Genomic DNA, 115,366 nt, shown 5'->3' on the forward strand with positions numbered 1-115,366 from the left:
AAGGCCCTCGCTTGCTTGGCAAGACCACATACCAGTGAGGGTTACTACAAAGACCCCATTCCTTCCCTTCCTGGTACAAGTGCAGGTACATCCCCTCCTGAATTTGCCTCTGGGGTTCAGGTCACCTGCCCACCTGCACCCCAAGTTACCCTAAAGCCTGTGTTTGCCTGTGCCCCTCCTACCCACTCAGACCTAGATACATGTCAGCCCTGATACATATGTCAACAGTTAACACCCTAGACCCAAGCCACACAAGAGAAGGGGTGAGGTGCTCGAGTCATCCGAGGCGCAACCAGGGCCAGCAGCCACAGCCACTGCCACTTTGCTCGACCGGCACCCCCCTCCAGGACCAGGATGGACCAAAAGCAAACTGAGGACTGCAGCCCTCCAGTAGGAGCTAGAAAAGATCTCAAGGCACTTCTCACATTAAACTGAAACACCGTATCACAGAGGAGCCAGGGCGGCCACAGGCCTCCGGATCACCCTGTCCATGACAGCCCAGACTCTCTCAGCACAGCCCACCTCGGGGACCTTCTCTCTTCCCAGGTATCAGTCAAGAGTACAGGTTAGTTTAACCTGCCGTGGGCAAGGTTTACGGCTCCCCTCTGTCCCCCCCGGCCAGCCTCACAGGTGTGCACCAAGATCAGACTCGAGAGAGGGAAGCTAAGCATACCAACTTTGTTTTTTTCTTTCTAGAGGGCTTGAGAACCACAGGGCAGGAGGGTGAAGGCAGGTAGACAAAGACACACTCAGGTCCCTGACCGGGTGCGGGAACTAAGGCTCTCTGCCCTCAGAATTCCTGGACCAGGAGTGAATTCATCACACATAGGAGGACGGACAATGGGCACCTGTATGACCCCGGTGCGGGTCATTCCTCACTCTGGGACTGGTTCCTCAGCTAACGAGGGCAGCAATGACTGTAGCCACTCTGAGGTATCCCCGGCGAGACAGCCACCAGGCCAGGACCGTTTCCCGGCTTCCCTCTGGTCATCCCCCAGCCTGACAGCCTGGATCCCATGGAATGTACAAGCAAAAATCAGAGCACAGTCACTTCAGGTTTTTATTTTGCGTTTCATTACGATCCAGTTTCACATTCTCACAGGGTCAGCAATTACAACAGCCACCTCCAGACATCACCCACAGTCCGAAGCAGCCGAACATCCGAGCTGAGGTTAAAGGCAGAGCACGGACATGCTTGTAAAGTAAAACAGAATTGCACAGTTTATCCTTCAGCTCATTCTTCTTAAACCAATGCCCGACACAAAGGCTGATCGCTAAGGAACAGAACACCCCCCCCCTTCCTTCTTCACGCTTCAAACTAAACATTAAACTTATCTGACAAGCTGAACAAGGTCTCTTCAATAATTAATGGTAAACACATGAAAAACCCTTTATGATCCATAAATATTTTGTTACATAGGGTACAAAAATACTTTTCACGTTTTGGTTGGTTTCCGAGTTCAGGAAGAATGAGGAGCAGGGGCAGGGTGGGGAGTTCTGGGGGAGCCAAGCACAAGGGAGGCTTCTGAGGCTGCCAGCCCTCTGGACAAGGAGACAACGCAGGACTCTGATTAAGTGAAAGTCAGAGGCTGTGGATCTGCTGCTAGATGAGGATGGAGTCTGCAAGTGTGTGGTGTGTATGTGTGTGTGTGTGCGCGTGTCTATTAGGAGCAGGGTCCTTCAAGTCAGAAGTGGCCGCAAGGCTCAGGCCTCCCTGAAGTAGGGTGGGTGTCGGAGTCAGGAGTGGAGAGAGACCAGGCTTGACAAGCCTCCAGTGCCAAGACCTGTTGCTATGGCGACAGTGTGGGAACAAACCGTACACTCATATGCACAAGTTTAAGCGTCACAATTCATAAACATGCAAAATTAAATGACCCTTTTCCTTGACGGGGAACTACAGAAGTAAGTTTGAGCAGGAGGTCAGGCTGTGCTGGGTTCCCATTGAGGCGGGCAAGCTGGGCCTGGGTGTCCCAGTAAGAAGGCCTCCGGATCCTCCTGGAGGGCCTTGAAGAACTGAGGAAGAAGGAAACAAGAGCCGTCCACTGAGTCAGGCTTCAGATTCACAGTGTCTAGAGGGAAGCAGCAGTTCCGCACAGGCCTCGGGTGGCAGTGAGGGCAGAGAGCCCTGTTTTTTGGCCCCACACAACCCAGGACCAACTCCAGGGTGACAAGACCTGGAGGGAGGGGAGAGAGGTGGCCGTGAGCAGAGAAGGACAGGAGCTGGCTATGGAAGCCAAAAAGGGGGATGCAGGGTAATGGGAAGAGGACAGAAAGGAAGCAGCAGCAGCCGCCGCTGCCGCCAGTGCCCCTGTGAACGCTCAGGAGCCAACAGCCCTGGCAAGCTCTCAGGGCCAGGCAGAGAGGACCCACGGCCGTGTGAGCAGCCAGCATTGGGGATGCTGACCTCAGAAGCCAACACTTACTGAGGAACTAACAGAACTGGCGGTACTTCCATCCTTGCGGGGTGGTATCTGAGGAGGGGTACCAGCGCACCTGCAAGAGAAGTCACTGTCAGGGTACACTTACCAGCTGCTCACCTCAGTCCTCAGCGGGAGCCAGGCGAATGTGAACAGAGTCCCTGCGGCTGTCCAGGCTGTCCCTGATCACTTGGCAGAGGCTGGGCCTCTAAACATCAGCTTCTTTCTCCTGAAAATGGGAAAACACAACCTGGCCTGCCTCCTCTTGAGGGTCAGGGTTCCATGAGGAGGACATGTCAGCATTTGGACCCCACATGCACACGCATGCTTTGGCATGCACAAGGAGGTTATATAGCACAACTTGTGGGCATCGGTCCCCTCCTTCCACACAGCCCCCAGGGACTGAAGTCGGTATATTAGGCTTGATAGGCAAGTGTCTATCTGCTGAGCCATCCTGAAAGGCCCTAGGGTTTTGGTTGGGTTTTTTGTTTTTGAGACAGGATCTCATGAATCCCTGGACTTACTATAGACCTAAGAATGGCCTTCCATTTCTGATCTTGCCTCCACCTCGAGTGCTGGGATTACAGGAGTGGGTGTCTGTGTCTGTCTTATGCAGTGCTAAGGACTGAACCCGGGCTTCATGCATGCCAGGTAAGCACTTTGCCAACAGTGTTGCCTAGCCTGAGAAATTCTCAACAGGAGAACGAGCTTGACACATTTTATGCTGTTTCTTTGGATCTCTTTTTCTTGGCCCGCCCAGGAGACAGGGTCTCTCTGGTGTATCCCTGGCTGTCCTGGAAATTGCTCTGTAGACCAGGTTGGCCTCCAACTCAGAGATCCACCTGTCTCTGCCTCCCAAGGGCTGGGATTAAAGGCTTGCGCCACCACCTCCACCCAGCTTGGATTTATTTCTTGATCTATCTACAAAATGTTTATGGCTGTAAACAGCAAGCAGGACAGGAGGTAAAACACTAAAACAAAAAACAGTGTGGCTTTCAAGGTGCGGGTCTCCACACACAGGTCCTGGCCTTTCTTCAATGCAGCCATTTTTGACTGCATTTCCATTTTTCCCATACTCTCATAGGCTCATAAGTGCAGAGACTTGAAATGCCTACTGAGGTTCCAGGCAGGAGGTGACAGCTTCAGGTTATCCTTGCCTGGGCCTGCAGCTACCTATACTGGCAATCACAGAAGGACCCACACACAGGCCAGCAATCCCAAGGCTGGATTCCCAGAGGCTGGTCAATAAAATGGCATGGATCCCTCTCTGTGAGCTAGACATCTGGTAAGGACAGTGAGCTGCTGCCAGACAGAGGCTTCAGGGAAGGAACCTGCCCCAGTCACACACAGCCAAGGAGGAGCATGTCAGCTCCAGCCTGAGCCAAAGCTGCCTGCCTGGGGGAAAGTGGGGTCTGAGCATCCAGGAGAGCCTGGAGTCCCCTTAGGAAGAGTGGGATGGTACTTAAGAGCCACTAGAGAATGGGTCAGAAGCTGGGCATTCAGACAACACCCACGAAGCTGCAGCAGGCAGACCCAGATGGCCCGCTTGGCTGCATCTGATTCCCGCCTCTTGGGTAAGCAGAAAGGGTATGACCAATGGGCTGAGAAACTGCCCTAGGAACTGCTCCTGGGACCCTCCCGACTCTACGTGTTGCTTGCAGAGTCCACTATTCGGGCCATCACAGCCTCCCGGGAGGTGACAAGAAGTTAGGGCTGGTTATCCTTACACTTGTGCACCTGGCACAGAGCAGGGCAGGCTCTTCCTTCCCCTGGCTGACAGCTATAAGGGAGGAATTCCTCTGGCTCTTTGCTGGGCTGGGAATACCCTCTGAGTTGGACACCCAGCTAGACACAAGCTAGTTTTTCACAAGCAAGGATACAAGAGGAAGAAGAAATACTGCCACCAGACAAGCTCGGGGCTCCAGCCAGCTCAGAATCTCCTCATGGGCTCTGCCTACCACCCTTCACCCAGCTGGAGTAGCCCCACAATTAGTACCTGACTGGCTGGGAGCCCATGGGACCAGACATAGGAGACTGGAAGGGAAGCCTTAAGAAGCCTCCCACTCACCCTCTTCCGTATAAGGGAGCTGAGGCCTCAGATAGCTGCTTGAAAGTCTCCCCATACTTACTCCCCAGGTGCTCCAACTACAGCAGTTCTTCAGCCCGGAGTCAAGATGTCTTGGGGGCATTTATGGGCCCAGGACAGCCAGGCCACTGATGCACAGGGAATGCACTTGAATGGATGCACTCAGTGGGGTTGCTGTAGAACATTTCATGGATGCTTGGCATATGCCAGTGGCCTGGCTTCCACTATTTCTGCATCTCCTCTTCCTGCTCAGCTCATGACATCCTCCCGGCCCAGGTCTAGCATGCGAGGGACATGCTGTAGCCGTCATCTTCTCAGGGCCTTCAGCTGTTCATAGCTTCCTGAGAGGCCACCCCTGTCCTACCTAAGGGCTGCTTCAAACCAAGAAGTGAGCATGAGGACACAGCCTCAGTCCCCTCCCTCTCAGATCTTAGGACCAAATAAAAAGATCTACCAAAAAGGAATGATTTTACATGAGAAAAATATGAATAGTCAATAAATATAGGAGCCTCACTGGCCAGAAAATCAGCTACAGTAATACTTCACCCAGGACCAGTGAGATGGCTCAGTGGCTAAAAGCATAGGCCCGTTGACTTGAGTTTGGTCCCTGGAACCCACAAAAAGGTGGAAGGAGAAAACTGTCTCCACAAAGTTGCCCTCTGACCTCCATACATATGCCATGGTACCCATGTCCACACACAAACAACATCATCATAATAACAGTAAATTGAAAAACAAAAACAGCGGGGCTGGAGAGATGGCTCAGAGGTTAAGAGCACTGGCTGCTCTTCCAGAGGTCCTGAGTTCAATTCCCAGCAACCCACATGGTGGTTCACAACCATCTAGAGTGGGATCTGATGCCCTCTTCTGGCATAAAGGCATACCTGAAGTTAGAACACTCATACATAAAATAAATAAATGAATATTAAAACAAAAACAAAAACAGCAACAGTGAACCTCAGTCCTTGCCTGACAAGACTGTGAGGCCTGCACTGGGACTTCATATTGGTCTAGGAATTCACCACTAGGAAAACCATCAGGCCAAGTGCCCACAAATGGAGAGTCACCTCACTAGGTCCTGTCAGCAGTTTGTAACTCTCAACTTCTTTGACACCTGTCTGAAGCTGGCGCATTATACATCGATATTGCCAGCCAGGAACCTGGGCACAAATCCAGTAACTGATGTGGAAAACTAACTGTCCAAAGATTAAGTTCCAGTGGGCACGGTGGCCATGCTTTCAACGCTGGAACTCAGGTGGTAGAGGGAAGAGAATGAGGAGTCTGAGGCTGGGCTTGGGTCCATGGAACTTTGTCTCAAAAATCCAAAAGAGACAAGATTAACCGAACAGAAAATTTTATGAAAAGACTCACATCCACTGATTTATTTATATACCCACTCCCAAATCTATAATTGATTAATTTACCATCATGTATTGGCGTGAGCATGTGTGCCAGTGTGCGTGTGGAATCAGTGCTCTCCTTCACCTTTCTGTGGGTTTCAGGGACCAAGCTCAGGTCACCAGGCTTGGAGGCAAGCACCTTTACCCTCCTGGGTCATCTTAACAGGCCCAAAATTTATTTTTTAAAAAAGAGACAGCCATCACTGGGCATGATAGCACATGTCTGTATGTCCAGCACTGAAGCAGAGGCAGGAGGATTGCCATGAGTTTAAGGTTTTTTGTTTAAAGGGGGAAAAAAAAAGGAGAAAGAGCAAGGTTTTCCTTGGAGTATGATAAGCCAATGTTAAAAGAAACCCATCCTGTCTGATTTTCTCCCCTAAACACAGATCTGTAGGAGCTTAAATGTTTTTGAGGTACTTGCCGAGTTATGTGGTGCTCTGAGTTTCCATTCACAAATTTCACTAAAATTGTCAAGAGTTCTATTACACAGACAACAGGCAAGGGAGTCTGTGGCAACACATGCTTTGTGCTTTCGTGCCTTCTTGCTTACAAAGAAAGTTTTGTCGTTGTTGAGACAGAGTTTCAATGTAGCACAGGCTGGCTTCCAAATCTGTTATGTAGCCAAGGCTGGCCCTGAACTCCTGACCCTCTGCCTCCACCTCCCTAATGCTGGGATTACAGGCAGAGGCCACAAGGCCTATCTCAGGTGAAGAATTAGTTCCTTTCAGCCTCCTGCAGGTCTGGTCTGTGCAACCACAGGGCTATGGAAGCTGGGGTGTGTCCCGCCGGGAGCAATAGCGGATGAGAGTTCCCACACCTTCCTGCCTTCTATTTTTAGCTGCCACCTTTTCTCAAGGTCACCTTCACTTTTCTGTTGGTCCTCTGGGTCAGGACCTCTCACTTAGGCTCAAAGTGTCCACTTCCTTATTCAGACACTTCTGGAGGAGTAATGTGCACAGACCAAAGTGCACAGGGAAAAACAAGTATCACTCCACGGAATAGACTTGCGTGCCTATCACGACGTCCTCGTGGTCTCTTTTACTGCTGGGAAAATGGGTGTCCAGTCAGTGTGAGGAGCAAAGTCAGAACTAAAGACTGTTTAGTCATTCGTCAGGCCCCAAACAGACCACTGTGCTTTGGGGTGGCCTCCTCCCTGCTCCCAGGAGGCTAGAAGACAGCATCTCAGGCAGACACAGACCTCCAGCCAGACAATAATAATAATCCTCAGCAATCAAAAACACCAGCACTTCTGTAGTACTTTATGCTGATAGGCTGGGTGTGGTAGAGGTATGATGTATCCTAGCAACCCAAGATGGAGGCAGATCAGGAGTTCAAGGTCATTTCATCCTAGGCTACATGAGACTATCTCAAAAAGCACAAAGATAAACGATAAAAAGGGACCCTTGAGATGTAGCTTAGTGGTAGTACTTGCTTAGAATGTATGAGGCCTTGGGTTCCATTCTGAGTACTGTGTAACCAGGGTGCTGCCTACCTGTTACTTCATCACTCTGAGGTGAAGACGGGGGATGAGAAGCTCAACACCAACCATCCCGACCCTTGGCTACACAGTGCACTCAGAAACCAGCTTGGGCCGGGCGGTGGTGGCGCACGCCTTTAGTCCCAGCACTCAACTGAGGCAGAGGCAGGTGGATCTCTTTGAATTCAAGGCCAGCCTGGTCTACAGAGTGAGTTCTAGGACAGGCTCCAAAGCTACAGAGAGAAACCCTGTCTCAAAACCCAGCCTGGAATATGGGAGACCTTACCATAAAAACAAACCAAAACAAAAACATCACAAAAACCAAAATGGGGTGGGTGGGGGTGAGGGTGGCAATCTTCAGTAAGTACTATTTTCTCCATTTAACAAGGAAATCGAGATCTGAGGTTAAAGGTCACACAGAGGTTGAGTAATGGGGCCAGGATCTGGACTAAGCTAGAAAACAGCAGAGCATGGGCAGGAGCTGGGAAAGGGGCCACAGGAGATTACAGAGTTCAGGGACTAGCAGCAGGGTAGCACTCCCAGCAGGCAGAGCAGAGGAGTGTCTCCCGGGTTCACCTGACAAACTGATGGCTCCTGAGCACCTGACCCAGTCAGCCTTTTCATTTTCTAACTGAGCACATATAGGCCCAAAGCTGAAGATCATGTAGCTATCGCCCAGGCAGGACCACGCAGCTACCTCCATGTGCTCTTTTCTTGGTAATACAGGAAACCCTCATGCTGGATGGTGGCCAGCAGCAGAAACAACAGTACTTGACACCTATTCCGGGCCCAGCCTCTACTCTCTAACTTCCCCACAAACAGCTACTGTCTTTTTTCTGCCCCAGTGCCCAGTCCCCAACCTGTAATCCCAATATTTAGGAAGGTGAGGCAGGAGGATTACCAACAGTTCAAGCACAGCCTGGCCTACACAGCAAGATCGCCAGGGCCTGAGCTTCCAAATAATCCGAGAAGACAACAGTTTGTGGGGATATTTTTGAGACACCAAGTCTCAGATTTTAGCCCAGGCTGTCTTAAAAATCCCAGCAATCCTCCTGCCTCAGTTTCCTAAATCATAAGATTACAGACAGGAGCTACCAGTCCCGGCAGAAGACGACGCTTCTGTTGCCGCAGCCCCGGGGACGGGACAGGTGGGCGGATCCCGCTTGTGTGTGTCTTGAGCCTTCTCCTCCTCCACCCAAATGGCTTACCTGAGCATGAAGGGCAGCAGCAGCGGCAGTGGCGGTTGGGTAGGTGAGCGTAGTATGTGAAATGGCTGGGGTCAGCTCTGTGGTGTAGAGCGGGTAAGGGGCCCAGGCCTCTGGGGGTGCAGGAATCAGAGCAGCCCCCATCAGGTCATCTACAACGGGAGACAAGAGCCTCCATCATCAGAACACTGGTCTTCCCTCCCACCACACCCTTTCAAACAGAGAAGGGGACCCAGCACTGTAACTGAACCATAGTCCCCATGTCCCGACACCAGGAAAAGAAGCCCTGTGAACTTGCTTGGCACTGACCAATACCCTATTTCTGGAAGATCTCAAGCAAGCCATAGATATAGCCTGTATTTAAAAAAAAAAAAAAGAGAGAGAGAGAAATCACAAAAAGGCTTCAAGGAAATAGCATAGCCCTGACAGCCTAGGAGCTCAGTCTTCCTGAGTCTAGAAAAGGCCGCAGAGGAGGAAGTAGGCTGGTACGTCTCAAGGTGGTGGCTACAGATGAAAGAAGGCCCCAGAAAAGGAGACATGACTGAATATATGCAGTTTAAGGAGAACCTGCTGGCCTGAGCCAAGTCAAAGGACAGGAGAAGGAAGACCAGAGGCTCACTCACAGGGGTCCCGTGCAATCAAATGTGCTCCTAGGGCAGGGTGGACATTGGTGGGATTTGGTGTTGCTATTAGCTTGCTTTTGGCCATCTTGGTGTTAGCTTTGGCAAACTCTAGCCTCAGGGTCTGTGGGTTCTCCGGATCAAAGCGAATACCCTAGATGGGAAGAAAAGGAAGAGAGACTCATACAAGGACCCATCTTGTCAACTACCATCAATGCAAAGGGCTGCCGTAGCAAGCTTGCCTAGAAGCCTTTTGCACACAGGCTACAGCTGAGGGAATACTGCTGACCTTGTGAGTAATGACACTCATCACAAATCAGGCAGCCAAAGAGTCTGCCCTGGGATGGATGGGAAATAAAAACCCAGCTGTTTATTGAGATGTGCAGTAGAGGAACATCTGCAGTGGACAGGACGGGGACAATCGCTGCTTCAGAGGTCTATGGGTCAGAGAAAGGTATGTTCTCTGTCTACTCACATTCAACGCATTTTTGGCTGCTTCTGCTCCTGCCCGGCTGTCAAAGATCACAAAACCAACAGGCTAGTAGGAAGAAACAAAGAACATCCTTGCATGCCTCCTGGCCTTATGTCTCTGCTCAACCCCCCTCTCCTCCCGCCAGTACTACAAACATAAAAACCCATCACCTAATTGGAAACAGTATCTGCCCTGCTGGTTAGAGAACACAGCAGAAATAAAGCTCTTGCCCCTAACACCCTCCCCTAAGGTAAATCGGGAAGATTCAGGACTCATAAGCATCTAAGTTAAGTCTCCCTTCTGGGTACCACACTATGAAAGGATGCCAACACAGCACTATTCCATGGGTCATTAATATCATTAACAACATCACCTTTTCTGCAGCTTTTTTTTTTTTTTTTTTAAGCCATACTGAGGATTAAACCTAGGTCTGGCACATGTCTGGCAAGTATTCTATCACCACAACCTCAGAAGCCTTTGCAAATGCATGCAGATAAAGTTGAAAACTTCTGAATTCAAACTCCCAGTGGCCCCTGAAGGTTCTGGGCTCTGGCCTCCTGTAGGAGGTCAGAGCTCAACTACTATCTCTAATGTCTTCAGCCTTGGGGGCCAGGCAGGCTGTGGTTCCAGAATGCCAGAGCCAGACAAGGCCAGAGGCTGACAAGACCCAGCCGGCTGGAAAAGAGGAGGAGGGAACTGTGGAGGCTGTCCTTCCGTCAGCACAGAAGCAAGACAGTAAGGGGCGGGCGAGTCTCCACCTTCAGATGCCTTCAAACAGTAGGAAAACGGTTTCAGTCCCGCCAGCAGTCATCCTGGGCTGGGAGGAAAAACCCAGGAGAGAAATTACCTGTCTTGAGGTGAGCTTGATCAGGGACCCTTCATAGCCCTGTGGAGAGAGGGTGGCCATTCAGGGATCGGAAGCTGTGATTGTGCTAACCCAGCGCTGACTCTCACATCAGCCTCATCCTTCCTCAGCGGTCCCCTGACTCATTCTAACACTCCTCCAAGGCAACCCCCTCCCCACCCAGGCGGAGTTGCTGCTGCTGCCTTTGTGTTCTGAATCACATGGTACAGCAGGACCCAGGGCACTCCCGCGTGCTCTACTAACTTGTAATTCGAGCGCAATTGCCTTATCCAGTTTCCTCAGCTTCAAATTAAAAAAAAAAAAAAGAAGAAGCTACACCGCATCTCAAGAATTCCTCACATGGCAAAGTCTGTTAAGATTCTTTACCGCCTCCACTTTACAGATGAGTAAGGGCCGAGAAACCGGCACAAGATGAGATTCAGCAGAACCATCATAGAGAGAGAGCCAGGTCTGTGACCTCAGATTCTGATACACCTTTCTGCAGTTCAATCCACAGCAGAGATTCATTCTTGCTGCTCAGCCCTGATCCTGGGCTCTAGGGGCTTCTGGGTCCTGACTCACCTTGAACGGCCGGAAGAGCAGGTAGAGTTCTCTAGGTTTAATATCCACAGGGAGGCCACTGACAAACAGTGTCCGGACCTGGAGACAGAGACCACAGTGGTCAGGATCAGGGGGGACAGGAAGGAAAGGGTTGTTCATCCACAAGGTAGGGCTTACAGAGAAACTGAGTATATCCTAGGCCTCTTTTACACATACAGTTTCGGGGCTTTGAATCTGGCAAAGCTTCCCTTAGGCTTCACACAACACCTCTGGGCAAATCTCCTGGCAACAGAGGCAAGGCAGGAGAGCCTTGGTACATAAATGTACCATCCTTTCTCAGACCAAAGACCACACACCACAGCCCCACACCCGAGAGAGAGAGTGTCTCACTCTGCAAGACGAGCACACAAGAATGTTATGATTTTGCACGTGCTACACAGTCACAAGGACCAGAGTTTGGGTCTGGGCACCCACACAATGAGCTGGACATCCCGGGAACACCTGTACGTACACCTCTGAGAAGGATGCAGACGGAAGGATTGCTGTGGCTGGATGGCTTTCCGCCTACATTCAGGAAATAAGTGGAGAGTGACAGTCCTCTGGTCACTAACACCCTCTTCTGGCCACAAACTCACACAGACATGTACACACACACAAATAATAAATCAAAAAAAAAAAAAGTTGTAGCCGGGCAGTGGTGGCGCACGCCTTTAATCCCAGCACTGGGAGGCAGAGCCAGGCGATCTCTGTGAGTTCAAGGATAGCCTGGTCTACAGAGTGAGTTCCAGGATAGGCACCAAAACTACACAGAGAAACCCTGTCTTGGGGAAAAAAAAACAAAAAACTATCAATCAATGACCAAAAAAAAGGTGTTATTTTGCTAGAAGATACTCATGTACCCTTGCTGGAAAAGCTCTGGTCTGAAGAGAGGCAGACACACAAGGAGTTTCTCTTACGCTCTAGTGTGAGTGAAGGCAGGTGGGCTGCTGATGGGTCTTCTGTTTTCTGCATTGGACTCTATAATCTTGTCTCTAAACCCAGCTAGCGCTTAGCAAATGCTATTAAAAATTTACTAAGGGCCGAAGAAGCCTGGCGGTGGTGGTCCACACCTTTAATCGCAGGCAGAGGCAGGCAGATCTCCAAGTTCAAGTCCAGCGTGGTCTACAGAGCTAGTTCCAGGAAAGCCAGGGTTATTCAGAGAGCCCTGTCTCCAAAACCAAAAACCAAACCAAACCAAATTGAGCTGGGTATGCTGGCACTCACAAGTAATACCAACACCGGGAGGTAGAGGCAACAGGAGCATGAGTTCAAGGTCATCCTTGGCTACAGTGAGCTCGAGGCCAACCTCAGCTACAAGAGACCTTGTCTCAAAACAAACCAAAAGTTTACTGGATATGGGAACAGGTGACAAGTTGGAAATAAATCAATTATTGCAATGGGGTTAAAGGCTAGCCACCTTGCCCTTCTGGGTTTGTTTGTTTTTGAGGAGGTCTCTCTATATAGTCCTGACTGTCCTGGAACTCAATATGCAGATCAAGCTGGTCTTGAAATTCAAAGAGTCACCCGCCTCTGCCTCCTAAGTGCTGGAATTAAAGGAGCACCACCCAGCTTTTACCTGGATTTTAAAAAATATTTTGTTCGTATGGCTGGTCTGCCTGGATGTATGTATATGTACCACATGCATGCCTGGTACCCCCGGAGACCAAAATGAGGTATTGCATACTCTGGAACTAGAGATACAGAAGTTTTTGAGCCACCATGTAGGTCCTGGGAATTGAACTCAGGTCCTCTGGAAGAGCAGCCAATGCTCTTCACTACTTGGATATCTCTCCAATCCCAGACCCGGCTTTTTGTGTTTTGTTTTTGTTTTTGTTTTTCAAGACAAGGTTTCTCTGTGGCCCTGGCTGTCCTGGAACTCACTCTGTAGACCAGGCTGGCCTCGAACTCAGATCCACCTGCTTCTGCCATCCGAGTGCTGGGATCAAAGGCGTGCACTATCACCGCCCAACTGTGACTTGGCTTTTTAATGTGCATTCTGGGGATCATAACTTTAGTCCTCAAGCACACAAGGCAGTGTTTTGCCTATTGTCTCTAAAGTCCCGTATCATATGTTGAGTTTTGAAAAGTAAAATCTTGCCAGGTTCCCACAAGAGTGTTTGATGCTGTAATGAGTGCCCTCCCTGTGGCTACTAGTTGGTAATGAAGTCAGATCTAAATACGGGGTTTTATCCTGTGACTCCTGGCTTCCTGAACCGCAGGCAGAGTACCCGAGATGACTGGCAGAACTGTTTACCTTATCCAACTTCTATTTTTGTCCCATTTATTTCCTTTTGTGGTACTAGAACCCTGTATATGCTAGGCAGGCACTGAGTTACAATCCCCCCCCCCTTTTTTGTTTATTTGTTTGTTTTGAGACAAAATCTCTCTACAGAGCCCTGGCTGTCCTGGAATTCTCTATGTTGACCAAGTTGGCCTTCACTTTACAGAGAGCTGCCTGCCTCTGCCTCTCCAATGCTGGGATTAAAGGCGTGCATGCTCCACCATGCCCAGCCAGTTCCTAGCTTGTTTTTGTTTTTGTTTTTGGATATAGCGTTTCTTTGTGTAATAGCCCTGGCTGTCCCAGAAGTCCCTTTGTACACCAGGGTGGCCTTGAAGGTGTGAACCACGACACCCTACCTACAGTTTTCAAACTTATCCTTATGTGTGTGTATAGGTCAGGACAGCTTTCCCTCCACCACGTGGGCCCCAGAGGTCTGATGGCAGAAGCCTTCACCCACTCAGCCATCTCACTGTCACAAGCTCCTGGTTTTGATACATTAAAAACACATCTCTTATTCATTCATTTATTTTTAAATAATTATTCTTGTGGGGTGTGTGTGTGTGTGTGTGTGTACACATACACTTGTGAGGAAAGAAGAGAACATTGAGTCCCCTGGAACTGAGTTACAGTTGTAGCTGCTGGACACAAGTACTGGGAGCTGATCCTAGGTCCTCTCTCTGCAAGAGTAACAAGTGCTTGTAACTGCTGAACCATCTATTTCGCCAACCCTGTAAAAAACACATTCAAGGGCTGGTTTGGAAAGGGCTCAGTGGATGAAGACACATGCTGCCCAGGCTAACACCTTTAGTGTGACCTCTGGAACCCACACAGAAGAAGAGAACCGATACCCACAAGCCGTCCTCCGACCCTGCCCCGTGCGCATCTGTGGCACATTTGTAAACACACACAAAGTAAGTGTAAAATTTTTTAAAAGTTAAAAACCAGAACCACTTTGAGATTTATAATATCACCACTGGAGAGGCAGAACCAAGAATATCAATACAAGTTCAAGGCTTACTTGCTCTACACCGTAAGTTTCAGGTCCACCTACAAGTCACAGCTTGTCAGGCTAGAGAGGTGGCTTAACAGTAAAGAGCGCTCCTTGCTTTCATAGATGACCTGGGCTTGGTTCCCAATGCCCACCTGATGGCTCACAACCATCTGTAGCTCCAATGCCAGAGGATCTAGTGCCCTCTTCTGGCCTCTGAGGGCAACACACACACACACACACACACACACACACACACACACACACACACATGCTGCTCATAAATACAAGCACTCTCAGGGCGTTGGTACATGCCTTTAATCCCAGCACTTGGGAGGCAGAGCCAGGTGGATCTCTGTGAGTTCGAGGCCAGCCTGGTCTACAGAGTGAGTTCCAGGACAGGCACCAAAACTACACAGAGAAACTCTGTCTTGGAAAAATAAATAAATAAAACGAACAAATGATAGACAAATAAGTAAATGCAAGCGCTCATACATATAAAATATATCTTAAAAAATTATCTAAAATAAGACATAATAAAAATCCAGGTAAGTAAGGCTTCCCTGCAAACTTGACTCCTGTTCTGAGCCTCATCTCATACTCCTATGCCCAGCATCACCTTCTTACCTCCCTGTTTAAGAAAAAGGAGAGGGTTGGGGATTTAGCTCAATGGTAGAGCGCTTGCCTAGCAAGTGCAAGGCCCTGGGTTCGATCCTTAGCTCAAGAAAAAAAAATAAATAAATAAAAGAAAGGAAGGAAGGAAGGAAGGAAGGAAGAAAAGAAAGGAAGAGAAGCTGAGAATGTAACTCAGCACGTAGTCTTGCATAAAAAACCCCACATAAAGCAGGTGCTGCTAACCTGTCTGCAATTCCAGCACTAATAGAGACAGAAGGATCAGAAGTTCAAGGTCGGGGCTGGAGACATGGCTCAGAGGTTAAGAGGTCCTAAGTTCAATTCCCAGCAACCACATGGTGGCTCACAACCATCTGTAATGAGATCTGGTGCCCTCTTCTGGCCTGCAGTCATACATGCTGTATACATAATAAATAAATAAATCTTTAAAAAAAAGAAGTTCAAGGTCATCCTCAATTACACAGTGAGTTTGAGGCCATCCTGGGCTCATGTAGACCCTGTGTCTCGGGGCTGGGGAAATAGATGGCTTCTCTGTTAAGAGCACTGGCTGCTCACAACTGTCTGTAACTCCAGTTCCAGGAGATCCGACACCCTCACACAGACATGCCTGCAGGCAAAACACCAATGCACATAAAAATAAAATAAAAATCTTAAAAGACACCATCTTAAATTGAAAAAAAAAAAAGGAAAATACAAGCTAGGCATGGTAACTCATGCTTTTAATTCTAACACTTGGGAGGCTAAGGCAGAAGAATTGCTCTGAGTTCAGGGTCAGCCTGAGCTAAAACAAAAAGCAAGACCCTGTCTCAAAAATTAAAAAAAAAGGATGGCTCTCCTTCAAAATCCCGCCCCCCCCACACACACACTCTCGGGTGTGTCTCCCCACTTCCCCAAGCACCCTCTTCCCTTTTTGTTTTTGTAGTTTTTTGAGATACTATGTAGCCTTACCTGGCATGGAATTTGCTATATTGACCAGATTGGCCTCAACTCACAGAGATCCATCTACCTCTGCCTTCCAATCACTGGCATTAAAGGTGTGTGCCAACATACCCAGCCACCCCTCTCTCTGTTAATCTTTGTGCATAGAATCTATATTAAAATTGCCAGCACCAAGAAGGCAGAGGCAGGAGGATCTTTGTGAGTTTGAGGTCAGCCTGGTCTACAAAGCGAGTTCCAGGACAGCTAGGGCTGTTACACAAAGAAACCCTGTCTCAAAAACTAAAAAAAAATAAAATAAAATAAAAAAATCTACACTTAAAATCCCTTTTAATATACTCTAACTCTACTTCCAAAAGAAAGAAAGAAAAAGCTTTCATTCCCTACCTACACTGTAGCATTTCCTGAAAGTATCTGGTTGTCCCATGGTAGGCCACAGGGAAGAAGGAACATGCTCCAGGGCTCGAGGGATGGCTCAGTGGTTAAGACCACTTGCTGCTCTTGCAAAGACTTCAGTTCAGCTTCTCCTACCCAAATCGATTGTCTCAAAATGACCTGCAATCCAGGCCAAGGGAGCCCTGTTCTAGCTGTCACCGGCACCTGCCTGCACACAGTACACACACAGACAAGCAACCACACACTCATAAAATTCAGGGAGGGAAAAGTGCCTTATGTTCTAATGAGGTGGTACGTGTTGAACAACCAGCTTTTGGGGACACTGATTTGAATTAGGAACCTGAAGGAGTGCCAGGCAAAGTTTCTCTCTCTCTCTCCCTCCTCCTCCCTCTCTCCCTCTCCAATAGTCAAGATTGTCAAAGAAAACCAATCCTGTAGCTGCTGGTTACCATGTCACCACACCCACCTACAAGAGAGTGACTCTCAGCCAAAGGTAGAACAAACTTCCTATGAAATTTTGCCAAGCACACACAGCAGGGCCTCTGGCCATTTTGGTTGCTTTTTCTCCCCCTTAGAGACATGGCATTTTACCTGGGAGAAGGCTCTTTACATTTCCCAGTCCTCAGAGCTCTGTACCCCTGTATTACCCCTTTGCCCTGTCCTTTGGGAACCACACAGCTGAGGCTCCAGGGTGGGCTCAAGTGTGTTCTTGGACTCAGGCGCCTCTCTGCCTTTTGCTGGCAGGGTTTAAAATATACAAGTAAATCCCCAGGCACTAGTGACCCACCTAAGGTCACACAGAAGACCACTGACTCAAAAAAATCCAAGTCTCTCGGCTACACAGTCTGGCAAAGAAGACACCTGCTTTGGGTTACCGGGAAAGGATAAGATCTCAGTGCCAGCCCTCAGAGTAGCTTGGGGTCTGTCCCAGCAAGATTGAGTGCAAGCTCTCTACCACAGAGTGGCACCTCAGCAGTCCACTTTTCCTCCCCAGAGCAGCCCCACAGAAACTTCCACCTCAGCCCTCTCCAGAGCCCGCCGATCTCAGCCCAGGCTAATTTTAATCCCTCCCTCCAACAGCTCTTTGACCAGACCTCCCCAGAGGCCCCTTAAATAGCAAGTTCTCAGCACCAAGTTTCCTGCTTCGTGTGGGAGTGGGGCATGGGCTCAGGGATCTTTCCTTATCTCCAACTCAGATCCTCCTTCCAGCCTTCTCTCTGGGCCACAGGGCCCCTTTCCTCTGGTTTTCATTGTTGATGTTCATGGCTCCCAGCACATCCCTGATTACCCTGACAGAAACAAAGCAGTTCTAGATTAGGTGACTGGTCCCATATGCCAGGTCACAGGCCCTTTGCAGAATCAAGTATGGGAGGCTAAGTCACAGGAAGTATAACCTGAACATCCACCCCAGTCAATCACATCCTTCTGTCCCCTTTGTTCAGAGAGGGGCAGGAAAGTTAGAAAGGATCGATAACTGGTCTTTGGTTTTCGAGACAGGGTTTCAATATGTATCTTGGGCTGACCTGGAGTCACTGTGTAGCCCAGCTTGACTTCGAACTCACAGCAGTACACTCCAAGAATTGGGATTTTAGGTTCGTGCCACCACAATCAGCTTTGCTAACTTTTATGAAGCATCTAACTTGGTTCACTAAGGAACAGAGTTGAGTGAGACCCAGATCCCCAGACTGCTGTCTGTGCTACCAGCAATCCACTTGGGCAGTTGCATTATTAGCCCATATACCTGGGTCTCCTTCCCAAGCTACTTATTCCAGATGATAGGAAAGTCAGAGTGATGAGAAAAGAAAAGCAGAAACCAGCAGACTAAAGGTGGAGAGAAGTATGAGCTCAACAGGCTGGCACACAGTACACAGTACACAGAAAACAGTGTCTGGAACCCACCAGTGGCATGTTTCCACCATCAGATCCTACGTAGCCCCATGCGCTCCAGGTCCCCATCTCATGGAAATTTCTTGTGCTGTTCCCCCTCATCCTGCGCTTTTCTTACTTATTATCAAGAGATCATCCATCCTTTAGGGTGGGTTTCCTCACCTCCCCCCCATTCCTTCCCTGAAGTCCTGCCATGGTCCTTAGCACCCTTGCCTTGTATCGCTCCCACAAGTCTAAGCTGATCTGGCATCCTGACTACACAAAGCCTTAGAGACAAGAAACAAGTCTCAAAACTTGTGCACCGTCCAAAGTGTTGACTCAGGTCCTGTCACTCAAGACTTCTCCCCTTCTTCCATATTCAGTTCCTCTAAAGAAACTTACCCAGAGACCAGATGTGGCCCAGCAAGGCAAAAATGGTACTACAAACAGCAAAGACAGCAGGCTATAGCTAGTTGGATGAGAGTTTGCATCTTATCTTTAGACTTTATTTAGCCTAGGAAAGCTGCTCCATCCTTGTGAATGTTTCAATCTACACAACACAGATAACCACCACAGAGATCAAGAGCTACCCTTACTCTATGAAATCATTTACCTCCACAAACTCTTACCTGTGAGCTACCAAGAGCCATCTGTTTATAAAGGTCGTCTAGTGAAGCTGGATCAGACCCAGGTCAGTCTAGAGCTGGCAATGTAGGTAGATGACTGGCCTTAGGCAGTCACCAGAATCTTTAGCTTCTCTCTTCTCCAGAGGAGGCAATAAATACTCCAGGTTTAAGGCACCAAAGAGATCACTAATTTAACTTCTTCATTTAACAGATGAGGGGAAATGAGTGTGACAATAGAGCTGTTGAAGGCAGTACGGATACTTCAGTACATGCAGTCTAAGCAACCACTCCTGCACCCCAGGCTAGCATAACCTACTCCTCCTATGACACTTTTTGGTGCCAGCCTCAGGGAAACTGGGCCATCAGGAGAAGTGACATACAGACCAGGATTTGGCACTAACAGTTAGTTGATACCACAATAAAAAAGGTCAACTGAAGAACTCATGCCCTACCTATTCCATAGTCTTATAACAAGTGAACACGAACAAACGAACGAACGAACACACTCACACATACACGCGCACCCCTTCAAATAAATTATTTGAAGAAGGCATTAGGAGTGGGTTCACACCATCCCTAGGATGGCAGAAGGTACCACACTTGTTCTCTTGGGACTCTCCCACACATCTCTTCTGGAGAAGCAGCAACACAACCAAGGGACTGTCTCCTTTCTGTCCCGAAAGGCAAAGATCAACTACATCACTTTTAGAATGGCACCTTCAGGCGGCGGTGGCGAACCGGTAATTCCAGCACTTGGGAGGCAGAGGCAGATGGATGGATCTCTGTGAACTGAAGGCCAGCCTGGTCTACAGAGTGAGTTCCAGGACAGCCATGGCTACACAGAGAAACACTGTCTCAAAAAAAGGCAATAAAAAAAAGAAGGAAGGAGGAAGGAAGGAAGGGGGGAAGGGAGGAAGGGGGAGGGAGGGAGAGAGAGAGAGAAAGAGAGAGAGGAAGGAAGGAAGGAAGGAAGGAAGGAAGGAAGGAAGGAAGGAAGGAAGGAAGGAAGAAAAACAGAGTGGCACCTTTGAGGCAAACAAGAGCAGGCACAACTAGACGCATAGTTACATCCTCAGCATAGCTACAATGTAAGTTTGCAGTTGGTGGAAGGGTGACTACAGAGAGATGGAGAACCCTTGGATGGTGCACACTGAGAAACAACTCTCCTAGTGGAACCTGTTCGTGGTGGTGTGCCCATACACGACACTACAGAGAAGGTCCTCCAGCCTCTACGTCAGCCAAGAGGAGACCAGCCTTACTGGAGGTCCCAGCTGAGTCTAGGGCAGACAACCAGCAACCCGCCCCCCACCAGAACTTCATTTCTGCCCAAAGCCCTTGGGACTCCCAAAAGTGCTCTTCTCCTATGCAAGCCGTACAGACTCTGGGAGTGTGGCAGTGGAGAAGTCCGACTTCCACCTGCCAAGTCCACACCACAGGCTATAGTTTGTTGGCCAACTTCTTGGGACTCTCGAGAAGGGCCTAAGTGCTCTTACGCTCCTTTTTCCCGTCAGTGCCAATATCTGACACAGGACAGAGGCAGTTCCCTACTGCAAGGTCTTCAGGGTGGAAACTACCCCTCCTGGTAAGCGATTTAAAAGATTTGTTTTGTTTGGTTTTTTTTGAGACAGGGTTTCTCTGTAGCCCTGGCTGTCCTAAAACTAGCTCTGTAGACCAGGCTGGCCTCAAACTCAGAGAGATCTGCCTGCCTCTGCTTCCCGAGTGCTGGGATTGATGATGTGCCACCACCACAGTTACAAAAGGAGATTCTTGACCACGCTGTCTAACCCTAGACAAAGGTGTCTTCTTCCTGTTGTATGTAGCCTTTCTGGCCAGATGTCAACATTTTTTGTTTTGTTTGTTTGTTTTTCTTGAGGCAGGATATCATACAGTCTAGCCTTAAATTCTTGATTCTCTTGCCTCGACTTCTTAAATGCTTCCTAAAGGTCTGGCTACAGTTCACTTTCTGAAGAATAGTTAGAAGGGCTCTAACAAGCCCATTCACATCTATGGGTCAATGAAGGTTTTCCTCCAGACAAACAAACAGTTGTTTAGAGAGATCACCCTGGCTAGAGAGATGGCTCAGCAGTTAAGAGCACTGGCTGTTCTTCCAGAGGTCCTGAGGTTCAGTTCCCAGCACCCACATGGTGGCTCACTACTATCTCTATTAACTGTAGTCCCATGGGATCCCAGTATCCCCTCTTCTTGTATACAAATGCACATGCAGTCAAAACACTGGAGGCAACCTGATGGTCAAGAATCAAACAGCAGCTGCTCAGACCTCCCTCCTCTTAGGGGCTCACACAGGGTCCTAAAAGGGGAGGTGGGGAGTCCTCTTCGTTAGAGGAACTAGACTCAGAAATATGATAGGAACAGAGCTGTTCACTAGGTCTGTGTCCTCTTCTGTAAAAGAGGGATAGAGCTGACACTGAGGATTCCTATTCTCCCAATCCTGTTTTTTTCTTTTTTGTTTTCTGAGACGGGGACTCATGGACTCCAAATTGGCTTCCACCTCCCTATTTGTTGAAGATGACCTTGAACTCCTGACCTCCTGCCTCTACCTCCCAACTGTATGCTCAGCTTCTTTTCTACACAACTTTTTTACACCTCAAAAAGACCTCCTTCATACCAAGCATTAAACACTCACTGCTCAATTACTGTGGCTAAGAGGATGGGCTCCATAAATGCCAGATTTTATTATCGATGGAAAGAGTAAACACTGCTTTCAAAAACAATGTGACACACACGGCCATTAAATCCTCTTACCCTTTAACTCTGAAGGACAACCACAGCCTTCTTCAAACCCCAGCCTTAGTAAAGCCAAGACAGGACCTGGGACTCAAGGGATCGCTATGTAGAGGACCAAGCCTTCTTCCCTAAAAATGTTGCTAAAGAACACCAGGGCTAGCCTGCAATTCAGAAACCCACCAATCCGCTGGGCAGCAGTCTGCCCTGCATAAATCCTTGCCACCAGGATTTGGACTCAGGGAGAAGGCACACACAGGAACACTTTGACTTGACAATAAAAATAACAAACGAGATAAAATTTATACACACACAGTTACTATGCAGAACCCCTCTCTATATATGTATGAATATATATGTATGTATGTATGTATGTATGTATGTACGTAAGTATAATTTTATATAATTCTAATATATCCCAGGCTGGCCTCAAACTTGTTATGTAGGTGAGGATTACCTTGAACTCCTGGTCTTCCTGTCTCCATCTCCTGAGTGCTGGAGTTACAGGTGACAGATATGTGCCATCACACCTGCTAAAAGTCTTTTTGGTTTTTTGTTTGCTTGTTTGTTTGTTTTAATTCAATCTTGAGCTGGGTTTGGTGGTATACAAGAGGCTAAATCGGGAAAGTTGTGGGCTCCAAGTCAGCCTGGACCACATACAGTGGACCACATACAGCCTGGACCACATACAGTGACTCAAAAAAGTCAAGAAATAAGCTGGCATGGTGGCACACAACTTTAATCCCAGCACTCAGCAGGCAGAGGCAGGCGGATCTGTGAGTTCGAGGGTAGTCTGGTCTGCAGAGTGAGTTCCAGGACAGTCAGGGCTGTTATACAGAGAAACTCTGTCTCGAAAAACAAGCAAACAAAAAAGTCAAGAAATAAAAAGAGACTAGCACGCTGTGCCACCACATCAGCAATCTCAGCATTGGGGGGTGGGGGGCAGAGGCAGGAGGATTTCTGTGAGTTTATGGCCACTCTGGTCTACATAAAGAACCAAGACAGCTAGGACTACATAGAAACCCTGCCTCAAGAAACCAAAAAGGAAAAGAAGGAGGTCTGGAAGAGGGCTCAGCAGTTAAAAATGCTAGGGTGGCACATGCCTAGTGATCCAAATTCAACCCCCAGGACCCAGTGGTGTGCATTACTAATCCCAAAACTACTTACAGCAAATTGTAAGGAAAATGGTCCTGAAGCTTGTGGGATAGCTAGCCTGATGTATGAAGTGCCACAGAAACAAGAGAAATAAAATTCTGCCTCAACAAGGAAAGGCAAGTGACTCCCAGAGTTGTTCTGATTGCTTCGTACGTTGTGACCACCAACCCCCACACACACACACACACACACACACACACACACACACACACACACACAAAGTAAAAACTAAAAGATCATTTTAAAAATGGTAAGAGAAAAAACACAAAATTATTCCCTACATCTTTTTCACTTGTTTGGTCTATTTGCAGTACTAGGGATTGAACCCGAGGCTTTGTGCATTCTAACCAAGTGCTCCCCCACTGAGTTATCCCCAGAAGTCTTTTAGCATCTCTAAAAGTCAGAATTCCAACTGGAAAGGGAAGGCTGCTGAACCATCCACTCCGTCAAGTTCCGCCTACTCACGGCTGGAGCTAGGGCTCCCAGTGTCATCTGGATGGAAAACACTACTTAGAAGGGGGAGGGGAGAGGAGGGAAATCCAAACTGGGAAAAACAAGACTCTTGTAAGCCCTTCCCACATCCTTCCCCCACTCTTAGCCCTCAGCAGTAACCTAAATAAAGAATATTTGAGCTGGAAGATACTATATTTTTAGATGAGAAAACCAGGACCCAGGGGTCCAGTGAGCTGCTAGCAACCACTGCACATGTGAAAAGTAGCTTTAAGGTCACCGGGTGCTTGGCTCATCAGTCTGGAAATGCCCATTTCCAGACCTTGATCGTATTATGCCAGTCTGCTTAGACCCCAGTGGGAAGCAGCCTGAGGCACCCAGGGACAAGTAGCTCTCAGCTTTTAACCAAAGAAGAGAGTAACAGTACCTTGCAGAACACTGATGGGGGGCGGTTTGATGCTGTGGTTAGTCCTAAGCACAGCTGGTTTAAAGAGGTGAAAGAAGCCAGCCAGCCATGGTAGCTCACACATATAATACCAACACTCTGGAGCTGAGGTGGGAAGACAGTCAAAGAATTTGAGACCCACTTGGGAGTTCTAAGACAGTCTAAAGCTGGGCTTGGAGGCACACACCTTTGTTCCCAGAATTGGAGAGGTGGGCTGATCTCTTTGAGTTCCAGGCCACAGTCTAATGCAGAGCTATATATATATACACACACACACACACACACACACACACACACACATTTAAATAAATGAATGAACGAACAAATGGACAAATGGGTAGGAGGTAAAACTGACAAGATTGCCACCTCCAAAAACAAAAACACTCAACACCTTATAAAGATGCCATCCTAATACCTGGATGTGAAGTGATCACCTCAGGAGCAACTCCACTGAGAAGAATCAAGACACTGGACTTGGGCTTCCCCTCCTGACCAGAAGGCAACTGCCAACCAGACTCAGACATGCAAGGAAAGCCCTAAGAACTACCAGAAGCCGAGGGTGAAGTCCTAGGCCATTTCACCAGCTAGGAAAGTGGCTGCAGATCTCCCTCCTAGCTCAGCTACAAACAACAGTTCCCTCACTCCCATTCCAAAAACCCAGTTTTCCCTTTTTTCCTTTCTAGATGGTCTGTCACCATTAGTCCCACACAGGCCCTGAACTCAGCCATCTAAATGATTCTCCCCCTCAACTTCTCAAAAGCATCTAGGACAGCAGATACATGCTACTGAACCTATATTACCAGACTTCGTTTATGCACTGCACATAGCGCAGTAAGAAGAGCAGTAAAAGAACCACTCGCCGACTCCTCTTATAACGGCAGGGAGAGAAGAAGGCGATTAAGACTCAGGGTAAGGGCTGGGCATGGTGGCACAGGTCTTGAACCCCAGCACTCAGGAAGCAGAGGCAGGTGGATCTCTGTGAGGTCCAGGCCACCCTGGGATACACAGTGAGTTCCAGCCTTACACAGAGAGACTGTCTCAAAACACAAACAAACCCAGGGTAAGATGCAAGCATTGCCTTTATTCCTCTCCTGAGAGCCTCAGTGCTTTCATCTGCCCACAGGAAAGCAAAGGGGGTGCTGTACAAAGGGACAGAGAAGGCAAAACTGAGAATAAGGCAAAAGCCAGGCGGTGGGACTTCAGGCCACGCTGGGCCCAGGGCTGCAAGGGGAGTGGGTCACTGCTGGGCCAGTGCTGAGGCTGCCAGGTGGACACCTCAGGGCAGCCACACCCTGACCTCAGTGGCCAGATTTTTTTTTCTTTGGTGTGCTCCAGGGTAGAGGGTAGGATTCTGCTTAGGTCCCAGGCTTGGGCTTGGCACAGCAGCTACTCTCACCCCTCCCAGGGAAAGAAGGCCCTGAGTGGGGCCACTTGACGCGGGGTGGATGGAATGTAGCAACATGGCCCGCAGACCCAGGACTTATAAGGCACTAAGAGAGGACACAAGGAAAGAGTGAGCAGTATACAGCGGTAGGCAGTGGCTGTGAACCTAGAGACACAGGCTCCCTGGAGTCCAGTGCTCAGAGGACATGCTTCCTCTGCTTCCTATGGAGCTCTGGGGTGGCTCAGGGGCTCCCTAACTCACTAACCAGATCTTCTCCAGGCACTTCATCCCACAGCTGTCAGTCACCATCACTAAATCAGCCTGGTGGAAAGACCGAGGCCTCTGTGTCTGCCCTATCATTCTGACCCCCCGGCAAACTCCAGCCCCCGATTACATGTCCTCAGAGGCTGGCTGTGAGGGTGTATTCCGACCCACACTTTGTGGTTATACTCATCCATATGAACCATCCACACAGGCTTGTGAGCCTGACGCTGTAGCAGGTGATGTAGCAGGTGAAACAGGTACTGGCCTCCATTTTACAGACAAACCAGCTCAGGGATTAGATGGCCTGTGGCCTCGAGTTGCCTAGACATTTTGGGCTCTTCCTCTCTAGGCTGTAAAACATACCCTAGAATATTGACTACATAGAGTGGGAAGGACAGGGACCGGGGACAATCCAGCTAAGGTGACAGCAAGTTATCTAAGGGGAGAAACACAGCTGGTCGTGTATAAAGTACTATGTAAGGCTTCAGACTTCATCCTCTAAACCAGCCCTAGCCTCAGGAGAGAAGGCTTCATGTTTTATGAACACAATCAGTCAAAGCCTGTCATGTGCACTGACCTATGTCTCATTCAGAAAACTAGAGCTGACATGAAGTGCCACGCTGTGCAGAGAGGGTGCCACAGCAGGATGCTGGAGACAGATGCAATGGGTCCTGACTGCCATGTGGCCCCAGGCAAAACCAGAGGCCACAGCCAGAGGCAAGGCTCCCTGGGCATTAAAGGAGGTCTCCCAAGTCCACCTACCGCCCCACTCCCACTGCTGCTGTGTGATCAGCTACCATGATCCATCACTCGCCTATATGCCCAGCGGCTCAGCCACTGTTCTACGGCTGTGAAGAGACACCATGACCAAGGCGCTCTTACAAAAGAAGACATTGAATTGGGGCTGGCTGGCAGTTTCAGAGGTTTCGTCCATGATCATGGATCATGGCAGGAGCATGGCAACACACATGACACTGGGGTAGTTGCTGAGAGCTACATCCTGATCCGCAGGTCAATAGAGAGAAAGAAACACTGGGCCGGATGCGGGCTTTTGAAACCTCAAAGCCCACCCCTAGTGACACACTTCCTCCAATAAAGCCACCTCCTAATCCTTCTAATCCTATCAAAGAGTTCCACTCCCTGGTGACTAAGCATCCATACGGCAAGGGGTGGCCATAGTCAGATCGTGGAGAGCTGACATGGAGCTCAATGTGGCCAGTGCTTATGACCAATAGCAGAACAGAAGCAAGCAAGGGCAGGCCACGCCACGCCACCACACAGCAATTCAGCTCCGTTCTGGATGGCTTTGAATCAGGGACTGCCTTCTCTCTCTCTATTGGTCCAGGACCCAATGGGATAAGTGGCTTAAAACAAAGAAAAGGCAGAATCTTCCATCCATGCTGTGGCCCTACTTTTGGAACTTAGCAACACCAACCCAGAAGGTGGAGGAAGCCAGCATTTTCAAACACTAAATGGGGTATCCTGCCACTTTACTGAAGGCGTGTTATCAGCTGCAGGAGTTCCTTGGTAGAATTTTTGGGGTCACTTATGTATACTATCATATCATCTGCAAATAGTGAAAGTTTGACTTCTTCCTTTCCAATTTGAATCCCCTTGATCTCCTTTTGTTGTCTTATTGCTCTAGCTAGAACTTCAAGTACTATATTGAATTAATATGGGGAGAGTAGACAGCCTTGTCTTGTTCCTGATTTTAGTGGAATCGCTTTGAGTTTCTCTCCGTTTAATTTGATGGTGGCTTTTGGCTTGCTGTAAATTGCCTTTATTATGTTTAGGTATGTTCCTTGTATTCCTGATCTCTCTAAGACCTTTATCATGAAGGGGTGTTGGATTTTGTCAAAGGCTTTTTCAGCATCTAATGAGATGATCATGTGGGTTTTTCTTTTTTCTTTCAGTTTGAATATCTCTAGGATGGCAGTAGTCACTTGAGAGCCAGACCATTCATTTCTTTAATTAAGATGCACACAGCAGTCTGTGGCAAGGGAGTCCCATGTCCAAATGACTAAGGGTTATGACTCCTGTAGAGACTTTAAAATATAACTAAGTCGTTTTCATTACTCCCAGACTATGGCAATTGTAAACATGTATGACAAAATCAATCTTTCGGCTCCAGCTGATCCCTCACCTTCCACTGCCGACCAGTCTTAGGTTGCCACCAAACCAAGAACAAACGGCCTGGACTCATTCACTAGGTCCCTCTACTTTTGGGACACAAACATGACCCAGAGCAGAACCCTCAAAATTTGTGGTTGCATGATGATGATTTAAACCCAGCACTCCAGAGCAAAGGCAAGCAAATCTCTGAGTTTGAGGCCAGCCTGGTCTACTTAACAAGTTCTAGTATTACTAAGGCAAAGACCCTGTCTCGAAACAAAACAAAAAAATTTTTTTCTTTTTGGGGGGCCGCAAGGGTAGATGCTCAGACACAGGATATCTGATTGGCAAGTACAAAGCTCTGGGTTTGATCACCAGCACCAGGAAAAACAGCAACTGATTACAGACACCTTTTCTGCTCTTCTCCACCCCACCTCACCAGCTCTAATGTAAAACAGAAGAGGTACAATATGTGGTTAAGCACTAACTCTAGACTCACCACTTAACAGCCCTGTGAAAGCAAACCTCTCAGCTCGGTTTCCTCTTTTATAAAAGTGATAATGTAAGGACTTGGCAGTGCTATTGTGAAAGTAGGAATTAAGATGGAGATGCCCGGGACACAGACACTGCAGACTGGCTTACTCTTAACTATCTCCTTCTCTGAGCTGAGAAGACAGACACATTCACAACAGCCCCTAGACAGGAGAGGAGACTGACCTCCTCACAAAATCCTCCTGGGTCACGCCTAGGTAAGTGCCTGCAAGTATAGAAGTCTTCCTTCCCTCATACTGAAAAGCTTGCCAACAAGCACCAAGATGTCCCACCGTCTTTTAAATGTGTTGTTGTTGGGGGAGGAGGTTATCTTGTTGTTTGGGGGGGGGGGGTTTCCTTTGTTTTTTGTTTTCTCTGTGTAGCCCTGGAACTTGCTGTATAGAAGAGGCTATCTGCCTGCCTTTGCCTCCCAAGTACTGGGATTAAAAGGTGTGGGCCACCATGCCTGGTCTTTTGTGGGAAGAAAGGGTCTCAGTAGCCCAAGATAATCCAACTGTGGTGGTCTGAAAAAGAATGGTCCCCATAGGCTCATATATTTGAATACTTAGTCACCAGGGAGTGGCACTATTTGAAAGGATTAGGAGGTGTGGCCTGGTTGGAGGAAGTGTGTGACTGGGGGTGGGCTTTGAGGTCTCAAAAGCCATGCCAAACTCAATCCCTCCCTCCCTTCCTTCCTCCCCACCTTGCTGCCATGCTTCCCATTATGATGATAATGGACTAAACCTCCTAAACTGCAAGCAAGCCCCTAGTTAAATGCTTTCACTTTTTTCTTTTATATGAGCTGCCTTGGTCACAGTGCCTCTTCACAGCAAGGGAACACTGACCAGGACACCAATTTACAATATAGCCAATGACCTTAACTCCCATCCCTCTTGCTCCCGTCCCAAACGCTGAGATTCGAAGCATTCAACACCACATCTAGCTTTGTTTGCCTTTGGTGTGTGTATTGGGCAGGCTCTTGCTCTGTAGCCCTCACTGGCTTAGAAATTCTTGTGTAGCTGGCCTTGAACTTGAGACAGTCTTCCTGTCTCTACTTTTTTTTTTTTTTTTTTTTTTTGTTTTTTGAGACAGGGTTTCTCTGTGTAGCTTTGCGCCTTTCCTGGAGCTCACTTGGTAGCCCAGGCTGGCCTCGAACTCACAGAGATCCGCCTGGCTCTGCCTCCCGAGTGCTGGGATTAAAGGCGTGCGCCACCACCGCCCGGCCTGTCTCTACTTCTTAAGAGCTGGAATTACATGCATGAACCATCATGAATATCTTTCAAATGTTTCTGATGTCAGAGAAAAGAAAAGGGAGATGGGGGGCTGGAGTGATGGCGCAACTGTTAAGAGCCCTTACTGAGCCTGCATGATACCTAAGTTCAATTCCCTGAACCCACCTGTAATTGCAGTCCAGAGGATCTGATGCCCCCTCCTGGCCGACATGGGCACTGTACTCACATACAATGACTCACACATATACTATATACATAACTAAAACATAAATTTGGGGGGGGGGAGATGCCAAGCCACAAACTTAACAGAAGAATTCCTTTAGACCAACAGTTCTCAACCTTCCTGATGCTGCAACCCTTTAATACAGTTCAGTCCCTCATGTTGTGGTGACCCCACAACCAAAAAATATTTCTATTGCTACTTCATAACTGTAATTTTGCTACTGTTATGAATCACAATGTAAATATCTGACATGCAACCCCAAAGGGGTCATGACCCACCATTTGAGAACTGCTGATTTAGACTAACCTTCACCTGTCCATCCCTGCAGGCCTAATACCCTCCTACTTACCCACACCTCAGAGAGGAAGATTAAGCTCTAACTTCTCAGAGGTGCCAGGGACCTGTTTCCTGACATCCTCTGACACCCCAGCCATTATGGGAAAGGAAGGTAGCAACCATAGGTTCAATTGTAGATACCTTGACCATCATTAACTCCTGACATTCTACAGTTTATAACTAGGTTAACATAAAACTTTTTACAAGCTGGGAGTGATGGCACATGCCTTTAATTCCAGCATTGGGGAAGGAGAAGGAGGAAGAGGAGGAGGAGGATCTCTGTTAGTTTCAGGTCATCCAGGGTTAGATAATGAGACCCTGTCTTATGAACAAACATCTTTAAAGTCTTAGAAACTTATATCCTCAACTCAGGAATCCAAATATTATACTTCAATGACCTAAGGATGCTTCCTAATTAAAAAGTACTATAGATTAATCCCAGCACCTGGGAGGCAGAGGCAGGCCAAGTTCTAGGCCAGCCAGGGCTATTAAAAACAAAATTACTGTAGGGACTGGGATGCAACTCAGTGACAAACCCCTTGCTTAGCATAGGTGATGCCTTGTTATCAATCCTTAAAACAAAACAAATACAAAAAGTAACTATAGCCAAGTCTCCAAACTCATCAAATTACATGTTGGATAAATGTAGCTTTATCAGTGTCAATCATACTGCAATAAAGTAGTTTTCAGTAACACTGAGTGTAGCAGCACATATCTGTAATCCCAGTTTTTAGAAGGCTGAGGCAGGAGGTTCAAGAATTTGAGGTCATGAGGACTGAGCTACATTGTTTCAGGTCAGCCTAGCATGCTGCCAGCCTGGGCAATGTAGCAAGATCCTCTCAATATATAAACACCATACACAATGCTCTCCAGAGACACTAATACCTAGCCATCCAGGACAATCACTAGGATTATCCAGTAGAATCACTAGAATCTAAGCAGGATTTTCAGAATCTATGTGACACTATCTGGTACTCCATCAAGGCCCACCTGGAAGAGGATATAGCCTTAGACCAAACAGTAACTTCAGCTTCTCCCCTTAATTCCTCACTGTCCTCTTTAGCCTCCAAAGGATATCAAAGCTTTTAACACATCTGCTCAAGTGCAAGAAAATGGCAGCTTCCTCCCTCCTTCACATGCTCTCAGGCTTTTCATGATGTGGCGTTTGCTATTTCTCCACATAGCAAACTCCTGGTAGTTACCGAAATAAACCATGAGGTCTCATAACCCATGAGACCCTGCTCCCCAGCTTTGCTTTTGAAATACAGCCTCACTACGTAGCCAAGTTAGCCTTGAACCTAGGATTCTCCTGTCTCTGTCTTGGGAATCATCCTTTGACCTATGCCGTACTTTTTGGAATGCCCTTTCCACTCACTACACAACCTCCTACTCCACTCATCCTCATCTCAGGGAGAGCTAACCTCTAACTTCATGGTGTCACTATGGTGCCACTGGATTAGACATACCACCACTGCCAGGCAAGTCCTCCTCACACACACACCCCACCCCACCCCACCTGCAACCTTTCATCTGTATCCCAGAGAAGGAACCTGATGCTCACAATATGGATGAAGCTCCTTGGGTAGAGCAAGAAGCAAGCAGGGAAACCTGACTGACTGTAAGAGGCAGTTCAAAGTAAGGGATTCCTCCTAGCACTGAGGAAATGCATCATTCTCCTGCAACCTGGTACCCTTAGGAAATGAGATGTTAAAAGGACAGTAGCTTTTACTTCTCTAGGCTTGTTATAGCTAATCAATAGATGATTAGGAAGAGCCAGTTTGAGCCACAGCAGTAAATCACCAATGTTAACAGCATTAGCTGGATGATGGTTCTTAGGGATTGTAAAACTGACTGCCTGGGACCCTCTAAACTAAAGCAGACTAGTTTCCCCCAAGCAACCAAAAGGAGACAGAGCTGAGAGTTCCTGAGCTACTGGCCAGAATGCTGCTGAAGGAAGGGAGACTGGAACTGAACTGGACACCAAGAGATCACCAAGCCCCCAGTTTTCTTTTATTTAAAAACTTTCAATCATATTTTAATGTGATTGTGGTGGTGGAGAAAGACTGTCAGGGTGCATATGTAGAGACTAGAGGACAACTTCCAGGAATCCATTCTCTCTCTCCACCATGTAGATCCCAAGGACCAGGTAATCCGGCTTGGTAGCCAACGCCTTACCCAGTGAGCCATTTCACCAGTTCTATTTTATTTTAAAATATGAAATGCTTCATGAGATTTCATTTCTTCTTCAACAGAGCCATGCTAATCGGCCCTTTATTATTCTAATTTTAGTGTATGTGCCACCCAAATGAGGACCTGCTGACCACCAGAACTCTGCTAAACACTAAATCCAAGCCCATGTCCCTCTGCTGGTACCACTACAAGACTCTGAATCATCAAGGCTATAGCATACCCCAAGGACCATAGGAAAAGCGGTGACTCTACTTTTTGAATAGCCTCTTTCCCAGAAAGGGAATTTTGAAAAGCAGCCAAGGCACCAAGGTGGTGGTGGCCCAAGCCTTTAATCCCAGCACTCAGGACGAAGAGGCAGGAGGATCTCTTTGAGTTCGAAGCCGGCCTGGTCTACAGACTGAGTTCCAGGGCATTAGGGTCTACACAGAGAAACCCTGTCTCGCAAACAAAACAAAACAAACGAAAAAGTAGACAAGGCCCACACACTTCTTCCAACTCTTCAGTGTGGCCAACGTTTAATTCCCAGCCAGAACCGTGGGTCTGAGGATCTGGTCAGACTTTCAGTATGAAGTCCCTGATGAAGGCCAACCTTTTAAGAGATGCAAGACTGGGGTCGATCCTTGCACAACTTGAGGAACCACTGCCCCCCCATCCCAATTTCAGCACAAGGGATGAGAAAACAAGCTGAGATCACAGACACACCAGCTAACAACAGGCACGCATCACCGCCCTCCCCTGCCCCCCAATTCTCATGGGAGATTCTAAAATTCAGGTAGCTCAGGATGGGGTCCTGCAGACATTAAGGTCCAAAGAGGCCAGAGCTAACAGAAACCAAAACCAGCCGCCACTCCTGCTACTCTAGCCAAAGAGATGCCAGACCCTCCGTTCCCATCTCTTGAGTGAAGTGACTCGTTGCATGTAATTTTCTGCCTCCGTGTGCCCAAAGCAGGATCCAAACCTGGATCATCAAGACGTCAGTCCCTGGTGCACTGAGGCTGGATGCAGGCCTCTGCTGCCCAACAGGAGGCCATTCGGTGGCAAACCATAGCACAACCAGCAAGAAACATGAGGGCCTCTTCTGCGGTTTCTACCCCAGACCAAAGGGAAGGGCGCTAGGGCTGGATAACTGACCCTTGGTTTCCTGGGCAAGAGCATGCCAGGGCGGGGCAGGAAGGGTCTCTCAGCCCCGAGTGACACAGCACAGCCAAAGGAGCTCCTTAGGAGCCCAGAAGCCTGGCCCCTTTTGATACTAATTCTGCCTGCCTGCCTGCCTAGCCTCCATGCGCAGGCATCTTTCAAGTTTTTATCCCCCACATGTGCGTCGCCCTCACCAGCCCATGAAACCGACAGGCGCTGGTGGTTCCTCGACGCGGTCTCACCACCCCTTCTTTTCAGCACAGGGCGGCTGGACAAGATGATGTCACCTCTCTTTCAAGGATCCCACCCAGGACAGTTTGGGGTCCCGGCTTGGCTACTTAGGTCAAAGGGCGAGAACAGGGGAGACTTGGTGTTTCCAAGTTCTCGCTTTCCTGACTGTAATTAATTAAATTGCCGGCTCATCTCTGCGGAAACCCAAGTTCTGGGACTGGGAGGCGAGGCAAGCCCGCCCGCCCGCCTGCCCACTAAGACTACAGCTCTCGAGAACCTAGGCGCAGGGCAGCTGGCCCGGCCTCCAAGGTCACGGGGAGGGGTCAGGGTGGGAAAGACTGAAGGGCGAGCACGTCTCCCGCATGTCCACCTCAATAACCCCTCTCAGCTCCTTCCACCCGGGGATGGGGGGGGTGTCCAGGCCACCCATGAGGCGCTCCTCGGCCGAAGCGCGCGCGCCAAGCCGCAAGCGAGGACCCGGCGTGGGGAACGCGGGCAGCGGGCGGAGGACCCGTGCGGGGCCCCCGCGAGCCCACCACGGGGCCACCCGGATGGCGGCCGACGCGCGCACGCCCTTCCTCCAGCCCGGGAGGGCGGGCAAGACAATGCCGGCCCCGCCGGGCCGGTCCAGGCCGCACGCCCCCGCCAGCGGGACCGGAGCTGGCCCTCCCCGGGGGCGAAGGGCAGCGGCGGGAAGGCGCGGGAGCGGTGGCCCGCACGGCCTCGCGCCGCCTCGGGCCCCGCGTGCCCTCCTCCCGCGCCCACCCTGCCTCCGCGTGCACCTCACGCGCGCCCAGTCCCGCCGGCGGCCGCACACCCACCTCCTCCTCCAGCGGCGGGCCGCTGGGGCCCGTGCCGGTGCAGTGCTCGACGTCCGGCTTCACGCTGCTCATGGTGAGGGGGAGGGAGAGTGGGGAGGGGGCGCCGCGGAGAGGGGAGCGGGACCGCGGGGCCCCGAGGTGGGCAGGGGCGCGGCGAGCGGTGCGCCCCCCGAGGAGCGTGCGGGCTCGTGCGGAGACGGAGGGCTGCGGCGTCCAGCTAAGGAGAAAGGGAGGAGGAGGAGGAGGAAGGGGGGGTCACATGAAGTTTGGAGGGTGCGGGAGGCGGCCGAAGCGGAGGGGAAGGCACCGGGAACCCGTGCGCAGCCCGAGCGGCCGCCGCCTCCGGCTTTTCACTGCGGCCCGCGAGTGCGCCCGCGGCGGCGGCGGCGGCGGCGGCGGGGGGCGGGCGCCGGGGGAGGGGGCGGGCGCCGGAACCGGCCTCAGCTGGGGCCCGGCCCGCCCCGCCCCCGCCCCGCGGTCTCCGGGGGAACGCGCAGCCAATCCCCGCAGCCCACTGCGGGCTCGCCCCGGCCCCGGCCCCGGCCCCGGCCGCCGCGCTCCGGCCTCCCTGCCTCTCGGAGCTCCGGCGGGCGGGCGGTTTCCCCTCGCCGCTTCCTCGGCCGGTCGGCCGGCCGACCCCCTTCCTCTCTCCCGCACCCGGCTCTCGCCGCCGCCACCCCCACCACCCCGCCGCCGTCCCTTCTCCGAGGCGAGTTTTTAAACTTTGATGAACTCTTCCAGAGAACTTTTCTTAAAGGAGCCGCGCGGGGTTGGGTGGCGCGGGAGGTGCCCGGCACGCTGCATCTCCAGCCCGGCGGTGCTCCCGGGTTTCAAACCCTGACGTGGGGTTGGAAGCTGTCATGGGCGCACACGCACGCACACGCACACACACACACACACACACACACATTCCCGTGGGGGTCCGGCCCCGCGCGCTCCCCTCGCGCGCGCGGCGGCGGCGGAGGGCCGGGCTCTAGGGGGGGAAGGCGGGGAAGGGGGAGGGCGGCAAACACCTGATCTTGAGCAAGGCACCGAGTGGTTCTGCTGAGTGACCTTGAGGAAATCACTTCCCCTCTCTGGCCCGAGGCGTCCAGCCCCGAGGGTTGGGAATTAGACTACCAAGTCTCCCCCCCCCTTCACCTCCCCAGCTATAAGAGGAGGGTTAGGGAGCCTACTCGTTTTCACCTACAGGAAGAGGTACCTCGAATGACCTAGAAGGTTCCGTTCGTTACCTCCACCCCACTTTTAAGACTCCTCACGTCTCGCTCTTTTTCCGCTCCAATTCCGAACCCCTAGGGTGGGGGAGGGAAGAGCGGGCTGACGCCTAGGGCGGGGTCACCCAGACTCCCACCCGCAGTGGCCGGGGCGCGGCCTTAGGGTCGGATTTTTTTCCCCCGGCGGTGTAAATACTGACCAGGACCGTCTGCTATTCTGCAGCTAGTAAAAAACCCTCCCCTACCTGAAGTCGCACTGGGAGAGCCGTGGCCCTGCGGAGCCGCCGGAGCCTTGGGGTCCTTTCCTGTGCCCCCACCCCCCGCCCCGATCATGCTTCAGCAGCCAGAGCTGAGAGGGGAGGGGAGCTGGCCCGGGTCAGGCGTCCCCGGGTGCGATCTGCTGCCCCGACTTAACGTATGGAACTGGGGTCTTAGTATTGGGATTTGGGGCGGGAGCCCGCGCTCAGAGGCGGTGGACATGAAAAGCCTTGGTTGACACCCCTGTACCAGTTAGGAACCTTGACCCTGGGCAGTGGCTTAGACCCTGAGAATTTCCCTGCGCCGACCTGCCAAATACAGTTAGCTCCATCACGCGTGAGGGCTGAGCTGTGGCCGACCTCCCTGACAGCTTTGTCGACCTAATACGTCATCTCACAGGTAAGTAAATTGAGGTTTTTGCTGGTGATATATGCACCCATTTGGGAAATACTCTTGAGCCCCTACTGTGGCCTGGGGGAGGGGTACTCCATTCTTCCCAGTTTTCGTCCTTCCCGCTTCCGGCATCTCCAGGTGGTACCAATCTTGTGAGTCCTCAGATACCTCTACCACATTTTCCCCTCCTGCAGATCTTCCCATAAGGCCCTTGATGTCTTCCTTTGCCAAAGAGGAATTCCCATTCCTCCCTCCCCTTAGGATCCTGCTGTAGAAAAATCTCCTGTAGCTCGGGCTTTTTCCAGAAGAGAAGCACAGTTTACTAAACTTAGGTATCCCTATAGGATTGATTTGAATTTTTCTTTTTTCTTTTCTTTTCTTTTCTTTCTTTCTTTTTTTTTTTTGTTTGTTTGGTTTTTGTTTTTCAAGACAGGGTTTCTCTGTACTGGCTGTCCTGAAACTCACTTTGTAGACCAGGCTGGCCTAAACTCACTGAAATCCACCTGCCTCTGCTTCTGCCTCCCAAGTGCTGGGATCAAAGGCGTGGGCTACCACCACCCAGCGATTTGAATTTTTTTAATAGAGAGGCATCTTGTGGTTAAGGGCTCCATTTTATAGATGAGGAAGCTGAGACCCCAAAGAAGTGACAGATGAGGCATGGGCCCCCATCACTGCATTTTTCATGTTAGGAAACTGGTAATGTTTTTAAAAGTAATACTTCTTTTCTAATGCTAATACACACTTTGTAAATACTGAAAACTCTGAAAATGAAGCCCAGTCCTGCCATCTGATGCACAAGGTTATTATATCCTCTAGTCCTTTTCTGCATCTTTAAAAACCAAAATTCACCCTATTCAGAACACACACTTTACACTTTTCTTGTAACAGATTCTTCACTCAATTTTTGGTGTCCACCTCCCCATTTTATTGAGACAGGGCCTGTTTTGTTGAGTAGGTTGAACTCTTAATCCCCCTGCCTCTGACCCTCAAGAAATAGGATTACACGCATCTAGCACTTCCCTTGAAATTATTTGTGGAGTTGGGGCCATATATGTCATGATACTTGTGTGGAGGTTAGAAGACAATTTGGAGATGTTGGTTTCCTCCTTCTCTAGGTGAGTCCCAGGAATGGAACTCCAGTCTTTAGCCTTGGTGGCAAGCACTTTTCCCAGCTGAACTGACTGGCTGGTGCCTTGTCCCTCCATGTTTACAGAACAGAGCTGGGGTGTAGGACCAGCTTGGCATGCATAAAGCTCTGTATGCAATCTCTAGCACTGGGGGAAAAGAGTAATTGCTTAACTCCCATTATATATTATCGTTTGTTTGTTTGTTAGTTTTTCAAGACAGGGTTTCTCTGGTAAGTCCTGGCTGTCCTGGAACTCACTCTGTAGACCAGGCTGTCCCTGAACTCAGAAATCCGCCTGCCTCTGCCTCTGAGTGCTAGGATTAAAGGCGTGCGCCACCACCTGGCTATATCTTATCTTTTATGTAACATTACTATCTCTTGTTAAATATTATTTTCATTTTCTTTCTTTTTTTTTTTTTACTTGCTTTCATAAGCAACACTTAAATAAAAAAAAAAAAAATATTCTTTGCTGGGTGAAGTGATGCTTGGCTTTAGTCCCAGCACTGGGGAGGCAGAGGCAGGTAGATCTCTGAATTTGAGACTAATCTAGTCTCCAGAGTGAGTTTCAGGACAGCCAGGATTACACAGAGAAACCCTGTTGGGGGGTGGGGGGAGGACGACAAACAAAAAAATCTCCTTTTATGTAAGTGTATGTGCCTGAGTATATGTAGTGCACATGTGCATGCATATGGCCACAGGGGTGGGAAGACAGAGTCAAGAGTCCCCTGGAACTTTGGATCTTCTAGAAGAACAGCAGCTGCTCTGAAATGCTGAACCGTCTCTCTAGTCCCATAAATAAGCAACACTTTATGAGGATTCATGTGTATGTGGAGGGAGTGTGTAGCTGACATGCCTGTGTGTGCATCTGGAGGCCAGAGCAAGACATCAAGAGACTTTCTCACTCAGTCTCTCTTTGCTGGGTCTCACTGAGAGGGAAGCTCTGCCACTTCCACTATGCTAAGGAGCTCTCAGAATCTACCTGTCTCTGTTCCCCAAAGCTAGGGCTATAAATATATAGCCATGTCTGGTGTTTTACATCCACGGTGAGGATTTGAACTTCAGCTTGCAGAGCAAGGCTCTTACCCACTGAGCCATTTCTCCAGAATCATCAAGATTCTCAACATGTCAGGAGAGCTTCTGTTATGTGTGACACCTCTTAAGCACTTTGGAAGCAACTGTCTTTTCTGGGCCCCACAACCCCTGGAAATGTATCTCTAACCGCAAAGAGACTTGGAGATGAGGGAGACCAGAAGGCTCAACCCGGCCGCTATTCCCTGTGTGTCGTTAGGATTTTCATACTGCCTACAGGTTCAGTCCTCATCTGGATGGAAAAGGCAGTTGTGGGAGTACAAGTCTGCCTTCCTGCCTGGAGGATGGGAACTTCCCCTGTGTCCTCCAGCTGTGACCTCAGTAGCTCAGCCTCTGAGCTGCTCACATTTCTGTTCCCTGCAGTCCCCCCACTCCAGCTTGCCCTTCCTCAGTTCCCACCCTCCTTTCCACATGCTCAGTGCCTTCCCTCTTTTGACCTGGGAATACCTTGTTTGGGAATCCTGCCTACTTCCTAGTTCTCGGGAGTATCTGCTGGAGGAGTAGCCTCCCTGAAGAGCTTGACCAGTGCTCTTCCATTAGTAGATTTCCAACAAATCTATGAATAATACTAGGGCTGCTTCTGGAGGATGCTTCGGGTTTATCTGGTGCCTAAGCCCCTTTCTTGGTTTTCTATACATATATTTCTTGTTATTTATTTATTGATTTAGCCCTGACTAGAGCCTGTCATGTAGACCAGGCAAGCTGTCTTCAAACTCAGAGATCCACCTGCCTTTTCCTCTTGAGGTCTGGGATTAAAGTTGTATATCACCACTCCCAGCCACAATACTTCTTTCCTTTTTTTTTTTTTTTTTTTTTTTTTTTTTTTTTTTTTTTTTTTTTTTTTTTTGAGATAGGGTTTCTTTATGTAGACTTGGCTATCCTGAAACTCCCTCTGTAGACCAGGCTGGCCTCAGAGATCAGCCTGTCTCTGGCTCCCAAGTGCTGGGACAAAAGGCATTTTCAACTGCTGCCACCACCACCACCCCGGCAATATTTCATTCTTAAGAGTAGGAAAAATTCCAGACACCAGCTACTAGAAAAGAATGAAGAAAAAAAGTAGGAAAAAAAATCAGATAACCTCACTCCTGAGCAGTACCACCCTGGTGTATCTGGACATTCCAAAGCAGATTGGGAATTCTGACTTCATTTTCTCTACCATGAGATATCCTGGGCGTAACAGAGGTTGAGGATGACCTTGAGGTTCAAAGAATGGTGTTTCTGAGGCTTATTTTCTTGGTTGCTGACGGGTTTTAAGTTCCCACCTTTTAGGTGAAGTAGGTCCTGGGGGGAAGGGAACAAGAGACTGTTTCCCAGGTTAAAACAAATTCTCTAATCCCCTCTTGACCTGCACTCTATTTACACATTAGAAAACTGGGCCTCAGAACTATTGGAGGAACTCTCCTAGCCCTTAGGAAATATTGTTGGATGTCAGGGAAAGGACCTGAGTTTCATTCTCCAGCACCTTGGTGATCCCAGTGCGCAGGGCAGAGAATGGATTCCTGAGACTCACTGGCCAGCATGGCCTTATCAGCCAGCTCAGGTCCAAGGGAGATACTCAGACAACATGGTGAACTGCTCCTGAGGAATAAATGTCCCTGCACACTCTAGTTCCAGCACAGGAGGCAGAGGCAGGCAGGCCTCTGAGTTCAAGGCCAGCCTGGCCTACATAGCAAGTTCCAGGACAGCCAGGGATACAAACACAGGGCTCTAACTGTGGAATGTTGAGCAAGCCACTAGCCAAGTGTCAATAAATAAGCTATAAAATGGAAATAGTAGTGCTCGGTTGCAGGAATGTCAGATAAGAGCCAGTAAATCTGGGTCATTGTGTCTCAGAGTCTCTGAGATCTCATCCTTTATTTTATTTTGCTTCTCTTATTCTGAGCCACTTTGTGAACCTGGATCCCAAGTTCAAATCAAAGACAAACACTACTACTCCCAGAGTAGATTTATCAGAAGACCTGAGTCTGCATTCACTTGACCTGGCAACCGTTCCTAAAGTAAAACTAGAGATACCTCTCAGAGTCTCCAGAGGGTCACTCTGGTTTCCTGAGTATTGAATGAGCTCCTAACCCTGACAGTTCATTGATGGCCACAGAGTCCAAGGCAGTCGGGGGCATGATAATGAGGTCAGGAGAGGGATAGACTAGGAACTTCACTCCAGGTCCAGACTTCTAGAAAGACAGTATCTTCTCCCAGCCACACAACAGAAGGTATTTACTGCCTCTCTCCACCATTGGCTGGAAATTAGGAGACACCCAGAAGAGAGAGATGTGTCTTTCATCTTTATCTCCAGTCTGTGACTTCTGAGTGCCTTCCCCGGGTCCTGACAGGAAGAGTTCAGGAATGACTTGTTGAATGAGGGAAAATCGAGTGTTCAGGGGTAAGGCGTGTGGTTCACTTGAATGCTTGCCTGGCATGCTGTGGTGGTTTGAATGCTTGTGCGTCCTATAGGCTAATCTATTTGAGTATTTGGTTCCCAGCTGGTGGGTTATTTAGGAAGGACTAGGAAGTGTGGCCTTGTTGGAGTAGATGTGTCTTTGGGATTTGCTGCCTACAGATCAGGGTCACATCTCAGCTACCGCTCCAACACTGTCCCGCTACTTCCCACCATGATGACGATGGACTAGTGCTCTGAAACTATAAAGCAAGCCCCCAATCAAATGCTTTCTTTTATAAGTTGCCGATGGCCATGGTGTTTCCTCACAGCAGCAGAATAGTAACTAAAACACATACCCAAAGTCCTGAATGTGGTTCGAAGCACTGCATAAACTACTGTTCTAACAGCTCAAGGTCAACCTCAGCTGTACAGTGAGTGTGAACCAGCCTGGGCTACATTAAAGCACATCTCATTTTTTTTTTTTTTTTTAAAGAGAGCAAGAGGAATGGAAAGGAAAGCAGCTAGTGTTCCTGTGGAAAAATCTCTAGAAGCATTCTTTTTAAATTACCATATCAATGACTGCTTCCCCTACCTTAAAATGGGAGAGGAGAATTCCAGGAACCTGAATGGGAAAATTATACGGGCTGAAGAAATAATACGAGCCTGTTGTAGTGGCTGCCTTTGATCCCAGCATTGGAGAGGCAGAGGCAGGTAAATCTCTTCAGCCTAGCCAGGGCAACAAGGTGACACCCGGTCTCAGAAAAAAAGAAGAATCCAGAGAAGTCCTAATAGGGTGTCTGAGCGGGCCAAAGTTTCTGTCCTCGACACTGACGACCCTACTTAGGGCCTCCTCTCAGCAGCCAGCACTTGTGAATTCCTGTGTAGCCTCAGTGGTCTTTGCAGAGAGAGAAACTGAGGTTCAGTGGCTGACATCGAGTCCCTTGAGTTAACACACAAGATGCTGAGTATCAGTTTCTGTTTATGTTTCTCCCCAAGGGCCAACTCTGGTGTCATTCCTCCGGAGCTGTTGTTCATCTTGGTGGGTTTTGTTGTTTGGTGAGGCTAGGGTGGTGGGCCTTCATCGCCCAATCATGAGACTATAAGCCTGTGGATGGAACCACACCTGGCTTTTTAGAGGGATTCCAAGGATGGAACCTTCAGGTTTTAGGGTTTTTTTTTTTTGTTTGTTTGTTTGTTTGTTTTTTTTGGGGGGAGGGGGAGTCAGGCCCTTCCTGTGTAGCCCAGGCTGGCCAGGAGCTAATAATCCTCCTGTCTCTGTTTCCCTTTCTATCATCAAAAGCAGATGGTAAGTACTGTTGATTTCAAAGTGCCCCCTCCCTCCCGTGTTGATGCATTGGAAACTTACTCCCCAAATTCATATGTTAATAGTCCTTGTATGTGATGCAGCCCCAGGCTGCTGAGCAGATTCTGGTGCCATGTTCTCGGACTTAGTAGTCTCCAGAACCATGAGCAAGGTGAACTTCTATTCTTTGCAAATTATCTAATTGCGGGTATTTTGTTAAAGCAACACATCGTGAACTAAAAGGGTCACTAGAAAAACAATAAAGGTGATCGGATCTTTTTCCTCGGGAAGCTGAGGCAAAATGGTCTGAAGTTGGGGCCAAGAAGGAAATTTTCCTTCTAGGAAAAAAAATCAAATTAATCAAAGATCTTTTCATACGGACCTCTAAGTGATTTTTTTGTTTTGTTTCAACAACTCTCTGGTTTTGTTTTTGTTTGAAATGGGTTTTAAGTTCTGGCATCCATTAAACAGCACTTGCTAAACTTTTACTGGCTATTGAGTCCTTCCCAGGGAACCAAAGGTCACTGAAAATACCTCTTTGGCCTGCTTCCCTGGGTGACTCCGTGACCTCCACCCTCTCAGCCAGACAAATTACAGAACTGTTCACCAAGTATGGCAGGCTGGCCCTACTAGCCCAAGTTCCCAAAAGCCAAAGGAGCTGATGTGGGAGTCATTGCACTTGACCAGCATCTTAGTTACGGTTTCTGTTGCTATGAAGAGACACCATGACCATGGCAACTCATATAAAGGAAACATTTCATTGAAGGGGTTTGCTTACAGTTTCAGAGGTTCAGTCCATTATCACCATGGGGGGGGGTGGAGCATGATGACAGGCAGGCAGATGTGTAGTAGCCAAGAGTCCTACATCTTGTAGGCAACAAGAAGTCGCCTGAGACACTGGGTGGTATCCTGAGCATGGGAAACCTCAAAGCCCGCCCCACAGTGACACACTTCCTCCAACAAGGTCACACCCACTCCAACAAAGCCACACCTCCTAATAGTGCCACTCCCTGTGAGATTATGGGGGCCAGTTACATTCAAACCACCACACCCAGTGGGCCGAGTGGCAATCTTGTGGGTCCTGAGGCGCCATAGAAGATGAGGGGGGCAGGATGAAGACAGCATGACCCCTTCCCTCTGAAGGTGTCAGTGCAACCTCTGGGCCCCCCATTTTTACTCCCATCAAGGGGAGGTCACACTCATTCTCTCCAAGAACTTAAAAGGCAGGGGGGCGGAGAGAGCAATACCCTAACCTAGGTATCTCCTCAGTGGAATGTACAGGGAACTGCAGGTCATAGGATCTGTCAAGGGTCATAGATATATCTAGGGTCAGCTGACTGCATTCTTACCTGCAGATCAAAAAATTTTTTTATTACTATTCAAGTGTATGTGTCTGAGTCTCTGCCATGTGTGTGGAGGGCAGCCGAGGACATCCGAACCCCTGGAGCTGGAGTTACAAGTGGTTATGAACTTTCTGACGTGGGTGCTGGGAACTGGAGTCCGTTCTGGAAAAGCAGCAAGCTTTCTTAACCACTGAGCTGTCTCTCCACCACCCACAATTAGCTTTTGAAAAAGGCCAATTCCCTGGCCACATCTAAGAATATATCTAGGGGGCTGGAGGGATGGCTCAGAGGTTAAGAGCACTGGCTGCTGTTCCAGAGGTCCTGAGTTCAATTCCCAGCAACCACAACCATCTGTAATGAGATCTGGTGCCTTCTGGTGTGCAGGCATATATGTAGGCAGAACAATGTATACGTAATAAATAAATCAAATATATATATATATACATATATATATATGCCTTAGGAATTTCCTAGTAACCCAGCAACCAGAAGCCTAGGGCCTAGATCCATTTGTCTACACCAAACATTTGAATTTCCACCAGAAGCTAACCCTGTGTCAGTCAGAAATGGGGGCGTTCATAGTTCCCACACTGCTGCACCTTCAGCTGTGGTCACAGAAGAGCTTTCCAGATTAGCATTTGTTGAGTACTTGTCCATTGATTCCTTTCTGTTATTTCATTTTGTTTTTCGAGGCAGGGTCTCACTATGTAGCTCTGGCTGACCTCACTGTGTAGACCATGCTGGCCTAGAGCTTAAAGAGATCACCTTCTTCTGCCTCCCAAATGCTGGGATTAGCTCCCAAAGGCATGCTCCACCACCAACCAGCGTCCGTTGACTTCTTAGCATAGTAGTTAAGCTTTTGAGTTCAGGATGGAGATGGACCTGTACTTGTTGTACATAGTATTTGTTTCTAGGGCTGTAGGGAAAAGACTAGCCACTCAGCCTCAGTTTCTTCATTCATGAAATGGGCATAGTACCCGCCCCATACGTTTGTGTGCGGTCAAATGAGACAGTATATCTGGCAAGGGCAGGCCATTCTCTGGTTCAACCCAGCTCTGTCTCCCATGACTTCACCCAGCTTTTCCCTACGTGATACAGATAGGGCAGCCCTCTGCAGACAGCAAGCCCTCTTCTTTACATCTGACCGTGGTTCCTGTCACCCGAAAGCATAATTGCCCCCTCTTCTGAACTCACACTAAAGGGAGAGAAGTATTTTGGGAGGGGGATAGTGTCCAGCTGGGCCAGGCCTCTGGCAGTTCCTGGAGAGTGCGGGCATCAGAACAGCTCCATTAATACCCTGTAGACAACAATGTTCTGCAGAGAGAAGAGCCGCTGGGCCCTGCTAGTAGAAGACCACCAACAGAGCTGTGTGCTGGGCTCTCACATCCGAGCCCACCTACTCCTCGTTACTGCTCTGTGAGGCAATTTTTCTGTTTTACATTTGAAGTACAGAGAGGTCAAGTAACCTGCACAAGGAAGCACAATTGTGCCTGTCAGGACTGGAACTTGAATCCAGGGTGCCGTGTGCACACTCCTGAAACAGAGTGCAGGAAGCGAATTTAATCTGAACTGAGATCTCTGAGTCCAACTTGCAGTTTCCTTCCAGGAGTTATCTAGAGAAAGACTTGCTAATTTCTTATCTCATAATAATAATCTCCTGTGTTTATAGTACACTCCCCTTCCATGAATATATATCCTCTTTTCTATTTTGAGACATCATCAGTGTTTCTATATGAATAAAACCTACATGTAGGTTAAGGATAGCCAGCTTGGGCTACATGAGACTTGTCAGGAAAAAAAAAAAAAAGTCCAAATAAGCGAATACTGTACAAAATAATATTGAAAACAATTTGAGCCAACTACAACAGCATATCCCTATAATCCCTGCACTCCAGGAGCTAAGGCAGGAAGATTACAAGATTAAGACTAGCCAGGATATATAAAACCACCACAAAGAGTTAAAATATGTGATTACTGTTGACCAGTGGGGACTGAACAGGTAACTCAGTGATAGACTGCTTGCCTTACATGTCCAAGGCCCTGGATTCTATTCCCAGTGCCAACAAAACAAAATAAGAAACTAGATATGATCCAACAATTCCAATGCTGGTACGTGCTTCAAATAACTGATGAACAGTTTCTCCTCAAACAAATCCTGTATGTGAGTATTCCTACTAGTAAAACAACCCAAATGTTTGCCACCTGGCAAATTCATCAACAAAAAGAATTGATGTGAACACCCTGAAAAAATATGGGAGGTGAAAAAAGCCAGAGTCGAAGGTCACATTGTACGATTCCGCTTATAAAGAATATCCAGGCCGGTGGTGGTGGTACATGCCTTTAATCCCAGCATTTGGGAGGCAAAGCCAGGTGAATCTCTGTGAGTTCGAGGCCAGCCTGGTCTATAAAGTGAGTTCCAGGAAAGGCGCAAAGCTACACAGAGAAACTCTGTCTCAGAAAAAAAAAAAAAAAAAAAAAAAAAAAAAAAAACAGAAAAGAATATCCAAGCTAGCAGGTGAAAGTGTACAAATTTAATCCCAGCACTCAGGAGGCAGAGGCAGGTGGATCTCCATGAGTTTGAGGCCAGCCTGGTCTACAGAGCGAGATCCAGGACAGCCAGGGCTACATAGAGAAACCCCATCTTAAAAAAATAAAAAATAGGCTGGGTGGTGGTGTCGCACGCCTTTAATCCCAGCACTCGGGAGGCAGAGGCCGGAGAATCTCTGTGAGTTCAAGGCCAGCCTGGTCTACAAAGTAAGTTCCAGGAAAGGCGCAAAGCTACACAGAGAAACCCTGTCTCGAAAAACCAAAGAAAAGAAAAATAAATAAATAATAAATAAATTGTTAAAAATAAATAAATTGTTAAAAATAAATAAATAAATAAAAATTAAAAATAAAAAAACGAAACAAAGCAAAAATAATAATAATATCCAGAAAGAGGCAAGATGCATGTTAGAATTTTCTGGGAGCTGAGGAGATGAGAGCTAGGCGTGGTTTGTTTGGGGGTCTATTCTGGTAGAATGACAGTGTTCTGCCGCAAGATGGAAATGATAATTAAACAACAATGCTCATACTAAAGTTCTGTAGTTTAACATAATTAATATAGGGTGACTTGGTGGGGAAAGGCACTTGCTGTTCAGCCTGACCACTCAAGTTCCATCCCCAGAACCCACATGGTGGAAGGAGAACTGCCTCCTTAGGGTTACTTCAACAGGTGCAGTGGCATAGTGTGCCTACCCTAGAGTCACATCATACAACAATAATAAATATGAAACTTACAAGACAAAAAGATTAACTTTGTGTTCAGTGAATTTTACTTAGTCTGATGAAGGGAATATTGATCCCTAAGATCATTAAATCTTCCAACCCCTAGTCTTCCAGCAACATTTACATATATATGGCTGGGATGCCAGAAACATCTACAGACCTTTGTGTGTATAGTTTTAATGTAAATGTAGCAGCTTGTATACATTGTATCTTTGTTTGTTTGTTTTTTGTTTTTCAAGACAGGGTTTCTCTCTAGCTTTGGAGCCTGTCCTGGAATTCACCCTGTAGACCAGGCTGGCCTCAACTCACAGAGATCCTCCTGGCTCTGCCTCCCGAGTGCTGGGATTAAAGGCGTGGGCCACCACAGCCTGGCATAGACATTGTATCTTGTTTCTTTTTCTCAGCAAATAACTTGGTGGTGAGTCTGTATCTGGAATTTGTACTGGCCATAATGCTATGTTCATTCAACTTCCACTTGATGGACGTCTTCTGGTTGATCATCTAGCTTATCCCAGTTGTCAATTAGGTTTCTCCCCCAATCTATTGCTATATTTTTATTACTGGGGTTTTTTTTGGGGGGAGGGGTTGTTTGTTTGGTTTGGTTTTGTTTTTTCGACACAGGGTTTCCTTTTGTAACCCTGTCTGTCCTGGAACTCTGTAGACCATGCTGGCCTTGAACTCATAGAGATCTGCCTGCCTCTGCCTCCCGAATTATGGAATTAAAGGCATGGGCTGCCACAGGCCAGCTATTTTTTGCTATTTTCCACAAAGCTGCTGGGTTTTACATTTTGAACATTCCTTTTGGTCTTTTCTTCACCCGTTTTTTTTCCCCTTTTGCATCACTGAAGATTGACCTCAGCCTCCTGTCTTTTTTTGTCTCTCTCTCCGCAGTGCCGGCCATGAACCCAGGGCATTCCAGGCAAGTGCTCGGCGCCCTCCCCCCACTCAGCTACAGGGTCTCTGCAGCTGCAAAAATATTGCCTGTTTGTTGTACACATTTCAAAGAACTCTGAAGTTCATATACCAAAGTGGGAGAACCAGCCGTACCCCAGTCCCGTTCCCCAGAACTGGATCTGCTCCTTCTTCCTCGGCTTCCCTTCCGAGGCAGCTTCTGGCTGCTGGCCTGCAGCACTCACACTCCCCAGAGCTTTTCCTGTGCACAGCCTTGTCCAGAGCTGCAGCAGCAGCTTCCCTGGTTCCTCCTCCTGCCCCACCCCCACCCCATTCCTTCCCTCTTCTTTTAAAGAGACTTTCCCCCAGTCTCCCTTTGTTCTCAGGACCGGAGTTGGAACTAAAGTTTACAGTCATATATGACTTGTTGGGTGGAGTGGCTCATACCTTATCTCTGCACTTTAGGAGGCTGAGACAGGAGGATTGCAAGTTTGAGGCTAGTTTGGGCTACATACTGAGACCCTATCTTTTAAAAAAAAAATACCAACTACAAAAAAGTACATATATGTGTGCATAGACATAAATACACATAGTAGCTTACAACACCAGACTCAGCAACAGCTGGTTCTAGCAAATGTTTTCAGAACTAATACTGGGTCCATAAGATGGCTCAGCAGATAACAGCACTTGTAGCCAGGGCACAGGAGTTGACTCCTTATACCCTCTCGATGGAATCAGAGAACCGGCCTGCACCAGTTGTCCTCAGAACCCCCACCTCACCTCCCACATGCATGCTAGGGCACACACAGTAAATGTTTCAATTTTTTCTTTTCTTTTCTTTTTTTTTTTTTTTTTTTTAGACAGGATTTAATTGTGTAGATCAGGCTGGCCTCCAACTCACCAAAATCTGCCTCCCAAGTGCTGGGATTAAAAGTATGTTACAGGTGCCAGGTGGTGGTGATGAACACCTTTAATCCCAGCACTCAGGAGGCAGAGCCAGGCAGATCTCTGTGAGTTCGAGGTCAGCCTGGTCTACAGAGCAAGATCCAGGAAAGGCACCACAACTATGCAGATAAACCCTGTCTCAACCCCCCCCACACACACACACACAAAAGTATGTTACAGGCTTAGGGGGCTGGAGAGATGACTTGGGGGTTAAGAGCACTGACTGCACTTCTAGAGAGCCCGAGTTCAGTTCCCAGCAACCACATGGTGGCTCGAAACCATCTAAAGTGGGATCTGATGCCCTCTTCTGGAATAAAGTCAATAGAGCACTCATATACATAAAATAAATAGATGCATCTTTTTTAAAAGAGTGTGTTACCACACCTAACCTAGAAAAGAAAAGAAAAAAAAAGAAAGGTGAATAAAACAGAATGCTCAAGGAAGTCAAAAGGTGATCCTGTCTGATTCTTTTGTTTGTTTGTGGAGGTTTTCTTTTGAGATGTGGTTTCTATGTGTAGATCAGGCTGTCCTGGAACTCAATCTGTAGACCAGGCTGGCCTTGAATTCACAGAGATCCACCTGCTTCTGCCTCCTGAGTGCTGGGATTAAAGGCAATCTGTTTGTTTGTTTGTTTATTTAATGTTCATTGGTGTTTTTCCTGTGTGTATGTCTGTGTGATGGTGTCAGAAACCTTGGAACTGGAGTTACAGACAGGTGTGAACTGCCATGTGGGTCCTGGAAATTGAACCTGGGTCCTCTGGAAGAGCAACCAGTGCTCTTAACCATTGAGCCATCTCTCCAGCCCCAGTACAGGCCAATCTTAAAAAGGCATTTTTTTTTTTTTCAGTAAGATTCTCTGTTCCCATGGTGACATCTGGGCCAGAGCTGCTGCTGAAGGCCATGTCTGGGTCCGTGGTCCTGCTGTAGATGGGGTCTGTGTTGATGTCTGTGGCCTGTGTCACCTTAGAGGGCCATAGGAACCATGGGTGATGAAATCAGAGGGCCATACGGAGCCAGCCCTGTCCTTTGCTGGCCCTGAGACTCATGGGAGAGCTGTCCCCCAACGCCGAATTCCAGAGAGATGGTCCCACTCCTCACCACAGGAGAGAGAGCTGACCCTGATGGCATGGGGAGCGAGCGGCCCCAGTGGCAAGGACTGACCAGCTCAGCTCAGCTACCACCCACGCCCACAGCTGGGCCTTGGGTTGACCCACTTCAACATCTACCCCATCCAGGACCTGCTCGATGAGGGACTGGTCCTGTGGAAAGACACCCTCAGTATCTGCAAGATTGGGGGCCACCACGTGATTTCAGAGAGGTGTTTCAGTGAGGATCCAGTGATGATGGTGTCGCAGAAACCAGAGGCCTTGCACCAGGCCAATGACTCATTGCAGTGAACATTTGCAAGTAAAGCTGATTGGACAAAAGGGTGAACTGGGTGACGTCACAGCTCCGGATGCCACCAGGACAAACGAAGTGTGGAGAGGTGGGAAAGATGGAGGATCAAAGAGGTGTTTTGTTTTGTTTTGTTGGGTTTGTGTGCTTGGTTTGGTTTGATTTTTTTTTTTTTCTTTCGGGGGAGATACAGGGGTGAAGGGACTGGGAGGTGAGAAGAATTAGGGTGCATGATGTGGAATTCCCAAAGAACCAATAAAATTATGTTAAGTTAAAAAAAAAAAAAAAGAGCCGGGCGGTGGTGGCGCACACCTTTAATCCCAGCACTCGGGAGGCAGAGCCAGGCAGATCTCTGAGTTTGAGGCCAGCCTGGGCTACCAAGTGAGCTCCAGGAAAGGCACGAAGCTACACAGAGAAACCCTGTCTCGAAAAACCAAAAAATAAAAAAATAAAAAATAAAAAAAAAGATTCCCTGTTCCCAGATATGTCTAGGTTTGTGTCAAGTTGACAAAAACCAACCAGGACACATCTGTATAATTATCACCCTAAAGAGCTAGTTACACACGACTCTGTAAGCCACAAAACCACATGTTTGTTACAGCTACTACAGTCAACCCTTGTAACCTTAGTAGAAAGCAGCCACACGGAACAGAAAAACAAGGGGCATGGCTAGGTCCCAGGAAAACATACTACAGGCTGTGCGTACACCAGTGCCCTAGAAAGCTTGTAACATGCCAGTACACAAGAGTGCTCTGTGTATTAACTCCTGTGTCGTAAGAGGCTGGATAGATCGCTCTTTATCCCATTGGCTCTTAGACCCCATCCAGACTCGGGTGTTTCTTCATGCCTCTCCAGAACCCTCATAGACATGTAAGTGTGTGGGCCCAACTGGAGAACAAGGTGTTTGGTTGGTCTGGTTGTTTTTGAGACTAGGGGCAAGGTCTTTCTGTGTAGCTCCGGCTATCCTGGAACTCCCTATATATAGACCATGCTGACCTTGAACTCACAGAGATCCACCTGCCTCTGCCTCCCGAGTGCTGGGATTAAAGGTGTTTGCTTCGGCTGCAGTGTGGACGTTATAGCTGGAGCAGAGCAGGCGTTTTGTGATTCGAGCCAGCTGGTACTAATGAGTAGGAAAGCTAAAGCTAACAGAGAAATGTTCAAAAAAAAAAAAAAAAAAAAAAAAAGCCTGAAGGGGCTGGGGAGATGGGCCGGTGGTTAAGAACACTTGTTTTTCTTGCAGAGGACTCAGGTTTAATTTCTAGCACCTACATGGTGGTTCATAACCATCTGTAGCTCCAGTCCCAGGGAATCCAGTGCCCTCTTCTGGCCCTGGCAGGTACTGCATGCATGTTGTACACAGACACATGCAAGCAAGCAAACAAACAAAAACACCAAACTTAAAATATGAGAGGAAGAAAAAAAAATTAAATATCTGTATCTGTGTTATTTAGAGGTATCTTACTGTATTATAATTTTTTTTCCTTTTTTATTTTTATACAGGGTCTTGTCATGTAACCTTGGCTAACAAGGAGTCCCATATATAGACCAGGCTGGCCTTGAATTTATAGTAATCCTCTGGCCTCAGCCTCCCAAGAGATGAGGTTACAGGCATGTGCCATTCAGTACACACACACAAACGTTCCTTTCAGAGACAGAATCTCAAATAACCCAGGCTGGTCTTGACCCTACTGTGCAGCTAAGGATGACCTTGATCTCATGATCCTCCTGCCCCTACCTACCTCGAGTGCTTGCCACAGTCTCCATCTAGTCATCTGGCTAGTGTCCAGGGTATGAGACCACCTGGTAGGATTTTTATTGTGATGCTGTGCTTTTGACCTCTATAGTTCCAATTAAGTGTTTGGTCTTGTGTCTTTTTGTTGTTGTTGTTTTTGAGACAGGGTTTCTCTCTGTTCTGGTGCCTGTCCTGGATCTCACTCTGTAGACCAGGCTGGCCTCGAACTCACAGAGATCCACCTGGCTCTCCCTCCCGAGTGCTGGGATTAAAGTCGTGCGCCATCACTGCCCAGCGGTTTTGTGTCATTTTGTTTGCAGTGCTGAGGTGGAATATGAGGCCGCAGGTGTTACACAGTGCCCTGCCCCTGCTTTCTTTTTTTTATACATATGGAATATGTCCAGTTGTGTACATGTTCTTTTTTAGCTCTCTGACTTGAAACCCTGGCCGCTGTGTGTTCTTTTCAATGAAGAGGGGCTACTAGAACGCTTCCTTCCCAGGCTGAGATCTGGAAACTGTTTAGGTAACACGAAGGGACATTCATAGAACTGACCTCACTGTTTCCTACTGAGCAGTCACTGTTTTTTCCTTGTCTGGCTTTTCGTGTCTGGAGAATCCTTGTTTCCCAAATGCAGTGGATGGAGATGGTATTTTGTGTGTCTTACATGGGAATATACATCATCTGGACTGGAAGAAGAATACGTGTTTGTGGGGTTTATGGTTATTTTTGTTTGCTGTGTTGGTTGTTTTCAGAAATGGTCTGGCTGTGTAGCTCAGGCTAACCTTGAGCTTGAGGCTGCTCGTGCTGTGACTCAGTGCTGTGACTATAGGTGTGTGCCACCTTGTCTGGCTATGATCCTTTTTTCATTTGCTCAGTTGGCATTTATTAGAAAGCAGTTTGCCACATGCCCATTTTACACTGGCCTTAAGGTTCTGCAAACATCTAAAGCTTTCCTATCAGGGCTTTATATACACCCTTTTCTCTCTCTAGAATGTTCTTCATAGCCATATATCCCTTTTGCATGTGGAAAGAGGCCTTCTTAGCCAGGAAGTGGTGGCACATGCCTTTAATCCCAGCACTCTGGAGGTGGAGGCAGGTGGATCTCTGCATTCAAGGCCAGCCTGGTCTACAGAGTGAGTTCCAGGACAGCCAGAGCTACACAGAGAAACCCTGTCTGGGTGGGGGTGGGGGAAGCAGCTTTCTTAGACAGTTCTATAGTACTGAATTTCTATTATTTTCTAACACGTTTCTGCTTTCTTTGACCCTTACAGCTACTTACAGTTTTGTTTTGCTTTGTCTTTTTCAGCCTGGCTGGCCTCAGACTTGGAAACTGCCTCAGTCTCCCAACTACCAGAAATCAGATATGAACCACACTCAGCTGCTTCTCTTAGACTATAGGAAGGAAGTTTTGTCTGATTCCCTGGAGCCATTTCAGCGCCAGGTGTGGTGGACAGGTATGTTTGTTATTTTTTTTTTAATTTCTATGTGTAATTATTTTTGAGGTAAGTCTCATGCAGCCCAGGCCTTGAACCTACCCTGTCACCCTTGAACTCCTCATCCTCATCCTCCACCTCCTGAATGCGGGGTCACAGGTGTGTGCCATCATGCCCAGCTGCTGAGTATTCAGTTTATTAATATGAAGAAGATGAATGAAGGAGCGCACGAAAGAGTGAGTCTTTGAGAGCTTCCCAGGGCTTGTCGAGTAGCGGTACAGTCAGACCGGCGATGCCTGGCTCACAGGAGCACGTCTCCGGACTCTGACTCCATCTGCCTCTCCCTCAGCCGTGCCTTCTCCAGTGATAACTGCTGGCCCCTGCCTACTGGCCAGAGGAGGACTGACAGGTGAGGCTGACAAGTTCCAGGCCCAAGAACCAGATGCTGGGCAGAAGCCAGAGCTCAGCTTCCATGATGTCACTGCCTTCAAGGGACACGTCCCTCCCGTTCCTTCCGAGTGCCGCCTGCCACTCTGGAAAGAGTCTCGGGCAGCATGGTGGTACACGCCTCTAATCCCAGCACTGGAGAGACAGAGCAGGGGAATCACTGAAAATTTGATGCCTGCTCGTTCTGCATGGTGAGCTCAAGCCAAGCAGGGCTTCTGTAGGATAGCGAGGCCATCACAAGAGCAAACGAATGCGAGATACGGCCTCTCTCCTGGTTCTAGGTCCAAACCCATTTGTGACCATTGACACCTGTTAGCATACACCAGGCCCCGGGTTCAGTCTTCAGGACAAAAAACAAAGCAACCATTGGAATATAAACAGAACAAGAAAGAAGTTGTTTGATAAAGTGAGCAGTCTTACTTAAAACATTTTTTACAATTCTCTGAGTTGGAGAGGACTCGGGAAACTTGTCTCAAACCCCTTTTAACAGAGGAGGAAACGGACTTCAATGAGATGATACGTGGAGGTTGTTTAGCGTCGTGTTTGAGACTTTGTGTTTACTTTATCTTCTGACCATCTTCAGCAAACCGCCTAAGATTGACTTCCCTACAATATCCACCCCCAACAGTTGTCCAGATCAGTAGTAGAGGGTTTGTCTGGCATGGGCTAATGCCCTGGGTTCAATCCTCAACATCACAAAACATCCCAAGAGCTATAGCTACCAATATTTATTTATTTATGATTTGTGTGTGTGTGTGTGTGTGTGTGTGTGTGTGTGTGTGTGTGTGTAACCACGTGCACGCATGTGTACATGCATGCCATACTATACATGTGGAGGTCTGCCATACCATACATGTGGAGGTCTGCCACACCATACATGTGGAAGGCTGCTATATCCTATATGCGGAGGGCTGCTATACCCTACATGTGGAGGTTGGGACAACTTTCAGGACCTTTCTCACCTTCTACTGCTCAAGCGTGGTTTCAGGGTCTCTGTGGTTTCTCTGCCACGCCCTGTACTTCAGGCTACTTGGCCCATGAGCTTTCAGGCAATTCTCCGGTCTCTTCCTCCCATCTCACCATAGGAATTCTGGGATTACACCACATCAGTGGGTTCTGAGGATGAACTCAAGGTGCCCCTCCTTGCTGAGCCAACTCCTTGGCACCCTGATTTGTTTTGTGATGTGTAGTTTCACTGTGTTGCCTAGGTTGGGCTGTACAACAGGCATGCGCCACTGCACCTAATCTTACTGTTTTGTGTGTACACCAGTGAGGTGCCAGGCTTTGAGCTAGTCAGTTTGTATGCATCATTTGACTCCTGTGTCCTGGGGTAGAATAGGCACCAGCCCTATGTTACTGATGAGGAGCCTGAAGCTTGGAAGCATGTGGCCTCCCCAACATCTTATAATTCATGAGCAGTGTTCAGACTCTGCTGAACGTTCAGGTTCTGGCTTCTCTCTTAAGCATCCAAATAGCTTCCTTTTCCTGTCAGCTTGTCCCTGGGCTCTAGAGGCGGGGCTGTCCCAAGAGTTCATTTGGTCAGTCACCCTAACAAGGCCAAACAGGGTCAAGACTTTCAGTTGGGAGTCTTCGCCGAGGCTCGACTGGAGTGTCTTTACAGTCGGCAGTGAAGATGTTTCTGAGGGTCAAAGACAATCTCACGAGAAAACTCAGACAGTGGTGTGCCATTCCTACAGCAAGTGTCCCGCTAGTGGAGTCTCCAGGAGCCCCCGGTTCTGCATCTCCTTAGGATGGGGGAGCTGCCCACAGAGGCAGGAACGTGGATGTCCCCTCTCTCTTAGGCCTACAGAAGGGGACTGGCCTCTCTCGAAAAGAGTGGGACTTGAGCCAAGCCAGCTTGAAAGAAGCCTGGGGATGGAGTGGGCAGGTAGACTTCTAGGAGAGAAGCTAGAGGCCCTGGCCAAGGCACCCAGCATTGCCCAGACGCCTCAGGGAAAATCTCGGAGCCCTCCCAGTAAAAGGCTGGGTTGCTTTGCTTTGTTCTGAGATTTGTGTGTGTGTGTGTGTGTGTGTGTGTGTGTGTGTGTGTGCGCGTGTGTGTGCAGGAGTGAGGTGCTCTCGAAGGCCAGAAGAGGGTGTCAGGTCCCCTGGAGCTGGAGTTACAGGTGCTTGTGAGCTGCCTGGCGTGGGTGTGGACGCCAAACTCAAATCCTCTGAAAGAGCAGCAAGTGCTCTTAAGTGCTAATCCACCTCCAGACCCCAAGTGAGGGCTTGTTATCGCCCCTGGCAGTGAGGAAATTGGGCACAGGAGGGCAGGCTAAATGCTGGATGATGAGGTGGATTGTTCTGAGTCAGGCTTTGAGAAACCTGGAAGTTTCTAAAGCTTCAGGAATTCAGGGTCATGTGGGGGGCAGGTCTTCACAAGGAAGAGAGTGGTAGCCAGAGATATTGGAGACTCCCAGTGGGCTCTGAGGGCAGGCTGGCATCTGAGGATGTGGCTGGACTGGCAGGAGACTGAGGTCTGCACAGGATCTCAGAGGTACGGCTCCATTGGTAGAGTGCTTGCTTACCTCACATGCGTGAAGCACCGAGTTCAGCCCCCCAGTGCCGTATAAACCGGGCATCTAGACGCAAGCCCATAATCATAGCACTGGGGAAGTGGAGACAGAAGAATTGAAAGTTCAAGGTCATCCTTCACTACAGTTTGAGGCCAACCTAGGCTACGTGAGACCTTGTCAAAAACAAAATTTATTTAATCCATCCATGTGGCAGAGGCCCAAAGAGGGGAAGACCTTTGACCAAGGATGTAAAGGATTAATAGAGCCTGACTAGAAAGACCTCAACAAGTTTAAGGACCTATTAGAGTTCACTCCTATGCAGCCCCCCAACATAGGCATTGAGACTGGCTGAATCTCCTATAGTAGACCCCAGGGACTGAGGTCCCAATCAGACCCACCTAAGCTTATTTCTCACTTTGGGACCCCCAAGGGACATTCTCAGGGCCCACAGCCTGCTCCTCTGTACTCCCTGGCCATTGATTGGACCGCTGTGGCTCTTTCAGCTCCAAGTGACCGGAAGAAAGCCAAGCTAGGGCTCTCAAGCCTCCTGCCGCACCTGCAATCCAGTCTGACACAGGGAGGCGGCCAACTCCACTGCGGCTCACACAGCTGTGAAGTGAGCGCCTGCTTCTTCTAGGCAACCTGATCTGTGCAAGGCCCTTGATGTCTCCTTTTGAACCCTGGAAAGGTATCAGTCATGCAAGGACCCCAGGTGGATTGGCAATGCAGAGCTGAGGTTGGGGAGGGCCTGCCTGGGGAAAACATACCAAGAGCAAAAGAGGAAAAAGAAGGAATCCAGGTGGTCTGGGGCAGAGGTGCAGGTGAGAGAAAAGGTTGATCTGGTGGGCCCACCGCGAGCTAGAAAGAGAAAGGTGGGGTGGATTTTGAATGGCCTGGCCTGTGCCAAGAGTTACCGCGACCCACGTGTCCCAAGCAAAAGAGACCTGGCAGGGTGGGGCAGGAAAACATCAGCCCTGGTGTTCACCAGCTGTGCTGCCCTTGGCAGGTCTCTTGGATGCTCTGAGCCTTGAGTTACAGAATCAAACAGCAGCGTGGTTCATCCTTCACATTGGGCTGTCTGTGAGGTCAGTCAGTGGTCCGTCCTCCTTCAGACACTCCCCCTTCCCCTGCTGGGCACTCTGGGTGTGTTCCTGCACCCAAGCATACATCCCTCCTGCATCCAAAATCTTACCCCTTCCCACCCCACTCCACCTGGACTCCAGCTAGGGACACACTAGCATTCTGGGAGTGCCTCCCTCCTGGATTGGAGCCAGTCCTGAGAACAAATGGAGGGCGGGGGTGGGGGTGGGCGGCTGGGGGTGGTGGTGAGCTGGGATCTTTCCAAGACACCCTGTGGAGGAGAGAAATTCACATCTGCACCTCCTCACGCTTGGTCTTCCCCACCCCCACCCCCTTTTCCTAAACTCTGGCCTGGCCTGCCTTCTTCACAAGGAGCGAATGTTATTTAAAAGATCTGGAGATTTGCCTTAAATAGGCATGGTGTGTTGTGCCAGGGCCAGGGTGAGGGGTGCGGGGAGGCTGTTCCGGTGGAGGAGAGAGAGGAGCTGGTCACAGCAGAGGATACCAGCGTCCCCAGGGGTGTTACGGTTGACTAGGCCCAGCCCCGCTGTCCCAGCCGACGCCATGGTCTTTATGCCCCAGGAATGGAAACGAGTGTTGAGGGCAGATGGCTGTGTGCCTCCTAGACACCAGTTCCTAGAACTTCAGTCCTGCCCGCGGGCTGCCCCTGTCTGACCTCCCAGCCCTAGTTGGTAACTGGATACTGGTCTCACTAGACATCTCCCCAGGTGAGCTGGGTCTCTGCTTACGGAACTTGAGGGCCACCCCAGGGGTGTGGCAGGCGTCTGCTTGGATGTTGAGAGGCTGATGGAGAGCTGGAACCAAGGGGATGTAGAGCAAAAGGTGGGCTGGCCTGTACAGACACATGGGCACATCGAGCAGACTCATTCACCTGGCTGCCCTGCTGCTCCCCTCTGGACCTGCTGAGACTCCTGGAATGCACTAATGGGAGTCTTTTTTTTCTTTATCATTATTATTATTATTATTAAGAAATTTTCTATTCATCTTATATACCAACCACAGATCCCGCCCCACCCCCCATGGGAGTCTTGACTGGGCGTGGTGGCACAGACCTTTGATCCTGGTACTCAGGAGGCAGAGGCAGGTGGATTTCTGTGGGCTCAAGGCCAGCCTGGTCTACAGAGCAAGTTTCTAGGCCAACCAGGGAAACACAGTGAGACCCTATACAAAATAAATAAAAAACAGAAAAGAAAAAAATGGGGGGTTTTGCTGGGCATGATGTCCCAGCAAAACACTCAGGAGAGAGAAAGAAAAATTTTAAAAAAATAACATCTTACCTGTGGAATTTAAAGGACAAAAACTAGGGGACAAGAAAATATTCTGGGGCGGGGGTCAAGATCATGATGGGGAAACCCACAGAGACAGTTGACCTGAGCTAGTGGGAGCTCATGGCCTCTGGACTGACAGCTGGGGAACCTGCATGGGACCGAACTAGGCCCTCTAAATGTGGGTGACTATTGTGTGGCTTGATATGTTTGTGGGGTCCCTGGCAGTGGGACCAGGATTTATCCCTGGTGCATGAACTGGCTTTCTGGAGCCCATTCCCTATAGAGGGACACCTTGCTCAGTCTTGATGCAGTGGGGAGGGGCTTGGTCCTGCCTCCCTTGATGTGCCAGACTTTGTTGACTCCCCAAGGGAGGCCTTAGCCTCTCTGAGGAGTGGATGGGGGTGTGGTGACGGGGTGAGCAGGAGAAGGGGAGGGAGGGGAACTTTGGTTGGTATGACAAATGAAAAAAAAAAATAAAAGAAGAAAGAAAATATTCTGAGTCCAGAATGCCTTTAATCCCAGCAGGCAGGCACATCTCTGAGTTCAAGGCCAGCCTGGTCTACTCTACAGAGCTAGTTCCAGGACCACCAGGGCTGCACAGAGAAACCCTGTCTTGGAAAAAAGAGAGAGAGAGAATATTCTGTATTAGGTCCTTTTCGTGGGTGCCCATCTACTTACAGCTGTATCACCTTGGCCCTCAAATCTGTAAACTAGGTCAGAGTCTCTACTCTGTCGTGTTCTGGTGAGAAGGTGGCCAGAGGAAAGAGGGACTTTGATAGGGGAGGATCTCCCGTTTATTGGGTCAATCTGAGAGACAAGACTTGCTTCTCCCCACCCCACAGTGGGTAGCCCAGCTCTGCTGGAGACAGTTGGAAGGGAAGGCTGTGGAAGCCGGCTTTCCATTCCTTCAGACCACTGTTAATTCTTTTTCTTATTCTCAGAGGCACCTACGGAGTGAGTTTGAGGAAGAGAGCTTATATACAGGGGTGGGGAGTTACCTCTTCGGGTGACTGTAATAAGGACAATATGAGCCAATCTGGAGGGTTTCCCTCATGCTGGTCCCAACCTGGCTCTTTTTCAGCCTTTCTGAGATTTATTTTGTTTAACTGATAAGCTCATAGTCTTGGTTGGCCTTGAACAGAGACCTATCCGACTCTGCCTCCAGAACGCTGAAATTAAAGGCACGCACTATATGACCTGTGTTCCTGGGCCTATTCCTGTGTCCCTAGGCCTATTCATTCTAATTCTGTTGACTGGCAGGTGACCCTGTTTCACTAATGATGAAGCCAAGATGCAGGAGACTTAAGCAGAACCTCCAAGGTCACACACAGTCCGGAAGGAAAGAACCAGGATTTAAACATAGGAATCAGCCTTTGGGAAACCCTATAACTGGGGCTTGAGTTCCAGACCCAGCTAGCAAGCACGGCCCTGGCCAAATCACCTAGCTGCTCATCCGTCAGGGATCTTTCTCCACCAGGGAAACCGTTGTCCCACCCTCCTCCCAGAAAAGAACAAGGGGGCTAAGGAACCCCAAACACGAGCTTAACGCCCAGTGGAGGCTTCTGAACAAAGGAAACTTCCAGCTCAACATTGACTCAACGCCCCCTCCCTTCCCGCTCCTGGGGTGAGGCTGTGCCCCACTCAGGCTGGAGACTTTGGGACAAAGGATTTGCAGGGTCTCCAGAGAGATGTTGGATGACTCCTTGGTGCCCCCTAGTGGTGTGAGTGCTTAGACTAGGAGGGCCTGGCAATAGTATGAATGAGTAAGATATATATACCAAACAACAAAAAAGAAAAGGATACACCAGGGTCTCACAAGGCATAGCATCCTCCGTAGCTGACCACCCCACCCAGGCAGAGGGTAGACGTGTACTCCCTTAGTCTGTGAAATGTTCAGAGTGTCCATTCATTATTTTTATTTTGCTTTTTCCGAGACAGAGTGTCTCTGGGCAGCTCTAGCTATCCGGGAACTCACAGAGTTCCTCACAGACTGGCCTCAAATTCACAGAGATTCGCCTGACTCTGCCTTCCAAGTGCTGGGATTTAAGGTATGCGCTGCCACCACCGGGCCAGTGTCCACTTTTTAAAATGTTGTGCTGAAATCTGTGAAAATACAAAAAATGCTTAGGCCAGGTCTCTTGAGACCAGGGGATCGGCCTTGTCCTGAGACAGCTTATAAATTATTAGTTACTCCAGATGCAGATCCCAGGGGCCATCGAGGCAAAGGAGCAAGCAGCCAGAAGTGGGGCTCCCTTCCTGCCAGGGTATTTTTGGGAAGCGGCAAGGACTGTGGCAAGCACATCTCCTGCCTGCCTCTTAGCAGGGATTGGCTCCCCTTGTGCTAAGCTCTATCGCCACCCTCTCGAGGACAGGTACAGGTCTTACTTGAAAGTGTACTATCACTGGGCTAGGCACAGTTCGTAGAGTGCTTGTCCAGCATTCCATCCCCAGACTGCATAAGGCCAGCATGGTGGTGCGCCCTGTCATCCCACCACTCCAGAGGTGGGAGCCGAAGGATCAAAAACTCAAGGGCATCCTACATAGGGAGTTTGAAGCTAGCCTTGAACATATGAGGACAGCCTGGAATATAAGTGATCCTGTCTCTGTTAAAAAAAAAAAAAAAAAAGTGGAACCAGGTGGTGGTGGCACACACTTTTATTCCTAGCACTCGGGAGGCAGAGGCAGGTGGATCTCCGTGAGTTAAAGGCCAGCCTGGTCTACAGAGCTAGTTCCAGGACGGCCAGGGCTACACAGAGAAACCCTGTCTCAAAAACCAAGAGGGGGAAAAAGTGCACTGTTGAGCTCCATAGGGGGTAATACACCGTGAATGTCTATCTTAATAATTTTCTCTCTGCCAAGAAAGCCTAAATCCTGGGGCATGGCCGTTGAGCCAGTCTGGAAGGGCTAATCTGGATGTTTCAGTCTAGAAACCAAGTCGGGGCCAGAAGGTTATCCAGGAACACAGGCGCCCTCTGCTGGGCCCCCATCTGCTCTGCTTCTAGTCTTGGCTCAAATGTCCCCTCCTCAGAGTCCCTTTGTGATTTCTGCTCTTAAGAAGTCAACTTGACTACATAAGGAAGAGGCTGGGTACACCTGTGAGGGAGGGATTTTTTTTCTTTTTTATTAATTAAACCATTTGAATTGGGAAGACCAACCTTTAAATAAGATCTTTTGAAGTGGGAAGTGTTGTTTATTTTTCACTCTTTTGGGGGGCCTGCCACCCAGCTCCCAAATAAACCACACACACAGAGTTTTATTCTTATAAATGTCCAGTCTTAGCTTGGCTTGTTTCTTGCCAGCTTTCCTTAACTTATCCTGTCTACCTTTTGCCGCTGGGCTTTTCACATTCTCTTACTTCTGTAAATCTTACCTTATTCTGTGGCTTGGCTGGCTCCTGGATGCCTCCTCCTTCTCTGGCTACTTCTTTTCTCCTCCCAAATTTCTGCTTCTATATATTCTCTCTGCCTGCCAGCCCACCTGTTTCTCTCTCCTGCCTCGATATGAACCATTCAGCTCTTTATTAGATCATCAAATGTTTTAGACAGGCACAGTAACAGCTTCACAGAGTTAAACAAATGCAACATAAATAAAAGTAACATACCTTAAAATAATATTCCCCAACAGGGAAGATCCTTTAATCTGGGCCATACCTCCTGCCGACAGCCTATATAAAAGACATGGAAGAAGAAAGCTTCTCTCTTGGTCTGCCATCTCTGGCAAATCCATCCCTTCACTGGCATTAGAATCTACTTCTGCAAGACTCTGGCATAGACTGAAAACCAGCTGAGACATCCAGCTTCATACACTGAACAGCTATCGGATTACTGGACCTGCCATTGGTAGACAGCCATTGTTGGATGAGCCTGTAAGCTATTCTAATAAATCCTTTACATATGTAGGTGTAGATACATTCATTCTATAAGTTCTGCTTCTCTAGAGAACCCTGACTAATATGCCATCCTGTAAGTGAACTCTTTGTTTTCTCTGATTGTATAGCATTGTCACAGTTTCTGGGATGGCTTTCCAGTCTATTCCGCTGTAATAGATCTCCTTCAGCACCCTGAGGTGGGCTGGGTCAGCTCTGTGTACTGGGGGATCTGCAGTGCAGAGCCCAGCACCTAACACGTTAGGGGTGACTGATCGATCTTCATGAAAAAAAAAAAAAAAATCACAAGATGGACAGGTAGTTCCCTTTATCACCCACAGTAAGATGAACACTGAGAATCTGTTCGTTCTGTTCTGCTTTTCTTGTTCCCCTTCTTTCCCCTCATTCTAAACCATCCTCACACTGACTGCTTTGTTTAAAATCCTGAAGCTGTGTAAGAAGTCCTGACTGAATTTGCTTCCTAGCTCCTGTTTCTTAAGATGGTGCTGTGGGGAAAGGCAGAAAGGAGGGGCCTTGAGACTGGGGAGAGAGCCCCCTGGGAGCACCCAGAAGGTGACAGGATTACCGGGGTATGAGGCACCTAGATAGGCTGCCCTTCCTCCCTCTACCCCGGACGTCATTGTTGCTTGTGGATCCTGGTCATGGTCACTGCAGGTGTCAGTAGCCACGACAAAGCCCTGGGTGATGTGGCTGAACCTGCGTCATGCTCAGTGTGGAGAGTCTTGACTCCTGACTGAGGTGTGAGATTTCACTCTACCCCTCAGGGATACACATTCCAGGATAGGTTAAATTAGATGCCCTCCACCCCAAATAAAGAACTGCTAGCTTTATTGCGTTTCCCTCAGGGGCAGGGATATCTGCAGCCCCTCAGGGAACATGCCAGCCTTTGTTGTCCAGGCCTTCCAGGAGCATCTTCACAAGGAGATTGCTAAGGAGAGGATTTCTGGGCACCCCGATGGTCTCAGGGAAAGGCATCTTTAAGCAGATCTTCTCATGGTGTGACTTCTCCTGGGAAGTAAGGAAACATTTCTTCACGGGCTAGAGAGAACTCAGTGGTTATCTGAGTGTGTAGTGCTATTTCAGAGGCCCCCAGTTCCATTCCCAGCACCCCGGTCAAGCGGCTCACAACCACCTGTACCTCCAGCTTCAGGGGGACCAGCCACCTCCTGCCTAACTGGCATCCTGAAGCTGGAGTTACAGGTGGCTGTAGCTATAACCAGATACAAGTGCTGGAAACCGAACTGCCGTCCTCTGTAAGAGCACAATGGGTTATTAACCACCAAGCCGTCTCTCTAGCCCCTCTACCATGCGATAGTTGTTGTTGATGGCCCTCTCCCTATCCGCCTGGAAAGCCAGAGTCTCAGGGAGAGTCCGAACTTTGTCCTACACTCACCTTGTTGGTCCATCACCTGTCACCACCTTCAGATACCTCGGGTTTTCAGATGACGGTTGCTATGGACAAAGCCTCACAGGCCTCACACCAGGTTGCTGTGATCTAGGACCGCGTGGTGGCTGAACAAACATCTCTGTGTTTACCCCCTCAGTGAGGGAGAGAGACCAGGCAGGAGTCACAGTTATACAATTCACAAGTTTATTTGGCCTAAATAAACACAACCTGAGAACATTCATTTCAGTGCCCTAAACACTACCTCTCCCCTCAAAACAGCACATTTTGCAGCGTCTGTTCTCAGGACAGGCTCAGAAGGGTGTTTACTCAGGGCTGTGTTAGGCTGAGCTCAGCTGTGAAGGTAAGTAAACCTCTGTCTTGGGTTTGTGTCTGGCCTGTATCCCCTCTAGGCTCCTGCCATGGCTTGGATGGTTTTCCTCATGGGTTTACGCGCTGGAAGCTTGGTCCCTAGTGCAGCAGCGTTAAGATGATGTAACTCTTGGGGCTGGAGAGATGGCTCAGTGGTTAAGAGCACTGACTGCTCTTCCAGAGGGCCCGGGTTCAATTCCCAGCACTCACATGGCAGCTCACAACTGTCTGTAACTCCAGTTCCAGGGTACCCGACACCCTCACACAGACATACATACCCTAATACACATAAAATAAAAATAAATAAATTATAAGATGATGTAACTCTTTAGGAGATGGATCGCGGATGGAAGGTGAGGAAGGCCCGGGGGTCCTGCCCTCAGGAGTGGATGGATGCTGTTCCAGTCTCCCGCTGCTTGTCTCGTTATGTGGTTATGCCTGCACATGGACCTGCTGTGTGGTGCCAACTGCCACGAAGTCCCAGCACAGCTAAGTACAGACTGGTTCCGTGTTCTTAGTCTTCTAGAATTGTGAATTAAATAAACCTTTTTTTTTTCCATCAAGTACCCAGCCTTGTGTATTTTGTTAAAATAACACAAAGAAAAATTAAAACAGACCCCCGGGGCTGGCAAGATTGTTCATGAGGTAAAAGTGCTTGCCGCCAAGCCCCACGACCTGAATTTAACCCCCAGGACCCACACGGGGAAAGGGAAAACCAACTCCCTCAAGTTTTCCTCTGATCTTCCCATGTACACAAAATAAATAAGTGCAATGGGCTAAGACAGGCCCTGCCTGTGGGGTGTGATGCGGCCGCTGAAGTACCTGTCTCCACTGCCTCCCCAGTCTACGGCTCAGAACTCTGTGGCTGCTTGTCCAGCCCTGCAGAGAGCTTTGTCCTCTGGAACAATCACCATTTCCAACGTCTGACCCTGGAAGTAGTTTCCCCAGGGAAAGGGGTGAGGCTGAGACAAAGCTGGTAAATGGGGAACCATGTCCTTCCCCCCACCAGAAGGCTGGATGAGGGAAGAAACACAGGCCCTCCCCCAGTTATTCCCTAGGGCCTTGACCCACGAAGAAGCCGCAAGTTGGGTAGTCCACTGTTCGTCTTCTTTCAGCCGAGTCAGAGGTTTGGGTCCATGTTCTCCAGATCAGAGTCTGCTGCCTCATCATCCTGGGACTCCTAGGTCCGAACCAGAAAGCCAGTCACAAGTGTGTGCCCATCCCATTCCCAGGGCCACAGCCTGAGGGCCAACACCTCTTTCTGTCTCCACCCCAAAGGAGTCAGTAGAAAGATTTGCTGCCGTAGGGGGTCTACCTACCAGGCCTTCCCTTGGCCCTTCTAAGCCTGCCCACACCCAGAAAGCCCATCTTCAGGCGACTCCTTACCAGACGCAGGCCCCTGCCCGCCGCAGGGTGGTATAGAAATGTAGCACTCGGGAGTCACAGCGGAACCACCGTGGGGTCAAAGTCCAGCACGCGGAGGCCCTGTAGGCTGCGGGCCCTGGACAGGGCCACATAGGCTTGACCGCTGGCAAACACGCGGCCCAGAGAGATCTCCACACAGTCCAGAGACATGCCCTGGGTGAGGGAGGGACAGCCAAAGCCAACTTAGCCTGAGGTCTCTTGCATTCGAATGACTTTTATCAGCCTATCCGGAGTCTCAAACAAGGGAGAGCTGAGAACCAGTTGGGTCTGAATATGAGGGGACAGGAATCCAGGGTAAGAGTTGAGGGACAGGGTAAGAGAAAGAGGTCTAGCCATGGTTTAAACAGGTACAGAGCTAAATCTGTACGGAGCTGAACTCCGTCCCTCCACTAGCTGTAGGTTTTTTTAGAATCTTGGTTTTCTGCCTTATGTAACACCAACTATTACTGGTTGTATCTGTACTTCATATGGTTGTTACAGGGATTAACCTATTCCAGTCATGGTCAGGAAATGGTAGAGGAACGCCTAGAGACGGGGAGAAGGATGTAGACTAGGAAGTGCGCTAGAAAAGCTTAGGGCTAGGGGTGTGGCTCAGCTGGTATCACACTTGCCTAATAGGCATGAAGGCCTGGGTTCAATCCCCAGCACCCACATAAACTAGATGTCAGGGCGCATACTTGTAAAACCAGATTTCAGGAGACTGAGGTAGGAAGATCTGAAGTTCAGATTGCTACATAATGAGTTTGAGGCTAGCCTGGGCTACATGAGACCCCATGGAAAGAGGGGGAAAGGAAGGAAGATCGGTAGGTTTATTTTGTTCTGATCTGGAACATTCCATTCAAGGGCTATTCAGTCCCTCCTAAAACCTTTAAGACACATTCCAGAATGCCCCAGCATATCCTGCCCACTCTCTGCCCTGTTTTGCCCACCCCTGCACTGGGTAGTCAGTCACCTGGCTTTTGTGGATGGACATTGCCCAGGCCAGCTGTAAGGGAAGCTGCTGCCGGCTGAGGAACTGGCCCCCAGTGACCTGTATCGTCCAGCGGTCCATGCGAATGACCTCAGTGACCCCACACAGGAACCGTACCTGGGGAAGCCCTGAGGAAGGCACGGAGAGGTCCCACCTTTTAGCCACCCTGTGACTTGTCCTGCCGTGAAATAAACCCAGGCAGTACGATCCCCTCCATCATCACTCACCTCTCCCTTCTGACTCAAACCCAACGACCACTCCCCGGGCTCCATTCACCAGGCCCCGAGACACTGACAAGTTCTTCACCAGCATGACCTGACGAGGAGAAAGTGCAGGGATGGCGGGGGACCCACCTTGTTCCTGATTCCTCTCTGGCACTTAGGGTTCAGAGAGAGAAGGAAGGCTCTCATGGAGTTGAGTCCCAGTTCTGAGCATGACTCCAGCTGACTGTGACCTCTCGGACAAGCTGTCTGTTTTCCTGGAACTATCTTGGCCTTATCTTGTGTCAGAGGGGCTTACTAGTCATCCAATTGCCTGGCAAGCAGGTGCTAAAGCAAGGAGGGCAACCTGCACCCCAGGACTTGAGAAGAGTTAGATCTAGCTGGGTGTGGTGGCGCACGCCTTTGTCCCAGCACTCAGGAAGCAGAGGCAGGCGGATCTCTGTGAGTTCAAGGCCACCATGGTCAACCTAACAAGTGCCAGGCCAGCTGGGACTACATGGTTATCCTGTTTTAAAAAAAAGGAGGAGGGGGGATTACGTCTGCTAAGAAGACCACAAACCTTGAGGAATGACACCAGCTCCTGCCTCCTCTCTTTCAGGCATGCTGGCCGCATCCCCCGTGTGTGCCCCGTGGACACACCCCGTTCTTGCCCATCCCATAAAGGAGGAGTCAGAACCTGCCCATCTATAAGGGCATCTATCTACTACTATAGACCACCACAGAGGAGCCACGGCACCTGGGAACTGAGCTTCAGAAAGGGAAACTGACTTGCCCCACGTGGCAGGGCTTGGCAGGGCTCTTGATGTTGAAGAGAGAAGGGGAGAGCTGAAGACGGGACAGTGCGGGAAAGTGGTCAGAGCAGGACCATCCACTACCGAGTGGCCTTGGTAGAGTGTTAATAATCAGAGGTCCCTCCACCCCGCTCCTTTCTCACCTGAGCCCCCAGCTTTAACTGAAGAACACGACTAGCAGGACACTGGGCGTCCAGGGTCCGGGCGAGCTCGGGGTCACTGTCGATGGCCTCAAAGCTGTGTATCTCACCTGAAAAAAAGGAGAATTGGAAAAACTTACTGACTCGTGACTCAGCTTGCAAAAATGTATTAGATCAAGATGGTTTCTGGGAAAGGACTAGGGACAGATCAGCTGGGGCCTTGGAATCAGCTCACCACAGCTTTTGGGTGACAGTTTCATCTGTAAATGTACATAGAACACGGGCCCAGTTTTCTGGGGATGTGGGGGGGGCAGGAGGGTTTGACGGCCCCTCCCAGCTGGTTTCGCCAGGCCCAAGCTTTCTGTTTACCTGGTAGCTCCTTCAGCCGCTTCTCATTGGTAAGGGCCACATCGTCCTGGTGGGTGCAGAGTCTTGTGGCGACAATTCCATCTCTTCCCACCTTATGGGCAGCTGTGGCCCTGAGCTGGCGGGTCACTTCATCTGAACATCTGTGGGGGCTGCACGGTCAGACCAGAGATCCCCTGGACACCAGAAAAGGTGGGGGGCAGTATGGTCTGCTGCACAGGCCAAGCCTTGGGACCCAAAAAGGGCACCAGGACAGGATTTGCTGCTACCCAACCCCCAGCCAGTCTGCTTGTCCCTCAGATGTGGACAGTGAGCGTGGGAATAAGAATGCTGGACTCTGAAAACAGATGCAGCTGCTCCTGTGTCTGCCCCGAGAGGAACTGGCCACCTCGGAACCCACAGTGCTCCTGAAGAAGCAGGATATCATGAGTGAGCTCGGGCCAGAGGTTTGCAGGCCTGGGACAAGACACTGGTGTTGATGCCCTGTAAAACAGTCTATCCTATCATCAAACTGGCCTTTAGGGTACAATCTTCTAGCCACTTGCCTGCTGCCTTGGCTGAAATAGCTAGCCTGAGTATTTTTTTTTTCTCATGTGTGTGTGTGTGTGTGTGTGTGTGTGTGTGTGTGTGTGTAGAAAAATGCTTGCACTTTTACAGGCTGGAAGTAAATGTTTTACTTTTAGCCTTTCTTTCCCCTGAGACAGGGTCTCACTATGTAGGTCTGTCTGTCTATCCTGGAACTCACTCTGTAGACCAGGCTGGCCTCGAAATCACAGAGGCCTGCCTCTGTCTCCAGAGTACTGGGATTAAAAGCCTGTGCCACTATACCCAGCACTTTTTTTTTTAATCTCTTTTATTTCTTTGTTTGTTGAGATAGGTCTCTCACTAAACCTGGAGCTTACTCACCAGGCCAGCAAGCTCAGGAATTCTCCTGTCTTGACCTTCCCAGCACAGGGATTTACAGGCATGTGCTGTCACTCCCAGCTTTTTACATGGGCACTGGGGAATCCAAACTCGGGTCCACAGGCTTGTGTAGCAGGCACTTTACTGACTGATCCACCTCCCCAGCCTGCTTGCCTGTGTTTCTATGTGAGGTATGGTATTGATGGTAGGTTTGATGTTTGGTTTGGGTTAGTTTTGTTTTTTTGAGGTAGTGTCTCCCTAAACAGCCCAGGCTAGCCTCAAACTCACGATGCTACCTCAGCCTCTTGCATCTTGTGTGTTGTGTGCTACAGTGCTCAATGCTATAACATTCTTGACTACATTCTATCCTAAGTTGGCCAGTGTCCTGTCCAAATCTTGTTTTCCTATACAGACTACTTGCTCCTGAGGACAAGTATCTCTCCCACTTCCCTGGACCCAGCTGTGGTTACCAAAGCCTGTAAATCCTAGGACTGAAGGCGTGAAAGCAAGAGGATCAGTAGTTCAAGGTCATCCTTGGCCACATAGTAACTTCTAGACCAGCCTAGGCTACACCAGGTCCTCCGCCCCTGAACAAACAATGTAGACCCATCCTTGCATCCTCATCCCACGGGCCCTTTTCCAGTACCCACCTGCCCAGCCTCACAGCTTGCAGCAGAGAGATGAAGGTCTGATCTGCCTGTCTCCATACCTCAGTCAGCTCCAGAGTCACTGGCACACATCTCCTCCAGCTCTTGGCCTGGTGGGGCAGGATAGAGGTTAAGTCAGGAAGCAGAAAAGACTCCCCCCAGAAGCATAGGGTCGGAGTCAGGGTGTAACTCCTCCAAAAGCACAGGTCAGGGGCCAGGGTGTGACCAGTACCTGGAAGCAGAATCGAGGGTGCTGGGAGCCTTTGGTCACTGGTGGCAACTGTAGGAAGTCCCCACAGATGATGAGCTGGATCCCTCCGAATGGCTTCTTCTGTTGCCGGACAGCTCTGGATAGGAGCAGAGAATGCTTTAGTAGAGAGGTTGGGTGGGCAGGCTCCTTGGGGACATCATCAGATTCAAACCTCAGTGACTGCCCTTGCTGAACATACTAACCTGGCCACAGCTTCCAGCTTGTCAAACAAGTCTGCCTCTACCATGGAGATCTCATCAATGACCAACCGTTGGCAGTTCAGCCAGCCCTGCCGCACACCTGGCCGATGGGCCAGGGCCACACACTGGGCCAGGGGAGCCTGACCTGAGCCGATGCCTATGAGTGACACTATTCAGTCTTTGCCGGAACCCTAGCCCCTTGATCTCTCCCTCCTTTCCCATAGGCTCGCACTTACCTGCAAAGGCATGAAGGGTGGTGCCCCCGATGTGGCAAGCTGCTACCCCAGTGCTGGCAGTGGCTACAGTGCCAGTAGGGGGCAGGGAGCCCAGGATATGCTTCAGCAAATAGGACTTTCCTGTCCCTGGACAGTAGGCAAAGTCAGGGTTGCCTGCTCCTCCATGCCACCCCAGGGCTACCCCAACCTCCACCCCATTCTATGTCTGTTACCTGCACTCCCAGTGAAGAAAATGCTCTGGCCTTTCAGGACTGCCCGCAGCACAGCAGCCTGCTCCTCGGAAAGCTTCGGTTTGCTGGAGCGCATGCTCAGCTTCTTCACAGGCAGCGGCCACCTTGGAGCTTCCTGGAAGGAACAAGGGCTATCTCAGAACCTTCTGCTATGCCACTTGGTCTGTAGGCATTGCAAGACAGCCCTTCGCCTTGCTGTGGACTTCACTTGGAACTTCGAGCACGTCTGGTTCATCTGGAGTTCGTCCCAACAAACACTAGCCTCCACCTCCCGCATTTCACCAGTTCAGTGCCAGGCATCTTAGATCGGTGACCATACCTGATCGAATGCTGTACGATGGGCATTTCAGATCACCAGAAGTCCCCTTAATATTGCCGACCACCTTTCCCCAAACTTAGGCCTCCTGGGTCTTTTCCATCCTCAACAACAGCCCATGTATTCCCTTTCTGGTCCTCACCGTACTAGGCTTTGATTCTGTTGGCTGCTTCTCCAGAGAGGAATCTGGAGCCCGGGTGGCCACAGCACGCCGCAGTTCCTCCGGTTGCACTGGACTGATGGTGACAAAGTCTCGAGGTCGCGGGCCGAGCAGTTGTGCGCGGGCAGAGGCGGGTCCTGGCCCGGGGGCAGCCGCCAGCTTCAGGCGCAGCGTGCGCAGGAAGCGGCGCAGGCGCTCCGGGGGACAGTCGGAGAGCAGCAGCTGCACTGAGCCAGCCCGGGGGACACCATCCACTGGGAGCCGCAGCGTGCTGCGCCCGGCCGCAGCGAAGCGGGTGAAGAGGCGCACGGCGCGTAGCGGGAAGCAGCGTGGGCGCCCCGCAGGTCCTGGTGCCTGCAGTCGCAGCATTAACTCGCGGCGTTCGTTTCGACCTAGGCTCAGGTCGGCAGTGCGCAGGGCCTGGCGCTTGCGAGGCTGCCCTCCAGGACTCAGCTCCTCCACGGCCACCCGGCACCGCAGCTCCGCGTCGTCACATTCACCTGTCGCCGCCTGGGTGCTAGAAAGCATCTCCAGTGCCTCTGCAGGCGTGCAGAGACCGGAGCACACAAGTTATGGAAAATCGGGATGTTATAGGTGGTATGGATACCGTGACTAGCAAAACAAAACACCAAAACAAAAAACAAAAAAACTGTCCAGAACACTAAGGGGGTCGAGGAAGTTGTCACTAGTAGCAGAAGGAGCCACCAAGATACTACAAGCACTCTGGGACGAGGAGAAAACAAATACTCTAGAAATGTCCTCTGCTGCAGTTCTTTGGAGCGGTGGAAGGTGGCGTCAAATGCGCTTAGGGCTGGCGAGCCTCAGTTGTCCTGCAATGGCCACATCAGAAAGGGATTCCTGCTCAGAAAAGCCTGCTTGAGGAGACCCACCCAGGCCAGTGTGGAACCCACCCAGGTGGGACTCGTCAGGGACCTGTGAAGGAAGCAGAGCAATCACACATTGGGCGATGGGAAGAAAACTGGCTGGAGGTGGAAACGGGCTGAGACAGGCACATCCCCTTCATCAACTAACTAGTAGGTATCTTGGGTCAGTGTGATTCCCGTGCTTTGGAAAGGATGCACGTTTAGCTAGAGAATTTATGAAACCTCCGGGCCCAGTAATCCACTGTCTCTCCGTCCGACCCACTCATCTATACCTCTTCCGTCGAGGATCCCTAAAATAAACCCGTTCTTTGCCTCCCACCTCAGGGATCCAACTCACTTGTTGCTTTCGGAGGAAAAATCAGACAAGAACCGGCCGGCAGCAAAGCTACAGTACTAAGAACATTCAAATACTGGAAATAAGAAAATCACCCTATCGCCGGCCTGGTCTCTAAATTCTCTAGCCAATCAGGGATAGGGGCGTGGCCACGGGCGGGCCTTTCCTCGGCCTTCAACTCTGGGTGGCTCATTGTGTTGGAGGAGCGTGCGTTTGGAGTTACACGAGTGGGCGTGGTGGGGTAGGGAAGCCGCTGCGGCTGCGCGGCGCGTGGCGTACTGTCACCCAAAGCGACTCTGAAGATTTGAGAAGCCTTCTATTGACACTGTCCCCGACACCTGATTGCTTGGCCTTAGGGAAAATCTTCCTCGTCCCTTGCACATCCTGTTCCACCCACAGAACCATTGTCGTCTTCTGGGTAGGCCATTTCTCTTGCCAGCCAAGTCGGCTTCCCTGTTCCCTGATTCTTTTCACCCTTCTCTGTCCTCCTAAGAATTATTCTATACACTTGTCTCTTTTACCCTGCTGAGACCTGTCGGTAAAGAACTTTAAGACCAGTGTCAGGTGTCCAGAGAGTAGCGAACGAGTCCTTGTCCTCAGGGAATTCTTACTCCTCTTGTTGCGCTCAGAGAATTTAATCTCTTTCGGTTGGGGTCTTGCTACACTGTGTAGGCTGGTCTTGAATTCCAGGGCTCAATGGATCTTCCTTCAGCCCCCTAAGTAGCTGTGACTGCAGGCGCCTGACACGATCCAGCTTTGAAAACTTACTTATAATTATTATTTTTCCTTCACTGAAGTTTGAAATTACCTAGCTGGAAGGGTGAGTCGAGCCACCTCATTTTACAGATAATGATAACCACTACAGACTAAATTGCCACCCCCTCGTTTCTTCTCCCCTTCCCCTCTTCAGGATATCGTGTATGATGGCTGACCTCAAACTTATCAAAGTTGCTACTTGCAGGGACATGATACTGAGTTTCTAATCTTTCTGTTTCCATCTAAATGTGATTCCATGCATCTACCACCACAACCAGCTAGTTATGAGGTACAAAATGTACAACCATAGTTACATTCTATATTCAAATTTTTTCTTCTTTAAGAATGATTTTATGTTGGTGGCACACGCCTTTAATCCCAGCACTCGGGAGGCAGAGCCAGGCGGATCTCTGTGAGTTCGAGGCCAGCCTGGGCTACCAAGTGAGCTCCAGGAAAGGCACAAAGCTACACAGAGAAACCCTGTCTCGAAAAAACAAAAAAAAAAAGAATGATTTTATGTGTATGAATGTTTTGCCTGCATGTGTACCACTTGTGTGCCCGTGGAATGCCTTGCAACTGGTGGTTGTGAGCCACCGTATGGGTTCTGGAAATCGAACCCAGGTCCTCTGCAAAACCAACATGTGCTCTTTACTGCTGAGCCATCTCTCTAACCCACAAAACCTTTTCATCAGAACTGGAGAAACGGCTCAGAAGTTAAAAGCACTTGTTCTCAGCATTTACATAGTAGCTCACAACCTTCTGTTCCAAGGGATCCAACACCTTCTGGTACACAATACAAGCATGTAGGCAAAACAATCACATACATATATGTGTATATGTATATGTATGTGTGTGTGTATATATATATATATATATATATATATATATATTTAAATAAATATTTAAAAAAAAAAACTTTTTCACCATCTCACAGGTAAATGCACCTACCACCAAGCCTGACAACCTGAATTTGATCCCAGGGACCCATATGGTTGATAGAGAGAACCAGCTCTGTCCTCCACATTTGCTCTCTCTCTCTCTCTCTCTCTCTCTCTTCTCTCTCTCTCTCTCTCTCACACACACACACACACACACACACACACACACACACAACTGTAATCTTGTTTTGTTTTGTTTTTGAGTCACAGTTTCTCTGTATAACAGTCCTGGTTGTCCTGGAACTCGCTTTGTAGACCAGGCTGGTGTCGAACTCACAGAGATCCGTCTGCCTCTGCCTCCTAATGCTGGGATTAAAGGTGTGTGACACCACTCCCCACCGAGAGCTTATTTTGTATATCTATTTAGTTGTGCTGGTGATAAAATCCAGGGCCAAACACATGCTGGTCAAATGCTCTACCACCGAGAAAGACCACTAGTCCCACTATTTGTTTTCTTTTGTGTTTTTGTTTTTTTTTTTTTGTTTGAGTCAGGGTTTCTCTGTGTAGTCCTGGCTGTCCTGGAACTCACTCTGTAGACGAGGCTAGCCTTGAACTCAGAGATCTCCACCTGCCTCTGCCTCCTAAGTTATGGAATTGAAGGTGTGAACCACCACCGTCAGGCTTCTTTTGGGTTTTGGGTTTTTGAGATAGGGTCTTGCTATACAGTTCAGACTGGTCTAGGACATGCTATGGTACAGTCCCAGCTGGTCTTGCGCTAGCAATTCTGCCTATGCCTCCTAAGAGCTAGGGTTACATGATGTCACCATGCCTGATCGTGTGTGTGTGTGTGTGTGTGTGTGTGTGTGTGTGTGTGTGTGTGTGTGAAGTTTTGGAGTTGGTGTTTTTTTTTTTTTTTTTTTTTTTTACTATTAAATTGATTCATTTTATGTGTCTGTTTTGCCTGAATGTAAGAATGTGTACCATGTGTCTTCCGAGGTCAGAAGAGAGCGTTGGAGCCCCTGGAACTGGAGTTACTGATGGTTGTGAGCCACCTTGTGATTGCTTGGAATGGAATCCAGGTCCTCTGTAAGAGCCATCTCTTCAGTCCAAGCATCTACGTTTTCTGACTTATATTTTAATTTCTTTTAAATAAGCACGTGGGCAAGGGTTTATGGGATATTCTAGGTACGATTCGGTATTATTTGAACGTGTTAGACATTTTTCCCACCTAAGTTTTTGTAAGGGCAACAACAGCGAGTCCTTGTAAGAAAAGAAACCCAGAGCTCAATTTGGCCACTCTAGAGAATTAACGTTACTTGGACTCCGCCCTCCTGCCCGCCCTAGCTCTGGGGTTTTGTCATTTGGGTCTTGATTGACGGACACAGAGGGGCGGAGCCAGGGGGAGTTCATACAACCGCGGTCCAACTTCCTTCTTCGCTGCTTTGGGTTGTAGTGCGCATATGCGATGCTGTGTTTGCTGCTACCGCTGAGGTCACTTTCGAGGGAGGCACAAAGCTGCTTTTGAATGTCCTTTTCTAAACCCAATCCAGGGTTGGAGGCACACATTTGAAGGGAGGGGTTTCTCCCTTATAAAATTTCCTCTTGTAGAACTCTTTCCAGGTCTTACCCGTTCTCTCCCACAGCAAGGTCCCAGTCCACTCTAAAAAACAACTGTAACTTTAGCAAAGGGCGGTATCATGTGATACTAAAAAGAGCACCACCCCTCCGGGACCTTAGGATCCTTTCCCTCCAAGTTTTTGCCTTCCCTCTTCCTCAATCCGAAGCTTGCAAAGAGAATGTGGTTAGAAGAGATGAACGAGGAAAGAGTATTGATTTTATGATTTTTGTATCTTCCAGAGCACAAACCAGGCACAGTGGCTCACACCTCTAATCGCACTTTGGGGACGCTGAGGTAGAAGCCAGCCTAGCCTACAGTGTGAGACCCAGTCTCAAAAGCAAAATATTCACACCCACATACATAAACACAATCCCCAAACAGAGTAGGACTTCACTTCCTACTGCTTCCTTACCTTGCTAGGGGTTCACTCTCCCCCTTCCCCCCACAACGCCTCTGCCTCTCCGCCCCCGCTTCTCCCCTTTCCCATATACACACCTCTGTCCCTGTCTCTTTCAATTTAATGACTTAATTATCATTTGCTGACTATCAATATTTTACCTGAGCCTGCCCGTCTTCACTCAGCTTCCCGATAGCGCTCGATGTCAAACTCACTTTCTCCAGAAAAGAGCTTTTAGTCTTCTCCAGCGCCACTGGACACACCTGCTTTTCTCCTGTCCTCACTAAGTAGCACCAACATTTGGGGCTTCTAGTTGAAACCCTACACCGTATCTTTGATGCCCTCCTCACCTACTACTGAAACTTGATCTTCCTCCAACATGTATTTAGAGTCTATTAATTTCCTCCTGTCCTCATTCCTCATCCTGTGGTTAGAAGGCATCACCTCTACCCTGAATTACAGCAATAGTCGCCTAGCCACCTGGAGTCCCAGCTTCCACTCTTATAATAACCCATTCTCCAAGAAGCAGTAAGCACGATTGTTTGTTTGTTTGTTTGTTTGTAGACAGGGTTTCTCTGTGTAGCCTTTGCTACCCTGGAACTCACTCTGTAGATCAGGCTGGCCTTGAACTCACAGAGATCCGCCTGCCTCTGCCTCCCAAGTGCTGGGATTACAAGCCTGGTACAAGTGGGATTTTATTTGGAGTTGTTTACCTTCCTGTTTAAGGACTTCATGCAGGAAGGAATGTTTCAATCTTGGAGGAAGCCGTTATACAACACTGGGGGCCTGGTGCATTGTTTTCTTCATCCTTCAAAAAATTATTCTATTATATTATATCTGCAGGTATGTCTCTGCACCACTTACATGCCTGGTACCTGAAGAGTCCAGAACAGAGCCTCAGATCCCCCTAGAACTGGAGTTACAGACAGTTGTGAGCCACTATATGGCTTCTGAGAATCAAACCTGGGTCCTAACCAATGAGCCATCTCACTAGCCCTCTCCACCCTTTAGGTTAGGAATGAGCGGCAGTGTGCTCCACCCTCTCATGAAGAGCTGAAAAGGACCCAGGAGCCCAAAGGCCAGCAGAGGGCAGTGGAAGAGAAGCTTGGTTAACTGGGGTGGCCGAGGCTGAAGCAGCCAGAGTCAGAGGAGGTCACCATTGATCCATCCCACACGCACGAAATTCTGGGTGCTGTAGCATGGGGCACGCCTGACCAGGAAAGCTCGTGCGTGTGTCCACGCGTGCGTGCGCGATGCTGGAGTTTTGGCTGTGGCAGTCACCCCCAGGCCTCTGTTTCTCCAATATAAAATGAAAGTGCATGATAGAATTTAAAGGCTTCCTCGCTGGTCCCTTCACCCCACTCTCCAGCAACGTGGTCAGGTCAGGGCTGGAGGGAGTAAGGGTGATGAAATCACAGCTTGAGAGCCAAGGAGGGGCTGAACGAGGGAGAGGCGAGCATGGGAGTTTGGGATTTCAGAGAGCAGACCCTCCATAAAGGACTGGAGTCCCGACTCCGACTGTGGTCATAAACCCCAAGCTCATGGCCAGGGCCCCACCCAAACATTGCACAAACTAGAAACCATCGCCACTACTCCGACTTCGGGAGGAAAGAGGAGAAACCAGCCAGGCGGTGGTGGCGCAAGTCTTTCATCCTAGCACTTCCGAGGCAGAGGCAGGAGGATCTCTGTGAGTTTTAGGACAGCCAGGATTACTACACAGAAAACTCCGTCTCGAAAAACCAAAAGAAGAAAAAAAAAAAAGGAAAGAGGAGGGACCTCTTGGTGCACTCATTTCTGAACTGCCCTGGCAGCTGATCCAGTCCCACAACCCGGCCCCACTCGGTTAGGCAACCTCAAAGGCATCAACCACCCACCGCCTCCCAGGCTTGCCCTGCTAGCCGCGCCCCCGCCCCGCCTCCGCCCTGCCCCACCCCGCCTGCATCCCTCGCCTCCGCCTCTGGGCCGGAAGCCCCCTCCCCCTCCGTATCCCCCACCTCCCCAGCCTGTACCCCCTCCCAGTCCCTCTCCCGGCTTGGGTCCGGGAAACCTCTCTCCGCCCTCTTCCTGCTACTTCAGCTCCGCCCGAGTTCTTCCGTCCATTCCCGGAGCACAGGACCAGCCCCTCCCAGGATCCTCCCCGGCCCCGCCCCTGCACCCCCACCCGGCCACGCTCCTCACTGCGCTGCTGCAGGCGCGGGCTGGGGGCCGCTGCACCCCACCCCGCCCCCCCGGCCCCGGAAGCCCCCCCGCCCCGGCCCCGCCCCCGAAGTTTCTTGGGCCTCGGGCGGCCGGCGGGACAGTCGATAGCGAGCCGCCGCCCGGCTGCGCACAGATGGAGCAAGCGGAGCCCGCGCCGCGCGGGCAGCACTGAGCGCCTGAACGGCCGGACCTCACAGACTCGCCATGGAGGAGGAGGTGAGGGCTGGGCCAGACGGAGCAGGGTGCTGGACTGGGGTCCTGCCCGCCCTCCTTCCACCGGTCTCTGCACGCTCTTTCCCTTCCTTCCTTCAGGCAGAGAGCCTGGACCGACGGGGTAGGGGCGGGATGGGGGTCTCGTCGTCCTGCACCTCGCCGACAGCATCCTCGGTTATGTTTTGCGCTTTTCTCACCAACTGGAAACAGTGCCTGTCACGATTCCCACTGGATTGGCGGGGAGACTGAGGCTCTGGAGAGTTGGGTGACTTGCTGAAAGTAGATTGGGTTGTTGTGCCTGAATCCCGTTACACCCTTTCTTGGCGTTTCTCGCCTGCCAAGGCCAGGTCTCCTCCTAAGGGGTCAGACTGCTTACGTTTGTGTGCTAGGGGAGGAAAGTTCTTCGGGGTCCTGGGCGACTGTCTCAAGGAATGAGGCTGTAACGGAGCCTGGTGGCAGGACCGAAGAAATTGCTTTTGTCTTCCTTGTGTACATCTCTCAAGAGTCCCCACTGCTCTTGCCCTTGTCTATCTGAGGACCTTAGTTGAAGGGTCGGGTCAGCTAACTCTCCCAGAAGCAAGGGCTGGATTAGCAATGCCCCTTGAGCCTCACCGTCCCCGGCTCTTGCACCATTCCCGTTATATCCAAGGGTCCAGTCTACAGCAGTCACCTATAGCGTGCTCATGAAATGAGTAAAAAGAAAACTTTCTTGTCCTTTGAAGGGTGGGGAAGAAAGATGAAGCTTTCCCTCCCGGAGCCACCCTGCCAACTGGGGGTTGCCTTCAGTGAGCTCAGCTGCCTGTGTTCCTGTCAGTGTCCACTTGCGTATTTCCTGGAGCAGCAAGGCTCTGTTCCCTCCAGGCTAGACCCTGAGTTTGTGTGGGATGGTAGATAAGTCACTTCCCCTCCCAGTCTGTGTTTCCTCTTCTATAAAACATTAGGGCCTAGCCTCCTCCCCTAGACCTAACAGTATTTTGTGGTCCCTGAACTCAGAGTGGGTACAGGTAGGGGGCAAAGTCAGGCTAGTATGTTTTGCTATGGTTTCTCTGGCTCTCAGGGGTGGGGCTGCAGCCTGCCCCTCCGTTCCCCTCCTGCAGCCGGCTGTGTGCTCTCTGTCCAAGGCCCCTCCCCTGTTCCCAGAGGATGTGGGTCAGGATTACTCCATCTCCTGATCTGCTCTGGTCCCCAGTTAAAGGAAGTTCTCCTCGGGCTCCCTGGGCTCAGCACTGCCCTGTGCTCCCTCTGGTTCATAATCGCTAACATTGCTACTTTCTGACTCCCAGATACCAAGAACTCCTGACACATCCGACTCATTAAAGTCTTGCCCATGCTACTTCCTCTATCCAACCCCCAGGTCTCATCCACAGGGTCAGGGGCTCTCTGTGTCTGTTCTCTCTTTGGTACCCCTAACTCTTGTTGCTTCCTACTTAATGGTGTTCACTTGTTTCCCTGTGCCTCTGTGCCTCTTGATCATGGTCACTTACTCTGTCCTGACCTCAGGCCACCGTTTCACCTCACTTTCACATAGCTGTCTGCCATCCTCACGCTCAGCACTCCCTGGGTCCCAGGCACCCTGGGACCAAGCCTCCCGTGGCCTCTGTGTAGGATGCAGGATGGTGGTCCCTGTCAGGCTGAGGCTTGGAGAGGTGCTGGTCTGGGCTCTGGCCTCTGGCTGTCTGTGTTTTCTGGTCCTCATTTTCCCAACTGTAAAATGAGAAGGGAAGGGGAATCCAGAAATTTGATAATGTGTGTGCAAAAAGCTCTGGAAACCAAAAATATCAATGGAGGTGTTGTTGTTGTCCCTGGAGGAAGGTTGGAAACCTTAGCTCTAGGCCTCCCTGGTTCCGCCCCATTGCCCTCCCAAACTCATGCCTTTCCCTGGCTCCAGACTGCCCACCGGCCCTGACCCTTATTGAGACAGGCGTGTCCTGTCAAAGCACTGGTTTTGTGAGGCGGGCTAACCTCTTGCTCTTTCTGCGTGCTTTTCTTTCTGTGGTAAAAGGGTTGAGAATATGAAGTCTTTTAAAAAAAAATTGTTTTTATGTGTATGGGTGTTTTGCGTGCATACATGTCTATCAACTACTTGCATGCTTGTGCCTGTGGAGGCCAGAAGAGGACATCAGGTAGCCTGAAACTTGGAGTTACAGATGGTTGTGAGCTGCCATGTAGGTGCCAGGAATCGAACCCAGGTCCTCTGGAAGAGCAGCCAGTGCTCTTAACTTGGAGCATCCTCTCCAGAGCCACGAGAATGTCAAGTCTTTGATGCCTTTTTGCCTTTACTTCTCCACATACACCTGCCTTCTGAGAGAACTTCTGTACCAACCCCAGGCCCTCACCCCAGCAGAAGGCAAGGGTGGGGAAATCCCTCAGGGTAAGTGCCATGAGTTTCCCAACAGACAAGAGCTCCCTCAAGTAGGAGATAGCCACCCACCCGCCTAAAGCTCCCCGCACAGATTGTACACTGTCTTCATTAGCCTGGAAGATCCCTTAGGGCAGGGCCTGTATTTTTTTCCTCTCTCCATACGCTTCATTCTGAGGCTCTGATAGAGTAGGTCCTTAGTATTTTTTTTTTCTTTTGAGACAGGGTCTCACTATGTCGTCCTGGCTGGTGACCTAGTACTCCCTATATAAACCAGGCTGGCCTTGAACTCAGAGATCCTCCTGTCTTTGCCTCCTAAGTGCTGGGATTAAAGGCATGTGCCACCATGCTTGCCTTGGAGTGAAGCTTTTAGGATTTAGGCAGACTATCGTTGGGTTTACTTGAAGGGCAGAAGTCATCACAAGCTGCCCGTCACGTGCCGCGCCAACAAGGTTTCTTCTGCTGGCTTCTGTCTGTTGTAACTTGGTTGTAGCTTTTCATCTGTCTCTTTCCTACTCAGGGGCAAGGTACCCTGTCTCTTTTTTCTCCCTTGCTTTTTTAAAGAGTAACCCCGAGACACTCCCATGTCAGGCCTTGGGAGCCAAGCTGGTGCCATGGGGTTATCAGACGCTGCTTGCAGTAGACAGGAGAAGGCCTGCTGAGGATGGCTGGGAGGGGAACAGAAGCAGTGGTCAGCTGGTCAAGAAGAAGAGAGGAGCTGGAGAGCCTGGGCCGAGCAAGACAAAACCTCCCCTGTGAACCCTGCCAAGGGGAGGGCGCCATGTTAAAACTTACTGGGGTGTAGCCAGACCCCTGGTGGGAGGAGGTCTAAGGGGCCGGGAGGGAGTGCGGTGGAGGGTGGAGGCAAGTAGGACCCTGGCGATTAGCCAGGCCTCCCGTAGGATAGCTGGGCTTTGCTTCACACCATCTGCAAACCCTCAACTGTCCCCTCCCCTAACCCAACATCCCCTCCTGCCCAGTCCATCCTGGTCCCACCCATCCTCACAGACCTTGGACTAGCTTCCGTAGCTAATCTCGTCTTGGTATTCACTAGGCACTGGTGTGCACACGCAGTCCAGAGGTGACAGCGACCAAGGCGCAGGTTCCAGCCTTTGGCCTCCAGAGCTTCCAACTGATATGTGAAGTTTCACATGTCAGGCGGTGGAGGTGGCAGGTGGGGGAGACCCCAGGGGCGTGAGATTCCCTTTACAAACCCGTGGGTGGTGGGTTGCACTCCCTGCAGTCAGAAGATAAACTTGGAGCTTGGAGATGCGATCAGCAGCTTCGATTTCCACAGTCCCCCACCACCTTGTTCAGGAGACTTGGAGAGCTCCGGGCCTAGGAGGTGCCCATCAGCGCTGGCGTGCTGATAGAAGTGTGCACGCATGCCACGTGGGCACAGGGATTCCTGTTCTGTAGTTCTTCTCTTCCAGCCCTGGACCTTGTTGCAGCCTGCCTGGGTCACTGAGAGACTCAGGTCCCTGGGCATCCCCCAGCCTGCGAGAGCCTAGCAAATGGCGTGGTATCAGCAGTGGCTAGGGAGAGGCAGCTGGGTACATGATTGAATGGGAGAACCTCCCTGTTATTGTCGAAGAGCCCTGCAGTCTCTTTCCTCTTCCCCTGGCAGGGGAGCTCATAACTGTCAGCCTCCTCACTTCCTCATTCCTGCATCGGGGAAGATCATCTGGAACCAGCCCACTTCCCCATTTCTCTGCCATCCACAAGTTAGAAGACCAGAAGGGATAGCCCACATTCCTGGAGATGTGGGGCCAGCAGATATAGCTCAGCCCTGGTTCTAAATTGAGAACCGGATCTGGAGGGAAGGTCCCTGAGACTCCAAGTGCGGCAGGCAGTGATGGGCAGTGACAAGAGTAACAGGAGTGACAGCTGCCAATCACCAAGGTTTCCTAGGATATGTGCCTTATTTTTGTTCAGTAACAGACGTGTATCAAGCCCTCCACTGTGTGCCAGGCACTGTCTAGGCAGCAGTCTGGGGACATCAGTGAACAAAACAAACCCCCCCCATGGAGTCCTATTTCTAGATTGACCTTGGTCAAAAGGCAGAAAAGCAAGATGGATTCCTATTCCTACAGGAACTGTTAGCCAGCCTCTCAGTTCCCCAGGTGAACAAACGGAGACGCAGAAAGAGGTGGCGTCGTTTGCTCCACCTCTTTCTGGTCTGCGTGGCGTGGGCTCCAAAGCCCATGTTCCCAGTAAAGCAGAGCGTGTGGGGTTCCAGGAGGGAGAAGGGCCATAGTGACAAGCAGGCTGGAGCCTCTCTGCCATAACACAGAAGCCAGGCCCTGCCCAGCTCCTGACAGCGCACCACACTTATATCTGCCTGGGCTTGTCCTTCCAAAGACATCTGTGGCCACAGGGTATCTCTGGGGAGAGGCGTGCCTTTAAATGGGGCCCCTTTTTGGAGCTCTATGTAAATTACAGCGTAGTTGAAATTAGTCGGTGTTGATTTCCTTCTAGTATCCTCTAGATTCTGATGCCCCATTGACTACCCTCTTTCCCCCTCAGTACCCCAGCTACCTCTCAGTTCAGCACAGTTGTTAGCAAATAGGGTATATTTAAATTTTTATTTTTACAGATAGAACCTCAGCTTCCATTAGGTATCAAAGGAGAAGATTAAGTGTTTCGGACCGAGAGGTGAATCTGACCCCATCGGGTAGGCATGTAGACATGTATGTACCTATGTACCCAGCACCCAGCCATCCGAACAGGTTGTGGGTGGGGCATTAGATGTGAGTGACAGACCCTGAGGCTGCCATGTCCCTACCTTCTACAGAATGATTTGAACTTAATCCCTATACCAGCCTGTGATCGAAGAGACGATTCCCGGAGTCCTCATCAGAGGAAGTAGCCACCCCACAATCCTACCCTGGCATGGGGAGGAGGGCTAGGGAGTCCCCTGCCTCAGGACAGGAAGCTGGATTGGATTCTCTAGAAAGTCAGGAAGGTATATGTAGAGAGAGATTTCTTTACACTGCCTGGTCCCTCTTGCCCTTCCAGGCCTGGCTTAATCAGCCTCTATTTCAGGAGGTCTTTCTGGGCCACCAGGTCCCAGTGTCCTCTTACACACCAGTGCCTACTTGTGAACTTTTCTTTTTTCATTGCATTTGTGTGTGTGTGTGTGTATGTGTGTGTGTGTGCACACGTGTGTGTGCATGCACGTGTGTGTGTATGCGTGTGTGTGTGTGTGTGTGTGTGTATGTGTGTGTATGTGTGTGTGTATGTGTGTGTGTGTGTGTGTATGTGTGTGTGTGTATGTGTGTGTGTGTGTGTGTGTGTGTGTGTGTGTGTGTGTGTGCACGTGCATATGGAGATCAGAAGGTTGGCTCTCTTCTTCCACCGTGTGGGTTCTGGGGATGGAACTCAGGTTTGGTGGCAATTACCTAACTCACTGAGGTGTCTCACCTGTCCCTTCATGGCACTTTGCATAGTTAACGTGCACGTTTCTGGGCATTTGCTTGCTTAGCTGCTCCATCTCCCCACCGAGTACGCCACGAAGCAGATTATGTTGCCTTTGTTCTCTCTCCTGTGACGTGTGACATTATATGGGCTCAACGCATTTGCTCGCCAGTTTCATAAACACCAGAGTGGGGAGAAAATGAGTTCAGAGAGACCTGCTTTGAATCTTGGTTTGGTCTAGCTACACAACCTGAATTTCAGTTTGCCGTGACTTGCGGCTAACAGGGCCGCCATCTTGGAGAGCAATTGTAAAGGTTAGGCGAAACTATGTGTGAAGTGCACACCGTGGCTCGTGTATAAGGTGGTGGCTGTTACTGTTGCTGTTTCTTTCTGGTATCTGCTGTGAGGGTTCCTGAGGAAACTTCACGTAGGATGAGGTACCCAACAAGGGATGCATCCCCTGTGTGGTCTGTGGACCATATGGCTTCATGGCAACAGCCCTCATGGTGTGCCCCGGTGCTGTCTTTCAGAGTGTGAAGGAGGGGAGTGAGAAGCCTCGTGAAGCTCGGACTGCAGACAAGGCTGGCTGGATCAAGAAGAGCAGTGGGGGGCTCCTGGGCTTATGGAAAGACCGCTACCTGCTCCTCTGCCAAGCCCAGCTGCTGGTCTGTGAGAATGAGGTGAGGACTTGCAGCTGGAAGATTTGCTCCAGTTCTGTTTTTGTTTCTCTTTCTTTCTTTCTTTTTTTTTTTGTTTTTTGTTTTGTTTTTTGGTTTTTTGGTTTTGTTTTTTGCTTTTTGTTTTTTTTTAGACAGGGTTTCTCTGTGTAGCTTTGCGCCTCTCCTAGAACTCACTCTGTAACCCAGGCTGGCCTTGAACTAACCAAGATCCGCCTGCCTCTGCCTCCCGAGTGCTGGGATTAAAAGCGTGTGCCACCACCATCCAGCTGAAAAATTTAAAAGTGTTAAATATATAATAAGAGTGGTAGTTATGCCTTTAATCCCAGCACTCACTGAGGCAGGAGGATATCTGTGAGTTGGAGGACAGCCTGGTCTAATTAGTGAGTTCCAGGATAGTCAGGACTACATAGACACTGTCCCAAAAACAACAATAACAAAGAAACAAATAAAACGTTAAATACTGCTTGCCATCTTCAACAACAGACGTAGGCCTGAAGGGGTTTCCAGTTGGAATTGGTACTAGAAACTTCCACTGAGGCTTGGAATCCTTTATCAGACTTTGTAACTGCCAGGCTGTTGCACACTGTCTTCTCCAACACTGAACTAACAGTTGATACTTATTAAAGATTTATTTATTCTGTATACAAATATATGTGCACAACACATGTGTATGCATAAGTATTCGTCTGTGGGCTTGTATATGCCAAGGCACATGTATGGAGGTTGGAAGACAGCCTTGAGTGACAGTTCTCACCTCTATCTTGTTTGAGCGAGAGTGTCTCTTGTCTGTATACTTGAGGCTAGCTGGACCACAGGCCTCCTGGGGATTTTCCTGTCTCTGTTTCCCATCTCACGGCAGAAATGTTGGGGTTACACTTAGACTCTCGTCCCCTTCCTAGGCTTAGGATTTGGACCACCAGGAATACTAAAATTGACAGCCTATAATCCCAGTGAGACAGGAGGATTGCCCTGAATTTGAGGTCAGTCTAGACTATAGTGTGAGATCCTGTCTCAAAACAGAAGCTAAAATTATTAATGAAGGAAGCATCAGAAATGCTGTTATATGAAGAGTTGGAGGAAAGGTGGTTACCAGAGGGCTGGTCACTAAGAATGGGGTCACACTGTGTGCCCTCATGGACAGAATCTATGAAGAGGGAAGGAAGGAGCTTGCATCTCCCGTCAGCCTCTCTCAGCTCCTTTAAGCAGCTTCCAGAATCCCTAAGTGCCCTGGGCCAAGGAAGCCCAAGTAACCTGATCTAAGGGTTTCAAGGAGTTGCCTTTGAAAAGCGCCTTGCCAGCCGGGTGGTGGTGGTGGTGGTGGTGGTGGTGGTGGTGGTGGTGGTGCACGCCTTTAATCCCAGCACTCGGGAGCAGAGGCAGGTGAATCTCTGAGTTCTAGGCCAACCTGGTCTACAGAGTGAGTTCTAGGTCAGCCAAGGCTAAACAGAGAAACCCTGTCTCAGAAAGAGAGAAAAGGAAAGGAAAAGCACCTTGCCTGTCCTGTCCTGCTGAGTCCCCAGGAGTCTGGATGACGGGGAAGCTGTGGGAGAGAACAGTAAGGAATGACGATGAACAGACAGCCTCCCAGATGTTCTGTACTTACCAAATTAGGATGTGCCACAGCTGGGAAAGTGCAGACTAGGGATATTTTTATTAGAAAAAGAAAAGGGGGAGGAGGGCTGATATGTTTTTTCCAGTGCCAGCTGCTGCAGGAGTTGAATGATAGGCTCTCAGCTGTCAGCCCATCAGGCACTGCCATACTTGCCCTAGACTGCCTCTCCACATCTGGCCACAGCTGGGAAGCAGGGAGGGTTTCACATTCCCTAAATGTGAAAAATCCAAATCACACTTTAAAAAAAAAAGAATCACTATTAAAAACTCACATGTAATTCCAAGAACTTAGCACCCAGGGATGGAGCTTGGCTCGGGAGAAGGGATTGAGAAATGCTTATTAGTTCAATTCCTCTTTCTGATGTAAGGAACCAGGCGAGTGTGGACGGCTCTTGGCTGTTTCTCTGCTGTCAGAGGCTGATGTTCCAAAACTGTTGCCCCCGCCCAGTGCCTCCTGCTTTATCCTTTCCTCTGAACGGCAGAAGGTCCTGGATGATTCAGCACTTCGGGTGTAGAGGAGTTGGCCCAAGCCAGGCAGCGTTGGGGAGCTGGGTGGTGAAGACGACTGAATTTGTTCCTAAGAATAGGGGACATTTGGGCCAGAAGTTGTCCACTGGGGAGGCCTGGGGAGGTGTGGGTGTGGTGGTGCTGCTGGTGCTTCTCCTGGATGCACAGGAAGACTTTGGAGGTCTTACTCTAGGCTGGGCACCATTCTGGCAAACGGATTCCTCACCCTCCCACCCCCCACCCCACCCCACCCCACCCCCGTGTGTTTGGTTTTGTATTTTTTTTTTTTTTTGGAGCTGAGGATTGAACCCAGGGCCTTGTGCTTGCTAGGCAAGTGCTCTACCACTGAGCTAAATCCCCAACTCCGTAAGGGCTATGCACAAAGAATGTATGTATGTATGTATGTATGTATGTATTTATTTATTATTATTATTATTATTATTATTATTATTATTATTATTATTATTATTGGTTTTTTGAATCAGGGTTTCTCTGTTTAGCTTTGCACCTTTCCTGGAACTCACTTTGTAGACCAGGCTGGCCTCAAACTCACAGAGATTTGCACCTTTCCTGGAACTTACTTTGTAGACCAGGCTGACCTCGAACTCAGAGATCCTCCTGCCTCTGCCTCCCAAGTGCTGGGCTGGGATTAAAGGCGTGTGCCACCACTGCCCGGCGCGCCTGTGTGTGTGTGTGTGTGTGTGTGTGTGTGTGTGTGTGTGTGTGTGTGAGAGAGAGAGAGAGAGAGAGAGAGAGAGAGAGAGAGAGAGAGACCCCGACAGGCCTTGAAGGAGAGAAGGGACCCCCTCAGGTTGTCAGCCATTAAGCCATTATGCCTGGTTTGTGTGATGCTGAGGGGAAACCCAGGGCTTTGTGTATTCGAGGCAAGGGCTCTAGCCCCTGAGCTATAGCTGCAGGCCCTGTATTCCTCCTCGGAGAACTGCTTCATGTGGACAGAACACGGGAGAACCATGCTCCTCTCGTCAAGGCTCAGTGTTCCCGGCATCTGGCGTGGTACTTGGCGGGCGCTTTACAGATGTTTGCAACTCCCCCTCCCCAGTAGTGGGTAAGACACAAGAGCACGGAAGTCTGGAGGACCATGGCAGGGTAGCATCCCAGAATAGAAGCATTTTTCTGGTCATATGCTTCATGGAAGAACCTGGACAGGATGGAGGATCAGTGGTTAAAAAGAGATGTGTGGAAGAAAAAGAGGGAAGTGGCACCTGATGGAACCTGGACAGAGAGATCAGGCGCCCCGGCCATCCAGTCTTTTAACCCCTGAAAGGCTGAAGAGAAAACAGGTCACTGGTTAGCTACCTTATCCATATAGCCATCTGCCTTGAAAAGTACTGAGGTCTGAGCCTCACCCCTAACGTTGATATGAGATGTTATCTGGGTGTGGGGGGGCTCTTATAAAAGTCCTTTTGCCTTATTTGTTTATTTACTTACTTGTGGGGTGGAGGGACGTGTGCCATACTGTTACTGTGGCAATCAGAGGACAACGTGAGGGAGTACCTCTCTCCTTCCACCGTGTGGCTTCTGGGGATTGAACTCAGGCTATCAAATTTGGCAGTAAGAATATTTACCTACTTACTGTCTTACTTAGGGTTTCTATTGCTGTGATGAAACACCATGACCAAAAAGCAAGTTGGGGAGGAGAGGATTTATTAGGCTTACACTTCAGTATTGCTGTTCACGATGGAAGGAAGTCAGGACAGGAACTCAAACAGGGCAGGATCCTGGATGCAGAGGCCATGGAGGGGTGCTGCTTACTGCCTTGCTTCCCATGGCTTGCTCAGCCCACCTTCTTATAGAACCCAGGACCAGCATCCCGGGGATGGCACCACCCATCATGGACTGGGCCCTCCCCCAGTGATCACTAAATGAGAAAATGCTGTACTGCTGAATCTCAAGGAGGCGTTTCCTCAGCTGAGGCTCCTTCCTCTCTGACTCTAGCTTGTGTCAAGTTCACACACAAAACCACCCAGTACACCTACTCAGCCATCTTGCTGGCTCTCTGTTTTTCTTTTTAATTTTTATATATTTGATTATATATATATAGCTATCTATAGCTATCTATATCTATATACACACCCCACACATTATTTTACTGTGATCATACCCCCCTCCCCCAGTAATCTATGTATCGCCCTCCAACTCTGTTGAACTTTCTTCCTAACAAGTCCCTCATTTAGTTCCATATTTGGTTGAAGTGTTTTTTGGTTTTGTTATAATTCAAGATCTCAGTGTATAGCACTAGCTGGCTTGGAACTCAGTGTGTAGACCAGGCTGGCCTCAAACTCAGAGATCCTCCTGTCTCTGCCTCTCTCAAGTGATGGGATTAAAGGTGTGTGCCACCATACCCAGTATGTTTTGTGTGTGTGTGTGTGTGTGTGTGTGTGTGTGTGTGTGTGTGTGTGTACGTACGTACATACGTACGTATGTTTGCACCCCACAACCTTTAACTAGGGTTGCTTACATGGCCATAAGTAGGGGGTTATGTACTTAAGCAAGGGTATGTTAACAGTGATTACGCCACCAGGAATATGACTTCTTTCTCAGCAATCATTGACTGCCCTAGCTCCTCGGGGTTGGGTGGGGCCTCATGATCCCCTCCCCATCCATGACAGAATGTTGATGGGCCTAGTCTTGTGAGAATGGTGTGCAGGTAGCCACCGCTGCTGGGAATTCATGGTTGCAACAGTGTATCATGTCCAGGAGGCAGCGTTTCACAGCTCTCCTTCCCATCCACTGGCTCTTACATTCTTTCCACCCACACTTCCGTGATGTTCTCTGATCCTTAAGGGATTGATGTAGATGTCCTGTTTAGAGTTGAACACTCAGCAGTTATTCTCAACACTCTGATCAGTTCTGACTCTCTGCATTAACGTTCGCCACTGTAAACAGAAATTCTCTGACCAAGGCTGAGAGCAACACTAATCTGTGCATTATAGACATATATGTAAAAGGCAGTTTGACAATGTGTGCATTTAAGAAAACAATTCCATGTTGGGGAAGTCCAAGTTTCCAGCTTGGACTTCCCCAACATGGTCTTTGACCAGGTGTTTTTTATTTTATTTTATTTTTTGTTGTTATTGTTGTTTTAAGATTCATCTTTCAAGGCAGTGGTGGTACACACCTTAAGCCCTAGCACTCAGGAGACAGAGGCAGGCAGATCCCTGAGTTCCAGGCCAGCCTGATCTACAGAGGGAGTTTCAGGACAGCCAGGGCTACACAGAGAAACCCAGTCTCCAAAAAAAATATTATTTTATGTGCTTGAATGTTTTGCCTACATGTATATATGTGCATCACATTCATGCCTAGTGTCTATGGAGGTCAGAAGAAAAGTCATCAGATCTTCCCCTAGAACTGGAATTATGGATGGTTATGAAACACCACGAGGATGTGGGAAATGAACCCAGGTTCTCTGCAAGAGCAACAGTTGTTCTTAACCTCTGAGCCATCTCTCCAGACCATGACAGGTTTAATAAGAGCAGATAAGAATTCTGTTCTGTGGAGCAGGCCTCAGAAAGAAGTTGGTTATACCCGTAACAGCTGTGACATTATTGCATCAGTGAGCACATCTTGCCTGGCAGATTGACTTGTATTTGCAGGCTTTTAGCTGGAAAAGACCACTGATGACCGTTTTCTCCCAGCAGTCTAACACCTTCCAGTGCTATGGAAGCTAGCCAGCTGGGAGGCAGCCTACTGCTCAGTTCCCTGATTTCCCTGTACTGCAGCCACAGTGTGTGGTGTCTCTAGCAGGTTTAGATGTTATTAAAAGCCTCAAGGCTGCTAAGATTGAATATGTCTGGCATATGGTTCTCAGGGGTTTACTTACACCAGGGTCACCTGGAGTGATAGTTAAAATTCACGTTGTCCCCAGCACTTGGGAAGCAGAGCCAGCCTGGTCTACAGAGTGAGTTCCAGGACAGCCAGGGCTGCGCAGAGAAACCCTGTCTTGAAAAACAAAACAAACAGTTCACATTTTCAGGCCCATGCTCCCGAAGTTTATGATTGGGTCAGAAGGTGCCCACAAAGTTGCATTTCTAGCAACTTACCAAGTGGCATTAATGCACTGGATGGCGCTTGTGTAGATGTTTGCGTGGCCCTGGCGGTAAGTGACGGGGACCTCAGAGGCCTGAGAGCACTAGATCCTACACTGGAGGGCCACTGGCACAGAGCAGCCAATTAAGAAGCATCGATCAAGCCGGGCAGTGGTGGCGCACGTCTTTAACTTCAGTACTCGGGAGGCAAAGGCAGGAAGATCTCTGTGAGTTCGAGGCCAGCCTGATCTACAAATGGATGTCCAGGACAGTCAGGTTTATACAGAGAAACCCTGTCTCATGTGTGCGGTGTACACTTTCAATTTCCATTGCTTAGGAGGCAGAGACAGGTGGATTTCTGTGAGTTTGAGGCCAGCTTGGTCTACATAGCAAACTCCAGGCTGTCCGGGGTCACACACACACACACACACACACACACACACACACACACACACACACGGCCTGCTTCTGCTTCCCAGGAAGTTGTACCAACTGGGTCACCTCCAGAAGAGGAACCAGTTGACCACTGTTAAGGGAGAGCTTATTCTAAGCAGCTTGCCCGAGAGGTATCCTATGCCCCAAACCTTTCTAGTGTTGGGGCTGGCAGGCAGGAAGTTCAGAGGGCAGCCTGGTATTGTGTGACAAAAATCTTCCTGGGGAGACAAAACACACTCATCTACCCACCCCAGACAGGGAACCCACAACAGACCAGAGTACGGACACCACCGAAGTCCAGCTTGGAGAACCAGTGAGTTTTCTTGGGGTGACTTACGGAACATGGGTAAGAGGTTTCTTACAGAAGCAGAAACGACTCACAGACAGCTGCATCACCAAAGGCCACCCAGCATGGGTGACAGCCCACAAGAGCTGGGAACTTGGAACCCACTGCACGGCAGGCAGCGTAACAGGTCGGAGAGTGTCCTCCTCAGGCGCCTCAGTTGGTCTAAACCTCTTCCAGGTAGCCTTTCTTTGCAGCTCAGCTTGTCTGAGTCCTTGCAGCTGGGCTCTGCTTACCGTGGCAGGGAAGGGGCCTACTGAACCTGGTCATTTTCAGGGAGTTCTTGAAGCTTTGTTGTTGTTGTTGTTATTTACCTCACTGCTTAAGGAGCTGCCCTGAAGGATGGAAGGTTTTGGTCTTGGCGGTGACTGTCACAGGACAACTAGCCAGTGGTGGAGACCAGGCATTGCTTGGCCACTGGCCTACACAGTGATGAAGCTGGAGTGGTAGTCGGGTGGAGGTGGGGGGATGTCCTTAATGCTCTTCTCTCTGTTGTGTGCGGCCTTCAGCCTGGGGTGAGGGGCCCCTCTGCCTAGCTAGCTGTCCGGATGGGGAGATGTCAAGTGAGGGAGCTGGACGACTCCAGATCACGGGGCTGAAGGCAGGGTGTGTGAGCCCACGTCTGTCTGGTTCATGCTCTTCATGGGAAGCTCTTAGCATGTTTCAGGTCATCCTGGATTCTTCTAGGCTTCCTCTTCTACAGCTCTCTGCCCGGCCACTGTGCCTGCACAGACCCCCAGGCATCCTCTGCCACTGTGCCTGCACAGACTACTAGGCATCCTTTTCTAAGCCTCCCTAGCTTCCCCTACATTTGCCTCTGGTTAGGCCCACTGGACCCAACCCTTAGGCACAAACCCACCCCTAACCGTGTATCTCACCCACTTCTTATCAGGGTGGTGAACACTGGACACCTGCCGCCGGCACACACTGGCACTGTTTCCTCGCTAGGGTCTGAATACCACATCTTGGTGATACGATGTTCTTGACGAGTAGAACCGGAGTCAGGCATGTGTATTCAGTGACTGAGGCTATTGGAGGATCTGACTCATCCGGCCACTTCTTTCGGCTCTCTCTCTCTCCCCAGGATGAGCAGAAATGTGTAGAGACCGTGGAACTCGGAAGCTATGAGAAGTGCCAGGACCTTCGTGCCGTCTTCAAGCGGAAGCACCGCTTTATCCTGCTGAGATCCCCGGGAACAAGGTAAGGGCGATCCTGAAGGCTGCCTCCCTCCCAGGCCAGGATCTGCCTGGGAAGATTAGTGTGGAGAAGAAGGCAGACTGGGCCCCTCCGGGCAGTCTGCAGGTTCCCTATTAGGTGGGCCGAGGCTTAAATCTAGCAGCATCCCCTGGTTGATGGGTGATGTGGTCTGTGCTGGAAATTCTCCCTTTCTCAGCCCTGAGACGACCGTTGCAGGCTGTAATTGGAAGCATGCACTGGAAGGCAGACCCTGAATTCTGGACGTAGGAGGCACAGGCTGAGAGAGGACAGCTATAGAGAAGTCCTCTACCCTGACCAGTCCTTCAGTGCCCCGACAGAGGCAGGAGCAGAGGCAAGAATATGGCTTCCTCTCCATCCTTCCCTCCAGGCTTCTCCTGGGCCCAGAGCTAGGAGGCCCGTGGCCCTGGCTTTTCCTCTTTTGTGGTTTGCTTTTTGGCCTGAGACTCTCTTCTTTAGGTACTACAGGTGAAGTTGGCTGTTTGTACCATTCACGTTTATTTTAAGGTTTGTTTTTCATTCGTGAGTGTCAGTGTTTGCCTGCATGTAAGCCTGTACACCACGCGCATGCCTGTACACCACGCGCATGCCTGTACACCACGCGCATGCCTGGTGCCAGGTTGTCAGCTCTCCTGGAACTGGAGTTATTGGCAGTTGTGAGCTACCAGGTGGGTACTGGGAATCGAACCCGGGTCCTCCGCAAGAACAGCTGGTGCTCTTCACCACGGAGCATCTCCTCAATCCGTCTACCACTTTTCCCTGGCGGGAAGTCTGCTGGGTATTGTTGACACATGTACAGGTTCATGGATGTCAGGAGGAAGATCAGATCTGAAGCCGGCCAAAGTGCACAGTGCTTCTCGCCAGCTGCTGCCACACCTCACCCTAACCTCTCCACATCCCGAGGAGCCTGTCAAAGCAAGGCCTCATCTCAGAAGCTGGGTGAGGGGAACAGGTCTAGTCGGGGCCAACTAGAACCATCCGGTTTCTCTCCCACTTTATCAGTTAGGATCCTAGTCTTCTGTGGTCCCTGACCCTGGAAGACATCACAGTGCTTTCCTCATTAGTCTGTTCTGCCCAAGAATGTATCACCAAGACAGGGGCAGGTTTATGGTGTCCTGAGGGTCAAGGCCAGGGCCCAAGTTCATTTGATAAGCCGTGGCTTAGGGTACTTGAGGACAAGAGAATGGTCTTTCAGGCCCTGTAAGCCTTTTCTTGGCCTAGAGACCTGCTGCCCTTCTGAGCAGGTGTGAAGTAGGCGTCTGTGTTTGAGAGGTGCAAAGTCCATAGTTCACAAAGGTCAGCGGCACCTTCCTCTGCTCACAAATGTGCGCTTCCCTATGTGCAAATACCACTTAGCAGCCCTGAGGTCATGGTGTGTGTGCGTGTGTCTTCTGTGGATGTGGGGTGACAGGAGACGTTGCCTCTTTATCCTTTGCCCATGTCACCTACTTTGCCGGCTAGTGGGATGCAGGGGTGAGGGTGGGGGGGGTGAGTGGAGTGGGAGGGTGTCTCCCAGCAGTGGGACTACGGACCCCTTCAGAGAAGCCTGTCTGTACAGCAGCCTCTCGGGCTTCTGTGGTAACAGCCTTCCTCCTGCCCCTTACCCTTCCAAGAGTTGAGTTGGTTCTGGGGGATGGGGAACCGGACAGTTTGGGAGATGGGCAGGAGCCAGTGGTGCAGGCCGGCTGGCTGTGGAGACGAAGATACAAGCAGGCTCCCGCTCCAGGGCCCTTGATCCTCATCATTCCACACTAGAGTGGGCCTCCCCAGAGGCCCTGCACGTCCTCCTGCTGTGCCTGCTTTTCCCATCGCCCTGGGTGTTCCCCAACTTCCTTGTGGCCTCTAGCTGGCCAGGAGGTCACGTGACCCTGGCTGTCTGGTCCTGAGGCTGCCTTTTTTTCCTCCCTAATCAAATAAACAAAGGCTCCAGTGTCTTGTGTGCCCCACTCCCCAGCCGCTTCATCCCCACGCCCCTGTCCATGAGGTCACAGACAGCGGCTGCCAGGAAGCAGGGTGGCCACTGCTGGGCCCTGCTGCCCTGCTGGTCGAGGCCAGCTTGGCCCTTTCCTCTTTCCGGCCTCCTCTTCCCCTCCCCCCCCCCTTTTCCTATCTGCCACTCTGCCCTTCCCCCTTCCCCAGGCCTTGGCTGCCTGTTCTGCAGCCATTCTTATTAGCATGGATTATTCTCCTGCTCCAGTCTGTGTTCTTAGAGCTTCTTCAGAGGGCTTGTGGCACGGAGCTGTGGCCTGAGCACACCAGGCGGAGCTCCTTGGTGTCCATTCCGATTGTCCCTATGACAGTCAACCCTGTGGTATGCGGAGCTCACTGAGTCAGGGTTACACGGTACTTTAGAGCCCCATGACACTGTGTTCTCTCGTCCCTGTGAGCCCCATTGGCCGGCACGATAGGTTTCCCCTGAGGCCATCTCTCTCCTAGGGAGCTAATACCCACCCTGCAGTCTGTGGCTGGTGGCCTGGGCCAGTGGGGAAAGGGGCAACTGAGTCCTAATAGTTCTGTTCTCCGCCCTCTGAGACCAGTTACTCGGCACCTGACTATTCCCTGTTCCACTCCTGCAGCTACTGACGTCCGTTGTGGGTTCCTCAACTCTGAGACGCCTGTCTGTTCCAGGGAGGGAGCCCCACAGACTCTGCACCCCTAACAGGTGCAGCAGCCGGGGTCAGAAGGGATGCCTAGACCCCTAGCACATCCCGGGATCGGGTGGCCGTTGGAACCCCGCGGGGTATGCCGTGTGGTCTCTCCCTGAGACCCTGCAGCCCTGAAGGCTGGGCTGAGAGGAGGTTGCCAAGGTGCCCTAGGGTTTCTGACTTAACTGCAGATCGGCTGCCAGGATCTAATTTAGCCTGGTCATGCAAATGAGCATTTGGCTGTGGCTGGCGTGGAGGGGGACCTAGGGTCCTGTGTGAGGAGGAGGTGGTACTGCCAGGAGGAAGTTATATAATGAGGATGCTGAGGGGGGCGGGCCCAGCGCACTGTGCTGTGGTGTTACATAACTGACTGGCAGAGGGGCAGGAGGTGCTATCTAATACCAGGGCGGGGGATGGGCAAGCTGGCCACAGCAACAGAGAACTAGGGCATCTTGAGGTCAGAGAGTAGGGCAGCCGCCCAGAAACGGGGTGAGGGAAGGAACCCAGGGCCGGTTCATTCATATATTGTCTCATTCACTCACTACTTAACTGAACACCTATTATGTGCCAGGCCTTAGTTTTGATGATGTTAAATTCCTTTAGCGTTGCTTTGTGGTAAACTGTGTTATCCCATTGTATGGATTGGAAAAGTAAGACTGCCCAGGTGAAGACTGGGGTGCTGTGTGCACCCATTCTGGCCAGCTGCAGATTTAGGTCCTTTGGTATTTTTTCCTTGAGACGATCTCAGGTATACAAGCTGGCCTTGAACCTCTAAATCTGCCTCTGCCTCTCCCTCCCAATGGCTGGGATCGCAGGCGTGCACAGCCACAGCTGGTTTGTGTGGTGCTAGGGATCGAAGCCAGCCATGGCTTGGTGCTTCCTGTTTAAACACTCCACCCATAGCTGAGCTGGACCCCCAGCTCTAGATCCATCTTTTTGAAACAGTTCTGTTGCAGGGAAGATGGCTCAGTGACAAAGTGCTGACCACGCTAACCTGTATACCAGAGTTCAGATCCCCAGTCCGCCTGTAAGAACCACTGTAACCCCAGTGCGCAGCAGGCAGAGACGCAGCATCCCTAAAGTAAGCAGGCTAGCCAGATCAGCCCAACTGGGAGCTCCGGGTTCCACAAGAGAGACCCTGCAGCCTGTACGGAAGACAGAGAGTCTTCTGTCTTCTCAACGCTAAAGGAAGACAAGATCAAGGAAGACAGTCGATCTTGGGCCTGTCATAACCTTGAACCTACACACACACACACACACACACACACACACACACACACACACGATCACACTTAACACATGTCAACATGCAGACACATTCATGCTCCAAAACACATGTGAGCATGCAGCACACACGCCATATACATGTACATATGAAAGAAAAATAAGAACTATGATGAAACAGAGATTTTTTTTTTTTTTAGACATGGTCTCACTATGTAGCCCCTGTCCCTGGCTGGTCTGGAACTCTATGTAGACCAGAATGGTTCAAACACATAGGGATCTGCCTGTACCTCTTGAGTGTTGGGATTGACGGCATGCACTATTATTCCTGACCAAAATTTCCTTAACTTTTGAGCGAACAGTTCAGACGCACTCATTTCACACTTACACGGTGGCGCCATCACCACCATCCTCCTTCAGAACTCTTTGAAAACTCATGGAACTGCAACCACATCCATTAAACACTGGCTCCCATTCTCTCTTCTTCCAGTCCCTCCCGGTCACCGCTCTATTTTCTGTCTCGAGTTTTGGTTTTTCTAGGTACCTCATAGCGGAAGCACTCCGTCTCTGGCTTGTACTTACTTCATGTAGCATGATTTTATTTATGTATCTTATCCCGAGACAGAGCCCAATGAAGCAGGACCGTATCAGAACCCTTTCTACAGGACGAGGCTGATTCCCTCCAAGCCTCTGGAAGCTGCCGACTGGAGGGGACCCCTCCCCCCACTTAAAGCCAATGTCAGAACTGCTCTGGGCCATTTAGGCTTCACTTTGGAATCTGGGTTGGGATGCTTCCTAAAGACCCCAAATGTGAGCCCTAAAAATATCTGCCATCCTCCCCACCTGTCTCTCACAGGTCAGTGACATCAAATTCCAGGCCCCCAGTGGGGAAGAAAAGGAATCCTGGATTAAAGCCCTCAATGAAGGGATCAACCGCGGGAAGAACAAGGCTTTTGATGAGGTATGGGGGTGTGGTCCTCTGGATGGTTCTTTGTTCTCTGACGCATCGGTTTAGGAGAAGACTGTGCCCACCTCACTCCAGACTACCCCCAGTTCTGTCATTGTTACACACACTGGGGCAGACTTCATTTAGTCTCCCAAAAGCCCTCCAAAGTGAGTGGTAGTGTCCAGTTTTGATCAGTGAAATCAAGGCATGAGTAAATTAGGTAGGTTTTTTTTTGTTTTTGTTTTTTTTTCCCTTTGAGACAGAATGTCAGCTTGTGCATTCTGGTTTTGAACTCACTATGTAGCCAAGGATGACCTTGAACTTCTGATTCTCCTGCCTCCACCTCCCAAATGCTAGGATTACAGGTGTGCCACCAAGCCTGGCTTTATGAAGTACTGGAGATTAAACCAGGACGTCCTGTATGCTAGACAAGTGCTCTCACCGCTGAGCCACATTGCCAGCCCTGAAGTCATTTGTTTTACGTTAAAAAGCACGTGGGCTGGGAGCATAATTGTGGGCATCTGCACAGGGTCTTGGGCTCAATCACCCGTATCGAAGGGGGAAGAAAAGAATGTAGGTAGTGGGTAGAATTTAACTGGCTGAACTGGCTGTATGTCCTTCCAACCCTATCTCAGTGGGTAAACAGTGGCAGCCCCAAGCCTGAGGACTGGGGGTGAGCTTAGAGCCCATGAGCACTCCCCCCCCTTTTTTTGAGACAGGGTTTCTCTGTGTAGCCCTGGCTGTCCTGTAACTTGCTCTATAGACCAGCCTGGCCTTCGACTCAGAGGTCTGCCTGCCTCTGCCTCCTGAGTGCTGGAACTAAAGGTGTGCGACACCACTGCCCAGCCCATGAGCTCCTTCTTCAGTTGGCGTACAAGCCTCAGCCGGGCAGGGTTTCCCTGTTTGTCTGCAATGACCTTCCATTCCTGAGGCTTCTGTGCTGTAGTGGTGGCTATGGTTATGATGGTTTAAAAGATCAGGCTTGTGCCAGGTGGTGGTGGCGGATCTCTGTGAGTTCGAGGCCAGCCTGGTCTACAGAACGAGTTGCAGAACAGCCAGGGCTACACAGAGAAACCCTGTCTTGGGGGAAAAAAAAGTCAAGCTTGGGGTCAAGATGTCCCGTGAGGCCAGGATCTCCTAGGAAGGATCTGTCTTTGATATCATGAGTCCTTAGCTGTTTGGGCTAAAATGTATTTTGAAAACAACTTGGATGGCAGAAGATGAGACTTGAGAGAAGCCTCCTTGCCCTGTCCCAGCCTGTGAGTCTTATGTGTTCACCCATGTCACCGTATCATGCTCAGCCTTGTCACTATATGGAAAAATGTTCCTATATGGGAGAAGGGATGGCGGGCCACATCATGGATGATAAAGTGGCCACAGAAGCCATGGCCTCGCGGGTCACTGGCAGTTCTGGCAGGTTCCATCTGTTCCTCAGTGGAGTAGGAGTCCCGCTTTCTCACAGGAACAGGCAGTTCTGGCATCCAGAGTCCAGTCCTCCCATGTTACATGCCCACCTTTTCCTGACTCAGAGAAGAGAGGCTACCTCACCCAGTCAGGTCCAGCCATAGGGGCCCTGCCCTTTCCCGGGCTGAGCTTGGGTTAGAAGAGTAAATGAGGTCAGGGCAAGTCTTTAATGCATGCTAGACACCAGAGGGTCATGATCTGGCATCCCCCTCCTGTACTGGACTGAGCTGGAGAGGCTAACTGCTGAGAATGAGAATGCTTCCCACTCAGCAGAGCGAACACCATGACAAGGCAGACACACAGCGCAAAGCAGAGGCGCACAGTGGGGAGACACATGGGGAGGGGCTGGCCCTGCCGAGTGAGGCTGTCCCGTGCAGGCCCCGACTCTGAGTCTGCGCAGTGAGTGTTTTCCTATCTTCCTTCCCAAGACCTGGCAGGGACTCACCTGCTTCTCACACCTTCCCAGGTGAAAGTAGACAAGACCTGTGCCCTCGAGCATGTGACACGGAACCGGGTACGTGGGGGCCAGCGGCGCCGGCCGCCAACAAGAATCCACCTAAAGGAGGTAAGGTCTTCCCTTGGCTTCAGTAAGCGGAGGTCAGCTGAGCCTGGGATTCCAGGTCCTTAGGGTGGTGATCAACGCTCGGGGCTAGCCTGGAGTTGGGGCTGGCTAAGTGGTGTGTGTTTAGGGAGGACAACAGAGATGTCTGGGCCCTTTTGCAGTCGGGGTTCACACAGTGGCCCGGGACGGAGGAAACAGGCTGGGGAAGCTGGTACCTGTGACCGATCGGCTTCCGGCAGGAAAGTTGGCCTGCTCCTATTGGCTGTGACCAGTGCCAGGAGTAGAATGACTCCCAGAGACTGGGGCAGGAGGGGTTGTGTTTGAAGATACAACAGCTTAAAATCCAACAGCACCAGCTTAGCTGATGGGCAGGAGTGAGGGACTCTGGTTGGAGGAATCGGTATGAGCTGAGGCACCAGGCCTGACAATGTAGGGTGTGCCGGGGGCCTCAGTTGGCTCGGGGATTAGGCTGGGAATGAAGGGGGAGGAATTACGGAGGCCTAGGATGCGGGAGTTGGGGATAGGATTGAAGAAATGTTCCAGAGATCAGTTTGAGATCCTTGGTAGGGAGGATTTGGGTTGAAAGGAGGAGAGATGAAGGGAGAGGGGTCCCGGGCTCTGTCAGGGCTTGAAGAGGAAGAGAAGGGGCTGATAATACACAGTGGGAAGCAAAAGATGTCACAGGCCCAGGTACAGGCAGTTGGGGAGAAGGGGAATCGATAAGGAGTACCCTCTAAAAGACTGTAGAACTGATGGGGAGAGGCTTTAAAGGCCAGGAAAAAAAATCCTCAGCAAATAAGACATTTAAGGGCCGCCAGCAATGGCTACCGCAGAAGAGAAGGCCTTTTAAAAAGAGAGGGCTGGTGGCCAGGACAGAGATCATCAAGAAGTGCTAGCCGAAGCAAGTGGACTTGGGTGACTTGGGCTTAGGATTTGGGGGCATCAATACAGGACCTGGCAGCCACAACAGCCAGGGAGGAACTGGGGAGAAAGTAAGTGGTCACACGTGCAGCATGTTCTCAAAGCGAAGGAATCGGTTTAGCCATAGGGTCCAGAGCTGCAGGGGCCCCCGAAGAGGGACCGTAGTCAGGAAGGACACAGGGTCCTTGGAAGGTTTGTTCTTGATGTGAGATAGCCTGTTCTTATCTGTCAGCTGAGAGAGAGGAGTCACAGAGAGAAACTGAAGAAGGACTAGCCAAGGGGAGGGTGTGGGGTAGGTTGAAATCCAGCCTTGGAGAAGAGACTGAGAATCTAGGAAGCGGCCTGCCTCAGTAGTGGTCCCAAGTGTTGGCCAGACCATGTGGTGAATGTAAAAGGGTGTGAGAGTCCCAGCCTGGACTCCACCCACCCTACCCCCATATCATTTGAGGGACCTTGGAAGGGGCTTCTGGCTCAGCCCTACTTCCTGACCTCTGAAGCTCCCTGGTAGGTTCCCATACTGTGAGGAAGGTCCCAGAATCAGGCCAAGTCAAGGGCTGAAAGACCGGATAGAGGTCTCTAGGCAAGCAGAAGTAGGTGAAGTAGGCAATGTGGGGAACCTGTGTTTGACCCAGTGGCCATCCAAGGTGACACCTGGATACCGTCCTCACACCAGGTAGCCAGTGCAGCTTCTGATGGGCTTTCGCGCCTGGACCTTGATGTCCCAGACAGTGGACCACCAGTATTTGCTCCTGTCGAGGAAGCCAGTGAAACCGAGCCCCACGAGCCACCCGGGCTCTCCTGCCTCCCGTCAAGCCTTCCCCAGGACCAGAGCCTTCCAGCGCTGCTGACGACACCGTGGAGACTCCTGCTGGAGAGAGAGCCCCGACCCCTGTCTCAACCAGCCCCGAGGCCAATCCTGAGAGTCAAGACCGTGCAGAGACTCCAGCCGAGGAGGACAGCGGCTTTAAGAGGCTCCCCAACAGCACATTGTCTGAGAAACTGAAGGTGAGCTGGGAGAACCCCAGCCCAGAGGAGCCTTCTGCTCTTGAGAGTGCACAGCCGCCCAAGGTGCCCTCTTCAGAGACTCCAGAGGCTGCCACCAGGGAGACCAAAAAGCCCCCTGCACCCCCTCCCAAGATCCTGTCGGAGAAGATGAAGGCCTGCATAAGTGGGGTGGATGCTTCTGGTCCACCCCAGAGGTCCGAGGCCCCCGAGACCACTGCCCCAGGCCCAACACAGGACTCTGTGAATGGCATGGATGACAATCCTGAGTCTGCCACGCCTCCGAGGCCACGGGCACCCCTGGAACCGCCCCAGAGGATGCAGCGGCGTCCCCAGCACGACCCTCCTGGGACTTGCCGTCACAGTTTCATCCTCGCTCCTCGTCCCTCGGGGACCTACTCAGAGACGGACCTCAGCATCCACAGCTGCCCAAGGAAAAGTTGTATCGGGCCCAGCTGGAAGTGAAGGTGGCCTCGAAACAGACCGAGCAGTTGTTGAACCAGGTGCTGGGCAGCGAGGCACAGCCCGTGTGTGCGGAGTCCTTGCTCAGCCAGGCTGTGGAGCAGCTGAGGCAGGCCACCCAGGTCCTGCAGGAGATGAGGGATTTGGGAGAGCTGAACCAAGAAACGCCTGGGCTGGTGCAGAAACGGAAGGAGCTGGTGACCCTCTACAGGAGAAGTGCACCCTAGGTGCCAAGCCCGAGGCACAAACTCACCTACCCCCGAGTCACTGCCCAGCCTTACTAAGAAATGAGCTACAGCTCAGGCTGTAGACGCACCATTGGGGACATCAAGTTTGGCCAGGACTTGAAGCTCCTGATGTCCTTTCTACCCTACCCTGGCGAGTGGTGCCAGGTCTCACCTAGGGCTCCCTGTCTGGCTCCCTGATCTGGCCTCTTCCAGGCTCTGGGCTTGGGATGGGGCACATACTCCTGTGGTCTGTGGGGTTGTTGCAAACTGCGCCAGGGCTTTGGCACTGTGCTTGGAGTTTCCGGGATGGTGTCATCTCTGTTCTCACCCCCAATAGTTTACATTCCTGACTTCTGTGGAGAGCACAGCTGAGCTGCCTGGGGCTCGCATCTCCTGGTCAGCAGGCAGTTTCCAGCCAGCCACGCCCACTTGGTATGGGTAGCTATAGGGGCCTTGGGGCCAGGCTGTTGGGTCGTCCATCCGTCAGCTGAGGGAAATCTGGCCCCTAGCTAGAGCCTAAAGATGGGTAAGCGTCTGGGTGAAGGAGCCATTTGCTCTGTGGCGTTTCCCTTCCTGTAAACTGCAGATCTTCTCTGGAGTGTCCTTTCCTCTTTGGAGAGCTGTGATTAGATGATCAGGCTTTCAGGGGAGAAGAGGATCTCTGGCCTCCTGGAGCAGACTCTGCTCCCAGGCCAGCTTCTGTCCATCTTTGCACATTCCTGAAGATGAAAACCCGAGAGTGGCCTGTGTTACCATCTGAAAAACCTGTATGTAATTATCATTAATCAACCTTTCGAGGCCTCTGCCCCACCCCGCCTTCTGTGCCTCCCAGATGGGATTTATCTGGGTCTCTATGATTGGACCGTTCACACCCACCCCCTTCCCTTCACATGCTGGAGTCTGTGACTAAACCCACCTATCAGGCCCCTGGTGGGCAGCCCCTCCTTGGCTTCCTAATGAGAGGAGCGTCTTCTCCCTCCCCTTCACCCTCCCTCCCCCATTGCCTCTGGCTGCGGGGGGGGGGGGGCTGCTCTGCAGACTCCAACCCACTGCAGCGGTCAGCAGGACTGAGGCTGGAGCCTGGGCTGGGGGCACTGGGGGAGGGGGCCCCCACATAGGCTCTGCCCTGAGGATTCTGCATGTGCACTTTTGTTTACTGGAAGAGAAAGGAGGGTCCCAGCAGCCAGTGGCCTCTCCACTCACCCTGCTCCCGGCCCGCCAGATGTGCCCACCGAGGCCTGCCCGCCCTGCAGGTTGGTGCCTTCACCCCTGTCCTGTCACTTTCTTGCCGTGGGGAGTCGACAGTGGCAGAGCGAACAGCAGTGTCTGGCTTGCGAGCCCCCCTCCCCCCCGCCCCCCCACTGTCAGCTGCAGACCACACTCCTTGGGCTCCTAGGCCAGCCTGCCTTTCCCTCTGTTTCCCCCCCGTACAAGAGCAAGAACGTCCTCAGGTGTCCAGTCCTGATCCCCTGCCATCTTCCCCTGGGAACAGTCATCGTCCGCAGCAGCAAGGGCAGCTGGACTTCTACCAAGTCCCCTGCTTCCAGGAATCAGAGCCCCAGTCTGTGCTGCCAAGTGACTAGCTGGGCAGGTAGTCTTGGGGCTGCCATCTTAACGACCGAATGCCGTTGGTTCTCATGCTGGAGCGGGGGCTCGGGGATGGGGACCGCACAGGACTGCCTCCCTGTCGCCATGGAAGGAGGCATCCAGCGTCTTCTGCTTATGAACCGTCTTTCTTGAAATTTGGCAATAAATCTCATTTTATGGAACTTCTCCGCCCCAAGCCTGTGTGTTGGTATGGGAGCTAGCACTGAGGCCAGCCCCCGGAGAACAGGGGCTTGTGGCAGGTGGTCAGTGGCAATACCAGCCTTCCGAACTCAGTTCTGAAGAGGTAGTTATCGTGCTTTTAAACATTTAAATATGTACTTTTTTAAAAAGTCAATCTAAGCTGGGTGGTGGTGGTGGTGGTGGTGGTGGTGGTGGTGGTGGTGGTGGTGGCGGCGGCGGCGGCGGCTCATGCCTTTAATCCCAGCACCCGGAAGGCAGAGGCAGGCAGGCGGATCTCTGTGAGTTCGAGGCCAGCCTGATCTACAAAGTGAGTTCTGGACAGCCAGGACTACACAGAGAAACCCTGTCTCACAAAAACAACAACAAAAAACCCCAAAATAGATGGATGGATGGATAGATAGATACTTTAAATAAATAAGTCAACCTATTCTCTTTTTGGAACATACAGTGATAACCACAGCAGACTTAAAGTCAGTATAATATAAAAGAAAGTTTTGTTATTTCTTTCTTTTGAGATGGGGTCTCACTCCGTAGCCCTGGCTGTCCTAGAACTCACTATATAGACCAGGCTGGCCTCGAACTCACAGAGATCTTCCTACTTCTGTCTCCCGAGTTCTGGGATTAAAGGTGTGCACCGTTACATCCAGTACTTATTTTATTTCACTTTTTTTTTTTTTTTTTGAGACAAAGTTCTACTGTGCAGCCTTGGTTGGCCACAAATTCACAACCATCCTCCTGCCTCAGCCCCAGAGTGGCGGAGTTATAAGTATCTGCCATGGTGCCTGGCTCTTCGTCATTTCTCTTTTTATTTCCCTTTAATTTGAAATATTTCCTCAGCATGTTTTTCTTTTTCATAAACATTGACTTTCCGTTGTTGTTTTTAAGATTTACTTTATGTACATTGGTGTTTTGCTTGTATGTGTGTCTATGGGAGTTTAGCAGACAGGTGTGCGCTGCCACATGGGTGCTGGGAATTGAACCTGGGTCCTCTGGAAGAGCAGCCAGTGCTCTTGACCGCTGAACCATCTCTCCAGCGCGTTTTATTTTCTTTTTATTTCAAATGGCCCATGCTGTCTTTAATCTTGTTATGGGATGAGAATGGTATGGAACTCTTGATTCTCCTGCCTCCACCCGCCACAAGCTGGGATTACAGGCAGACATCTTCCTCCACCCATTTATTCCCCAACCCTTTCTGGGTGTTGTTTTATTGTGTGTGCGCTCCTTCACCCCCAGACAGGGGGTCTCTGTTCTGCCTGGTTGTCCTGGAACTCCGAGATCCGCCCCCCACCTTTGCCTCCCAAGCACTAGGATTAAAATCGTGTACTACCTCACCCAGCTTTTTGTGTGTGTGTGTGTATGGTTTTGTTTTTTGTAGTTTGAAACAGAGTTTCACTATGTTATAGCCCTGGCTGACCTGGAACTGCCTATGTTGACCAGGCTAGCCTCAAACTCAGAGATCCACCCACCTCTTCATCTCCCTTTTCAATTTGAGACAGACAGGATCTTGATATAAAGCACAAACAGCCTTAAACTCAGTCCCCCAGCCTCAGCCTTTCCGTGTTCAGGATACACATATGTGCCACTATACTGCTGCGCCTAACCCCTCAGCAGTTTTTGTTTGTTTTTCAAGACAAGGTTTCTTTTTAAATTTTTATTTAAGAATTTTTTTTTTATTCATTTTATGTACCAACCACAGATCCCCCTCTCATCCCTCCTCCTGATCCCCACCTCCAGCCTCCCCCCTCCCCCAATTCATCCTCCATCCCCTCCTCCGAATGGGTAAGGCCTCCCGTGGGGAGTCAGCAAAGCCTGGTACATTCATTTGAGTCAGGACCAAGCCCCTGCTCCCTGCATCAAGGCTGAGCAAGGCGTCCCACCATAGGGAATGGGCTCCAGAAAGCCAGTTCATGCACCAGGGATGGATCCTGATCCACTGCCAGGGGCGCCTCAAACAGACCAAGCTACACAACTGTCTCTCGTATGCAGAGGGCCCAGTCCAGTCCCATGCAGGCTCTGCAGCTGGCAAGACAGGGTTTCTCTGTGTAACAGCCCTAGCTGTCTTGAAACTTGCTCTGAAGCCCGGCCGGGCTGGCCTCCAACTCACAGAGATCCGCCTGCCTCTGCCTCCCAAGTGCTGGGATTAAAGGCGTGTGCCACCACCTCCCCGCCAGGCTTTTTTTTTTTTTTTTTTTTTTTTTTTTTTTTTTTTTTAAGTAACTCAATCTGACCTTTAAGTAGCTCAACCTGACCTTTAACTTAGCTTGTAGATAAGGATGAATTTAAATCCTTGGTCCTGCCTCCACCTCAGAAGTGCTGGGGTTACAGAAATGTGTGCCGAGATGACAGCCAGCCCTTCCCTATTAGTAATAGACCTCTTTTGGGTTTGGAGTTTTGTCACAATTAAGTGGAGGTTAGAAATTCCCAGCTGGAAAATTATATGAGTGCCAACAGTCTTTCTCAGGGTATCCCATCTGGAAACCCATGACATCTTGTGCCTCAGTGATGATATTCTTTTCTCTCTCTCTCTCTCATGGCGTTGGGGGTTGAACCCGTGGCCTTACACCTGCTGTAAGCATCCTTTCCACTATGGAGCGCCACCCCCAGCATCCATGTTTATTTTGATCACCTGGGCAATGAGTCTGATTTTTTTCCTTCTGTGTAATTAGTGTTTTTCTTTGTTTTGTTTCTTCCTTTTGCAACTAACAAGTGTTCTGGGAGGTATGGAAGACCATTGCAAGGTCCCGCCAGTGTCTACCGATGATACTTGTCAAACAAGTGTTTTTACCCACAGTGATTCCAAAACGGTGGTTCGATTTAACCCTCAGAGCTTGGACCTGGTTAGGGGTGAACCTGGACCCCTGCCATTATAGTCCCATTGAGGAAAGTGTTCCGCAAAGCCCTGGGCTAGATCTCAAGTCAGGTGGTCAGGGTGTAAGTCCCACACCCCGGAACTGCCTGTGAGCCTCAAGCCTTAAGGTGGGGGTGGGATCTCATTTTCCTCACCCACAAAAGGAGATTGCAGTGATCTCCCCTTTGTGTGGGAAAGCACCATTGCCCTTGCCAAAGACTGGCTCCTGTCTTCCTCGGTGACTCTACTGGACAGGCCCTGTGGCCAACATAACAGGAAGCACCTGACCTGGGACGTGTGAACTGTGGCCGTGACCCTTGTGAATTCCCCTGCCACCAGCCTGGCATGTGACAGTCGTATGGAGTCAGGGGTCTACAGATGCTCTCGGATGACATTCACAGTGACCGGCCCCTTCATCTGAGAGGTGTCTCCTTGACTCATGGGAGTCTCTGTTTAACCCTGACGCAGGAACTAGCTTGCTGGGATGGTGCTGGTGGCCAACACCGGGCTCAGGAAGGATGTGGTAAGAACTTTCTTTCCCTCCGGTCTTGGGGACTGAGCAGAAAAGGGGAGCCTTCCCTTTGAACACATGCTGCTGTCACCTTGGGCGTCTGAAGTCCTGTGGGTAGTTCTGCAAAGCATGACTTGGTTGCTTTTGCACAGAACCCAGCAACAAGAGGAGGTCCTGGTGAGCAGGGGTGGTCCTCTCCATGTCCACTCATGCTTAGGCCCCAGAAGCCCCCTGTGTGTCTGAGGCCACTGTGTGTTTTTTTGTCTCCAAGTCTCAGGCCTAATCAATTGGGCTGTCAACAAAAAACCCAACAAACATACAAAATCACCGTAGAAAATTCACTTTAGCCATGCATATTGGTAACACATACCTTTATTGTTGTTGTTGTTGTTGTTATTTGTTTGTTCATAGATACTGGGTTTCTCTGTGTAACAACCCTAACTGTCCTGTAACTCACTCTGTAGACCAGGCTGGCCTCAAACACACAGAGATCTGCCTGCTTCTGCCTCCTGAGTGCCAGCACTGCCTGGTCTGTGACGAATACCTTTAATCCCAGCACTCGGGAGGCAGAGGCAGGCAGATCTCTGTGTGTCGAGGCCAGCCTGGGCTACAGAGCGAGTTACAGGACAGCTAGGGCTGTTTGTTACACAGAGAAACCCTGCCTCGAAAACTAAAACGAACAACAAGATTCTGGAGGAAAGAGGGTCCAAGGAGAAAAAAAAAACAAAAACAAAAAAACCCAAGGACTTTAGATTTAGAAGTGAATATACCTGGATTCAACCCCCAGGGATAGGGCCCAGGATGTAGCTCAACCACACAGGCTTGCCTAGCATAAATGAAGCCTTCAGTTCTATCCCTGGCGCCAAATAAAACCCAGCCAGGCGGCATATAATCCCAGTGCTCAGGAGAACAGGGAACAAGACAAATTGTGCCTCGGTTCAAGGCAGAGTGCCTCTCTTTCTCCTGTTTGTAATGTGGACTGATTCTGTGGGGGTGCTAAGTCTCCTACAGCGTCCTTAAACCCCAACACTCTAGCCTCACAGAGCACTTTTGCTGAGCTTCTTGAATTTTTCTCATCACAGAACTCTCATGTGAAAGACATAATGTTTACCCCACTTGACAGCCTATGACATTAAAGATTAAGCAGTTTGCCTAGGAGACCGAAGTTATTATTAGGACCAGAGGATTTGCCCCTCTGGTGGGGGCCTAGCCTGGGTCCACGACTGAAGGCTTCCTTCTAGTTCTCTAGAGGGTCTGTACTTCAGGTGGATGCTCAGCCCAGACACTTGGGCTTGGGCCATCTCCATTCTCCACATCTGGAGGATGCCCTGAGGCCCTGCCTGGCTCTTCACCAGCAGGCCAGGGCAGAGAGAGCGGCTGCAGCTCTAAGGGCCTTCCCTTATAAGGACAACAACTTCGCTGTGATGAAACCTCACGGTCTCCAGCTGGGTGGGCGGGGGAAGGGAAATGACTGAGGCTCCAAGGGCTACACAGCTGACAGCCCCAAGCCTCTCTTGTCCCCACCCTGGGTGAGCTGCTCAGAACGGGGCTTTCCAGAAAGGCCCACTGGTGGGAGTGGGGATGTGAGGAGGGTCCAGGCAAGGCCCCAGAGACTGGGAGTGGGAGGGTTGGCTCAGAGAAAGGAACATAGTAAACTCAAGTGAAGAGAAGTAACAGAACCCTTCTGGAGCAGAAAGGTGGGGGTCTGGACCCCAGGTTTTCGGCCTGGATGGCTGTAGCCCACTGGCGCTTAGCTGGCTAAGTCCTCTCAAGGCCCAGAGTAGGGCTCAGGGAGGCTCCTAGGCAGGGAGAGGGTGGGTCCTGGCCAGTTGACAGGGTCAGCCTGTCATCCTCCTGAAGTTCATGTCCCCAGAGTTTACCAGCCCACTGTCCAGCTGAGAAACCAATCATGGAATCACAGGATATGGGGATTGATAAGCATCTTTCAGACCATCTAGTCTCAATTACCAGTTTTAGATGAGGAAGTAACAGCTCAGAGGGAGGGACCCGAACTTGCTTATCTGTTGTGCTAAAAATGTGTGTGGTATGTGTGTATATTTGGCTTTTCTTTGGTTTCTTATTAAAAGTTCCTTTTAAAGAAATCCCAAACCAGAACAGGGCGTGAGTGCCGTCCGTGTTCCTGTCGTCTCAGCACTTGGGAGGTAGAGGCAGGAGACTCGGGTTTAATGTCATCCTCAGCTATCTGTTGAAACATGAAACACTGTTTCAAAAAATGAACAAGAAAAATCATCCCCAACTAGGTTAGGGGCCTGAGTCAGTGGTAAAAGACCCTGGGCTTGATCCCCAGCCACTAAGACAGAAAAGAAAGAGAAAATCCCAAATTGATAGCTGCATAGAAGCAAAAGTCTTTTCCACGCTCAGCTCTAGTTAGGTGTGGGAGTGGTTTTCCTTGGAGACTGAAGTGGGGGTCAACATTGGCATGAGGCCATATCTCAAGGGAGAACCATGTGTGACAGAGAACTGGTCGATAACAGCAATGTTCATAAACTGTGTGACCTGGGCTGGCTGCTCAGCCCCTCTAAATCTATCTTATCTCCCAAGGAGGGATTTTTTTTTTTTTAGGATCATTTGGTGAGATATCTAGCCTAGGGCCTATCAACAAACAGTGAAGACTTAGTCAGTGGGTAATGCATGTGCCCAGTACCAGCCTTGGTGTGTAAATGCCAAGTACAAGAAAACAGGGTCCTCCTGCGTGTTGCTTCCTGCCACTCTGGAGACAGCAGACACAGTGGGGCATGGTCTTCATTAGATGGTCAAATTCTATAGCAAAGGACAGAGATCCTTGGCTGCTTTGGTTGGGGGAATGGGAGATGGCCTCATGGAGGAGGTGACCTTTATCTGGGATGTGTAGGATGACTAAGAGTTTATCCAACAGGAGTAGGGGAGGATGTCTGAGACAGATGAACAGAGAACAAATTTTTCTAGACCTACAGTGAGTTCATTGTGAGGTATCCTGTAGGGATGGAGAGGGACCAGACAATGAGGTAGGAGGCGGCTGAAGGTTAAGATGCTCACCCAAAATGCTTGGACTTTGTCCTTGAAGGTGTCAAGGAGGATAGGAAAAGGCTGAGGGGTGGAACCTGGACAGAAGGAAACCCAATAGGAGGTGGTCATAGTGGAACAAGTCAGGGGTGGTGGACCTGAAGAGCATGACCACCTTGAGAGTGGTGTGGAGGAGCAGGTTCTCTTAGGAGGCAGAATTGGGCTAGGGGACTTGAATGCTTCATGGATGTAGAAAGGGTTGAAGTCAGAAATGTCTTTCCAGTTCTGAGGGAGTGGGGGCACTGCTTCTTTCCTGGGATGGGGACTCTGGGGGGAAAGTAAGATGAGAAAGGATGATGACCACATGGAGGGTCTGGTGGTACCAGAATTGGACTAGGCAGGACAGACAGTCCCAGACATCTAGACAGTGGGGAAAAGCACACTGAGTTGTGTGTGTTACTTAGGGCCACAGTGTGGTTGGCAAGAAGACGATGTCTGTCAGGAGAGTTCTTCCAAGGGTGGCTCCTGGAGAGTTAAGCCAAGCTCATGTTTCTCCTGTGCAAATTCAGTCTTCTCCTGCCAGCCAGATGGCTCAGAGGGCAAAGGCAGCTGCTGCTAAGGTTGACGACCTGCATTTGATCCTGGGAGCCCACATGGGGGAAAGAGAGGTTGTTCTCGATCTCCACATATGTGTGCTCCAAATTCTCTCTCTAAATAAACAGGGGCTAGAGGGATGCTTGCTCAACAATTAAGGTTATATCGTGCTTGGGGGGGGGGCTGGCAAGATGGCTCAGAGGTTAAGAGCACTGGCTGCTCTTCCAAAGGTCCTGAGTTCAATTCCCAGCACCCACATGGTGGCTCACAACCATCTGTAATGAGATCTTGCGCCCTCTTCTGGTGTTCTGCACTGTATACATAATAAATAAATCTTTAAAAAAAATTATATCGTGCTCTATTAGAGGACCTGAGTTCAGTCCCCAGCATCCACATCAGGTGACTCAAAAACACCTGTAACTCCAGCTTCAGGGGATCTCGTGCCTCCTTGGGGCACTGCACGTGTATGTACATACCCACACAGATATACATTCAGAAACATTATTAAACATAATACAAAAATTTTAAGTATTAAAAAAAAGGCAGAACATGGTAGCCTATACTTATAATCCCAGCACTGGGGAAGTGGAGGCAGGAAGCCCAGCTGTAACGCATGGGACAACCTCTGGCCTAAAATGTCAGCAATGCTGAGGTTGAGAACCGTGACCTACATGGGCAATGTATAGTCCCTTTGCCATAACTGGACAGATCGTAGAGTGAATGGCTCGGCTTGTCACTATGAACAGCAAGACTGTCCCTGCAGGCTGTGATGTCAGGATCGCTCAACAGCCACTCAGACCACTCATCTGTGGTTCTGTCAGGTTTGCCCCAGCTTCACTGGCCCCCGCTCTCACACAAAAGCACAGAGGCTTTGTTTGTGCTCTTCCTCCACGCACACATGCGCAATGGGCACGTACACATTTAAAGGATTTTTAAATTTTATTTTTTATTTATTGTTGAGACAACTCTTTTTTGTTTTGTTTTGTTTTGAGACAGGGTTTCTCTGTGTAGTTTTGGATCCTGTTCTGGATCTTGCTCTGTAGACCAGGTTGGCTCCGAACTCATAGAGATCCATCCTCCTGGCTCTGCCTCCCGAGTGCTGGGATCAAAGGCATGCGCCACCACTGCCCAGCTGAGACAGCTGAGGATCGAACTTGCTAGGCAAACGCTCTACCACTGAGCTAAATCCCCAACCCGAGACAACTCTTAAAAAGAAGATTTAAAAAGATGCAGGCGTTTCTTTCCCTACCAGCTACCCCATAGTTGCTAGTAGCAGGAAAGCCCTATCTATAGTGTACGCAGCACAGAGAGCCAGTCTCTGGTCAACCTTCTTACGTCCATAATCAGGACTCTCCATGCCCTCCCACACACACACACCCGTCCACCAGCTGGCCTAAGTAGCCAAGTGATCTCTGTGGCCCTGAATTTACAGAGGCCAGGATAGCGGGTGGGCTCTGCCCAAGCAGGGCCAGCCCTTCAGGCGCCTCCCTCCACGAAGCCTTCTCGCTGAGCCAGCATTCTGGGATCCACCCACTTCCATTTCCTTCCTAGCCAGTGGCCTTGGGTCTGAAAGGAAGCTGCCTGCCCTGCTCCATGCAACCAGTGCCAGGCTGCGCCGAGGCTGAGGTCTGCATGTCCTCAGAGTCCCCAGGGTTGAGGTGGCATTGAAGTATCCTGTGGGCTAGGGAGTGTGTTGACGCCTCCAAGAATGTTGAAGAGAATACCCACACTATCTAGGGTCTCTGCTGTGGGGAGCAAAGGACACCACAGACCAAGTAGCCCTCTGTTCTTCCCTGAGAGGAACTCAGCTCAGAGTCACCCATCAGAGCCAGAGTCAGCCCTACAGCGGCTCTGAGAGGCAAGGTCTCCATGAGCTCAGGATTCTGTCCTTTTCTGAAGCCCCAGGGGGATCCTAGAGTTCTTTCACAGGACTAAGTAGCATGTTGGATTTGTGGCACAGACCATCCATCTCTGTGATCTTTGACATGTTCCCTAACCTCTCTATTGCAGTCCTGTTTTCCTTTCTGTAGACAGGGAGAATAATATCCACCTGAGGCTTGAGGCTAGAATGAGGCCATACCTGACCTGCACCTGGACAGTGCTGGCATCAGGGCTTCAGGAAGCAGCTCTGGCTGTCCTAGAACTCTCTGTAGACCAGGCTGGCCTTGAACTTACTGAGATCCGCCTGCTTCTGCCTCCTGAGTGCTGGGATCAAAGGCGTGTGCTACCACTGCCCAGGCCTACCACTGTATTTATTGAAAGCACTTCTCTGCAGAGTCTGTTCCACTCAGGCCTCCTGGGCATCTCTGTCAGCCACTCTAAGACAGAGTCTACAGGCTGCAGACGGAGCGTTGCCCGTAAAGTGCTTATCCGGCATGCACAAGTCCTTGGGCTCCATTTCTAGCACCATATAAAACCAGGTGTCGTGATGAGCAAGCCCTGTGACCCAGGGCTAGAGAGATGGAGAAACAAATGAGGTAGAGTGTGAGGCAGGACCTTAGAGGCCTGCACTGTACGGAGAAGAACGAGGCCCAGTGGTAGGACACAGTGATTAAATACTTGCTTCACAAGCGTGGGGCCCCAGAGGTGGTGGGTGATCCCTGGGTTCAATCCCAGCACTGAGGGTGGGGGGGGGGGGGGGGGGAAGAAGGAGAGAAAGAAATGAAATGAATGAGAAAGAGCAACCAAGCTACATTTTACAGACGGAGAGACCAGGGAAGGGTCTTGGCTAAGGTCATACAGGAGAAGCCAGAAGCCGGCATGCACCGATGATGGCATTCTTCTCTCTTCCCATCGGGGCACTCGCCCAGCCCTGCCATTTGTACTAAGAGCTCCAGACGCCAACCGGCTGTTTCCCTCCATCCAGGTCTGGAATCAGGAAACAAGAGAAGGGAATTGTCCTTCCTGACATCCACTCACAGGCCTTGGCTTCCTGAAATACAGCTGTGGGATTTGGCAGGACTTTCCACATTCATTTAAAAACAATCTATGGAGCCTGGGATGTGGCTCAGCTGGTAGGAGGCTGGCCTCTAATGCATGGAACTCTGGGTTTGATAACCCAGCACAGCATCGAACTATGAGTGATGACTCAGTCCTGTAACCCCAGCACTCGTGGAGTTCAATGTCATTGTTGGCTGTGTAGCGAGTTGGAGGCCAGCATGAGACCTTGTCTTGAAAGATAAAAAATAAAAACAACAAAAGCCAGGGGCAGCAGGGCGCTCATGGAACACGCTGGGCCCACGGCCGGCGGGGCCTGGAGTGTTCTGTGACTACATGGAGGAAAGCTAAGGAACTTTCTGAAAACAGTGGAAAAGAAATGCAGACACACTGCTCGCCTTCCGAGGAGAAGAGGATCTCCTGGGGCCCCTGGCCCTGCCCCGCAGCATGTTCTAGACTAGTACTTGCAGAGAGAGATGGACGAGGCTGTCGGGCAGCACGAGGGCTGCACCCCACCCCAGCTGCGTCAGCGACTGTGGAGAAAGACCCTGCTGAGTTTGGATTGCTTCAGCCCGAGGAAACGAGTGGGCCCAGAGATGACCAGCCATCTCCCCACCAGCAAACAGCGTGTGGCGGAGCCAAGAGAGGAATCGGGGCATGGGGAAAGACACGGGCTCTGCCGCGCAGTGTGGCGGCAGCGGCGGCGTCCACTCTCGGTTTCCATCTCACACTGCCTTCTGAGCTCTGCTGTGGTTGCCAAGACCAAGTGTGCGAATCACATCTAAAGCAGAAGCAGGCCTGAGGCTCGCTTCCCCAGTCAACTTCCTGTTTGGAGTTCAGCGGAGTCATTTCCAGCTTTTAGCCAGATCAAGCGGGCAGATACTCTGCCTCCAAGGGCGCATCTTGGTGTGTGATTTAAGGAAGGGTGAGTCTGAGCATGTGGCAGAGCCTACTGGTTATGTGGCTCTCCCCGTCTGCCTGCAATCTCACCACTAAAGCTCTTCCTTTGTATCGGTTCCCCTTTGGATTCCTGAGAATCGAGACACATCAAATCATGTAGCCCTGCGTCCTAAGGGGAGCTATGAAAATGCGTTATCATTTATAAAGTGCTTTGGGCACCAACATGGGAAGGAGGCAGTTCTTGTTTTGAGACAGTCTTCACATTTTTCAGGCTAGCCCTCAGATTTACTATATAGCCAAGGATGACCCCAAAGTACTGGTCTTCCTGCCTCTGCCTCTCCAGTGCACCTGTTTATGCTGTACTGTAGGTCAGTCCCAGGGTTTCCTGCATGGTAGACAAGCACTTTTCCAGCTGAGCTACATCCCCCATCCCTAAACAGGTTTTTTAAAGTGTATTTACGGCTGGGTGTGGTGGCTCATGCCCATAATCCCAGCATTTGGGAGACAGAAGCAGGAGGGTCAGTTAGCTCAACGTCGACCTCTTCTGTGGGGTGAGAGCAGCTTGGGCTACATGTGAATTAGATTCAGGTGTGATGGCGAAAGTATTTAATCCTAGCACTAGGAAGACAGAGGCAGGTGGATCACTGGTGAGTTCAAAGCCAGCCTGGTCTACATAGAGAGTTCCAGGCTAGCCAGGACTACATAGTGAGAGCTTGTCTCCAATAAATAAATAAAACT

The 115,366-nt window shown here is 50.1% G+C and overlaps 3 protein-coding genes and 1 long non-coding RNA gene across 6 annotated transcripts; 2 read left to right on the forward strand and 2 right to left on the reverse strand.

The window, feature by feature from the left end:
* Positions 1-1,036: 1,036 nt before the first annotated feature.
* Positions 1,037-34,495, reverse strand: Rbpms2 (RNA binding protein, mRNA processing factor 2). 3 transcript variants are annotated; one of them, XM_028866527.2, is made up of 8 exons: positions 34,101-34,495; positions 11,104-11,181; positions 10,525-10,563; positions 9,681-9,743; positions 9,209-9,359; positions 8,589-8,737; positions 2,424-2,493; positions 1,037-2,174 (listed from the first exon to the last, which is right to left on the reverse strand). In XM_028866527.2, the coding sequence occupies exons 1-7, from the start codon at positions 34,170-34,172 to the stop codon at positions 2,431-2,433; spliced, it is 615 nt and encodes a 204-aa protein (XP_028722360.1). In that variant the 5' UTR covers positions 34,173-34,495; the 3' UTR covers positions 1,037-2,174; positions 2,424-2,430. The 3 variants fall into 3 exon arrangements, with proteins under 3 accessions (XP_028722360.1, XP_037063294.1, XP_028722368.1); XM_037207399.1 differs by lacking the exon at positions 34,101-34,495 and adding an exon at positions 32,870-33,024; XM_028866535.2 differs by lacking the exons at positions 1,037-2,174; positions 2,424-2,493 and adding an exon at positions 2,506-2,646.
* A 593-nt stretch (positions 34,496-35,088) lies between these two features.
* Positions 35,089-64,405, forward strand: LOC114691964. Its single transcript, XR_003734308.2, has 5 exons — positions 35,089-35,971; positions 52,744-52,891; positions 56,340-56,524; positions 61,830-62,070; positions 64,180-64,405. It is a non-coding gene; the product is annotated as an uncharacterized LOC114691964 (long non-coding RNA).
* Pif1 (PIF1 5'-to-3' DNA helicase) lies at positions 64,394-71,611 on the reverse strand. Its single transcript, XM_028867563.2, is given in 14 exon segments — positions 64,394-65,027; positions 65,234-65,253; positions 65,256-65,295; positions 65,297-65,425; positions 66,225-66,370; positions 66,470-66,557; positions 67,398-67,504; positions 67,764-67,903; positions 69,314-69,420; positions 69,543-69,657; positions 69,764-69,917; positions 69,997-70,122; positions 70,209-70,341; positions 70,685-71,611. Coding segments are annotated over 14 exon segments (1,911 nt in total). The 5' UTR covers positions 71,231-71,611; the 3' UTR covers positions 64,394-64,967.
* Positions 71,612-77,853: 6,242 nt separating this feature from the next.
* Plekho2 (pleckstrin homology domain containing O2) lies at positions 77,854-103,816 on the forward strand. Its single transcript, XM_028864500.2, is given in 9 exon segments — positions 77,854-77,984; positions 84,288-84,437; positions 92,464-92,579; positions 94,734-94,905; positions 97,320-97,424; positions 99,340-99,438; positions 101,030-101,144; positions 101,147-101,637; positions 101,640-103,816. Coding segments are annotated over 9 exon segments (1,668 nt in total). The 5' UTR covers positions 77,854-77,972; the 3' UTR covers positions 102,048-103,816.
* The last annotated feature ends 11,550 nt before the right edge of the window (positions 103,817-115,366 follow it).

Source organism: Peromyscus leucopus, chromosome 7 (assembly GCF_004664715.2).
Source record: "Peromyscus leucopus breed LL Stock chromosome 7, UCI_PerLeu_2.1, whole genome shotgun sequence".
Taxonomy (NCBI): Eukaryota; Metazoa; Chordata; class Mammalia; order Rodentia; family Cricetidae; genus Peromyscus; species Peromyscus leucopus.

Excerpts from the sequence above, each read along its gene's own strand:
- Rbpms2 (XM_028866527.2), bottom strand. The coding sequence starts at position 34,172 with ATGAGCAGCGTGAAGCCGGACGTCGAGCACTGCACCGGCACGGGCCCC. Across the intron at positions 11,182-34,100 it reads GCCCGCCGCTGGAGGAGGAG|GTCCGGACACTGTTTGTCAG; the intron begins GTGGGTGTGCGG and ends CTCTGTCTCCAG. Across the intron at positions 2,494-8,588 it reads CTGCTGCCCTTCATGCTCAG|GTGCGCTGGTACCCCTCCTC; the intron begins GTAAGCCATTTG and ends CTTCTCTTGCAG.